Here is a 144,179-nt window from a genome sequence, read left to right on the forward strand (position 1 = left end):
CCAGCTGATTTCTTCTTCCTCCCCCTCCTCCATCACCCGCTCCTCTCATTCATCTTTGTGGCGTGTAAAAGTTTATAAACACACCCAGGGCTATTGAGAGAGTGAATGTGATGAACATAAATGGGTGCGGCACCATCATTCCATACATTCTAAATGGTACCAGTGGGAGCAGAACTCAAACCCAAGTTCCCCCTATTTTTCTTTTTTCTCTTTTCTTTATTTTTGGCAGTGCTGGGTCTCTGTTGCTGCATGGGGTTTTCTCTAGTTGCAGCAAGTGGGAACTACTCTCTAGTTGCGGCTCCCAGCTCTAGGGAATGTGGGCCAATAGTTGTGGTGCCCAGGCTTGTCTGCTCTGCAGCATGTGGGATCTTCCTGGGTCAGGGATCGAACCTGTGCATTTCCTGCATTGGCAGGTGGGTTCTTTACCACTGCACCACCAGAGGAGCCCTGAACTTCCCTTCTTTTCAAATGATGCTGGCGTCTTTAGGAATATTCTTTGGGAATGACCACGCCTGACTTTGTGAACATGAGCGTTCTGTGCAGTAACACGGTGCTTATGGAGATCTGCACATGCTTGCTGTGTTCTTTTAATCAGGCAGCTGGGCCCCGGGTAAAGCAACTGCTGCTAACACGTGCTTCTGCTGAGCCCAACACATCAAAAAGACCACCCGTGCTAAAAATGGACTGGACAGCCGATGCATTCAGACCACAAGATCCAGAACCAGCATTTTAGACAAGCTACCAAATATGCCGAAGATAATGAACATTTTGGAGCTAAAGGGGACCATAAAAAATCATGTGACCTAACTCCCCTCTTGGCGATGGAGACCCTGGGCAGAGAGAGGTCAGCTGATATGCCCCAAGTATGGGTGTGCTTGGTTTCTTGATGCCTGGTCTGAGGTATCCTCTACTCTATTACATTCTTCTGCTCTAATAATGATAATGATAATGATAGTAATAATTGTGATGACTTAATCTTTGTATCATTTTTTATAGCTTAAAAATCTTGGATGGTTTAACGAGGTCAGGAGAATAGACAAGGAAAACCATTGTGCCCTGTTCAATATTCATATTCATGCTACCTACTGGGGCAAAACAAAGATAAATATAGCTTTCTCTGGGAAAAGATTGGGGACAAAATGAGGAATTGAAAGGTTCTACTGCCTCTATGTAAACACAATGAGATAATAACTTTGAATTTGTTCAGTTTTTCTGTTTCTTTACCCACCCCTGTCCTCCCAGAATCTCATTCAGCAGCAGGTTTCTGTCATGGAGCAGAGCCCTGTGGGGCCTTCCCTCCCCCAAACAGATCTCCCTCCCCGCCCACCCCACATGTCCTCTGCCTGCCCTTGCCAAAGAATAAATTTAATCAGAGAAATGAAAAAAACACGCAAAGGCAAAGAAAAGCAGTCAAGCAGAACAAAAAATTGGGTTGGCCAAAATGTTCATTTGGGATCTTACTTGAAAACCCAAATGAACTTTTTGGCCAACCCAATAATAATAAAGTCATTAAAGAAGGTCAAAGACCTTCAGCTCCTCCTCATGGGCTGTGGATAATATTCCGGGCTGTGTCACTAAGTCTGTGGCCGTTTGTCACAGCCTGCTATAGCTATCCTTCTGGGACAGGTGGACCCCCACCCACAATTTGGTTCAGATGTTGAGACTGAGGATGCCACACAAACAACAAAAGGACGTGAAAAAATCTGTTACTTACATAATGAAGCTTTCAGGGTGGATCCCAAGCAGGTCCCAAAACAGTTTGAGAAAGTGGGAAAAGAAGGCTGGGTGGAGGTTTTGTGGTGGGTAGGAAGTGGGGACAGGGTGAATTGAATATCATATCCTGTTAATACCAATTCTTATCCGCTTTCCCAGATGTGGGGCAAAAAGAGAATGATATGGGGTGATGCTTACATGCTGTCAGCAGTCAAATATCAAAAACTGGAATCAGACTTTATTACTCAACAATAGAAGATCAATGCACCAATCTTCCTCTGCTCCATCTAAGCAACCATCCATCCATCCATCCTTCCATATATCTGGCCATCCATCCTTGCTTCCACCCACCCATCCATCCATCCATCCTTCCTTCCACCCACCCATCCATTCATCCATCCTTCCATCCTTCCATATATCTGTCCATCCATCCATCTACCCATCCATCCATCCATCCTTCCATCCATCCATCCATCCTTCCATCTACCCATCTATTCATTCAATATTTTACTGCATATCCATTGTGTATCAGCCACAACTAGAGATTATGGATACAGTAGTATTACTGAAATAATTTTTCCTTCATTGTGCTCACTACCTGGTAGGAGTGACCACTGAATTGATTTTTAAATATTTGATTATTTGTCAAGTATCACAGTTGTGCTATACGGAGAAGGCTAAGACAGCATAACAGAGAAAGATTTTTCTTTCTAGGAATTTTAGAGGAATTTTCCCTGAGAAGGCAACAGTCTGTGCTGCTCTTGATTAACACCAGGAGTTCAACCAGCAGAGACAGAAGTGTAAGCATTTTAGGTCTTAAAGGGAACACAATTGACAACTGTTACAGAGGTGTGACGTCTTATCTCTGTGACAGTGAATGGGATTAGCAGGTGAGGGTTTTCCCATTTTGATCCCATATGATTCGGGATTGGGGAATTGTAGGATTTCATGAGATAATTTGGAACAAAAAGCTAGAATAGTGGGATGAAGCAGCTTTAAAGATGGCCAGTAGCAGGTTATCTCCAGGTTGAGCTTATTTTTGGCTTTGCCAGGTCTTAGTTGCAGCATGTGGGATCTAGTTCCCTAAGGATTGAATAAGGGCCCCCAGCTTTGGGAGTATGGAGTCTTAGCCACTGAACCACCAGTGAAGTCCCAAGGTTGACCTAATTTAATGATGGGCTTACAAAAAATTTTTTTAGCCTGAAGCCATTGACTCACACCTGGATTAATATACATGAAGGAAAACATATGAGACCTGTAGCACGGACAAGACGGGGAAGGGATGGTTTCGTGTAAAGGGAGTTCATAATGAGACTTTCTGGCATACACAGCAGTTGTTTTTTTTTTTTTTTTCCCTTCAATCACGGTCCAAGTAAATGAAGCAGCGAGTATGTAGAATTACAGGACGGTTGATTGTGGGGAGCGTGGATCTGCAGGGCTGGCAGAGGAATAAAGCTGCTCATCTTGATTCAGAATAGGTCTCCTCCCCCTTGGGTCCTCCTCTTTGTGACATCCTAGAACATCCCAGGACACTGCTGGTCTTTGAACTCCACCCTTTCATCCCAGAGGTCTGGCAGCCTCAGTAGAAGCCTCTACCCTCATGTGGGTATCAGCTGGGGCAGCCTGGATTTTTATAAGTGATCCAACATTAATGACTAGGTTCTGCTGGAAGGAGACAAATCTTTTCTCTCATTCCTACCCTTCCCACTTCATGCTGCATCCCCACTTCTCTCTCCCTCTGTTTCATATTTTAGATTCAAGAGGATCTTTCATATATATAACAAGTCCTTGCTTTGAACTTAAAAATAAACAGTATGAAAGAAAAAAATAGATGGTCCAATCTTACTTGAAGTGCTCAAATATGATTAGTATTAGACTGTGAAATACCTCTGCCTTATCTCTAGTTGCCAGCTGCTGGGAACATTTTGAGAGATCGGGCTGGTTGTTGTGATGTGATTTTTTTTAAACAAAACATAAGCCCCAAGTGATCTGTGTATAGACTCTCCACAAAATCCCCTTTGTCAAAAACTCAATCTTTCTAATTTTTATTCCCCCATCATTTGGCCTGATCCCAGTTTATGGAAGTCAGTGTGGGAGTAAAATAGAATCCAATCCCGATCCAATTCCTTTTCTCTGTATTTCTGCTTTTCTCTTTTCTAAACTTGCCTGGCTACATCTAAGGATTTCCCAGTTGAAGAAACAAATTATTTGGGTCACACAGGCCACCGTTGCTGTTTATGAGCCAAGAATTGCTGCCTGGCATTTTGAAAAATGATTTCTGAACCCACAGAGGGTTGTCCTGCATGTCAACAACTTCAAATTATGGGTTACAGATTTGCATCTTCCATAATTTCATGGCGTCATTCAATGGGACTTAAAAAAAAAATAGGCTAAATGATAAAATGGTTTCTTTTCCTCCTCAAATCTCTTTTTGAAAAAGCTGCCTACCTCTTTCATCAAAAAGAAAAACAAAAAAATATGTTTGTCTTAATTCACTGAAGAGTTTAGCTTTAAAGCACAAGACAAGTTTAAGTCCATGAATTACTGTGTGTATGATATATGAGCCAATTATAGAAAGAATAGGAAATAGCTAACCATTTCATATCAATCTCCAGCTAAACTATGTTCAGGAAAATTAGGATTCAGTCAAAGAAGGAGCTAACATTAAGTTCCTTCTGAACACACTACTCTGGAAGAATATTTAAGGGGCACCAAAAGTAAAAGATAATGAATATTTATCTTCAGTGAATGTGTACTTTTGGAGGGAGACAAGACTTCAGAAGTTGTGTGTTGACATTGAAAAGGTTTCTAGCGGGGCTTCCCTGGCAGCCCAGTTCCCCCTGCCAATGCAGGGGACACAGGTTTGATTCCTGGTCCGAGAAGATCCCTCATGCCGCAGGGCAACTGAGCCTGTGTGCCACAACTACTGAACCAGCACTCTGGAGCCCAGGAGCCACACAACTGAAGCCCGGGCACCCTAGAGACTGTGCCCTGTGGCAAGAGAGGCCACTGAAATAAGAAGCCCCACAAACCTCCACTAGAGAGTAGTCCCTGCTCACCGCAACTAGAGAAAAAGCCTGCTCAGCGATGAAGACCCAATGCAAGCAAAAATAAATACATTAAAATTTTTTTTCTAGCAATTTGCTCAGAAGATTTCCCTGATGGTCCGGTGATAAGTGATTAAAACTCTGAACTTTCGATGAAGGAATGGGAGTTTGATTACTGGTTGGGAAACTAAGATCCCACATGCTTTGTGGTGCAGTGAAAAAAAATTTACTCCCAAGAAAAGGCCAAGTAACAGATGATCATTAATTAGTAAATCAATAAGTTAATAGGTGCCACCAATTGATAGCAATGGGGCATTCCCATAGGACTGGAGAGGTCTGGGAGGATTTCAAGTAAAACATGAATTTTTTTTTTCCTGGACTTCAGATACAACTGAAATCCTGCATGTGTGTGCTCCATTGTCTCTGACACTTTGAGACCCCAGGGACTGCACCCTGCCAGGCTCCTCTGTCCATGGGATTTCCCAGGCAAGAATACTGGAGTGGGTTGCTATTTCCTTCTCCAGGGGACCTTCCTGATCCAGGGATCCAGTCTGCATCTCCTACTGAAATCCTAGAAGGCAGGAAAAGCAAAGAGGATGTGGTGGTCCAGTGGCTAAGACTCTGCTCCCAATGCAGCAGGCCTGGGTTCAATCCCTATTCAGGGAGCTAGGTCCCACATGCCACAACTAAGACTCAGCACAGCCAAATAAATAAGTATTAAAAAAAAAAAGACCTGAAAAGGACATCTCAGAGATTCTCAGGCATCAATGAATAGAGCTGTTTCATTTGGTTTGGAGAACTCATGGGGAGCTGTGATTCAAAAGAGTATTTTTAAACCAATCAAATACCTAGGAAATGACCAAAGAAAGATATTCAGGACTTGTACACAAAAAACTACACATCATGACTCAGTAAATGGAAAGAAATACCATGTTCATGGATTGGACGATTCAGTCTTGTTACATTATCTTCTTTTCTTGACATCAATTTATATATTTACTGGCATCTTTTCTTGACATCAATTTATGTATTTACTGGCATCTTAATCAAAACCCCAGCAGATTTAATTTTTGTGGAAATTGACAAACTGGTTCTAAAATTCATATGGGAAAAGAAAAGGATAAGAAGAGCTGTGGTAGAAGAAGAATCAAGATGATTATACTTTATGATTTATGAAAAAGCTATAGTAATGAAGATTGTCATTTTTCTAATATACGGATAGGAACATTAATCGGTGAAGTGGAATAAACATCAGACATATGCGACTGATACATATTCAGTCACGTGACTTAAACAAGGTTACCACTTACGTCACTGGTGGCAGTGTAAACTGAAAACCGTTTGATCGTATCTAATAAGACTGTTGTTCAGTCCCTCAGTCATGTCCAACTCTTTGTGACCCCATGGACTGCAGCACACCAGGCTGCCCTGTTCTTCACTATCTCTGGGAGTTTACTCAAACTCATGTCCATCGAGTCAATGATCCAACCATCTCATCCTCTGTCATCCCCTTCTCCTCCCACCCTCTATCTTTTCCAGCATCAGGGTCTTTTCCAATGAGTTGGCTTTTCACATCAGGTGGCCAAAGTAGTGAAGCTTCAGCTTCAGTGTCAATCATTCCGATGAATATTCCAGGTTGATTTCCTTTAGGGTTGACTGGTTTGACCTCCTTCGACACATGAATACTCAATGACAGCTCCATATTTAGGTATATCAACAGAAATGTGTACCTAAGTGCAAGAATATACATGAGATCACTGTTTATTATTTATTATTGCTGCCAACTGGAAACAAATCAAATGCCTATCAGCAATTGAATGGATAACAAATTATAGCTCTTTTATACGTAGTTACAGAACAGAAATGGACTCACAGACTCAGAGAACGAACTTAGGGTTGCCGGAGGGGAGGGCTGGGGGATGGGGTAGTTAGAGAGTTTGGGATGGACATGCACACACTGCTGTATTTAAAGTGGATAACCAACAAGGACCTACTGTGTAGCACAGGGAACTCTGCTGAATGTTACATGGCAGCCTGGATGGGAGGGGAGTCTGGGGGAGAATGGATACATGTCCATTCTCCTGTGGATACAGGTCCACAGTCCCTCTGCTGTGGACCTGAAACTATCACAACATTGTCAACTGGCTATGTTTGTTGTTGTTCTGTTGTTGAGTTGTGTCTGACTTAACTGGCTATACTCCAATAAAAAAAAAAGTGAACAAAAAAACGATAGCTCATTTGTACCATGGAACACTGTATAGCAGGTTTGGGCTCCTACAGCAAAATACCGCAGACAGACAGCTTATAAACCACAGCATGTATTTCTTACAGCTCTGGAAGCCGGGACATCCAGAATCTAGGCACTGGCAGACTCTGTTTTCCGGGACGACTACCCTCCTAGGCAGCTATGCATTGAACTTTGTGTCTGTAAAGGTCAGAGAGTAAATATTTTAGGATTTGCTAGACTTGCTGCCTCTGACACAAGCACTCATCTCTGCTGTCCTAGTGTGAAAGTAGCCACAGACAACCCACAAATGCAGGAGCGTGGCTGTGCCTCTAGAATTCTATTTATGGACAGTGAAATTTGAATTTCATATAATCTTCACATTGCAAAATGTTACCCTTTAAAAGCATTTGTTTTCAACTATTAAAAATTACACAGATTCTTCTTAGCTCATAGGCTGTACAAAAACATTTTCTCTCCTTGGGAATGAAGTGATGAGAAATTAGGGGACTTCCCTGGTGGTCCAGTGGCTGAAACTCTACTCTCTGAATGCAGGGGGCCTGGGTTCGATTCCTGGTCAGGAAACTAGATCCCACACACTATAACTAGAAGTTCACATGCTGCAGTCAAAAAAGATCTCTCATGCCACAACTTAGATCTGAATCAGCCAAATAGATAAATAGTTTTAAAAAAAGAAGAGAAATTAACCACTGCTACACACTCAACAGTATAGATGAACTTCACAGATTATAGTGTCGAGTGAAGAAAGATTGAACAAAAAGAAGCATTGAGTTTATGACTCCACTTAAAGAAAGCTCAGAACCAGGCAAAACTAACTTAGGGTGATAAAGGTCAAACCAGTGGCTACCTGAAGTAGTGTAATAGGCAGGCTTCCGAGCTGCGGCTAATGTTCTATTTTGTGATTTGAATGGTGGCTATTTAGCCATGTTCACTTTATAACGCTCCTCAAGCTGTGCTGTAAATTTGCTGTATTTTCTACAGGACAATTTAAACAATTATTAACCTAGGTTCACTTAAAGCACTATGGGCTAGCTAAGCACATGCAGAAAGACTGCTGGTCTAAACCTCAGTTCTGTCACCAGCTGGGTGACCTTGGGTGAGTTGTTTCACCTCTCTGTTCCTTAGTTTTTCTCGGTTGTGTAAAAGGGGGTAACTGTGGTTCTCACATCATAGGATTTCTGTACGAATTCTGAGTTAATTCTTATAAAACTGCCTAGAACAATGCTTGGCATACCCAAAGCACTCAATAAATGTTAGTTAGTATTACTGTGGCCAATAACTTTTTTGTTTTGCTCTGGGTCTTAGGTTCCAGCCTGTTAAGATGTTTATAAACTTTTGATCCGGCCATATATTATGTTTACTTTCAGATTCAGTCTTAGGTCAGGAGCACAAAGAAGTCTTTCTACCTCACATGTGGTCCAGCCTGACTCACCAGGAATACGAGTCTGGAGAAGAGCCTGGGAGTGCAGGCTTGTGGTCATAAATAATATAAATATCCCTCGTCTTGTTTAGAACCTACACACTGCCTGTGAAAAGCGGCAATGTCAGTAGGTGCTAGTTGAAGACTCTGAGATCTGGGATTCCAAACAAATATACATTTCCATTCTGAACTAATCATTTTTATAAGAAACAGAAGGGGCTTGTTGGAGGGGCATATGAACAATATATTTTGTTTCTTGTCTGTTCTCCAGGCCTGGGTCTTTGTATTGAAGGAATGCCTGAGGCAAAGTCTTTTGCCCTCCAGGAACTTAATAAGGTGTAACACCCCCACTTACCCACTTTAAATCTTTTCCTGGAAAAAAAAAAGGCTGAAAATAAATAAAGACAGAAATAAACATATTCTAGCGGCTACGATCTCGTTAGGTGCTATAAATGACCATTCTCCCATACTGGAAGGTATAATGTTCTGTAGCTTTGAAACAGTGAAGCCAATAGTTTTTTTGGCTGCCTATAAACATTCACTTCCTGTTCAATCATTCAACGGATTTTCAATCATTCAACAGTTTTTATCGAGTACTTCATATCTGCGGCATAAAAGTCCAATGAAATATCGGTTGAAAGAAACCTTTTTAACTCTTCCTTTGTTTAAGGTGATGCTTCTTTAAAATCATTGACCACGGAATGTCACAACCACCTCCTCCTTTTTTTTTCTTTCTCCCAGTCATACCTATTTATATCACAGAACATTCTTTGGGAAATGCTGAGTTAATCAGTCCTTTATTGCTGAATCCTGAGCTTTCCCAAGTTTTACTGCCATAAATAACACCGCGGTGAACATTCTTATACCTACAGCTTTGCACACATGTTAGATTACCTCTTTAGGATAAATTCCTAGGAGTGGAATTGTTGAGCTAAAAGCTCTGTTTCTTTTTATGTGCATAAAAGACCCTGGTGTCAGTTTTACAAATCTTAGGTAATCGTAGACTCATAAAACATCAGAGTGGGACGGGATCTCGGAGAGCAGCTTATCAAGCCCTCCTGCTGGGCTGGGACAACCACGGCCAGAAGCCAGGTCCGTCCTCAGACTCTTCTCCAGGCGCTGTGTGGGCTCTGGGGACAGCTGTGCAACAGAGGAAGGACAGATTGGAGGCAGTCAGTGAGGCACTGCTGAACTCCACCAGGAGCCTGTCTCCTTGCCAGAGGGCTTTCTTCTTCAAGCCAGAGGACCTATGTGCCATGATGGGTCATTTACTGAGAAGAAAATGCCAGTGGAGCCAAGGTCCAGTTTAGCACCAACTCTGATTAAAAGATAGCCAAGATTCCCAAGAAGCCCACAAAGGGTGCAGTGTGTGCGTGTGTGCGTGTGTGCACTAGTTGTAATGAGATGCACACAGGACAGCATCTGACGCTGATTTCCCAGCAGCTCAGCCATGACCCTGCCGCTTAGGCTGCCTTCAGAAAGGACTAAGCTGGCAGTTGTGTGGATCATTTTCTAGACTTATCGGGAGAACTGGCTGCTGCGTGCTGAGCACGTGGGCTTTTGTGTGTTTGTGTTTTGGCTGCCCTGGGTCTTCACTGCAGCGCACGCGCTTTCTCTGGTTGCTGTGAGCAGGGACTACTGTCTAGCTGCTGTGTGCGGGCTGCTCATTGCAGTGGCTCCTCTAGTTTTGCAGCACTGGCTCTAGAGCACAGGCTCAGAAGTTGTGGCGCATGGCCTCAGTTGCTCCGTGGCGGGTGGAATCTTCCAGGGATCAAACTCATGTCCCCTGCATTGGGAGGTGGATTCTTTTTTTAAATTAAAAAAAAAATTAAATTTTCTTTTTTTTTTAAATTTCTGTGTCTGTGTCTCCATTGCTGCCCTCAGATAGGTCCCTCAGCACCATCTTTTTCGATTTCATATATATGCATTAATATATGATATTTGTTTTTCTGAACTTACTTCACTCTGTATAATAGGCCCTAGGTTCATCTACCTCATTAGAACTGACTGAAATTTGTTCCTTTTTATGGCTGAGTAATATCACATTGTATATACGTACTGAACCTTTTTATCCTTTTATTGGTTGATGGACATCTAGGTTGCTTCTATGTCCTAGCTATTGTAAATAATGCTGCAATGAAGACTGGGGTACATGTGTCTTTTTCAGTTAGGGTTTCCTCAGGATATATGCCCAGGAGTGGGATTATAGGGTCATAAGGTAGATTTAGTCCTAGCTTTTTTTTTGTTTTAAGGAATCTCCACAGTGTTCTCCATAGTGGCTGTATCAGTTTACACGCCTGGCAGGTGGATTTTTAACCATTAGACCACCAGGGAAGTCCCTAGGCAGTCCTTTTAACTTTACATATGAACTGACTACTAAGTCACTGATCGTTTCAAGTTCTGGGTTTAGCCCATAGATTTTTAGCCAAGGAGACCTCCTGCTGTCAGTTCCCATGATCATTCCCAGGCCTCAATTTTCCTGTCTCTAAAATAGGTGTGTCCATGGATAATACCCTTGAATAGGGAGATGGACCTGGGAGAACCTGTGTCTGGTACAAGGGGATCTTGGGCTCCCAAGAGCCTCACAGCCCAGGCCTTTCACCGCCCCTCCCGCAGCTCTGTTCTTTTCTCGTCTTATGAGCTGTAAATCATCAAGGACTCAGCACTTGCCATCACAGTTCACCCTTGTGCCCCCACCGAGATCCCGCTTTTCCTCCTTAATTCTTCCTTAATTCATAGACTTTTATGGAAAGAAGTTATAAACAAACAGATGTTTCTGGATGACATTCCATTATTTAAATTAAACTTCAGGCAGCAGCAGTATCACGTGAGTAAAGATAATTCTCCCCATGCGGTGAGAGGTGGATTCAGAGGAGATGAAGTTTTGTATGTGATGAGCCATCCTCTGGCTCCCCAAGTTATTTAAAAGCAACATGAAGGAAAAGCCAGGGCATATCCAGGGTATGTAGGAGTTTTTGCAAAACCAAAACCAAACAGGGACTTTCCTGGAGGTCCAGTGGTTAAGACTTTGCCTTCCAATGCAAGGAGTACAGGTTCAATCCCTGGTCAGGGAGCTAGGATCCCATATGCCTTATGGCCAAAAAACCAAAACATAAAATAGAAGTAATATTGTAACAAATTCAATAAAAAATTTAAAAATGGTCCACATTAAAAAAAAAAAAAACTTAAGAAAAAAAAAACATAATACCCAAGGTAATCAAACATCAAACAATTAATATTGATAAAAGAAATCAACCCCAAAAGAAATCAACCCTGATTATACACTTGGAAGGGCTGACACTGAAGCTAAAGCTCGAATACTTTGGCCATCTGATGTGAAAAGATGACTCATTGGAAAAGACCCTGATACTGGAAAAGATTGAGGGCAGGAGAAGTGGACAACAAGGTTGGTTGGCATCACCGACTCAGTGGACATGATTTTAAGCAAACTCTGGGAGATAGCAAAGGATGGGGGAGTCTGGGATGCTGTAGTCCATGGGGTCACAAAGAGTCAGACACTTAGTATCTGAGTAACAATTCAATCTCCTATCTTCTGACTAAAATCACCTTTTCTCAGCCTGTAGAAGACTCTATCCTAAATTGTCTTAAAAACACATTTGGTTTTCTTTTTTTCTCTTCTTTTAAAATTTTTATTTAAATTTATTTGGGTGTGTTGGGTCTTATTGTGACACAAGGGTTTAGTTGCCCTACCAAATATAGAATCTGAGTTCCCAGACCAGGGATTGAATCTGAGTCCTTTGCATTGGAAGGCAGACTCTTAACCACTGTATCACCAGATAAGTCCCTGTTTGTTTTTGTTTTCTGATCTGCTAAATGGCTGAGAGTCCCTTGGACAGAAAGGAGATCAAACCAGTCAATTCTATAGGAAATCAACCCTGAATATTCATTGGAAAGGCTGATGCTGAAGCTCCAACACGGTGGTCACCTGATGCGAAGAGCTGACTCACTGGAAAAGACCCTGATTCTGGGAAAGATTGAAGGCAAAAGGAGAAGACGGCAGCAGAGGAAGAGATGGTTGGATGGCATCACTGACTCAATGGATATGAATTTGAGCAAACTCAGGAGACAGAGTGAAGGACAGAGAAGCCTGGTGTGCTGCAGTCCATGGGGTCTCAAAGGGCTGGACATGACTTAGCAACTGAACAACAGGAACAATGAAAATGTGTGACACTTCTTTTATGCAAATCCACTCTAGGAAATCCTAGGTCTCGGCATTCCTCCCTGAATATTAGAGGGAAATAAACGGCCTGTACCCCAGCCTGCTATGATCATCATCAGAATTGCAGAGTTGAAGACCAAGAGGGAGCAAGACTCCACCCACTTCCTCCTGCTCCAGCCAGGGGACCCCTGGTCTTGAGGGAGCCTTGCTCTCTGGCCCATTCCCTCGAAGAAATGGTCGTTCCTGGAAATCCACTCCAAGCCTCCCCCAGCCTTCCAACAATGTGTGTTTATGGCTGCAGCGCCGCAGCTGGGAACCATAAGGCATGAATGAACGCGTGTCCATACTTTGGAGCCGATTTTCGTCAGAAATGTACTAAACACTTCATAAATTAAGTCCTTGGCTGTCAAGCTCCTCTGATATTAGGTTAGTCATTGCTCGCCATTCCCTGAACAAAACCCAGGGGATGGCCGCACCAGATGGTGCCAGAGGTTTTCCTCTTTTTCTTTTTGTTAATGGAAAATGTGTGGGGAGGAATAAGTTACCTTGTCCCCTGCCACACAATCACAGATGTGAGTGATGGACATTCCGGCTGGTTTTCCCAGTGCTGCAGCCTTTCTGTCCTTCCCCAGCATGGCCCAAGTGCAGACAGGCTTTTGGTGGAGGGTGAGGAGCTGGCTGAGACCTTAGATGCCTAGATTTCCCCCAGGTTTTGTGGGTGCCAGGCACTGATGTCAACACTATGCACTTAGAGGAATCAGTCCTCCAGGATGATCTCATGATGAGACAGTGTTTTTATCCCCCACTTGACTGCTTAAGAAGCTGAAGTACATGAGTGAATACTCGTCCAAGGACACATAGCTGTGCACAGCTGAGATGAGGTTCATGAACATGCCTTGCCCTCAACCGCCTGCTGTACGGCTGCTGCTCCATGGGTGTCAGACCCGAGTCAGAGCCACTCTGCTGGCAGAATGGGGCAGAAGCATGAACGTCAGCCCTCCCGTGTGTGTGTGCACTCAGTTGTGTCTGACTCTGGAACCCCATAGATTGTGTAGCCTTCCAGACTCCTCTGTCCAAGGGACTTCTCAGGCAAGAATACTGGAAAGTGAAAGTGAAAGCATTTGTCGCTCAGTTGTTCCAACTCTTTGAAACCCCATGGACTGTAGCCTGCCAGGTTGCTCTGTCCATGGGATTCTCTGGGCAAGAACACTGGAGTGGGTTGCCATTCCCTTCTCTTGGGATCTTCCCAACTCAGGGTTGAACCTGGATCTCCTGCATTGCAGGCAGATTCTTTACCATCTGAGCCACCCAGGAAGCCCAAGAACACTGGAGTGGGTGCCATTCTCTTCTCCAGGGCATCTTCCCAACTCAGGGGATTGAATGCGGGTCTCCTGCAGTTCCTCCACTGGCGGGCAGATTCTTTATCACTGAGCCACCTGGGAAACCCTCAGCCCTGTAAGCCTGTCTTTGTTTATTTATGCAGTAAAGATGTTCTTAGGATCTACTGCCCTAGAGGGTCTTAGGAAATTTTCCTTTTTAATATTTTATTTGGGCTTCCCTGATAACTCAGTTGGTAAAGAATCAGCCTGCAATGCAGGAGACCCTGGTTCAATTCCTGGGTCTGGAAGATCCCTTGGAGAAGGGATAGGTTACCCACTCCAGTATTTTGGGGCTTCCCTTGTGGCTCAGCTGGTAAAGAATCCATCTGCAATCCAGGAGACCTGGGTTCGATCCCTGGGTGGGCCTAGGGATCTACTTAGATCTACTTAGTAGTTCTACTAGGGATCTATTTAGTAAATCTTAGGAGCTACTGCCCTAGAGGTTCTTAAGGAATTTTCTTTTTTAATATTTTATTTATTTGGCTTTGTTAGGTTTTAGTTGCACATGCAGGATATTTCATTGCAGCTCACGGACTCTAGTTGTGGCGAACAGACTCAGTAGTTGCTCTGCAGTATGTGGGATCTTAGTTCCCTAACCAGGAATTGAACCTGTGTCCCCTGCATTGGAAGGTGGATTCTTAGCCACTAGATCATCAGGGAAGTCTTTAAATAGATTTACTTTAGAAATCAGTCCCCCTTTGACAGAATTTACAATTCTAGCATTCCCTGCTAGAGGAGTGAGGCAAATTTGGGGGTCTTAAAGAAATTTTAAAAATCAATTTTCCTAAAGACACTTTTACTACGTTTAATATTTTTAGCAAGTTTTTTTTTTTTTTTCAAGAAAAAGAGATGTTCATAATTTCCGCCCCCTAGGGGATAATATCAGTTGCCTGAGCTCTGCCTATGGGGTAGGAACGCTGATGCTAACAGACACTCCACACACAGGCCTTTACAAGGCCCTCTGGGGCATCACATTTTACCCCACCTTTCCCCACTTGGGAGTCTCCATCTGCTCAGAACACTTAGGGCTCCAGGCTGCCACTTTCAGCTACGTTGTTGGTCTGCTTCACCGTCAATACTCTCATATCCCTTCTATTACATACATCTTCTGGAAATCTGTGGGCACTGACAGTTTTCCCCTCCTGTTACTTTAATTGGCTCCCCTGGTAGCTCAGCTGGTAAGGAATCCACCTGCAAGGCAGGAGACCCTGGTTCAATTCCTGGGTTGGGAAGATCCACTGGAGAAGGAATAGGATACCCACTCCAGTATTCGTGGGCTTCCCTGGGGGCTCAGGTGGCAAAGAATCTGCCTGCAATATGGGAGACCTGTTATTTTAAATGCTCTGGTCCCAGTGCTTTCTGAACTTCTCTGTTTTTTATTTCAGAGGAATCATGGGAAGGCTGTGCAGATCTTGAGTTGGAAGTTTGTCTTCTTGAAGAGAGGAGAGGTGCTCTAAGGGAGACAGACTCACAGAATCTAACCCGGCGTGGAGTGGGTAGGGGTCTTTGAGGAGGACACCCGTGGCCTTCAGGTCGATAACAGTGGTTCGGATCATGTTTGAGAACTGTGATGCAGGCCAACCAAATGGGCAGCGGAGTCTCTTCTTCACGCTGACCATGCCCTGAGAAGGCAGTAGCCTTGGCACTGGAGTTTGGAGAGACTCCAAGGCAGGCAGAGGAGACGAGGAGTCACGGTGGGTGGAAGAGAAGGCTCAGGGCTGCCCTGATGGCAGCTGTTTGGCTTGGGGAGGGGAGAGGCTGAGGGCAGGCTGACTAGAAGCGGGACGTCCTGTGTGACTGGTCAGGGTTCAAAGAAAGCGTGAACATCTTGCCAAAGATCAGACATCTCGAGAGGGGCAGAGTGAACATGCAGACCCAGGTTCTGATTCTTTCCAGGCTCACCCATCCCTCCACACCGTGAGACATCCCTTCTGAGTTGCTGCAGGAAATAGGCTGCTCTGGTTACCAGATCAGGGACCACGGTCGCCTTCACTGTGGCTCTCCTGTCTGTGCTCCAGAGGGCTTTCCACAAACCCATAGCGAGGTCTAGTTCTTTATTCATCCACTTAAAAAAAAATCTTTTGCATTTCAAAAACTGTGTTGAAGGGGCTTCCCTGGTGGCTCAGTGGTAGAGTTTCTTTACCACTCTGTTGAGTGGCACTCTGTTCCCCCCCACTCCCTGTGGCCCCCACTTCATCCCCTGGCAGCCCCTAATCTGCTCTCTGCCTCTACGGATTTGCCTATCCAGGGTGCTTCATACATATGGAATTATATAATAAGAGGGCTTTTGTGCCTGGCTGCCTTCACTGAGCATACTGTTTTCAAGGTTCGTCCGTATTACAGCTTGTAAAGCACTCTGTTCCTTTTAAAGGTGGAGAAGTCTTCCGCTGCATGGACAGATTATATTTTGTTTATCCACTCATCCACTGTTGGGCGTTTGGGCTGTGTCCACCTTTGCTGCTGTGGAGACCACGGCTGTGGACATTCATGGGTGGGGCTTTGTCTGGACTCTGAGCACCCCTGCTCCACACAGCTGTCCAGGCAATGCTCCCCCGGTGCTTGTCCCGAGCCTAGAATTCCACCCCAGCTCAGTCCACCCTCTGGAGCTAGCCGGGAAGGCAGAGGGACAAGGAGAGCTGTGCAGAATGCCAAATGGGAGCTCCGTGGCCATACCCTCCCGGGACCAAAAGCCATACTCTGCAAGCCACTCAGGACAGAAACTTCTTTAGACCTGCCTGCACACAAAATGTTTCCTTAGGCTGAATGTCCTACTCCTTCTCCTGCCTGTCCAACTGCTAGTCCTCTTTCCTCTCTAATTTAACTGTCACCCCTGACTTACGTTCCTCTAAGTGGAGTTCTTTAGTATACAAGCTACTGAAAGAAGAGGCAAGGCATATCCTATATACATTCCCAGTTTCCCCAGGACAGGAGCTGCACAACTACTCAGCCTGTGCTCTAGAGCCTGAGAATCATAACTACTGAAGCCCACATACCCCAGAGCCCCTGCTCTGCAACAAGAGAAGCCACAGCAATGAGAAGCCTGCCCACCACCACAAGAGAGACGCTCCCCCCGACCCCCACCACAACTAAGAAAGCCCCACAGCAACGAAGACCCAGCACAGACAAAAATAAATAAATAAAATTATTTTTAAAAGATAGCTTGAATATGTCCAGCATAGGAATACAGCCAATATTTTGTAATAACTGTAAATGGAAAGTAACCTTTAAATTGTATAAAAGTAAAATATTAAAAAAATATGTAGTACACAGGAGGATGTGCGTAGGCTATATACAAGTACCACACCATTTTATGTGAGACTTGGGCACTTATGGATTTTGGGGTCTGTGGGGTCCTGGAACTAACTCCCTGCAGGTACCCAGGAACAACACAACTATCTGTCCGCTTTGTCCACTGGATTCTTCCAGCCACAGTCCTGTGTGGCTGGCTCTGTTTCAATGTGCTCAAGTCCTATCTTCCCAACAAGACTTAAACCTCTTTTGGGGGAAGGACTGGGTCCAGCCCCACCCTACCCATCCACAGCCCGCCGTGTGTGAGGCTGCTCAGCAACCAGAGAAAATTCCTCACCCTGTCTAAGCTTCAGTGTTTCATCTGCAAATGGGGGCTGATATGCTTTTTACTGCCTTGTCACTAGGGTCACGTGAGATGATGCTCTGGGGCCCTCATCAGAGTGCAGAACCAGGCTCGTGGGAGGCAGCTAATCCGTGCTGGTGGTACCATCGTGGCTTCCCTGCAGGACCATACAGAGGGACACAGCTCTGTTCTCCTCCATCATGGAATTTTAACCTTAAATAAAAGAGCTGGAGGAGAAAAAAACATCTAAGGGGCCGGTTTGAGAAAGAGTGATGATATGTTTCTCAGAGGGCAGAGCCTCCCCCGAGCTTGGGCAGGAAAGTCCCAGGGTCACATTTAGAACAACCTAGTGGCATACTAAAACTCAGGGGGCGTCTGAGTTACTCAGAGCACTGAGTGAGCTATTGTGGGCACTTTAGCAACAGTAACAAACCTCTCTGTAGTGGAACAAAATGTGTCCTTTCTCTGGGTTGCAATTCCCAAACTCAAGGTTTAAAGGAATATGACTTTATTGTTATTTTCTTTAGCAGAAGACCCTGAGGTGTGAATCGAAGCTGCGCTGCTCCCCGGAGTCCGATGCTGCCTGGCCCGGCTGCCACCAGCACCCTGAAATGAATGGGCATATTATGCTTTCCATTAAAAGTTGTGGCTCTTAATTAAAAACGTGATCGTGGGTCTTTATGGAGACATTGTTTAGGTTTTCTTTAGCTGTTAACACGTAATAAATCATTTTAAAAGGACCTTTCCCCAGATTGCTTAATGGTTAGTGTATTTTTAAAAAGCGATTTGAAAATAAAGCTGGGATTAAATTTAGTGTTTGACAAGGTGCTAAGGGGCTCACCACCTCGCTGGGCTAAGACAAGCGGGCTTTGCTTGATCTGCTACTGACGGTTCTCATCTCACCAGCTTCGACCCAGCTTCCCCATTTGAAACAGCAGGGTGACTTGGGTGTCAAAAGTTTAAATGGTGGGTACAGGGAAAAAGTGCAGCCAGCCCACTCTTTCATCCGAGCTTCCTTTTACTGTCTTATAATTGCAAAACATGCAACTCTGCTGAGAAGAAAAGCCTGTTTCTTTTATGAACTCTCCTGCGATGCCATAAAGCAGGGGAGGTGTGGGTTGCATGTGGGTGCCTGTGAATAATCCATAAATCCCAAAACCTGGGCTTCATTTCTTCTTCCTGGTGCAGCCAGGGTGGAGTAAACAGGAAGTGCCCTTGGGTTCCAGTCCATTCGAGGGTTCTGTGCATACAGATGTAGGAATGTCTGCAAATCTGAGGGCTGGTCACAAACATTTTCTGATTTACTGGGCTGTTCCTAGGGCCTCTGGGTTGGATGGTACAGCAGACACAAAACTAAAGGGCAGCCTGGAATTGATGTGGGACCTTAGTCACGCATCGTTGTCATACTTTAGGGATGCTGTGTTTTCTGTGAAGGAGGACAACAGTAATTGCTAGGGGTATGATGAGATGACAAATGTCAGAGTGTTTGCAAAGTACCTGTCACCGGGCAAATAAAAGATTATGATGATGATTCTAACCCAGTTTTACAATCATTTAAAAATAAATAATTTCTTTGCAAAATTTCTAGTTGGCTGTGAAGATGGTTTTGGTTTGTTTCCTCTTCCCTCATGGAATTTCCTGGTAGAGGAAGGCATTACCTTGTTTGCTACTGGCCGAGAAGCTTTCTGTCCAAGTTTGCCCATCTCCAAGCCAGGGCTCAGCCTCCAAGCGGCAGTCCCCCCAGGACGCCAGTAGAGGGGGTGCTGCCCCCTGCTCTCAGCACCGGGGGTGCAGTGGCCGCTGGGTTTCCCTTTCACTGTCCTGGCTGTGACCTTGACTCCTGTGTGCCACGGAGACCACACACATGGCCGACAGCGGTTTTCATCTTGTTTACTGAAGGGAAAGGGAATTTAACTGGGATTCTTCAGAAATTACAAAATGCCAGACGTCGCATTCCTGGTTACCGTCCATTCCGAAGTTTATCCCTGATTCAACTTAAGGTCCATCTGGCTGGGAGTGTCTCCACCTGCGTGGGGCAGCTTTCCCCTGAGTTGGTCTGTCTGCCTGCCTCCCCTGTTCTCATTTTCAATCCTGGCTCTGCACTCCGCCCCGCTACCCTCAGATTTTGATGAAGAAAGTAGCTTCCACCCAAATATGAAGGATCCCAGCAAAACTCATGACATCAGCATATTGTACTTTTCCTACTATATTTTTTAAAAAGGGCTGCATTCTGTGGTTGACATTAGTTTACTCCTTGATTAACAGATATGTATGTGTGTGTATCTGTTCTTTTGGGTGTTGTCTCTATACAGATTTATTGTTCAGTTGTGTCTGACTCTTTGCGACCTCATGAACTGCAGCACGCTAGGCTTCCCTGTCCTTCACCATCTCCTGGAGCTTGCTCGAACTCATGTCCATCAAGTCGGTGATTACCACTGAACCATGTCATCCTCTGTCACCCTCTTCGCCTGCCTTCAATCCTTGCCAGCATCAGGGTCTTTTCCAGTGAGTTGGCTCTTTGCATCAGGTGGCCAAAGTATTGGAGCTTCAGCTTTCAACTCCAGTCCTTCCAATGAATATTCAGGGTTCATTTCCTTTAGGATTGACTGGTTTGATCTCCTTGCTGTCCAAGGGACTCTCAAGAGTCTTCTCCTGCACCACAGTTAAAGCGTACATTTAGGTTACCAATTCCAGATGAATCTACTCTAATCAGTTTTTTAAAAAACGTATTTATTTGCCTATATCGGGTCTTAGTTGCAGCCTGTAGGATCTTGGTTGTGGTGCATAGGCTCTCTGGCTGCGGTCCGTGGCCTCTCTAGCTGTCTGTGACCTGGCTAGTTGTGGCCTGTGGACTCCTAGTTGTGGTCTGTGGCCTCTCTAGTTGTGGTCTGTGGACTCTCCAGTTGTGGCATGGAGGCTCAGTTGCTCTGCTACATGTGGGGTAGCACATCTACCCTTTACTACATCTTAGTTCCCCGACCAGAGACTGAACCTGTATCCCCTGCATTGCAAGGTGGATTCTTAACCATTGGACCAGGGAAGTCCCTTAATCCACTCTAATTGTTAACTGTTGCCTTTCAGTTTGATAGATAAGAATTTTTGTCACTTTTATCACCACCAATCCTATCCCCTATGTGTAGTGTATGACTAGCATCACCCAGATCCTTCTTTAGTCAGACCTACATATTCAAAGTTATCCTTTGATCTCCATTTCTTTTTCTAGAAACCCCAAGACATCTCCATTCCGTACTGGCAATTTTCTTCCCCCATACTTCACCAGTGCTCCCATCTACCTCCTCAACTTTATGCACAAAAACTTTATGCTCCCATCATTAAGGTTTATAAAGTTTACATTTTGTTATGTAAGCAAGGTTGCCACCCATGAAGGCTAGAGTTGGTTCTAAAAGTTGAGAACTCAGCCACAGCATTTATCCTTTTTTAGATAATGTAACACCTCTTATTTGCAGAACCAAGCAATAATCTATGATTACATTTCCATTAATGTAATGTGTAAATATCAGACTTCTTTCTTTACCTGGCAAACAATTTTCCAAGCTCAAGAAACATTTATAAATGGGGATTCATTCTTCTCTCCTCCTCCAGATCACATAATAATCCTAGACAGTCAACTGTTCAGGTCATTGCAGTGGCTGGGGGTGGGGAGTCTCTTCTTATTCCCACCCTGGTGATTGTTGGGACGTAGTCTGGCACCTCAATTGGGATTTTTCTTCCTGGAGGCTGGGAACCTTCTTGGGCCACCTCTGACTCATTCCACTGTGATTCTGCCACATCCTGTCCCTAAGGACTGAGGGTGCCCCTGCTCAAGGGAGCAAGCAAACAACCACAGTCTGGGGGAAATCTCTCCTTTACTCCTCTGGTGGCCTTCAAAGCCCCTCTCTCTCTCACACATACATACACCTCTTTTCTCTGAACCTCAAGCACGCAATCTTTTCAATGAACCCAGGCTCCTAAAATATAGGAGAAACTGTTGACCTGGGCAGCTTCTATTTTCAGCTCTGCAAATATCTCTAAGACAAGAAACGATCAAGGGACATAGATGGAAGCAAGACTGTATGGAAGGCTGAGTGGGCACCACCTTGGGGAGCTGTTTGGCCATAGGGAGTGATGTGAAGATGATCCACTGGGGGCAGAGGTGGCAGGTTCTCTGGTGCAGAAGGGCCCTCACTCCCTTTTGCATGGTCTGCATTCGTGCTCCAGGAGCTGAGCTGAGTAACTTTGACCGAGACCTAAAATACTAAAATATTTCCTATGTGTTGTGCTGACCTCTGCTCTAGATGAGCAATTCCATTTCTAGGTGTGGATGCTTAACTCCCCCAGACGGGGGCTGCAAGACGTGCCCCTGCTGATATTGTTTGTACTCAGAAAACCTGGAAACAGCAAATGTTTCTCAGTGGGGGGAGGGGGAGCCGTGATGGATACACCGTGGTGACTCACGTACCAGGTTCCACAAAGGAAGAGCAGTGAGTGAACCAGGTGGAGGAGGGAGTGAATGCAGTATTTATTTACATTTCAGTAAAACCAGACTGGAAAAGGTCAGTTTTCATTCCAATCCCAAAGAAAGGCAATGCCAAAGAATGCTCAAACTACCACACAATTGCACTCATCTCACACGCTAGTAAAGTAATGCTCAAAATGCTCCAAGCCAGGCTTCAGCAATATGTGAACCGTGAACTTCCTGATGTTCAAGCTGGTTTTAGAAAAGGCAGAGGAACCAGAGATCAAATTGCCAACATCCACTGGATGATGGGAAAAGCAAGAGAGTTCCAGAAAAACATCTATTTCTGCTTTATTGACTGTGCCAAACCCTTTGACTGTGTGGATCACAATAAACTGTGGAACATTCTTCAAGAGATGGGAATACCAGACCACCTGACCTGCCTCTTGAGAAACCTATATGCAGGTCAGGAAGCAACAGTTAGAACTGGACATGGAACAACAGACTGGTTCCAAATAGGAAAAGGAGTACGTCAAGGCTGTATATTGTCACCCTGCTTATTTAACTTATATGCAGAGTACTTCATGAGAGACGCTGGGCTGGAAGAAGCACAAGCTGGAATCAAGATTGCCGGGAGAAATATCAATAACCTCAGATGTGCAGATGACACCACCCTTATGGCAGAAAGTGAAGAGGAGCTAAAAGAGCCTCTTGATGAGAGTGAAAGAGGAGAGTGAAAAAGTTGGCTTAAAGCTCAACATTCAGAAAACGAAGATCATGGCATCTGGTCCCATCACTCATGGGAAGTAGATTGGGAAACAGTGGAAGCAGTGTCAGACTTTATTTTTTTGGGCTCCAAAATCACTGCAGATGGTGACTGCAGCCATGAAATTAAAAGACGCTTACTTCTTGGAAGGAAAGTTATGACCAACCTAGATAGCACATTCAAAAGCAGAGACATTACTTTGTCAACAAAGGTTCGTCTAGTGAAGGCTATGGTTTTTCCAGTGGTCATGTATGGATGTGAGAGTTGGACTGTGAAGAAGGCTGAGCGCCGAAGAATTGATGCTTTTGAACTGTGGTGTTGGAGAAGACTCTTGAGAGTCCCTTGCAAGGAGATGCAACCAGTCCATTCTAAAGGAGATCAGCCCTGGGATTTCTTTGGAAGGAATGATGCTAAAGCTGAAACTCCAGTACTTTGGCCACCTCATGGGAAGAGTTGACTCATTGGAAAAGACTCTGATGCTGGGAAGGATTAGGGGCAGGAGGAAAAAGGGACGACAGAGGATGAGATGGCTGGATGGCATCACAGACTCGATGGACATGAGTTTGAGTAAACTCTGGGTGTTGGTGATGGACAGGGAGGCCTGGCGTGCTGCGATTCATGGAGTTGCAAAGAGTTGGACACCACCGAGCAACTGAACTGAACTGAAAGCGAAAGTGAAAGTGAAGTCGCTCAGTGGTATCCGACTCTTTGTGACCCCATGAACTATAGCCTATCAGGCTCCTCCGTCCATGGGATTTTCCAGGCATGAGTACTGGAGTGGGTTGCCATTTCCTTCTCCAGAACTGAACTGAACTGGACTGAAAACCAGAAAGCATTATATATATTGTTTATCTATCTTTATCTACATGTCTATCTTTGTCTACCTATCTATCTTTGTCTGCCTGCCCATTCATCCCTCCATCTAGCCATCCCTCCGTTTATCTATGGTTTATCTTATATGTACATATAGACACATACATATATGTATATGTATGGAGAGAGAGAGAAAGTGAGGGAGAGAGAGGAATGTGAACTACAGCACCTTTATATAGCTTTTACAAACTCACAAAACATTATAATATTGTTCATACATACATATCTGTGCTTGTATAGAGGGCGGCAGAGGATGAGATGGTTGGATTCCAGCACCAACCCAATGGACATGAACCTGAGCAAACTCTGGGAGATGGGACAGGGGAGCCTGGTGTGCTGCAGTCCATTGTGGGGTAAGAGTTGGACACAACGTACTGACTGAATAACAACAACAATGGTCCCTTTAATCCACAAAGTATGAAATGCTCTCAAAATTAAATTATGATAATATAATTATGAATGATTTTTTTGATGAAGAAGAAAAGGGGGAGACATCTATAAAAAAATCAATGTGGCTAGACTTTCTCATTAATTCCCATTTTAAAATAACACGTACGAGATATAAGGAGAAACAGAAAGCAAAGGGCATGTGAAAAAGAGGCTAGTATGAATGTGTAAAAATGGAAAAATGCTGAGACTTGAAAACAACACCAAGAAGACTGGGGTTTCCTAAGATGCATCCAGAACAAGAATTACAAAGAATATATAAGGCCTCTCCCCAGGGCAAGAGTGGAGAAGGCAATGGCACCCCACTCCAGTGCTCTTGCCTGGAAAATCCCATGGATAGAGGAGCCTGGTGGGCTGCAGTCCATGGGGTTGCTAAGAGTCCGACACGACTGAGCGACTTCAGTTTCACTTCTCACTTTCATGCATTGGAGAAGGAAATGGCAACCCACTCCAGTGTTCTTGCCTAGAGAATCCCAGGGACGGGGGAGCCTGGTGGGCTGCCGTCTATGGGGTTGCACAGACTCGGACATGACTGAATCGACCTAGCAGCAGGGCAAGTGATGTAATAGGTTAAGAGAGAATATAGTAAAACAACAATGACTCAAATATTTTTTTAATTTATTTTTATTCTGTTTCTATATTTTGCAATCTCTAAATTTAAAAGAAACTGAAGAAAATTCTGTAAGTGGGAGCAAAGCTCTCTGAGATAGTAATTATATTGCATATGTAAGATGAACACTTCCATTTTTATACTTTACCAAATTTATGTCATCAGAATCATTCTCATTTCAGAAAGTGAGTTGATAAATTTTCTATATTTTTCCATGCCCTTAGTAGTTTAATTGATGAGAGTTCAATATTCTTTGAATATTTGAAAAAACTCATTCATAAAACTAAAGACTATTGTTCTTTTTGTGTAGGTCTTTAACAATTTTTAAAAAACCATTTCTTCCATTTTATTAGGCTTTTAAACTTTCCTATGTCAATTTTCATAATTTATGCTTTCCTGGAATATTTTCCACTTATTAAAATGGAAGGTTAATACACAACATTTGTTTAGGATTTTAAAAATTGTCTCTCTATCCATGGCTATAAATGGATATAAATGGTAATAGCCCTTTCTTTGACTCTAAATTGTGTACTTATGTTTTCTCTTTTGATTCACTTAGCTTTAGTCTGTTTTTCTTTTTTTCAGCTTATTGATACTTGCTCTTGTAATTTTTCCTTTCTTCTTTTATGCATGTACAGCTATCTGTGTATAGTTTTAAACTTTCTGAAAGAAAAATGTTTAATTATTTTATTTCCAGTCCTTCTTTTTAATAATAAAAGCCATTTAAGGAATTTCCCTGGTGGTTCAGTGGTTAAGAATCTATGCTTCCACTGCAGGTGGCACGGGTTAGATCCCTGGTGGAGGAACTAATATCCTGCATGCCTCATGGGTGGCAAAAACAAAAGGCACTGAAGAACAGGGATTTCTGTTTGAGTTTAGCATTGGTTGCAGAGTACAACTTTAAATATTATTGTTATTTTCTTAAAGGCCTGTCATTGCATTTTTTAAGTTTTTATTTTGAAACATTTTCGGATTTATAGAAAAGTTAACAAAGTTAGTACTGAGTTCCTCAGCTTTCTCTAATGGAATGTAGGTGCATGGTACAATTATCAAAGCTAAGACATTCAAACTGGGATCATACTGTTAGGTTAAACAACAGACTTTATTAATCTTTTACAGTGTTTTGACTAGTGTGTACCAATCCAGGGTCTCACATTGTGTTCAGTTCTCAAGTATCCTTGGCCTCCTCCAACCTGGACTCTTCCTTAGTTTTTGGGACCTCGATGCTTTTGGGTAATACTGGTCAGGCGTTTTATAGAACATCCTTCAGTTTGGGTTTATCTAGTGCTTTCTCGGGTTCTATTGAAGTTATGAACACTTGGCAAGAATATGACAGAAATTAGTGTCCTGTGCTTTTGTATTAGTGTTCCCTTAATAGCTAAAGAAGATATCCTAATTAAATTCCCACTCTCACAGGGTTTTAGAACCATGAGAATTCTCCTTTTTCAAAGCAGATTTTCATGATTCATCATCTCCAGCTCCTCACAGCTCCATCCAGCCTGCAACCACTTCCTGCCTTACCATCAATAAAAGCCTGGTCTCAGGGCGGGCCACAAGAGTCTGTTTCCACTTTCAGCACTCTGCCTATCACCTAAAGGGGAAAGGTCCCTAGGACTACAAATCGTTGAGCTATCCTAACAGCTTCTTCCAAGGGAGTGTTTCATAATATTTCCCAATCACCCAGGGTCTAGTCTAAGACAGGCAATATTGGGGATCTCTAGGTGTCTCCAGGCTTTTTCTCAGAGCCAATAACTCCATGAAATGGGAAAGGAGAGGTTGGTTTCTGCAAGTCTTTGCTTTCAAGTTTTACTGCAAGTCATTGCAGAGAAAGTAAAAACACCTGTATTAGAAGGGTTTGATCATTTTCTGAGAATTTCTGTCTTTTCATCAATCAAACATACTACATTTTTCTCTACTTGGCAGGCGTATAACTGAAAACTGGAATTGTAGGATCGTAGAGTTAGATGGTGGAGAAGGCAATGGCACCCCACTCCAGTACTTTTGCCTGGAGAGTCCCATGGACAGAGGAGCCTGGTGGGCTGCAGTCCATGGGGTTGCCAAGAGTCGGACACGATTGAGCGACTTCACTTTCACTTTTCACTTTCATGCATTGGAGAAGGAAATGGCAACCCACTCCAGTGTTCTTGCCTGGAGAATCCCAGGGACGGGGAGCCTGGTGGGCTGCCGTCTATGTGGTCGCACAGAGTTGGACACGACTGAAGTGACTTAGCAGCAGCAGCAGAGTTAGATGGAATCTTAGGAATCATCCAGTCCCGTCTTGCTCACTGTAGGAATTTCTTTAAGAGCATTTCAAGTGGCTCTAGATTTGGAGGGCTCAGTGCTTCATAAGACAGACCATCTAACCTAAGGCTTATTTCTATTGTTAGAAACCTTTTTCTTCTTTATTGTGGCAAAATGTGACCAGTGATCTAATTTGTCTACCTAACCATCTGTAGGGAGACTTTTGTCTCCTGTGACCTTTACCCCTCAGTGTTAATCTGATAAATATGCTACACTACATGGCCAAGGGACTTTGCAGGTGTGATTAAGGTTACTAATCAAATGTCTTGAAGACTGGGAGATTATCCTGGGTTGTTGAATGGGCTTAATCAAATCACTGCTGCTGCTGTTACTGCTAAGTCACTTCAGTCGTGTCCGACTCTGTGCGACCCCAGAGACGGCAGCCCACCAGGCTCCCCCATCCCTGGGATTCTCCAGGCAAGAACACTGGAGTGGGTTGCCATTTCCTTCTCCAATGCATGAAAGTGAAAAGTGAAAGTGAAGTCGCTCAGTCGTGTCCGACTCTTAGCGACCCCATGGACTGCAGCCCACCAGGCTCCTCTGTCCACGGGATTTTCCAGGCAAAAGTACTGGAGTGGGGTGCCATTGCCTTCTCCGTAATTAAATCACATGAGCCCTTAAAAGTAGAAATCCTACTCTAGCTGGTAACATAAGGGAAAATAAGGAATTTGAGGCAGGAAAAGGTAGAATACTGTTTTGGCTGGAAGATGAAGAAAATTATGTGCCAAGGAAACTGGGACTTCAGTCCCACAACCACAAGGAAGATAATTCTTCCAACAACTTGAAAAAGCATAGACCCTTTGATCTCAGCCTTGTGAGATCCCGAACAGAAGACTCAGCTGAGACACTCTGTGCCCAGACTTCTGACTCGTGGAACTATGAGATGATAAGTGGGCATTCTTGCTACTTGAGACAAGATTCCCCCCACCCCTTAGTCATGAATGACCCCTTCCTGATTCACAGCTAAATGTTAATCATGACCCATCCATTCTAGTCAGAGTAGCTCATGCAACAGTCCCTCTTCCCCCTCTCAAATCCCTCCTAAGTGCCACCTACTGTACCTAAAGCCCTTCCTGAGGCTTTAGGCATATCCTTACTACCTGTTCCTCTTTTCCAACACCGTGCAGGCACCCACCATGACAGATGGGTGATGTTATCCAGTTTTCCCAAGACAGAGGGGTTTCCCAGGATGTGGAGCTTCCAGTTTTAAAACCAGGATGAGATGGTCAACCTACTGGGCTTGCCTGCTTAGGATAGAGGTTTCCCCTTAACATAAAAGCTGACCATACCAGACGTTTGTTTCTCAGCTTTATTTGCAGCTTGGGTTTGAGTGTATGATCTTGTAGGTCAACGGGGTCAAAGGGAAATACACAGGGAAGCTTCTGGGAAGTCAGTTAAACAGAGATGAAGGAAAAGGATCGGCCTTTCTTATTGTCTTTGAATGCCTCTGGATAAAGATATGATGCCTGCAACAGTAGCAGCCATCTTGTGATCATGAGCCTAGTAAGCTTAAGGACCAGATCCATAGGCTGATGGAAGAGAAAGATGAATGGGGCCTGGTCCTTGAAGCCATGGTTGGCCCACTGCACTGACTCTGCAGCCACCTTCTTCTGGACATCTTATTATGGGAGATAATATTGTCAGAACCACTTTTAGTCAAGTGTTTTGTTTCTGGCAGTTCAGAACATTCTTGTGGATACAATACCATGTTTACTGTTCATTCTGCTTCCCAAACACCTGTTCGTAGAGCTGTGGACACTATAGAACAGCCCCGGAAGCACTTCTAGTACATTTCATTGTGACGATGAGTCCCAATTTCTGCTAATATGAAACTCTAGCACATAAAGATTAGGGTCCCTCAAACACAAGAGTAGGAGGTAAAGTAGATAGCAGAATGACATAGACATTTTGGCCGGAAGCTTAGGAGAGATAAAGACAGCTGAAGGAAAGCATGCGGGGAATTGAGAATCATTTCCTCACTTCTCTGAGGCACAGAGCCCTGGGAGATGTGGAGGTGTATGATGTCCAATGAGTTGACAGTGTGTGACACTATCCAGGGCAGTGCCTGGGTAACATAGCCCAGCACACTGTGGAAGGAGGGGTGGAGAAAGACTGTCTGACTTGGGCAACTTATGTCTATATATCTGATTCCTAACTTGTCCACTCTGGGTCCTAGAGACAAGTAGAGTCACAGGAGGCGGGATGCTGCAACTCTGAGTCGTAAACTCAGAGTTATTGAATGTTTAGATGCAGAACTAGCGCTGAAGGAGGAGAGGCAGCCCAGCCCGGCAGTACGAATGCAAAGTGAACCTACACCCGGACGTGTGCCAGGTGCACAGGGGGGTCTGAGTTCATCTGACTCACGTTCCCATCTCTTTTTTTTAAAGTAGGTGATTTGTCCCTATCTTTTTTTATAATTTATTTATTTTATTTTATTGGCTTTGCGGGTCTTTATTGCTGTGCATGGGCTTTCTCCAGTTGTAGCGAGTGGGGGCTACTCTTTGTTGTGGTGCATGGGTTTCTCATTATGGTGGCTTCTTTTGGTGTGGAGCACAGGCTTTAGGCACACGAGCTTCAGCAGCTGCGATTCCCAGGGCTCTAGAGAGCAGGCTCAGTAGTTGAGGCACAGGGGTTTAGTTGCTCCATGGCCTGTGAGATCTTCCCAGACCAGGGATTGAACCCTGTCTCTTGCATTGCAAAGTGGATTCTTAACCACTGGATCACCAGGGAAGCCCCTACATCCCATTTTTTAAGATAGGTTTTACCGAGTCCTCACCACCCTGGGTCTTGTAACACAAAAACACCTCTTTGAATAAAAAATTTTACTGTCAGTCCTCAAGTTGGGAAAGAGTTGTTTTTTCACGACGTGGCTGTCTTATTTTGTCCCTGGAAGGATGCTGAGTGAAGCTACAGAGCCCACTCTGAGTTGAGCACTACATATTCTAATGCAATATGGTGACTGAAGGATCCATGGGCATCAGGGGATTTGCTGAGCATTACTGAACAGATCTCAATAGCGTGAAGTTTTGTATTTTCTCCCATTCTAATCTCTTAGCGTCCACATTTGCCAGGCTGTGGTTAAGCTGGCCTCCGGCAGAGTATATGGGAATAAACACCCTTTTGTTCACAATTCTTGCAAAGGAAGTGCATCATTTTAGCCGGGTGATCTCGGTGGCCTCCTAAACTTTGAGAACTGCTCTGTTGGATCCACAGAAATGCCACTTTTCGATGAAACAAGCAGCAGGCATGCGCTCCTCTTTCTTCTCCTAAACTGTGTGTGTGCAGCGTCTGTGTTTTGTGTGTTGTGCTGCATGTTGTACCTCTGAGTGTAGCGTTGCGTGTGTTGGGTGTTTGCATTGCTCTAGTTGCTGTGTGTGCACTGGTGGCAGAGAGAGAAAGGTGCAGGAGGAAGGAATTTGCCTTCTCTCTAGGAATGGCAGGGATGTTGAAAAATCTTCTCTAAATCCCTAATCTCTTCACCCAAGATTAAGCAAATAAAATTGTTGGCTCGAAGAAGTCAGATTCTTGATGACTCCGAAGAGACAGCAGCAAAGTGAGTCAAGAAGCTTAGCTTCATATCAGCAAAGAGATAAAGGGGTTTGAGTTCTGAATGACAGCTTGAGCAATATACACTAATCCGATTATCAGGGAATTCAGTGTCACTCCATATTAACAGTGGATTTAAAAATGGCCCCTAAAGACTTAGCGTTCATCATCCGAAGGCTGCAGTTATTCCTGAGGATAAAATAACCCTGACCTGAAACACCAGGTTAACGGGCCAGAGACTGGGATGCTCCTGGGATGAGAGGAAGCTGAGACTCATCTCTCATAAGGGTCCTTTGTTTACCCAGGGCCCTGTGGGGGCTGTCCCTTCTCCTCTGCCCAGAAGAGAGAATGGGGATGGAACTAACTGGGTGGTTAAAATCCTTAGCTTTTATATTTCACAGCTGATGACTATAAGGCTCAGTGAAAGTAAGTGAATTGATTAGGCTCATCTATATACTTAGTAGGCTTCTCTGGTGACTCAGCGGTAAAGAATCCACCTGCTAATGCAGGAGAGGTGGGTTTGGTCCCTGGGTTGGGAAGATCTCCTGGAGAATGGCAATCCACTCCACTATTCTTGCCTGGGAAATTCCATGGACAGGGGAGCCTGGTGGGCTACCATCCATGGGGTCGCAAAAGAGTTGGACATGACTCAGTGACTAAACAACAACAATGACTTATACTTAGGAGCATGGTTGAGCGACAAACACATGTACACACACTTAGGAGCAGAAGTAAGTTTCAAACTCAGCTTTATCAGACCACAAAGTACATGGTCTTTCTACTACATCCTGCCTACAAGTAAGGAGGAAATGAGGTGTTCCATGGTTCCTCTTGTTTAAGTGGGCATCAAACCAAGTGTTGTCTTCTTACAACCTTCCCATGTTTGCTCTGGCTGTGATTTCAGATCGTCCCAGGATGGAAAAGTGTCTTTCCATTTGGTGAATACATCCTTAATCTTCACTGAGCATAAAATCAGAGGTCATGGACCACTGGAGTTCTTGGCTAAATCCTAGCCCACTGGAACATGCTGCTGTTCATATTTTTATTTGTGACTTGATAATTTTCTCATCATGAATGAAAGATTATTTGGGACTACCCTCAGTGAAGAAACAAGGTTGCTTGACTGAGAAAGAAAATCTCTTCCCTCCTTTTGCAGTTAAATGTTGACATGTGGTCAACCACTTTAAAAAGGGGTGGAGTGGGACTTCATTGGCGGTCCAGAAGTTAAGACTCCATGCTCCCAATGCAGGAGGCCTGGGTTTGATCCCTGGTTGGGGATCTGGGGGAACTAAGATCCCTCACGAATGAAGCAAACAGGGTGGACAAGAGGGTAATCATGGGTGCAGCTTTGATTGTTTCTTCTTCTTCTTCTTTTTTTTTTGCTGTGCAGCTTGTGGGATCTTAATTTTCTGACCAGGGCTTGAACCCATGTCCACTGTAGTGGAAACTCAGAGTCTTACGCACTGGACTGCCAGGGAATTCCTCGGGTACAGCTTTTTTTTTTAATTTTAAACTTTTTATTTGGTATTTGGGTATTGCCAATTAACAATGCTGTGATTTCAGGTGAACAGCGAAGGGACTCAGCCATACATATACATGTATCCATTCTCCCCCAAACTCCCCTCCCATTCAGGCTGCCACATAACATTGAGCAGAGCTCCCTGTGCTACCCAGTAGGTCCTTGTTGATTATCCATTTTAAATATAGCAGTGTGTATATGTCCAGCCCAAATTCTCTAACTATCCCTCCCCTTTAGCAGTCAGAGTTTCGTTTTCTAAGTTTGAGAGTCTCTTTCTATTTTGTGAGTTAATTTGTATCATTTTTTTTTTTAGATTCCACATATCAGATCTGATCAGATCAGTCACTCAGTCGTGTCCGACTCTTTGCAACCCCATGAATTGCAACACACCAGGCCTCCGGGTCCATCACCATCTCCCAGAGTTCACTCAAACTCACGTCCATTGAGTCGGTGATGCCATCCAGCCAGACAGAGACATCCTCTGTCAAGCCCTTCTCCTCCTGCCCCCAATCGCCCCCAGCATCAGAGTCTTTTCCAACGAATCAACTCTTCCCATGAGGTGGCCAAAGTACTGGAGTTTCAGCTTTAGCGTCATTCCTTCCAAAGAACACCCAGGGCTGATCTCCTTCAGAATGGACTGGTTGCATCTCCTTGCAGTCCAAGGGACTCTCAAGAGTCTTCTCCAACACCACAGTTCAAAAGCAGCAATTCTTCGGGGCTCAGCTTTTTTCACAGTCCAACTCTCGCATCCATACATGACCACTGGAAAAACCATAGCCTTGACTAGATGGACCTTTGTTGGCAAAGTAATGTCTCTGCTTTTCAATATGCTATCGAGGTTGGTCATAACTTTCCTTCCAAGGACTAAGCGTCTTTTAATTTCATGGCTGCAATCACCATCTGCAGTGATTTTGGAGCCCCCAAAAATAAAGTCTGACACTGTTTCCACTGTTTCCCCATCTATTCCCCATGAAGTGATGGGACCAGATGCCATGATCTTCATTTTCTGAATGTTGAGCTTTAAGCCAACTTTTTCACTCTCCTCTTTCACTTTCATCAAGAGGCTTTTTAGCTCCTCTTCACTTTCTGCCATAAGCGTGGTGTCATCTGCATATCTGAGGTTATTGATATTTCTCCCGGCAATCTTGATTCCAGCTTGTGCTTCTTCCAGCCCAGCGTTTCTCATGATGTACTCTGCATATAAGTTAAATAAGCAGGGTGACAATATACAGCCTTGACATACTCCTTTTCCTATTTGGAACCAGTCTGTTGTTCCATGTCCAGTTCTGACTGTTGCTTCCTGACCCGCATATAGGTTTCTCAAGAGGCAGGTCAGGTGGTCTGGTATTCCCATCTCTTTCAAAATTTTCCACAGTTTATTGTGATCCACATAGTCAAAGGCTTTGGCACAGTCAAGAAAGCAGAAATAGATGTTTTTCTGGAACTCTCTTGCTTTTTCCATGATCCAGTGGATGCTGGCAATTTGATCTCTGGTTCCTCTGCCTTTTATAAAACCAGATTGAACATCTAAGGGAGGCCAAATACCCTCTCCGTCTGACTTATTAATACTTCATGGACTATGACAATCTCTGCATCCATCCATGTTGCTGCAAATGGCAGGCTCATTCTTTTTGACGGCTGAGTAGTATTCCATTGTATATATGTACCCCATCTTCTTTATCCATTCCTCTGTTGATAGACATTTATGTTGCTTCCACCTCTTGGCTATTATAAACAGTGCTGCAATGAATATTGGGGTGCATGTGTTTTTTCAGATCATGTTTTTCTCTGGATATATGCCCAGGAGTGGGATTGCAGGGTCATATGGCAGCTCTATTTTTAGTTTTTTAAGGCACCTCCATACTATTCATAGTGGCTGTACCAACTTACATATGCACATATAGTATAGGAGGGTTCCCTTCTCTCCCTGGGTACAGCTTTTGATATGAGAATTTTTTTCTCCTTGCCTGTCTCTGGGGGACAGAAAGGCAAGAGCTCCATGTTTGAAGGAATAGTAGTTTTACTCTATCATCTTCAGAAAACTACATACATATAAAAAAACCTAAAAAAAAAAAAAATAGGAGCATTGCTTTTCTTTCTTTCTATAAAGAAAAGAGCTTAGCTAAGTCACAGCCCATAGATGTCAGTAGAATCAAAAGTATCTGGCCCACAGGAAGCCAAATTCCAAGCTGCTGCCACCAACAAGAAAGGGACTTTATTGACTCTGTGTCTGTCCTTTGTCTGCACACAGGCTGCAGAAGCCCACTCAACAGGAACCTCGCCCTCTGGATTTCCACATCAAAGACGGGCTGAGGTTCTCTGCCCGCCTTGGTGGCAGTTTGACAGCCAATATCCTACCTCAGATCAATGCTCCCTGCCAGTCATTACCACAACGGATATTTCCTAAACTGTTTGTTCTGAGAAATGTATTCTTTTTAAATTATTTGCTAGGGAAATCTCAGGGAAACTCGACAGCCTTTGGGCTCTGAGGTGAGATGAGACTCTGTTATCAGAATAGCTCACCTCTCTGTTTTCTCTTGGCTCCAGAATTAAGTGGGATCTAGAGTGAAACACTCTGAAATAAGATATGTAGGTATTTTCAGCTTCAACCTTTGTTTCCAACTCTCCTAGGGATTTTGTTGCTGTTTCAATTTAGTCGCTGAGTCACGTCCGACTCTTTTTGACCCCATGAACTGTAGCAACTGGGCTCATCTGTCCATGGAAGATTCCCCAGGCAAGAATACTGGAGTGGGTTGCCATTTCCTTCTCCAGGGGATCTTCCTGACCCAGGGTTTGAACCCGCATCTCCTGCATTGACAGGCAGACTCTACCACTGAGCCACCGACGGATTTTACAAAACTGATGGGAATAAATTATTCTGGGCAGTGTTTTTCCCTATGTCTTGTAACTTGGGACACAGAGAACAAGACCCCTTCCGGTTGGTGGAAGGTACAGCAGGTGAGACCTGGGACTTGAGGAATACCATACTTCAAAGCAGGCGGAGGGACCCAAGTTATAGTGACAGATACCGATGATCAAAGCAAACAAGAGTTGGTTCGAGACCAACAGTGTTCAGGACCTGACTCCAGGAGACTTGTGGTCAAGAGGCTCCTAACTGCCCTTGACTTTCCCCGACAGCTTATGGGACCGAAGGACTGAAGGTCACGTGGGCTACTAAATGTCCTTCCGAAAGTCTATTTTGCCCAATTTCTTTCAGAATGATTTCACTCATGTGCAACCAAAGCAATCCTGAATAATATACTGACAATTCATGAAATGTAAAATGGCTATTGATTTTCACATATTCTGTCACAAGTGACCAAAGCAAGATCTTTTATTAATGTCAATGGTTTTTCAATAGGTTTTTCAGATATTCAAAATGGATTCATGAGTTTAATTTGTGAGTGATGATAATGTTGTTCCATAATTCCAACATATTTATGTGTATATATACATAGACACATATTTATATGTAAATGTATGCATGTACACAAACATACACATATTCCTTTCTGACTGTGTTGGCAAGGATTTCCAAATTCACTTTGAATAACAGCAGTTACTGGCAATCTATGCCACGCCTGATTTTAATAAGAATGCTTCTGGACTTCTAGAGTTAAGAGTAATATTTGCTGTTTTGGTTTCAGATAGATATAATGTATCACATTAATCGAATATCCTATTTTCATTTGACAAAGAATCATACTTTCAAAGAGGTTAAGAGCAAATCTTCCATTTCAAAAATCTTTTTAGCAACTCTGAGGGTGATTATATGCTTTAGAAAAATCTCCTTTGATCCATTAATATAGTTAATTATGTTCATAGATTTTTCTAAGAACTATTCATTTTTGCAACTCTGGAGAAAGACTTGCGCTTTTTCTCTGCATGTGATTTAATAACTATGATTTAGATTTGCTTTGCTAATATTTTGCAGCTTTCTTCTATACCAACAAATAAAAATTTGACTAAGTTTTTCCTTTTAAAGCAATGTTTTGCAGATTATGGCATCAGGCTTCTGCTAGCTTTCTGTCCGTGTACTTGATCGTGAACCATTAAAATACCATATGAATTCTCTCTTTCTCTCTCTCTCGCTTTGGCTGTCCCATGCAGCTTGTGGGGTCTTAGTTCTCTGACCAGGGATTGAAACTGAGCCCTCACAGTGCAAGCATGGAGTCCTAAACACTGGACTGCCAGGAAATTCCCTTGTTTTCCTTTTATTAACTTCTTTTGTTGTATGTTAAATCATTTATTTTCAATATATCTGGCTTACAGTAAAACAAGTTAAAGCTTGAGTTTTCTGAGAATTCAAATTTTCTTTTATTCAATAAGTATTGATGCTTAATATTACTATGATCTCAGCTTGTATTTTCTCTTTAAAGTAGGAGTTATGTACCACAGAAGTTATATATGGAGGAGGGCATGGCAACCCACTTCAGTATTTTTGCCTGGAGAATTCCTTAGACAGAGGAGCCTGGAGGGCTACAGTCCATACAGTCCATGGGGTTGTAAACAGCTGGGCATGCCTGAAGCTACTTAGCACGCATGCACACATGTATCAGTAGTTTACTATTTCAAGGTGGTTGAGTTTTCCACTTGAAATTTCATTAAATTTGCTTGTTTTTAACACCCAGTTTCAATAAATTAGGGGCCAAAGACTATGGCATGAATCATTTGGTTTTGGAGGAATTTATTTACATTTTCTTTGACCTAAAATATGGTTAATAGTACTTATTAAAGCAACTAAAAGCTGACTTTATCCATCTCTTAATTTAGACTCATTTATTATTCATATCTTTTATGCTTTTGGGAAGGGACTAATTAAGGGAATTACTTAATTATACAAAGACTTAGAGACTTGGATCACATTTTTTTTACTTCAATTTTTTGGTCAATTTTTCCAAATATTACAAATGATTTTCCTTTTATATATTTCAGTATACCTCATCTATAAAGATTCAAATCAATTTAACTTTTCTACCAATTTAAAGCTTTATGAATACAAAATGAGTCTTCCTTTCCTGTGTCACAGTTTTTGCTTTGAATTTTACTATGCTTGATTCTAATTCTGTCACTGTTTTTTTTTTTTTGAGTGTAATCATCACTGGGCTTCCCAGGTGGTACTAATGGTAAAGAACCTGCCCACCAATGCAGGAAACGTAAGAGCTTAATGGTTTTTTTTGTTTGTTTGTTTTTTTTTTGAGGGCCTTTGTTAAGTACGATACAAATTAGCAACAAGTAGTCTTTGGCAATCACGAATCTGGGATTTTCAGTGGAAAAGTTTGAACACAACAGACTTTAGTGCAATGGGTGTTGGTGAGCTGTGTGCACAGCTCCTGCAGGCAACACTTTCCTCAAGTTTGTGCAAAGGATGTGATGTGAGAGCAAGATTTGATGAGGGACATGTGCTTATGGGAGTTTTTTAATGAAAAACAAATACAGAAGAGAATTCTGCACCTTTAAATTCTAATGGGGAAAAAGAGTATAGAATGCAGGGTTGAAACTCGAGGTGAGAAAGATGGTAATTGATAGAATTAAGTCCCCAAAGATACTGTTGGGAATGAGATACAGATCATAAGTAGGAGGACTAGTTTTAGGTTAAGAGGAGATCCCTTGCCCATCTTTCTATATGAAGGTGAATATGACCTATAGGGAGACTGATGAGTTTGCAGATGAGATGCAGGAAAGCAGAAAGTGTTTCCATCTTATCATTTCTATTTTACAGAGATGTGGGAAGCCGGAGGTCTGTTGAAAAAGAGATGGGGTGTGGCAATGCACAGATTTTCTATGATGTAGGTTTGAAACAGTGACCATGAAAAACAGGAGATAAATTCGATGAGAGAAACACAGAAACATTGTCATAGCGTTCTGAAGACTCAGGAGAAGTTTCTTGTGGATTTGAGATCCTACCATTTCATGAGGTTGTGTGATTTATTCAGTGTTACTTTTTTTAAAAGTTTATTATTTTTTTTCCTTTTGAACCTTTTATTGTATTGGAGTATAGCCTGTTAACAATGCTGTGATAGTTTCAGGTGAGCAGTGAAGGGATTCAGCCATACACATATGTGTATCCTCCCCCAAACTCCCCTCCTATCCAGGCTTCCATGTAGCATTTAGCAAAGTTCTATGTGCTGCACACAATTTATTTATTTTTAATTGGAGAGCAGTTGTGTTCCTTTTTCTTTTTTTAAAGCATTTATTTATTTGGCTGTGTCAAGGCTTATTTGCAGCACTTGGGATCTTTCCTTGCGGCTCATGGACACTGGTTAGTGCTTGGGCTTAGTTGCCCTGCGGCGAGTGGGCTCTTAGTTCCCTGATCAGGGATCAAGCCCACATCCTGTGTATTTCAAGTCAGATTCTTAACCACTGGGCCACCAGGGAAGTCCCCGTCCTTCACTATTTAAAGGTGAGAAGTAGAAATAGAGAAAGTGAAAGTTAAGCTGATCCATGGTGTGAATTTTGCTGGGCTGAAGCAGCAGAATAACAGAAGGGGCTTGAAAATGTTGCTGTGAGTGGCTGAAGTGGCTGAGTGAATGATTTCTACGCTTTTTTGTCAAGGGGTGCTTTATGGTCCAGAATGTGCTCTAGCTTAGTGATATTCCATATAAGCTTGAGAAGAATGTGTGTTCTGTTGTTGTTGGATGAAATGGTCGATAGATGGCCTTTTATCCAGTTGACTGATGATACTGCTGAGTTTGACTATGTCTTTATTGATTTTGTGGCTACTGGACATGTCTACTTCTGATAGAGTCATGTTGAAGTCTTCAACTATAGTGGTGGACTCATCTATTTCCTCTTACAACAATACCAGTTTTTGCCTCATGTGTTTTGATACTCGGTCAAATTAACAATTAAGGATTGTTATGTCTTCTTGGAGAATTGGCCCTTTAAGCATTATGAAATGCCTCTCTTTAACCCTAATAATTTTCCTTGCTCAGAAGTCTGCTCTGTTTGAAATTAATATAGCTACTTCAACTTTCTTCTGGTTAGTGTGAGCAAGGATATCTTTCTCCTTTCCTCTACTTTTAATTTTGATGTATCTTTATATTTTAAATGGGATTCTTGTAGACAACATATAGTTGAGTCTTGTTTTTTCATTCACTGACTGTAGTCTTTTAATTGGTATAGTGAAACAAATTACTTTTGACATGATTATTGATATTACTGGATTCATATCTACCATGTTGGGAGTTTCCTGGCTGTCCAGGGGTTAATACTTCACCTTCCAATGTCAGGAGGTGCCAGTTAGATCCCTGGTTGGAAGTTAAGGTCCCACAAGCCTTGTGGCCAAAATCCAAAACAGAAAATAGAAGCAATATTGTAACAAACTCAATAAAGACTTAAAAAATGATCCACATTAAAAAATCTTTAAAAATATACTTACCATGTTTATTTCTGTTTCCTATTTATTGTCCTTGTTCTTTTTTTTTTTTTTTTCTATTTTTGTCTTTCTCTTTTTCTGCCTTTTGTGGTTTAATTAAACATCATTCAGTTTTCTTTCTTTGCATATCAATTACACTTTTTTTTTTTACTTTTAAGTGTTGGTCCTTGAGTTTGCAATATACATTTACAACAAATCCAAGTCTATTTTCAAGTAACCCCATGCCATTTCATGAACAGCTCAGGTGCCATATAATAATGGAATATTCCTGATTCCGTCCTCTTATTTCTTGTCATTCCTGTCATTTCCACTTCTGTGTAAGTTATAATCATTAACTATGTTGTTGCTATTATTTTGAACAAACAGCAAATTGTTATCTGTTAGAATAAGAAAAATAAAAGTTTTGTCTTCACTTATTCCTTCTCTCATGCTCTTTCTTCTTTTATATAGATCCAAGTTTCTGACCTATATCATTTTCTTTTTATCTAAAGAACTCATTTTAACTTTTATTGCAAGGCAGGTCTAATGGCCACCTAATCACTTAATTTTTGTTTGTCCAAAAAAGTCTGTGTTTTCCTCTCTTTAGAAGGATAATTTCTCAGGATATAGAATTCCTGGTTAGTAGTTTTGTTTTGTTTTTCCTTTCAAATCTTTAAATATTTCTTTCTGCTTTATCCTTGCTTACATGGTTTCTGAGATGAAGTCAGAGGTAATTCTTATCTTTCCTACTTTTTTAAGTAAGGTTTTAATTTTTTCTCTTTGGACTTTTTTCAGGATTTTTTTTTTTATGTTTGATTTTTCACAGTTTGAATAGGATACACATAAGGTGTTGTTTTTTCTCCTGTGTTTTTCTTGCTTAATGTTCTCTGAGTTTCCTTATCTGTGGTTTGGTGTCTGACATTATTGCTTGGGAGAAATTCTCAGTCATGTGGCTTCAAATGTTTCTTCTGGTTTCTCCCCTCAGCCCCCTATCCGCCCAGTGCATTGTCAGACCTTATGCACTTGTCCCCACAGTTCTCTGATACTCTAGCTTTCTTTTCCAGGCTTTTTTCTCTTTGCAATTTCATTTTGGAAGTTTCTATTGACATATCCTCAAGCTCAGAGATGTTTCTTTAGCCAAGCCCTTTCTACTAATAAACCCATCAAAGGCCTCCTTGTTCATGTTACAGTGTTTTGATCTCTAGCATGTCTTTCTGAGTCCTCCTTAGAATTTTCATCTCCCCGCTTACACTGTCCCCTGCCCTCTGTTCTCCCACAGTGTCCGCTTTGTCCATTAGAGCTCTTAGCACAGCGATTGCTGTTCAGCTGCTACGTTGTGCCCCGCGCCGGATCCTCGTCGTGTCCTGCGGTGAGCGGGCTCGGGAGGGTGCAGGCTTGGTTGCTGTGGCACTCGTGCCTGCTTGCTCTGTGGCATGTGGGATCTCAGTTCCCCGGCCAGGAATCGAACCTGCGTCCCCTGCACTGAGAGGTGAATTCTCAACCACTGGACCACCAGGAAAGGCCTGACTTTCCTTCTTCTGACTATAAGGCTTTATGTGTTAAATGTTTATTCAGGATTAAATAATCATAATTCTTACAAAGTAACTGATCAAATAAGATATTTGCATATTAATAAGACATTCCATATCAAATGAGATATATTGCACATTTTGATAAATAATTATTAATCAAAGTAAAATTTTCTGACTTAAAGTTTGTTAACCCAATCATTTGTCATTAACCTTCTTAATTTCTAGGAGGTAAAACAAAATCTCTTTACTGAAGCTTATCAAAAGATATTAATTTTACTTGCTACTCTTGTACTGACAGTCACCTTTTATTAAAGCTGAAATTAGATACATCAGAGCTAAGTTGTCCCTATGAAATCTGAAATCTCACATTTTTGTATTTTCTTAAAATAAGTTGTGAACAATGAGCTGTTTATTCATCTCAAAGTTTAATTTTTCATGTTATCTCAAGATATCTTTATAAATGATAGTCAGACACTTGAGAGTTTATACACATAACACAAACATTCAAGTAGGATGAAGTTTTTTACTTCATCCTACTTGAAATGAAATCAAGGTCATTTCATGGTTGAAAACAATTTGGCAGAATTAGAGTAATATAAAATTTGAGGAGGTGGAAGTAATTCAAATTAAACAAAGGTGTTTTCTAAATTGTAGCTGAGATTGCATACCGGAATGCTTTGTCTATACATCCATACATTAATAACTGTTCTCATTTTGAAGGAGGAATCTAATGAACTTGTAGAAATAAATTGCAAGTGAACAAGAGACAATTCGAGGCTGCTAGTTAGCTAATAGTTGAGGAGCTTATAACAGGCACTTTAATGGTCCCGTTGTGAAGGATTATGTTAATATATATATATAGTATGGGCTTCCTTGGTAGCTCACATGGTAAAGAATCTGCCTGCAATGTGGGAGACCTGGGTTTGATCCTTGGGTCAGGAAGATCCCCTGGAGAACATTCCAATTATGCTAATAGAGACCTGAGAAGTATATAATCGAAGTGAAGAAAGGAGGAAGTGTTGGAAAACACAGCAGAAGATGTGTTGCCAGTAAAAGGTAAATATAGATTTCCAACAGCCAACTGGCAAAAGTTAATGAAATCATTTCTTCCATGGGCTAAGTAAATAATCAAGAAATCAAACAGTCAGTCCTAAAGGAAATCAACCCTGAATATCCATTGGGAAGGACTGATGCTGAAGCTGAAGCTCCAAGCCTTTGGCCACCTGATGCAAAGAGCCCACTCATTGGAAAAGATGGATTCTGGGAAAGATTAAAGGCAAATGGAGAAGGGGGCAACAGAGGATGAGAGGTTAGGCAGCATCACTGACTCAATGGACATAAAATAGTGGAGGACAGAGGAGCCTGGTGGGCTGCAGTCCATGGGGTGGCACAGAGTTGGACATGACTGGGCGACTGAACAACAACAACAGATGATCAAGAAGATATAAAATTCTTTCTTACTTCTGATCTATTCTCCTTTTCCTCCAAGTCACAACGTTGATCTGTGGGAAGAAACGGGGGAGGGGGAGAAGTTTTTTACTTCATCCTACTTGAAATGAAATAAAATATGCACCTGACACTTATTTGACGTCTTACTTTTCCTGAGATGGTGAAAATGCAGAGAAGACGTGCCTGCAGCAGACGGTTCTTCCCCGGATGTGTGTGTGTGTGTGTATCTCTGTGTGTAAATCCTGACTGTTCTAATAGCAGGACAGACAGATAAAGAGATAAGGCAGGGACCCTTGCCCTTGGTTTGTGGCTGTGTTAAAGTGGAGTTCCACTGCTTCCAGTATTTCACACTGACAGCTCCTTTGCTTTGCTCTCAGCAGACTCTCCCTAAGGGGTGATGACTACAGGACTGTAGTCGGGGCGCAGAAGAGGTAAAGCCATTAAGTTCCCATTCGCATCCCTCCTGCCACCTCAATCTACAGTGTGTCTGGATTTAGAGTGTCTCAACCTAGGGGGAATCACTATGCTTTGACCTTAATAGAAGTATCACCAATATGGGAAACGACTCAAACCTCAGATGGAGGTTATAGTGGCTTGATTAAAAGAAGTTTCTCAGACACCGGCACTTGAAATGGTCTGTCCCCTGGGGCACTTTCACAGCCTGGGGTACTGCAGTACAGTCAGGTTCAGGATGGAGGAGAGGGACATCTTTCTCTCTCAAAGTGGGTGAAGGGGACTCCACAAGGGGGAGAGAGAGAGAGGAGATCTACATGCAGCTCTACCACAGCGCGTTTTTAGGCAGAGCAGTTTCAGGAAGGAGTACTAGCATAAATCAGGGGCTTCCCTGGTGGCTCAGGTGGTAAAGAACCCGCCTGCCAGTGCAGGAGAGGTGGGTTCGATTCCTGGGTCAGGGGGATCCTCTGGAGAAGGAAATGGCAACCCACTCCAGTATTCTTGCCTGGGAAATCCTATGGACAGAAGAGACTGGTGAGCTACAGTCCATGGGGTTGCAAAGAGCCAGACACAGCTTAATGACTAAACAACAACAACAGACACCTAGTGTAAAACAACCCCTTTAAAATATATTTTTTATTTGACTGTGCCAGGGCTTAGCTGTGGCATGTGGGATCTAGTTCCCTGACCGGAGATCGAATCCAGGCCCACCACTGCATGGGAAGGCAGAGTCTTAGCCACTGGACCACGAGGGAATTCACGAAACAACTACTTTATTTTTAAATTTATATTCTATTTATTTATTTTGCTGTGATGGGCCTTAGTTGTAGCACATAGCATCTTTGATCTTCACTGGGGCACGTGGGGTTTTTAGTTGCTGCATGTGAGATCTAATTCCATGTGTGTGTGTGTGCTCAGTTGTGTCCAACTCTTGCAACCCTGTGGACTGCACCTCTCCGGGCTACCCTGTCCATGGGATTTCCCAGGCAAGAAAACAGAAGTGAGTTGCCATTTCCTTCTCCAGGGGAATCTTCCCAACCCCAGGATCGAACTGGAATCTTCTGCATCTCCTGCGTTGGCCAAGCAGATTCTTTACCACTGAGCCACCTGGGAAGCCCCCTAATTCCTCGACCAGGGCTCAAACCTAGGCCCCCTGCCTTGAGAGCTCAGAGACTAGCCACTGGACCACTAGGGAAGTCCCAAAGCAACTTTAATGTACCTATTCTGGTTCCTATGTTAGTTTCCTGTCACTGCTGTTAACAAATTTCCCCACCCTTAGTGGCTTAAAATAACAGGATTACAGTCTTTCACTGTTTGGGAGGCCTAAAGTCAGAAATTCATTTCACTAGGCCAAAGTCAGGGTGTCAGCTGGGCTGTATTCCCTCTGAAGGTTGTGGTGGAGATCCACGTCTTGCCTCTTCCAGTTCCTGGAGGCTACTGTGCTTTCCCGGCTGCTTTCCTGCAGCCACGCTGCCTTCTCCTCTCTTCTGTGTCAAATCTCCCTCTGCTTTTGTTGTATAAGGACACTTCTGGCTGTATCAAAGGCCCATCCAGATGATCCAGGATAATCTCGCCAACTCCTGACCCTTTACTTAATCACTCTTACAAAGACCCTTTTTCTCTATCAGGTAACATTTATAGGTTCTGGGAAATAGGACCCAGTATTTTTGTGGGGTGGGCTTCCCAGTTGGTGATAGTGGTAAAGAACCCACCTGCCAATGCAGGAGACAGAATAGACTTGGGTTCGATATCTGAATCAGGAAGATCCCCTGGAGGAGGGCATGGCAATTCATTCCAGTATTCTTGCCTGGAGAATCCCATGGACAGAGGAGCCTGGTGGGCTACAATCCATGGGGTCGCATAGAGACAGACATGACTGAAGCAACTTAGCACACATGCACGCATCTTTGCGGGGCATTATTCAACCTATTAGGTGTGTGTGTGTGTGTGTGTGTGTGTGTGTGCATGCTCAGTTGATCAGTGGTGTTAGACTCGTTGTGACCCCATAGACTATAGCCTGCCAGGTTCCTCTGTCCATGGGATTCTCCTGGCAAGAATACTCAAGTGGGTTGCCATTTCTTCCTCCAAGGGATCTTCCTCACCCGGGAATCAAACATGTATCTCTTGTGTCTCCTGCATTGCAGGAGGATTCTTTCTTGTTGAGCCACTGGGGAAGCCCCTCAGACTACTAAGGTACTTAGTAAATATTTTCCATCTACTTTCAGGAGTTTTCTGCTATACTTATAGCACAGAGATGGTATATAATAAAAGAGGATAATTCTAGTTCCTTAAATTCCAACAGTGGTGAATTCTTTTGGGTTGTATGAAAATATTGCTGGTTGGTCTTCATTTTTACAGTAGTTATGAATTTCAGAGTATGTATCTGTGCCTGCACATATGTTCTTATAAAATTTTTTAATGATTTCTGGCCGTGTCAGTCTTTGTTGCTGTGTGGGCTTTCTCTAGTTGAGGCCAGTGGGGGCTACTTTCTAGGTGCACAGGCTTCTCATTGCCGAGATTTCTCTTATTGCAGAGCATGGGCCAAAGAGTTGTGGCACATGGGCTTGGTTGCTCCATGGCATGTGGGATTTTCCTGGACCAGGGATTGAACCGGTGCCCCTTGCATTGGCAGGCAGATTCTTAACCACTGGACCACCAGGGAAGCCCACATCATGTTCTTATGGTATACTGGCCAATGCAACACTACGATTTCAGGTGCTCTGTAAAATTTTGGAGAGGGAAATCAAGTGGGCCATCCCAATAAGAGAGCCAACACCCACTCGTCAAGTTGATCTCCCAGTTTCTAACTTCCACAGAAACTTGACCACCGAATTATATCTCCTGATGCCCAGGATGCTTTCTGAGACAGGCTGATTCACTCCCTCCATAATCTCATAAACCCCAATAAGTATCAATGATCCCCAGAATCCTTGGGAGCCATGTCTAGTTTTTCCTTTGGTTATTGTAATCATAGATACTTGGCACCATCTGGCTCTAAATTTTGGGGGTAGGGGGTGGGTTCAGAGTCATTTACCACATAAAGATCACATATTCCAAAGAAAGCGAGCCATCCAATACACTGCAATGATAAAACAAAAATGAAAGCATTATTCGGGCAGGAAGTCCTCTGCATGGCAGATAAAGCACGGTAATGGTATCTCCAGCACATGGGCCCAGGACCGACTATAAATGATCCATTCAAGTCCCTCTGTGCGCACGTGTTAAAGGACTTCCAGATGTCCTCATGGGCAGGCCCTCTGTTCTGTGATCTGGGTCTCACCCACCATATGGAGCTGATTTGGTGTCATGATAGAATGATGCAAGATGAAACACCGGCTGCTCTGCTAGCTACAGAAGAGTTGGTAAATTGTTTAAGGCCTCATCATTTGTCTAGTTGGAGGTCCCCACGGCAAATGCCCCCTGATTTCTGTGGGATAAGGAGACCTGGGGGCACACCCTAAGGACAGGCTCTCTGTAAAACATATAAATGATTATGTCAGTTCCCTGGAAAGACCCCATGTATTCTGGGATCTTATCAGAATCCTCAGTCCACAGCCAGAAGTTTGGGGTGAAGTTGGAGATGTGAGATGCAAAGCAGGGGTAAGAATCCTCTGTGTGCTGTCCGCCTCGGGTTTTATTTCATAACCGGAGGTGCCCGCTCCTCTTGGTTACAGCCGATGGCCACTCCCATGGCAGCTTTCAGTGATACTTGGAGAGCCAGAGAGAATTAGGATCACATGAGGGTGTTTTGTTGTTTTTCAGTTGCTAAGTCACGTCCAACTCTTTGTGACTCCATGGACTGCAGCACGCCAGGCTTCCCTGTCCTTCATTATGTTCCGGAGTTTGCTCAAACTCACTTCCACCGAGTCGGTTATGCTATCTAACCATCTCATCTTCTGTTGCTCTCTTCTCCCTTTGCCCTCAGTCTTTTCTAGCATGAAGGTCTTTTCCAATGAGTCGGCTCTTTGCATCAGGTGGCCAAAATATAGGAGTGTGTTTAGAGAACATTTATTTCAACTCTATTTTTCCAAGTAAGAAAAAGGCAAGGGTACATAATTCATCCATTATTCATATCTTAGGGTCTCTGCCTCCCAATTCCTTTTTTGATGCATATAATATTTATGTTAATTTGCTACATACATATATATATATACATATGTAATATGGAGATACACAATAAGCCAACTCCTGATTATCTACCACTGTCCTCTCTTTTATCCAGGTTTTTCATCCAAGAATGGCTTCTTCCTCTTACCAAGTATAGTTTCTGCAATCACAGCTTGGTCTGTATTTATGAAAAGTATTTTGTAATTGCCATTCTCTTCAACTCAACCACCAAAGAATGCTTCCAAAAGAAAAGAACAAAAATTTCTAACCCAAGTGCCAAAATATTTATGCTGAAGTCAGATAAAAATGAAGTTTGTAGAGATGTGCCATTTCAACTTCTTTGCATCTTCTTGATTATTGGTACTTGCTATAGACTGGGAGAAGGCAATGGCACCCCACTCCAGTACTGTTGCCCGGAAAATCCCATGGATGGAGGAGCCTGGTGGGCTGCAGTCCATGGGGTCGCACAGAGTTGGACATGACTGAAGTGACTTAGCAGCAGCAGCAGCAGCAGCAGCTATAGACTGTGTCCCCCCAGATTTGTATGTTGAAATCCTAATCCCTCAATGTAATAGTACCAGGAAGTGGGGCCTTTGGGAGGTGATTAGGTCAGGAGCATAGAGCCCCTGGGAATGGAATTAGTGCCCTTACAAAAGAGACCTCGTGTAACTGCCTCCCAATTTCTGGTCCAATGCCCTTTCTGCACACGTGGATGGCCTGTCTGTAATGGGTGTCATCTTAAACAAAGTCGTTTGAAAATCAAAGGGAAGTCCACTGCATTGAAATGCTCGGATCAGAAGCTGCTGTCACGTTGAGTTGGACTTGAGTACTGGGAGGAAAACCCAGAACTACCTGTTACCAAAATCTCGTCTGCTTTGCTGACCTGTAATAGTAGTTGTCATCAAATTTCACTGTCAGTTTCACTGCCACTGTGTGGCAGGTAGACACAAAACATAATCAAGCTTCATATGCATAAACATACTCAGAGATAAGATACACAAAGATAAATTGGTACCCAGCGTCATGAAATATAGATGTTTTGGCAAATACAAATATAGATGTTTTGGCTAATGCAAGGATGCGTTCATGCTCAGTCACTTCAGTTGTGTCCGACTCTTTGCAACCCCATGGACTGTGGCCTGCCAGGCTTGTCAGTCTGTAGGGTTCTCGAAGCAAGAATACTGGAGTGGGTTGCTGTGCCCTCCTCCAGGGGATCTTCCCAACCCAGGGATCAAACCTGTGTCTCCTGCATCTCCTGCATTGCAGATTCCTTACTGCTGAGCCTCTGGGGAAGCCCCATGAGGACGTACTGTGGCTTAATCTTTACACCATTTTCTCTTTTCCTGGTTATTAGCCATCAAAGACAGTAATTAATGTTCTGACCCATCTGCATGCCTCCACTTACTCTTCCTGCCTTTTTTCACATTTCCAACAAAAATAATGTCCTCTGTATGTCAGCCTTCTGTCTCAAAAGCCATCAATAGCTTCCTGTTGCACGTTGAGTAATGACGATGCCTTGTCTTAGGGCATTCTAAGCCCAGCACCAAAACTGGTGAGTAGGTTTCAATTACTGCACCCACCCTGATGGATTTTGCCCTCCCTGCCTGGAGCCTCTTGTTGAAAAGGGATCTGATGCTACATCTGAACTCAATAAGAAGGTGCACCATGATTGATAGGGGATGTCTGCCATGATGTGGTATCTGAGAGTGAAGGCCCAAGGCTACATATTTCCCAGCCCTACCAGACAAGATCTGGTCTCATCTGTCACTCTATCTCTATCCCAGTTCTTTGCTTTAGCAACTCCAGGTTGTCTTATGTTCAGTTAAGGGACGATAAAAAAGTGCAGCAATGTCTTCCTCATTAGATTGTCAGATATTTAGAAATACCCAATCTATTCCACCTCTTAAAACCTTCTGTATCCAGCCCCTCCATGCCATGCTCTTTGCCTCTGCCTTAGTTCAGACTCTCTTCAGCTCTCACCTGGCCTATTATTCTCCTGTCTGATCATCATTTTATTGTGTATTACATTCTTCAGTGGCTCTCATTTCAATCGTTTTTACTTGGCTTCTAACCACTCACCCTCCCAATGTTTTAGCTAATGCTAACCCAACAGTATCTCTACCATACCTTTAAATGCAACCAATTTTTTTTAATGTAGACCATTTTTTAAGGTCTTTATTGAATTTGTTACAATATTGCTTGTTTTTTTTTTTACCAAAAAACAAACAAAACCAAAACAAAGCAACGTTTCCTGAATGATTTTGTCTTATAATTCTGTCTTATGTATTATAAGTCCTGTCCCATTTTCACTTGCTTTCTAATATTCTGTACATAGTAAAATATGACCACAGGGAGTTGGATGTGGCCCCAAGAAAAGATACATCCACCTCTTGAGCCCCAGATTCTGTGCATATGACCTTATTTTGAAAAAGCAACTTTGTAGATGTAATGAAGTCAATGGTCTTGAGATGGGAATCATCCTAGATTATCCACCGGGACCTGATACCAATGACAAGCGTCCTTATAAGAGACAGAGGTAAGAAGACAAACACAGAAGTGAATGCCATGAAGATGTAGGCAAAGATGGGGGTTAGGCAGCTGCAAGCCAAGGACTATCTGGAGCTTGCAGAATCTAGAAGATGCAAGGAAGGATTCTCCGTCTTGAACCTTCAGAGGGAGCAAGGCCCTGCCAACAGCTTGACTTTGGACTCTTGGTCTCCAGGACTATGAGAGAATAAATTTCTGTCCTTTGAAGTCACCAAGTTTGTGAGAATTTGGTATGGCAGTCCAAAGAAACTAAGTGACATTCCTGCTGTGGCCATCTACAAAATCGACCAATCTCTAGACTTATTTTGTTGGCCCTACCTTGCAGTATGCAGGATCTTAGTTCCTCAGCCAGGGATGGAACCTCTGCCCCCTACATTGGGAGTGCAGACTCTTAACCACTGGACCACCAGGGAAGTCCCTACTAATCTCTAGATTTTTGCACTCATGTGTGTGTGTTGGTCACTCAGTCGTGTCCAACTCTTTGAGAGCCCCATGGACTGTAGCGTTCCAGGCTCCTCTGTCCATTGAATTCTCCAAGCAAGAATACTGGAGAGGGTTGCAATTTTCTCACCCAGGGGATCTTCCCCATCCAGGGATCGAACCTAGGTCTCTTGCATTGCAGACAGATTTTTTTTATTGCCTGAGTCACCAGGGAAACCCCTTTGCACTCATAACTAAGTTCAATTTCTAGCAGCTAGAGATATTCTAAGCTAGACCAGGAGGGTCAATATGAGTCTGTTTTCACATTTTTACATCAAAATGAATCCTGCTCTTATTCTAAGCCCATGATATATTCCACTAATCTCCCAAACTGTGCATTCAGTTCAGCTCATTTCCTACTTATTGATCCAGGACAACAGCTTTATCAGGCTGAGTTCCAAATTCAGATTAATTTTCCTTTTCACTGGGCCTTTTTAAATGGAGTTTAATGATAGCAAAGTACACGTTCCAAGCTCCTTTTGAAAATTTAACTCCGTACCTAGTTGGGAAACCCAAGAAGATTTGAACAAAGCATCAATAAATATCCCATTTTCAGCCATGGTCCATCCCTACCCTGGAGACAGGGATCAAGACCATCCCCATGGAAAAGAAATGCAAAAAAGCAAAATGGCTGTCTGGGGAAGCCTTACAAATAGCTGTGAAAGAAGAGAAACGAAAAGCAAAGGAGAAAAGGAAAGATATAAGCATCTGAATGCAGAGTTCCAAAGAATAGCAAGGAGAGATGAGAAAGCCTTCTTCAGTGATCAAGGCAAAGAAATAGAGGAAAACAACAGAATGGGAAAGACTAGAGATCTCTTCAAGAAGATTAGAGATACCAAGGGAACATTTCATGCAAAGATGGGCTCGATAAAGGACAGAAATGGTATGGACCTAACAGAAGCAGAAGATAATAAGAAGAGGTGGCAAGAATACACAGAAGAACTGTACAAAAAAGATCTTCACGATGGCCCAAGATAATCACGATGGTGTGATCACTCACCTGGAGCCAGACATCCTGGAGTCAAGTGGGCCTTAGAAAGCATCACTACGAACAAAGCTAGTGGAGGTGATAGAATTCCAGTTGAGCTATTTCAAATTCTGGAAGATAATTCTGTGAAAGTGCTGCACTCAATAGGCCAGCATTTTGGAAAACTCAGCAGTGGCCACAGGACTGGAAAAGGTCAGTTTTCATTCCAATCCCAAAGAAAGGCAATGTCAAAGAATGCTCAAACTACCACACAATTGCACTCATCTCACACGCTAGTAAAGTAATGTTCAAAATGCTCCAAGCCAGGCTTCAGCAATATGTGAACCGTGAAATTCCAGATGTTCAAGCTGGTTTTAGAAAAGGCAGAGGAACCAGAGATCAAATTGCCAACATCCACTGGATCATGGAAAAAGCAAGAGAGTTCCAGAGAAACATCTATTTCTGCTTTATTGACTATGCCAAAGCCTTTGACTGTGTGGATCACAATAAACTGTGGAAAATTCTGAAAGAGATGGGAATACCAGACCACCTGACCTGCCTCTTGAGAAACCTATATGCAAGTCAGGAAGCAACAGTTAGAACTGGACATGGAACAACAGACTGGTTCCAAATAGGAAAAGGAGTATGTCAAGGCTGTATATTGTCACCCTGCTTATTTAACTTATATGCAGAGTGTATCATGAGAAATGCTGGGCTGGAAGAAGCACAAGCTGGAATCAAGATTGCCAGGAGAAATACCAATAATGTCAGATATGCAGATGACACCACCCTTATGGCAGAAAGTGAAGAGGAACTAAAAGAGCCTCTTGATGAAAGTGGAAGAGGAGAGTGAAAAAGTTGGCTTAAAGCTCAACATTCAGAAAACGAAGATCATGGCATCTGGTTCCATCACTTCGTGGGAAATAGATGGGGAAACAGTGTCAGGCTTTAGTTTTTGGGGCTCCAAAATCACTGCAGATGGTGACTGCAGCCATGAAATTAAAAGGCGCTTACTCCTTGGAAGGAAAGTTATGACCAACCTAGACAGCATATTGAAAAGCAGAGACATTACTTTGCCAACAAAGGTCCGTCTAGTCAAGGCTATGGTTTTTCCAGTGGTCATGTATGGATGTGAGAGTTGGACTGTGAAGAAAGCTGAGCGCCGAAGAATTGATGCTTTTGAACTGTGGTGTTGGAGAAGACTCTTGAGAGTCCCTTGGACTGCAAGGAGATCCAACCAGTCCATTCTGAAGGAGATCAGCCCTGGGTGTTCTTTGGAAGGAATGATGCTAAAGCTGAAACTCCAGTACTTTGGCCACCTCATGTGAAGAGTTGACTCATTGGAAAAGACTGATGCTGGGAGGGACTGGGGGCAGGAGGAGAAGGGGACGACAAGAGGATGAGATGGCTGGATGGCATCACTGACTCGATGGATGTGAGTTTGAGTGAACTCCAGGAGTTGGTGATGGACAGGGAGGCCTGGCGTGCTGCGATTCATGGGGTCGCAAAGAGTCAGACACGACTGAGCGAATGAACTGAACTGAACTGAACTGAGTAGATGAGAAGTGGTATCTCATTGGGGTCTTGATTTACATTTTCCTGCTGACTAATTACACTGAGCATTTTTTCATGTGCTTGTTGGCCATTTTTATATCCTCCCTAGAGAATTGTCTATCCACATTCTTTGTCCATGTTTTACACATCCAAGAAATTTAAACCAAAGAACTCTTAAAAAGCAGGAGAGACTACGGTGAAGGAAACTAGGAAGAGATCAATGAATCTAATGAAGGTGTATTCTAGACTATGGGGCAGTTACTGTGCAGGAGAAAACTGGAAACTAAGATCCTGGGAAGAGTCCCCTAAGAGCAGAACAAATATAAATTATTTGAAAATTAAAACAAACATAAACACAATGAATATTTTGATACATATTTATATGACCAATGTTTTAGCCATTTCTTGTTCTAATATCTTGCCAGTGGTATTTTCCTTGAGAATGTAGTTTTCAATGTGACTTAATCTTTAAAATTATCTTAAACACTGGTAAGTTTTGGCAAGTACAGCTTCTATTTCAATTAATATAATGTCATGGCTTTGAATTCAGTTTTGCAATGAACCAGTGAACCAGTGAAGTTGCTCAGTCATATCTGATTCTTTGCGACCCCATGGACTGTAGCCTACCAGGCTTCTCCATCCATGGAAGGAGTGGGTTGCCATTTCCTTCTCTAGGGGATCTTCCCGACCCAGGGATCAAACCCAGGTCCCCCGCATTACAGGCAGATGCTTTACTGTCTGAGCCACCAGAGAAGCCCAGTTTTGCAATGATGTGTACATCAAAGCTATTTTCAAGTGCATTTCTGTTTCTAAATTTCTTACTTTAGTAAAAACATTATTTTTACTATGGTCCTATGCACCACCATAATTTGTTTTCCATATAATCACTGTAAGCTAAATTGTTTTATGTTAAATACTTAACTTTTAAATTTAATTTAAATAGAATTTATAATCATGTCAGATATTTCATCTTTGACAGAGGAACTTCTAAAAGCTTTACTCTGATGTTATTTTTATGTAGATCATTACACTACTCATAAATAATCAGATTTGATTCCTTTCTTTTACTTTCTTGTGTTTTATTTTTTGCACTGTCAGGGACTTTCTGAGCAGTAATATTGGGCATCTTTGCCTTGTTTCTGACTTCAGTGGGGATACTTCGGGTATTTCACTATTAAAACTGTGCTTACTTTCAAGTTCAAGAAAATCTTTTTTAAAGTACAAGGAATACCCATTTATTCTGAGTTAAGATTTAAGTCAGGAATGAATATTGAATTTTATCAAATGTCAAACTTGTATTATAACATTGTGGACAATCTTTAAGTGAATTTCCTACAGTGATACTTAAATACTCAGTTTTCATAAATACATGGAGCAAAAAGCTAGAAAATCTTTGTTCAGTTCAGTTCAATTCAGTCACTCAGTTGTGTCTGCCTCTTTGTGACCCCATGAACCACATCACGCCAGGCCTCCCTGTCCATCACCATCTCCCAGAGTTCACTCAGACTCACATCCATCGAGTCAGTGATGCCATCCAGCCATCTCATCCTCTGTCGTCCCCTTCTCCTCCCGCCCTCAATCCCTCCCAGCATCAGTCTTTTCTAATGAGTCAACTCTTCACATGAGGTGGCAAAAGTACTGGAGTTTCAACTTCAGCATCATTCCTTCCAAAGAACACCCAGGGCTGATCTCCTTCAGAATGGACTGGTTGGATCTCCTTGCAGTCCAAGGGACTCTCAAGAGTCTTCTCCAACACCACAGTTCAAAAGCATCAATTCTTCGGCGCTCAGCTTTCTTCACAGTCCAACTCTCACATCCATACATGACCACTGGAAAAACCATAGCCTTGACTAGACGGACCTTTGTTGGCAAAGTAATGTCTCTGCTTTTCAATATGCTGTCTAGGTTGGTCATAACTTTCCTTCCAAGGAGTAAGCGTCTTTTAATTTCATGGCTGCAGTCACCATCTGCAGTGATTTTGGAGCCCAAAAAAATAAAGCCTGACACTGTTTCCCCATCTATTCCACATGAAGTGATGGGACCAGATGCCATGATCTTCGTTTTCTGAATGTTGATCTTTAAGCCAACTTTTTCACTCTCCTCTTTCACTTTCATCAAGAGGCTCTTTTAGTTCCTCTTCACTTTCTGCCATAAGGGTGGTGTCATCTGTATATCTGAGGTTATTGATATTTCTCCTGGCAGTCTTGATTCCAGCTTGTGCTTCTTCCAGTCCAGTGTTTCTCATGATACACTCTGCATATAAGTTAAATAAGCAGGGTGACAATATACAGCCTTGACATACTCCTTTTCCTATTTGGAACCAGTCTGTTGTTCCATGTCCAGTTCTAACTGTTGCTTCCTGACTTGCATATAGGTTTCTCAAGAGGCAGGTCAGGTGGTCTGGTATTCCCATCTCTTTCAGAATTTTCCACAGTTTATTGTGATCCACACAGTCAAAGGCTTTGGCATAGTCAATAAAGCAGAAATAGATGTTTCTCTGGAACTCTCTTGCTTTTTCCATGATCCAGTGGATGTTGGCAATTTGATCTCTGGTTCCTCTGCCTTTTCTAAAACCAGCTTGAACATCTGGAATTTCACGGTTCACATATTGCTGAAGCCTGGCTTGGAGAATTTTGAACTTTACTTTAGTAGCGTATGAGATGAGGGCAATCCTGCTGTAGTTTGAGCATTCAAAAACAATAACAAAATCTGTGTTACATTGTTGCTAAGGTGGGACCAGAATAAACCTCTATGATCTTGTGTCTATTCTCAAGTTTCTAAGGAAACAGAAAGTCTCATGCATTCTAGTGGGAGTGTCATCTGGAATAGTTGTAATGGATGGCAATCATTAGGTCAGATATCTGTCAAAATTATGAATACAAGAACTCATTGACTAAGAAAATTCTGTTCCATGAATTTATCCTGTCAACATATTCTCAAATGTCTAATGTGACACGTATATGAGATTATTCATTTCAGCACACAGAGTGGTAGCCAAAAGTCAGAAAGCAATCCAAATATCCATCAGTGTAAGGCTGCTTAAATAAATTATGGCAACACTCATATGATGGAATAAAGCATAAGCATAAGAAGATAAGAAAGCTCTTCATTTACTCAAGTGGAAAAATTAGCCAAGATACATTATGAAACCTAAAAGGCTGTTTTAGAACAATATACCTTGATGCTACATATATGGGTTAGAAAGGGACAGGGGAATAAATTTAGAGCTGCTCTACCTTCAAATGGGCTTCCCTCATAGCCAGTTGGTAAACAATCTGCCTGCAATGCAGGAGACCCGGGTTTGATTCCTGGGTCAGGAAGATCCCCTGGAGAAGGAAATGGCAATCCACTCCAGTATTCTTGCCTGGAGAATCCCATGGACAGAGGAGCCTGTCAGGCTACAGTCCATGGCGTCGCAAGTGTTGGACACAACTTAGCGATGAAACCACCACCACCCACCTTCAAAATATATTTGGGATATGACTTCTTGTTACCAACCTCATTGCCACCACCTGGGTCCGCATCTCCCTCATCTCCTGTGGGATGACCGAGATGGTTCTCCAGATAAGTCATTGCTTCTGTACTTGCTTCTGGGTTGTCTGTTGATAACATAGGGCTATTCTTCTTAAACAATGTCTCTTCTGCCCTTCAAGGATTTCCCAGCTTCTTCAGAGACCTAAAGGTGACCTGAAGAACCATGGTTCCTCGACTCTCACTCCCATCCACTTTGCTCCAGCCACAGGAATCTTCATGGCATCGCCCTTCCCCTCCCCCCCCCCCCACCCGCCATCTCTCCAGACAGAATGAAAAACCCTATGATGGCAAAGTTATTTTGAGGAAATCCCTATTACCAAATCCTTAGTATAGTAAGTGCTTGTGTTTTTTTTTTAAATAAAGAAGAGAATTAATGACTATAATTAAAATATTTCTGGAATATCACTTAGAAACTGCTGACACAGTTTTCAACAGCTTTCAACAATAAGTTGCTGAAAATACCACCTTTTCTCTCATGCTTAAGTGTAACAGGCAGCTTTGAAGCCTTATTCTATTGACGACGCTCACAGCTACAGCAGCAATGACACCACCAATAACAACACTGACTGAGCACTTGCTCGGCATCCTGATTCCTTTTGTCATACTTATTTTAGTGAAAAATAACTTGTGATATATTTTATATCTAATGTAATTATTCCATCTAACAGCAGAGTGTTGGGAAAGTGAAAGTGATAGTTGCACAGTCGTGTCCAATTCATTGTGGCCCTATTGACTATAGCCTGCCTATCTCCTGTTTCTGTGGAATTCTCCAGGCAAGAATACTGAGTAGGTTGCCATTCCCTCCTGCAGAAGATCTTCCTGACCCAGGAATTGAACCTGGATCTCTTGTATCGCATGCAGACTCTTTACCATCTGAACCACCAGGGAAGCTATATCCAAGATTTGTTGTCCTGGAAGCTGTGTTCAGGGCTATAGAAATGTAGCCTAATGGTATTAGGCACCATACATAACACATCATTAGCAGTGTTAGGCCTGTTCTATAGACTAGAGTCAGACAAGACTGAGCGACTGAACTGAACTGTACTAATAGATTAGAATATAAAATTAAGGGATATATACTAAATATTATATTTAGCAAATAACTCATTGCCAGAATAATAAAGAAAAATAAATCCTGCAAACCAAAAACAAAAAGCCCAATTAAAAATATGCAAAAACCCTCAATATAACTGTATGCAAAGAAGGTATACAAATTGTCAAAAGATATTCTCACAAAACCAGTTCAAAGCAGCTCTGTTTTAAAAGCCTAAACTCAACAACCCAAACATCCAGCAATAGGATAGTAAACTATTACACATTTGTACAAAATAATATTACTCAGTAATAAAAAGAATGAACTACTGTTACACTCAGCAACCCAGATGAATCTCAGTCACTACGTTGAGTGAGAGAAGCCCAGGCCCTAAAGAGTGTGTGTTGTGTGATGCCAGCAGAGGCACAAGTAATCCATGCTCATCAAAATTTGAATAGTGGTTAGTTTTGGGGGAGGATTGGTGAGAAAAGACTCAAGGAAATTTCTGGGGAGATGAAAACATTTTCTATCTTGCTCTGTGCTGTGGTAACGTTTGTTACTACTTGTTAATTATGCCAATTAAAAACAAAAAGACTAAAGGAGAGGGGGATAAAAAGCAATTTATCAAGTTATGTCCCAAGACTATAGGGCACCTGGTAGACCTGGCTTTCTCATCATAGCTGACAGGTTCCCTGAGATCACCACAGGCTCCAGGGCTTGCTCCCTGTCCTGCTGGTAGGTGTCATAGCTCTATAAATCCATCCAGCCTAGGTGCACATCACTGCTTCCTGGTCCTCAATAGGCTGAGCCTGGTGATGGATGCCATCAAACCCAGTCACTGCCTGAGGGCTGGGCTGCTTCAGAGGCAGGGGGACAGAAGGGTGCATCAAAAAGTCACCGCAATGCACTTCACCCAAAATTAAGTGCTAAGGGATGATAATGGGGCTTTTATGCCATATGCATGTTTTCCTTTCCATTAAATCTCAGATATGCTGTTTGCTTTGGTATCCTTAGTGCAGGCTGCTTTGAAATCCATAGGGGGAAAGAAACCCGTCATTAAGTCCAGCAGCCCAGCCCAGCAATGCAGTGGTGCTCTTATTTGGTTTTCCTTCTGTAAATATTTGTGCTCTCTCAGGCTAAGGAGTGGCCTGTGCCGAGACTAAAATATCCCCATTTATAAATCCTCCAGGTGCAGCAGGGAAAGCCTGACCCATCACCCTGCCCCTGCAATGACCCCAACCTCACTCTCGCAGACCACCCTCCAGGCTGCCCCCAGTGCAGACCTGTGATCACCTCTCCAGGTTGACTGCAGGAGAGGATGAACCTGAAATCGAGCGGTTATTGCAAACCCGATTTTTTCAGTCCAAAGGTGAAGGTTACTTTGCATCTCATCGCTGCTCTAAGCTTGTTAATGAAAAGATGGAAAAACAATATTGATAACAGTGAAGTCCCATTTGTCCAGAAATGAAGGCTGATTTGTCACAGAAATAAAACAGAAGACAAATGGAAAAGCTAAATATACAGTAAGACCAATAATGGAAAGAAAATTGTAAAAGACTTAAAGAAATATTTCTTTTTCTACTGGGTGTATTTATCTGGGTTTTCAAATTTCTGCTTTTCACAAGAGGCTCATGATGTGAATTCTAATCCCAAATAAGAGGTCAGACTGAGGCTTAATTATCTTCCACTGCTAAATCCAACTGACTTAACAGCTAAGGGAATTTTGTCCATTCATTGAATAACATTTATTGAACTGCACAGTATTCCAGATGTTGGACTTATTCATTTACTTTTTTAAACTTTCCATTTTTACATGTCTATAAATTCACTTCCTCTTTCCTTTTCCTAAATTCTTATCAAGCTAATTTGTGTCAAAACTATGATATTTCATGCATTTCTAAGTTTTATCTTATATAAATTCCCCTATTTGCCTTATGATAAGGAGCAAATGAAGTACTCTTGATAAAAGCATACGAAAATATTTTTCATCTTAAATACATTTCAAAGAATAATCAGAGTCTTAGACTTTTGTTGGAAAAGGAAAACAAAAAAGTTAATCTTTGTGATTTTAATAACCTTATAAAAATGGAAACAGAACAAAAACTAGGGAATGAAAGCTGACATGAGATCAGAAATTTTTCTAGTAAAAAACAGGATTGCTGAATTTAGAAATGCAGTAGAGAAAAAATATTTATGGCAAAACCCCAAACCTCTACCCTCTTTAAAAAAAGGATAACTACAGATAGTCTATGGGGTCAGTTCTTCATTTCTGTGAAACAGTTATTTATGTTACAAAGCAAGCCAAGTCTTTAGAAAGAAATGAAAAAAATTCATATCTCTGATCATAGAGCCTAACATATATAGGATAAAACATGGAATAGAGAGACTGATTCATATGAAAAATCAAGTATTCTAAATAAAATGTCAACAAATCAAATATACCAGTATATATACTTGTATACACACACACACACACACACACACACACACACACATGCATGCATGCACGCACACAAAGTGGTTAAGAATCTGTCTGCCAATGCAAGAAACACAGGTTTGATCCCTGAGTTGGGAAGATCCTCTGGAGAAGGGAATGTCTATCCACTCCAGTACCTTTGCCTGGAGAATCCCATGGACAGAGGAGCCTAGTAGGCTTCAGTCCATAGGGTCGCAAATAGTCAGACACAACTGAAGCGACTTGAATAAAATTCATATTTTATGGCAAGACAGAAATAATTTAAATATAAGAAATTTTCTTTGCCCTTTGGCCTCTCCTCTCCCCACTGTGCACTGTGTCTGCATTAGGTATTGACCAAACCCCCCTCATTGGCAGAAACATCTCTGCTCAACCATAAAGAGCAACATTCTCATCACATCAACAACACAACTTAAAAACTAACACTCCTTCTGTTCTTACAAGGGATCTCAATGACCAACCACTTTGTACTCGCAGATCTGAATCATGTAAACTGTCAATAATACATCAGTTAATGCTCAACCTTCCATCTCAAAAAAACTTCTATAACTGCCTGGATTTCTAATGGGCAGAACAGTTCTTCAGCATTCTGAGATGCTTTCCCCAGGTTATAATCCTCGAACGTGACTCGAATAAAATCTTTCATTTCTTTCTTGGATCGACTAATTAATATTTCATTGACATATATATTCTAGTATATATACCCATTTCTGTGGATAGCAGGATTTAGCATGTGACAAGTCTGTGGCTCCAGATGATAAACAATCTGCCTGCAGTGCAGGAGACCCAGGTTTGATCCCTGGGTTGGGAAGATCCCCTGGAGAATGGAATGGCTATCCACTCCAGTATTTTTGCCTGGAGAATCCCATGGACAGAGGAGCTGATAGGCTATGGTCCATGGGGTTGCAAAGATTTGGAAACAACTGAATGACTAACACACACACACACGTTTTTATGGTAGCCACTGGGTTCAAGTCTGAACTTGAACTGACTTTCTGGGGATAGTCATCCTGTTCCCTTAGAACTTACCAAAGCCTGGACCCAGAGTGGAGTCCATATAGTAATCAGCTGAGCAAACTAGTCACTTTCCAGCCTCCTTAGTGGGGTTGTAGTAGCTGCTACTGCCCGTAGGCAGACACCATTCCTTATCAATCGATGTGATTGTTTAGAGAAATAAGCAACCACCTGAGTAAGGGGGCTCAGTATTTGAGCTAACACCTAAGGGCGATTCCTCTTCTCTCTCTCTTTTTTTTTTTTCTGTGTATGTGTGTGTGTTTTAAGTAGATGATAATTACTTTACAATATCATGATGGCTTCTGCCACACATCAACATGAATCAGCCAAAGGTATACATATGTCTCCGGCTCCTTGAACCCTCCTCCCACCTCCTTCCCCATCCCACCCGTCTAGGTTGTCACAGAGCACCAGCTTTGGGTTCCCTGCATCATACAGCAAATTCCCAGGGGCTATCTATTTTACATATGATAATGTGCATGTTTCAATACTATTCTCTCAATTCATCCCACTCTTTTCTTCCCCCACTGAATCCGAATATGTGAAAAGATGCTCAACATCGCTCATTATTAGAGAAATGCAAATCAAAACTACAATGAGGTATCATCTCACACCAGTCAGAATGGTCATCATCAAAGAAATCTACAAATAATTAAGGCTGGAGAGGATGTAGAAAAAAGGAAACCATCTTGCACTGTTGGGAATGCAAATTGAGACAGTCACTATGGAGAACAATATGGAGATTTATTAAAAAAAAAAAACAAAAAACTCTGGAATAAAACTATCATATGACCCAGCAATCTCACTACAGGGTACACCCCAAGGAAACCATAATTGAAAAAGACACATGTACCACAATGTTCAATGCAGCATTATTTCTAATAGCTGGGTCATGGAGGCAACCTAGATGTCCATCAGCAGATAAATAGATAAGGAAGTTGTGATACATATCAGTTTAGTCACTCAGTCGTGTACAACTCTTCGCAACCTCATGGACTGCAGCACACCAGGCCTCCCTCCCTGTCCATCACCAACTCCCAGAGTTTACTCAAACTCATGTCCATTGAGTCAGTGATGCTACCCAACCATCTAACCCTCTGTCATCCTCTTCTCCTCCTGCTTTTCAATGTTTCCCAGCATCAGGGTCTTTTCTAATGCGTCAGTTCTTCTCATCAGGTGGCCAAAGTACTAGAGTTTCAGCTTCAGCATCTGTCCTTCCAATGAATATTCAGGACTGATTTCCTTTAGGATGGACTGGTTGGATCTCCTTGCAGTCCAAGGGACTCTCAAGAGTCTTCTCCAACACCACAGTTCAAAAGCGTCAATATTTCAGGACTCAGCTTTCTATACAGTCCAACTCTCACATCCATACACGACCACTGGAAAAACCATAGCTTTGACTAGATGGATCTTTGTTGACAAAGTAATGTCTCTGCTTTTTAATATGCTGTCTAGGTTGGTCATAGCTTTTCTTCCAAGAAGCAAGCATCTTTTAATTTCATGGCTGCAGTCACCATTGCAGTGATTTTGGAGTCCAAAAAACTAAAGTTTGCCACTGTTTCCATTGTTTCTCCATCTATTTGCCATGAAGTGATGGGACCAGATGCCATGATCTTAGTTTTTTGAATGTTGAGCTTTAAGCCAACTTTTTCACTCTCCTCTTTCACTTTCATCAAGAGGCTCTTTAGTTCTTCAATTTCTGCCATAAGTGTGGTGTCATCTGCATATCTGAGGTTATTGATATTTCTCCTGGCAATCTTGATTGCAGCTCGTGCTTCATCCAGTCCAGCATTTCTCATTATGTACTCTGCATATAAGTTAGATAAGCAGGGTGACAATACAGCCTTGACGTACTCCTTTTCCTATTTGGAACCAGTCTGTTGTTCCATATCCAGTTCTAACTGTTGGTTCTTGACCTGCATACAAATTTCTCAGGAGGCAGGTCAGGTGGTCTGGTATTCCCATCTCTTTCAGAATTTTCCACAGTTTGTTGTGATCCACACAGTCAAAGGCTTTGGCATAGTCAATAAAGCAGAGGTAGATGTTTTTCTGGAATTCTCTTGCTTTTTCTATGATCTAACGGATGTTGGCAATTTGATCTCTGGTTTCTCTGCCTTTTCTAAATCCAGCTTGAACATCTGGAAGTTCATGGTTCATGTACTATTGAAGCCTGGCTTGGAGAATTTTGAGCATTACTTTGCTAGTGTGTGAGATGAGTGCAATTGTGTGGTAGTTTGAGCATTCTTTGGCATTACCTTTCTTTGGGATTGGAATTAAAACTGATCTTTTCCAGGCCTGTGGCATGGAATATTACTCAGCCATAAGAAGGAATGCATTTGAGTCAGTTCTAGTGAGGTGGATGAACCTGGAACCTATCATACAGAGTGAAGTCAGTCGGAAAAAGACAAAGATCATATATTAACACATATGAAGACAGTAATGATAATTCCATTCTCTCTTGAATGTAAAGGTCAAAGGGTTTAGCTCCATCTGGGAGGGCCAGCAGGAGGCCTGATTTAATGGCTTTTTCAATTCTCCAAAGGCCCCTTTGCATTCTGAATTCTATTCAAAAAAATCATTATCCTTTCCTTTCAACTTGCCACCTAGAGGCCTAGCTGTTAGGCCATAATTACAGACCTAGATGCTCAGGACCTGGACACTCCCAGGATACCCCTAGGCTGTCTTCCATTTTTAGGAGGAGTGAAGCTGCAAATGGATTGGTTCCATTCTGGAGTGGCTTCTCCAACTTTCCGTGAGGATGAAGCTGAGGTGGGTCACCCAAGTTTGCTACCCACTGCCAGGTCTACCTTCCCATCTCCCAGCCTGTCTGGGGCCCAGGCTATACCACACAGAATGGTAAGATGTTTCTTCCTGATGGACCCTAATGGGTGACCCTTCAGCTCAGTGGACTCTTGGTTCCCCATCCCTTAGATGCTCTATGTTAGATTTGTTTCCAAAGGCCAAGGGGGCCAGTTGGAGTGACCTGTTGTCACACAAATGCCATAAGATTCAACCCAAAGAAGATTTGCTTGGGAAATTTGGACCCAGCAGCAAACAGTTAATGGATTCCTCAAAAGACCCAAATAGGAGGTATCCAAATGGTGTGAACTCTGATGTAACTGGGGTCCCCCTATTTGTAATGGTTGGAGCTTGAACTAGTTAGTCCTTCCTCAATCAGAACATCCTGGCCAGAGACGGTTGGCCTCTATAGTTCCTGACCAGCTTGGTCCCTTAGTGGGTGGCACTGCTCTCAGATGGGGGTGAGGGGGGTAGTTCTTCTCTTTCCTCCCTTAGGTTGAAAAGGAGAAGTTTTCAGATCCCTTACCAGGTGAGAGCTAAAGGTATGGGGTGGGGTGGGGGGTTCCCCATGGTACTCACCTGATCTCCGGGGCAGCTGCAATCCTCCTGTTCTGATCCTGGGAGGAGAGCCCAGGAACCTTGGCCGATGAGTGTTTCCTGTTCTTGCCAGAAGCTCTCTGGGCTTCCCTCCTGAGCATGGGGTTCCTGGCCTTTTGAGGGGTTCCCAGGAAAATCCCATGGACAGAGGAGCCTGGTGGGCTGCAGTCCATGGGGTCGCTAAGAGTCGGACACGACTGAGCGACTTCACTTTCACTTTTCACTTTCATGCATTGGAGAAGGAAATGGCAACCCACTCCAGTGTTCTTGCCTGGAGAATCCCAGGGACGGGGGAGCCTGGTGGGCTGCCGTCTATGGGGTCGCACAGAATCGGACATGACTGAAGCGACTTAGCAGCACCAGTACCAGCACCAGGGCCCCCAGGTCACTTCTGAGAAAGCAGCACTGCCTGGGTGGGGCTACCTCATGGATCTGTACCCACCTTGGGAGCCTTTGCCCTGGGCATCCCCATGTCTTTTCCTGAACTCAGATCGTGAGTCCTTATTCCGTTTTGTCCGGTGTCCCCGTTACCTGGGCCTTTTCCCAGTTTTGCCTCTCAGGTCTCGGGCTATCCCATCCTTCACCAAACCAGAAGTGACCATGGAGGATGCTACCATTGACCCCTGGAGGTGAGCAAAGAGGACACATCGCACTGGTGTAGCATAGAGAGGTAGAGACGACCACACTCCCAGCGATACTGCAGGCAAGGCTGCCCTGTCTCCCTCTTGCCCTTGGTTCCCTCCGTCCCTGGGGTTGACACCATGGGAAAGCCAGCCAGAGGCAGCCAAATGCAGTCATGTCATTTCAGTCTCCAACCCCAAATATGTCACAATGTGGTCCCCTCAAGGGGGACTACTAGGGTCTAAGGCCTGCTTGCGCCACACCCTAGCACCAAGTTCCTGGGCAGAGCTGCTCTGGATTTGGCCCCAGGCAGTCGCATTCCACTCAGTCACAGTGTCCTCTGGGATCAGAGGAAGCTCCCAAAGCCTCCGCTATGTTTCCGGCTGGAGTCAGGGTGGGCCTGGAACCTAGGGAGGAGTGCAGGTGAATAAGGCCAGCCTGTCCCACCTAGGGTGTCAGCATTTTGTTTTTTTTTCTTTTTTGTTTTTATTTTTTTTAATTTTTTTAAATTTTATTTTATTTTTAAACTTTACATAATTGTATTAGTTTTGCCAAATATCAAAATGAATCCGCCACAGGTATACATGTGTTCCCCAGCCTGAACCCTCCTCCCTCCTCCCTCCCCCCTCCTCCCTCCCCATTTGTTACTGACCTTCCTGAGTCGGTACTCCACAAGGGTCTTTCTGCTTTTAGGCTGGGAGAGTCGACTGGGTTCTCGCGAGGTGGGGCGAGATCTCAGGGACAGGCAGAGCGTCTCTGCACACGGCCCGTGGCCGCCATCTTGGATGGAGCCTTGTGGGCGGAGCTTCTGCACACGCCCCACCCCTGTAGCTAAGGTGCAGGTGTAGCCTGTTTTGCATCAGGAACTCTGGACTGAAGATCCGGATACAAGGCCTCTGCTGCCCGCTGCCCGCTGTGAGCCAGAGAGACTAGACTCCGCACAGAGGAAAAGAAAGGTAAGACTTTATTTATTACCCAGATTCTATGTTTATTTCCTGTGACTTGTTCATGGGCTTGGCCTGTGATGAGGTCGGAGGAGGAGCATTGCTGGTGGAACTCCAGGAGCTAGGAGCTGAGCGTTTCCTAGCAGCCAGGGGCCTACTGCTGGGAGGTCAGAAATGAGGTTTTTGATGTCCTTTCAGAAATCATGGTGGATGACCATTGTGAGAAGAATCTCGGGGTTTTTTTGTTACCTTTTTTAAAACTTTTTTTTTTCCTTTTTAAATTGAAGTATAATCGATTTACAACGTTGTGTTAATTTCTGGTGTTAACAAAGTGATTTCGTGGAGAAAAATCTCCTTTTAAGTATGTTAAACAGTAAATGAGATGTGAATAAGTGGTAGCCACTGCAGACTGCAGACAGCTCTCACCAAAGGTTTTTTTGTTTTTTGTTTTTCCAGTTTTTATTGGAGTATTTGTTGTTTAGTCGCTAAGTCACGTCCGACCCTTCACCACCCCAGGGACTGTAGCCCGCCAGGCTCCTCTGTCCATGGAATTTCCCAGGCAAGAATACTGGAGTGGGTTGCTGTTTCCTTCTCCATTATTGGAGTATAGTTGATTTACAATGTTGAGTTAGTTTCAGGTGTACAGCAAAGTGAAGCAGTTATGTGTATACATGAATCTACTCTTTTTTCAGTCTTTTCCCATATAGGCCATTACAGAGTACTGAGCAGAGTTCTCTGGGCTATATAGTAGGTCCTTGTTACCTATCTATTTTATATATAGTAGTGTGTATGTCAGTCCCAATCTCCCAATTTATCCCTCTCTCCATCCCAGGTAACCAAAGTTTGTTTTCTACATCTGAGACTCTACCCCCAAAGGCTTTAACGTGCAAGGAAAGAGAGATATGAGAGTGTGGAGTTTGGGATAATTCCCCCCCCCCCAATGAAGATAGAAAGTAAATTGTGTTTATTTGCTGATTAAAATAATCCAGGAAAGGGTCAATTATTTATGCTGGAGAGGGAGCTTATTGCTGGGGGAAAACATTTGAGGATGAAGAAGAGAAAACCTTCATAAATCGTTAGAAAACTTATTCTTAGATAACAGGATCTGTAAATATACTTTGTCATCTCCGAGTGAACCCCTGCAATTAAAAAGTAGTTTTTCATTAAAATGTTATCATTTAAAATGTTGAATTTGACCAAATTGAATGCCTCAGAAGAACTGAGATGGTTTTGAAAAATAACAGTTACGAGGAGGGAGTTGTTCAATCATATAAAGTTTCTGTAATTTTTTATGATGAGGAATACACAAAGTGGCCAGTGGAGCAGAATACAATATTAGGAGTAAGCCTCCCTGGTGGCTCAGGCAGTAAAGAATCTGCTTACTATGCGAGAGACCTGGGTTCAATCTCTGGGGTGGGTAGATCCCCTGGAGAAGGGAATCACGACCCACTCCAGTATTCTTGCCTGGAGAATTCCACCTGTAGAGGAGCCTGGCGGGCTATAGTCCATAGGGCCACAAAGAGTTGGACATGACTGAGTGACTAACTCACTTTCAGGAGTAAGCCTAGAAACATAAATCAGAAGTTAGTATGTGTCAAACTAGTGGAGAAAGCATCCTTCATTAAAAAGTCATCTCACAACTTGTTGACTCATAACTGCTGAGCCATTTGGGGGAGGGAAGATTAGATCATGCTGCCAAATCATATATTAAAATAAATTCCGGGTGCATTAACACTCTTAACAGACCAGACACCATAAAATACTAAAAGAAAGCGTAATGAGCTTCTAAGCATATTTTCAAAGGTAAATAGATATGTAATTAGACCGATGGAGGGATTCTGTAAAAATTAAAATCCTCATGGTAAGATCCAAAGATGAAAAACTCTATGTGGTTATGAAAACATGCTTTGGATGAGAATTTAATGAGAAAGGAAAATAATCACAAAATGTCACATTATTGAGCCGTAAACTAAAAGATTGTAGAAGATCTTACAGTCCTTACTTTGCAATAAAAATATTTATACATGCAAAGAGTGGAGGAGCAAAGAGTGGAGGAAAAATTAATTAACTGTGTATTTCAAGGCAAAGAAATCACCTATAGTGTCAGTTTTTTATTTTTTTAGAGCTTTTCTGTAGTTCTCAATACACATGTCATAAAAATAGGGGGAAAATAGTAGTACTTTTTTCAAGTTTGAGCCACTATTGGCTGTTTTAGGTAGTTTATATTAAATCAAAATCTTAAATATCAAATAGCTTTTTAAGATTATACTTACATTCTATTTGCAAAAAAAAAAAAGGGAAAAAATCCTTATAATGTACATCAAGCATTGAGTACTTGTACATATATTTCTTTTCATAGCTGGAATTGAATAGCCTTGTCCTTGAACAAAATACAATTCAATTCAGTTGCTCAGTCATGTCCAACTCTTTGTGACTCCATGAACCGCAGCACGCCAGGCCTCCCTGCCCATTACCAACTCCCGGAGTCCACCCAAACCCATGTCCATCAAGTCAATGATGCCATCCAACCATCTCATCCTCTGTTGTCCCCTTCTCCTCCTGCCCTCAGTCTTTCCCAGCATCAGGGTCTTTTCCAATGAGTCAGCTCTTCACATCAGGTGGCCAAAGTATTGGAGTTTCAGCCTCATCATCAGTCCTTCCAATGAACACCCAGGACTGATCTCCTTTAGGATAAACTGGTTGGATTTCCTTGCAGTCCAAGGGACTCTCAAGAGTCTTCTCCAACACCACAGTTCAAAAGCATCAATTCTTCGGTGCTCAGCTTTCTTTATAGTCCAACTCTCACATCCATACATGACCACTGGAAAAACCATAGCCTTGACTAGACGGACTTTGTTGGCAAAGTAATGTCTCTGCTTTTTAATATGCTGTCTAGGTTGGTCATAACTTTCCAGGTATTGGATAATGTTGTGTCTGTTCTGCTGGGTGCTTGGGTAGGGAAGGCATTTTTCTTGAAGTGGTACATCTTGTTTCTGTTTCAATCACTGTTTTACCTGTATTCACTATATTCAATACACTGCCTGCAGTAACATATTACCATAAACTTAGTATCTTAAAACATCAGACATTTCTATTCTCACTGATTTGGAGGCTGGAAGTCTGAAATCAATATCTCTGGGCTGAAATCAAGGTGTCAGAAGGGCCACCCTCCCTCAGGGACTTTAAAGAACAATCTGTTTATAATCTCTTCCGGCTGCTGGTGGTTGGTGGTGGTTGTTCCTTGGTTTGTGGAAACATCTCTCCCATCTCTGCTTGTGTCATCACATGCGTTCCCTTCTTCTGTGCTGTAATCTCTTTCTGCTCCACTTTTATAGTGCATTTAGGGCCCACCCCTAAATCCTCTTAATCCAGGATAATCTGGTCATATCAAGATATTTAATAGCATCTGCAAAATCTGTTTTCTTCCATGTTGTTGTTGTTCAGTGGCTAAGTCATGTCTGACTCTCTGCAACCCCATAGACGGTGGTGTGCCAGGCTCCACTGTCCTCCACAATCTCCCAGAGTTTGCTCAAATTAATGTCCATTGAGTTGGTGATGCTATCTAACCATCTCATCCTCGGTTGCCCTCCTCCTCCTTTTGCCTTCAGTCATTTCCTGCATCAGGGTCTCTTTCAGGGAGTCAGCTCTTCACATCAGGTGGCCAAAGTACTGGAACTTCAGCTTCAGCTTCAGTCCTTCCAATGAATATTCAGGGTCAATTTCTTTTAGGATTGACTGGTTTGATCTCCTTGCTGTCCAAGGGACTCTCAAGAGTCTTTTTTGCCATATGAGGTGACTTTCCCAGGTTCCAGGGATTAGGGTGCGGTTCTCTTTTCAGGATAGAGGGTAGTGTTCATCAACCCACAGTCACTCAGAGATGTACTCAGTCCTAGGGCAAGACCTTCAGTCTGGGACCAGGAGTAGCTTCCTACTCTAGGCACAAGGATGGTAACTGAGTGAGACCCCCATCTTTCACTGCTAGAAGCCAAGGGAGGGGTGTGACAGTCAACAACTCCCAGGAAGCAGTTTCTGGGCAGCTTTCTCCAGGACCATGAACTCTAACTTCCAGCTCCACTGGTGGGTGGTCTAGGCAACTGAAACTCAAGTTGAACTCAAGGAGACAGTGGGGCCTCTTCCATGGTCTCGGACAGAAGGTCATTGGCTCATCAGAGGGTCATTCTCCTGGGGTAGTCATCAGCCTAGAATAAGCAGTGAAGTTAGAAGAAAGCTAAAGTGAAGAAACCTAAATGCAGTGTTTTAAAATCCCTGACAGCAAAAGATCAGAAATAGCTAGGGTTCCATTTGAATGAGGTCAGTTTTACCTCATTGGCTGGCAGGAGCCCATGCCTTCTAATATAATCCCATTTGAGAAAGTTGAGGGTGTAGATTTATTGTTTATCTCTCTTTTCTGATGACTTTATGTTTTTTTTTTACTTTTCATATAAAAGTGTTTTATTACTTTTAATATAAAATTTTAGTGTCTTAGGCTTGAATCCTGGAACACAAACACTGGATTTTAAGTATTTTAGAAATGAGGGACTGAAACACTTTCTATGTCTACACATCAGCTTTATTAAGAATCAAAAATGATAGGAAACCAGCCTAGAGAAAGACTATGTCTTAGTGAGCAGGAATCTTCAGTTTCTTCCTTCTGTGCTTCATGGGCATGTGTGTACCCAGGGTAGTTGTGACAGTTGACTGCCCATTTGAAGCTAGTGGATCTGCAGAGAGTTGAACAAAGGGACTCCCAGATTTTTATTATCTACCCTGTTGGAATAGCCACACCAGGACCTAGAAATAGCTTGTTACCATGGTGATTTTGCCGCTCAGAACACGATGTCACCCAAGCCTCATGTCTGGGTCTCAAGTCATTAAATACTTGGTGATTCATATTTATGGGACTACAGTTTTCTGTGTCTGTACCACAAGTTATGATGTTTCTCTTTGTGCCTGTTTCAGGACTAGGAATTTCTCAAGTATATCGATTGGGGGCTTTCCACGTGCAGATGTGGCCAGGGGTTTACTAGTATCTGATCTCTAGCCTCAAGCTGCATCTAACTCCACTCTCATATTTCCCGACTGCTTGTTTGATATTTATGGCTGATGGTTCTGCCATGACTTCAGTCTTGATACATTTTTCCCTAACAAGATTATCTATGCATCTCAATATTTCTACATTCATCAAAACTTTCTACTGTTCATTTTGCAACAAGGCTCAATATCTTGGCCTCAAATCTGATTATTCTATTTGTTGTCCTTTGTTTCCAAGCAGTTGCCCTTTGCAGTTGTTTGTTTAAAATATCTCCTTCCTTTGACTCCCACTATTTCCTAAAGTTTAGTCTAGAATCTCACAAGGCCTCCAAAAGTAGCATTAACATACTTTGTGCCTCTGTTTTTCCTATTCCCCTAACTAGGGCTGTGTACTCAGGTAGACACATTTTTAAGGTTACAGAGGAAGATCCCAGACTCCCCAGCTCAGTTGGCTACAAAGGTTATCATCGAGGGTCTATTCCATTGATACTTGTCTGTAAAATCATTTCTGTAATCACCATTAACTTAAAAAGATACGCGGCAACTAGGTATTCTGGCAAGCTCAGCATGAAAAAGTACTCAAATACAAAAAAACTGGATGAATTGAGGGACTGAGAACTTCACCTTACATGGTCTGGGAATGTCATGGTCTGAAAATCACTGATTTCATACTTTGTTCCAACTTCAAAGGCCTTAACACATTTATCAGTCATTTACATTTTAGAGTAAATGGATGCCTTAGCTTCTTTGAAGAAGCCAGTCGTAATAAGGTGGAGGATAAAAGTAATTAAAAATTACTGTTGGAGAGGAGGAATCATACACCAAAAAAAGAATTCAAAGAAGGAAGGAGTGTAAAAAGACAGGCTTTTCCTTCTTAACTATTTTGAATGCCTATGATAAATTTAAAATACCGTATCCTGTTCATTCAATAAGGATCTGATGAGAACACAGATACTATGTGTCCATCTCTGTAGTAGAAACTGGACACAGAGAAGTAAGCAAAATGGACAACTTTTTACTTGCCTATATCTTAGTAAGAGAGAAAAGCAATAGACATGTAAACAAACAAAATTCACGAACAAGTCAATAAAGTGATGCTTGCTATGATGGAATTAAAACAGGGTGCTCTGATAGTGATTGAAAGTGGCTGCCACTCAGATTGGATGGCCAAGGAAGACCTCTTGGTGGAGTTTATCATTGACCTAAGACCCAGATGATAAGAAGATACCAGCCAACAGAAGATTCGAGAGAAAAGTGTTCCAAAGAGAAGATAGCCTGTAGAGACCCAGCTATAAGAAGCTCATTGTGTTCAAGGAATGGCCAGTGTGACCAGAAGACAGCAAAGAACCATGCAAGATGAAATCTAAGGTGGTCAACCTTTTCGAAGTTTTGGGGGTGATAGTGGCAGTTTGTATATTATTTTAAAGGAGTTGGGAGCTTCCACTGAAGGGCTTTAAGCACAGGTATAACATGGTATGATTTATACTCTATAGAGATCACTCAGGCTGCTGGGCAGAGGATAAATGGATTGTGAAGGGAAAGAAGGCACCTCCCGAGCATCTCTCTAAATGAGAGATGATGCTGACTTGGCTTGGATTGTGGCAGTAGGATTGGCTTATTATGGTTGAATTTAGGAAAAAATTTGAATTAGGGGTGTCACTGCTTCTGGATTAGATGGATGTTGGTTGAGAGGATGGCTTGGTATCTTTGCTTGAGCAGCTGGATCACTCATGGCACCATATGGAGATGAGAGATGCCTAGGACAAGTTCTCTTGAGATGTCCATTTGACATCCCAGTGGAAGTTTTAGATCAGCTCTAGGTGGAGTTCAAGTCTAGACATGTCAGTTAGAGCCCTGCCAACTTATTTAACAACAAGAGACTGAGAGACTACACCTGATTTCCTGGGAAGAGAGTGGAAAGAGAGAGATGGAAAAGTGGAGCTCATAATCACTTTAATCTTCTAAAAATACTCTTTTACTGACTGTTTTCCTGCTTTCTTGCTCAATGATTCTAATTTTTTCCCATTTTTTCCATGCTAAATTATTAGCATGTAATTCACTTTAATGTTTAAAGTACTGAACGAAATTTCTATATCCTTTCTAATTACTCCAGTCTACCCTGATCTTTCCATAGTCGAGTTTCTGTACCTTTCTGATTAAGGAAGAATTAACCTTATCCAAAGGGGTGTCTGGCCTTTGTCCTCAACTATTGGAAAGTGATTAATATCATGCCTCAGGGAAGTATCTTTGTTTGCCTGGGGGCTCTGGCCACTGGACAGTCTTAATAATGTGATTCATGTTGAGGCCTTATGTGGCATCAGTTCTGGCCCCTGGAGGGGCTGGAGACCAAAGGGAGTGACCCCACCTCAGGGAGAAGCTGGGTAGTAAAGGTCAGTCATGTAGGTGGCTTGAGATTGAGTCACAGTAGAAACTCTGGACACCAAAGGCTGAGGTGAGCATGCTAGGTTGGTTGTACACCTGGCATATTATCACACACAGCAACTGGGAGGATTTGACTCCATCCACAAGTGCACAGGGACAGGATAACCAGAAGCTTTGCATTTGGAAATTTCCTGGACTCTACCCTTGGTGTCCCTTCCCTTGGCTGATTTTAATCTGTGTTCTTTCCCTATAATTAACCATAACTGTGAGTATGACAGCTTTCTGTGAGTTATCAGACCTAAGCATGATTTTGAAGAACTGATGAAGAACTGATGCTTTCAAATTGTGGTGCTCAATAAGACTTTTGAGAGTCCCTTGGACCGTGAGGAGATCAACCCAGTCAATCCTAAAGGAAATCAACCTTGAATACTCATTGGAAGGACTGATGCTGAAGCTCCAATACTTTGGCCACCCGATGCAAAGAGCTGACTTGTTGAGAAAGATTGAGGGCAGGAGGAGAAGTGGGTGGCAGAAGTTGAGATGGTTAGATAGTGTCATCGACTCAATGGACATGAATCTGAGTAAACTCTGGGAGGTGGTGAATGGCAGAGGAGCCTGGCATGATGCAGTCCATGGGGTTGCAAAGACTCAGACACAACTTAGTGACTGAACAACAACAAAGCATGATTTTGGAACCCCCCCTTTTATAGACTGAATGTTTTTATCCCTTCCCAATCCATAAGTTGAGATCCTAATCCCCAAAGTGATGGCATTTGGAGGTTGGGCATTTGGAGATGAAGTCATAAGGGTGGAGTCCTCGTGAATGGGATGAGTGCCCTTAGAAAAGGGACCCCAGGGACCACCTCTTCTGCCATATGAGGACACAGTGAGAAGACAGCTGTCAATGAACCAGGAAGTAGGTTCTCACTAAACACTCAATCTGCTGGTGCCTTGACCTTTCAGCCTCCAGAACTGAGAAATAAATGTTTGTGGTTTAAATTTACCCAGTCTGTGGCATTTTTATTATAGCAGCCTGACCTATGATATGCTCTGAATTTGAAGTTGGTGTCCAACTGCATGGTCTGTTTGGTCTGTTTCTTCTAAGTTGGTCATTGGTTCTACTCTTCCCATCTTCATTTTGGTGGCTAATCACATGCTTATTTCCTTGTTATTCAACTTTTTTCTGTTTCTGTGTCCCCCTCAACCAAGAGTGGATCTCCTAGAGAGCTTTTGTATCCTTAACACTCTGCATAATTTGGGGGCTCTTAAGAAGTTCTCAGGGCTTCCCTGGTGGCTCAGCAATAAAGAATCTACCTGTTAATGCTGGAGACATGAGTTTGATCCCTGAATCAGGACGATTCCCTGGAGATGGGAATGGCAACTCACTCCAGTATTCTTGCCTGGAGAATCCCACGGACAGAGGAGCCTGGCGGGACACAGTCCACGGGGTCACAAAGGGTCATACACAACTTAGTGATTAAACAATGACAACAAGTTCTCAATATATGTGTTCAATTTTATCATTATGTCAAGTCACTAAAAGTTTGGGAATCACAGCAATACCTTAGAATAACCAGCTGAGAACTTACCTTTAACACATCAACTATTCCAATACTTAATAAAGATGGAAGCTTCAAAAGTGTTGAATTTTTTCCTGTGTAAATTTTTCTAAAAATGTTTCAGAGCCAAGCATAGATTGTGTGTGCCAAGATTTGGTGAAAAGAACTTTATTGCAAAGTTACCAGCTTTGAGAATTTGGTCCTCATAAAGAGTCTCTATAACCTTCCATGAAACATCAGGAAGGGGCCAGTTTAATAATGACGCTACCTGTGTTCTAGGGCACAACTAATGAGAATCTCTTTAACGGGGAGCGGGGGGGGGGGAAGGGATGAAAATCGAGAATTTAAGCTAGATCTCCAGGTATTAATGTATGAATTGTTTTAATGACTTCTTTAGAGTCTGGCTCCTCGTTTTGTCAGAAACTCTTTAAATGGTTGCCAGTTTCATAAAGGGAAGTAGCTATTTTATTTTTCTGAAGGTATTAGAAAGTGTAGAGACAGGGCCACGTTTTCTTCATAACCACGATGACTTTGTGCCAAAGTCTAAAATCCTTACCAGAAACCAGAAGATGGTACACTGGACCCGGGAGGCCTGGATGCTCTGCACAGATCTCTCATGCTGTGCAGGTCATTACTTATTTTTGGGTGGTTATCAAGGGTGAGAGGTCCTGACCCTATCAAACACAGCTAGTTTAATAATGTCCCCTTTGAAAAGCAGTTTAGTTCTCTCAAAATAGATTTTTAAAGACTTTCAATGAAAGGCATCAAAAGAAAGAAAGATATCTTTTAACCATAATTTAGTAATTCTCCAACCTTGATTTTTGGCTTTCCTTGCTGCCTAAGTGGTCATATATTTTATAAGCCTTGCTAATTTGCTGTTAAATTTGCTATTTATATGATCCTAGATGATTTGCTGGACTTCATTGAACAGAAAAGAATTTTATTAGCAGCCAGTGCTCTAAGAGAGGTTTTTTTTTCTTTTTTTTTTTCACACCATCAAGGCCACTTTCTCAACTTATTGACAGCTTTATGAGTGTAGCTGGATAAAGAACAGTTTCCTGTGTCCAAAGCGGTCTTGCATTCCATGGGGCAAAAGCTCGGACTTTTAATTAGGATGTAAGAGCCTTCTTTTCTCTCCCCGCATTCTCTGGGGGCATGGAGCAGTTACACTTGCATTTAGATAGTTAATCACTTTTCCAGACTTCAGTCCACTGAAATTAGGGAGGTCTTCAGGGCCCATGTTTACCTGGATCTGGGCCAGCCCAAGATGGTATTTATTTCTGCACATCTGCAGTTTGTATATGTGCACACATGGTTTTGCCTTTCTAATTAATTGAAGGTATTTTGCCTACTGCAAAAATTGTCAAATGAGTTCTGTTTAGAATCTTCTCTGAGCAAGCCCTCTATTGGGTATTTTTCACAAGAGAATGAAATATGCCATAGACTTTTCCTGGATGTGTTTCGTCTCTGCATCGAGTACCTGGCAAATTCTCCTCATTCCTTTCTCTCTTTTGTCCTGACCTCAGTATCCAGCAGATTTATAGGAGTTTTAAGGTTTTATGTTCCTGTTAAAATTTTCCTTATTGTTATAATCCTATCCAGCAAATTCTCTTTTCAACATGGTGTTAAGGCTTTGATTATGAAAATGGGACACCAAAAAGTGAACGAATATTTGGGGGCTCACAGTGGTAGCCGGGTTGATATATTTTGCTAGTATTTGATGTCTTTTGAAGAAAGCGTTTGCTTTCAGAATATTCCAGCTGGCTGTCTTTGGTCCCTTGCTCCATCTTCACAGATACACACTGTCAGCAGTCACTGTGAATGGACTTCTGCCAAGGGTGTGGAGGGTCTCCAGGGTCTTGCTTGATGGTGTGACTCCAATAACAGCAATACCAGGACCACCTGAAACCTATTCACTTATTAAAGTAACCGGCAGGCTGTGGATAGGAAGATGCTCTTCAGGGGATTTTTCTGAATTGCACCCCCCCTCCCCCAGCTTTTTTTTTTAATTTTGTAACCATGTCAAGAAGACCTATTTCTTCTTTTTTTAACCACAGGCTCTTTTTATTTAATTTTACTTGTTGTTAGTTGTGCAGGGTCTTCGTTGGTGTCCGTGGGATTTCCTCGCGTTGCGCTGAGCAGGGACTGCTCTCCAGTTGCGCTGTGCAGCCTGCTCATTGCAGTCTTTTCTTGTTGTGGAGTGCAGGCTTCAGTAGTTACGCATGTGGGCTCAGTGGTTGTGGGTCCCTGGCTCTAGGGCACAGTTGCCATAGTTGGCGGCACATGGGCTTAGCTGCTCCGCATCATATGGGATCTTCCCGGACCAGGGATTGAACCTGTGTCTCCTCTGTTGGCAGGAGGATTCTTTACCACTGAGCCCCCAGGGAGGCCCAAGAAGAAAGTTAAGAGTTTTGTTTTATTCAGCAGGAATTCTTAGAACTTCAAGCCCAGGAGGCAGCAACTCAGGTAGCCCTGAGAAATTGCTCTGAGGAGGTGGGGGAAGAGGTCAGGTTATATAGAAGTTTGCTGCAAGGGGCAGGTAGTCTGAATATCAAAAGATTACTGTTAATTAAGGAAAACCAGATATATCAAAGCATTTAGTCCTCTTCTGTATATGGGAAAATGCAAGCCTCTGGGTTTATTGAAATCACTTCTTTCATATGCATCTCAGCTATTTGGGGCCAGCATCCTGTGTTTTTATACCCCCTCCCCACCCCCACCTGTCTGTAAAGAGTGTCTGTAGGCACTGTAGCTTGCCAGCAGGTTCTTCTTGAATTCCCTTAGGACTCACCGGCTTACACGTGGAGGGCCAGAATCTCAGATAGCTGTGACATCCTTGTTTATCGATATGGCAGGAGTTATTCCATTTCACAGTTTCATAAAAAGACCTATTTTTGGACTCAAAAATGAACATAAGCAAACAAAAAAGTATAGATTTTGATCCATGGCTTAGAAATCTGGCAGCTTAGCAATGCTGTTGGTAAACTTCAACCAAATCTCATTGTTTGGGACTGCAACATCAAGGGCTATTGTAATAATCTCAAATTCTAGGTCTGCCTGCATCCATTGGTAAGTTTCCCCATTCTTTTTAATTTCCATCTTGTCCTTGAGGAACTCATACACATATCAGCATTTGCAAACATCTACACAATCTACGAACTGTGAAGAACTGACTCATTTGAAAAGCCCCTGATGCTGGGAAAGATTGAAGGTGAGAGAAGGGGATGACAGAGGATGACATGGTTGCATGGCATCATCAACTCAATGGACATGAGTTTAAGTAAACTCTGGGAGTTGGTGATGGACAGGGAGACCTGGTGTGCTGCAGTCCATGGGGTTGCAAGGAGTCGGACGTGACTGAGCGGCTGAATTGACTGACTTGACACAATTTACACCTAGCAACCTAACCCTGATAAATCCTGAATGTGCTGCCCTGTGAGCCATTTGCTTAGAACATGCTGACAACTTCCTTGAAGTCATAACCAAGTTACAAAATGCATTAAGCACCCAGGACCCATTCCAATCTGGGGCTTTGCCATGTCAATCATTTGCATTGTTTCCAGAATATCAGTACTTGCAGCTGATGGCAGCTAGTGCTAAAATGTCATCTCTTTTTTCCTTAACAGATTGCAGTGAAAATCAGTTCTCTTTGAACTTGTGCAAAATGAGCATTTATGTTATGGGCTACTTTCTACTAGTAATTCCGTAGCCTGAATTACGTAGACAGTAGTTCTAGCGTAGTAATTCTAGCATCTCTGGGCAAACCTATCCTGCTGCTATATTCTTGCTTAAATCAATACAATAGTAAAATTGAGTTTTAATAACTTCCCTTTCCATCTGGTGATTCTGGCAACTATGTTTCTTTTCCTAGTCTAGGCAGTCACTCTGCTTGCCCATTTTTAGCAAGTGGTCTCCTGATGTTCCTTTTGCTGCTCAAGATTTCTTTCTTTCTTTCTTTCTTTTTTTTTTTTTTTTTTTTACAAATCAGTGATCCTGATCTAGAGATTCTGTGCAAAGTAAGTCAGCCTGGGAGCTGGGGAGCCTCTATTTAGCTCTTACCCCTGGGCCTCCCTGGTGTTTCAGACAGTAAAAAATCTGCCTGCAGTACAGGAGACTTGGGTTTGATCCTTGGGTTGGGAAGATCTTTTGGACAAGGGGAGGGCAACCCACTCCAGTATTCTTGCCTGGAGAATTTTCTAGACGGGGGAGCCAGGTGAGCTACAGTCCCTGGGGTCACAGAGTCAGCGACTAACACTTGCTAGCTCTGAGAACTTGGCTATATCATTTCACCTCTCTGAATCTGCTCATCCAATGAACAGGACCAAATGCTCCCCTGAGGGGCTTCCCAGTTGTTTGATTTTGCTGTCTCCAAAAGGCAGCTTTATCTAAGGACATTCTCAGTGCAGAAATAGGCCTCAAGGAGCAAAATATGTAGTCTCATTTCAATGCTTCCCTTTCCACCTTTTAGCTGACAGTACCTAGGAGATTGCGGTACCAATTCAGTGCATGTGATGTATAGAATATTTCAGAAAATATGTCTTAAACTTTCATCTGTGCATTTTAGCTCAGATCTTGAGTGCTGTGATCTTCATTATCAAACAGGGTATGGTTTTCTTTCTTCCTTCTCTCCTCCCCTTTTGTTCTCCCTCCCTTATCCTGTGGCAGGACAAACAGGAGACAAAGCTCCTTCAGAAAGATGTCCCTTGATCCATTGTCCACTGCCCACACTCATACACTCAGCCGTGTTCTCCAACTGATCTGCATGCCCTATGGATAAACGGACAGGCAAGGCCAATGGATTTTCCTAAAGGCTCCAGAGTGAATGATAGAATCAAACAGGAAACTTGAATGTATTCAATAGATGAGAGTGTGCTTCTTACGGGCTTCCCAGTGGTTCTGGTGGTAAAGAACCCTCTTGCTGATGTAAGAGATGGGGGTTCGATCCCTGGGTCAGGAAGATCCCCTGGAGGAGGGGATGGTGACCCACTCCAGTATTCTTGCCTGGAGAATCCCATTGACAGAGAAGTCTGGTGGGCTACAGTCTATGGGGTCACAAAAGAGTTGGACATGACTGAAGTGACTGAGCATGCAGACATGCATTGCTACTTATGTGGGTCCATTTGTCCCATATTTTCTTCTCTTTGAGGTTTTATATTAACCACACCCACTTTTAGTTAAATAAGTAATTTTCTTGAGATGCTACCTAAGTTTTCTTATTTTTTATAATGATGTTTAATTCCTTCCATCCTCCCTTCTTTTCACTTTTTCTTTTTCACACTTCTCTTCCTTCCTCCCTCCCTCCCTGTTTCTTTTCTTTTTCTCTCTTCCTATGCATAAGCTCTTCTCTCCTTCAGTTTATCACTTGAAGCTTTGGCATTTCTTCTTGTTTAAATTAATTAATTTATTTTAATTCAGTTCAGTTCAGTTCAGTCACTCAGTCGTGTCCAACTCTTTGCAACCCCATGAATCGAAGCACGCCAGGCCTCCCTGTCCATCACCAACTCCCGGAGTTCACTCAAACTCATATCCATGGAGTCGGTGATGCCATCCAGCCATCTCATCCTCTGTCGTCCCCTTATTCTCCTGCCCCCAATCCCTCCCAGCATCAGGGTCTTTTCCAATGAGTTAACTCTTTGCATGAGGTGGCCAGAGTACTAGAGTTTCAGCCTCAGCATCAGTCCTTTCAATGAACACGCAGGACTGGTCTCCTTGAGGATGGACTGGTTGGATCTCCTTGCACTCCAAGGGACTCACAAAAGTCTTCTCCAACACCACAGTTCAAAAGCAGCAATTCTTTAGCGCTCAGCTTTCTTCACAGTCCAACTCTCACATCCATACATGACCACTGGAAAAACCATAGCCTTGACTAGACGGACCTTTGTTGGCAAAGTAATGTCTGCTTTTGAATATGCTATCTAGGTTGGTCATAACTTTCCTTCCAAAGAGTAAGAGTCTTTTAATTTCATGGCTGCGATTACCACCTGCTGTGATTTTGGAGCTGCCCAAAATAAAGTCTGACACTGTTTCCACTGTTTCCCCATCTATTTCCCATGAAGTGATGGGACCAGATGCCATGGTCTTCATTTTCTGAATGTTGAGCTTTAAGCCAACTTTTTCACTTTCCTGTTTCACTTTATTTTAATTGGAGGATAATTATTTTACAATATTGTGGTGGTTTTTGCCATACATTGACATGAATCAACCAAGGATATACATGTGTCCCCCTGTCTTGAACCCCCCTCCCACCTCCCTCCCCATCCCATCCCTCTGGGTTGTCCCAGTACACTGGCTTTGAGTGCCCTGTTTCATGAATTGAACTTGGACTGATCATCTATTTCACATATGGTAATATACATGTTTCAATGCTATCCTCTCAATTCATCCCACCCTCGCCTTCTCCCACAGAGTCCAAAAGTCTATTCTTTATATCTGTGTCTCTTTTGCTGTCTTGCATATAGGGTCATCGTTACTATCTTTCTAAATTTCATATATATATGTTAATATACTGTATTGCTGTTTTTCTTTCTGACTTACTTCACTCTGTATAATAGGCTCCAGTTTCATCCACCTCATTAGAACTGATTCAAATGTGTTCTTTTTAACAGCTGAGTAATATTCCTTTGTGTATATATACAAAAGCTTCCTTATCCATTCGTCTGCTGATGGACATCTAGGTTGCTTCTATTTCCTGGCTATTGTAAACAGTGCTGCGATGAACACTGGGGTACAAGTGTCTCTTTCATTTCTGGTTTCCTCGGTGTGTATGCCCAGCAGTGGGATTGCTGGGTCATATGGCAATTCTATTTCCAGTTTTTTAAGGAATCTCCACACTGTTCTCCATAGTGGTTGTACTAGTTTGCATTCCCACCAACAGTGTAAGATGGTTCCCTTTTCTCCACACCCTCTTCAGCATTTACTGTTGGTAGACTTTTTGATAGCAGCCATTCTGACTGGCGTGAGATGGTACCTCACTGTGGTTTTGATTTGCATTTCTCTGATAATGAGTGATATTGAGCATCTTTTCATGTGTTTGTTAGCCATCTGTATGTCTTCTTTGGAGAAATGTCTGTTTAGTTCTTTGGCTCATTTTTTGGTTGGGTAGTTTATTTTTCTGAAATTGAGCTGCAGGAGTTGCTTGTATATTTTTGGGATTAATTCTTTGTCAGTTGCTTTGTTTGCTATTATTTTCTCCCATTCCTATGGCTATCTTTTCACCTTGCTTATATTTTCCTTTGTTGTACAAAAGCTTTTAAGTTTAATTAGATCCCATTTGTTTATTTTTGCTTTTATTTCCATTACTCTGGGAGGTGGGTCATACAGGATCTTGCTGTGATTTATGTCAGAGAGTGTTTTGCCTATGTTTTCCTCTAGCAGTTTTATAGTTTCTGGTGTTACATTTAGATCTTTAATCCATTTTGAGTTTATTTTTGTGTATGGTGTTAGAAAGTGTTCTAATTTCATTCTTTTACAGGTGAGTGACCAGTTTTCCAGCACCACTTGTTAAAAAGATTGTCTTTTCCCCATTATATATTTTTGCCTCCTTTGTCAAAGATAAGGTGTCCATAGGTGTGTGGATTTATCTCTGGGCTTTCTATTTTGTTCCATTGATCTACATTTCTGTCTTTGTGCCCATACCATACTATCTTGGTGACTGTAGCTTTGTAGTATAGTCTGAAGTCAGGCAGATTGATTCCTCAAGTTCCATTCTTCTTTCTCAAGTTTGCTGTGGGTATTCAAGGTTTTTTGTATTTCCATACAAATGACGAAATTATCTGTTACTAGTTCTGTGAAAAATACCGTTGGTGGCTTGATAGGGATTGCATTGAATCTATAGATTGCTTTGGGTGGTATACTCATTTTCAATATATTGATTCCTCTGATTCATGAATGTGGTATATTTTTCCATCTATTTGTGTCATCTTTGATTTCTTTCATCAATGTTTATTGTTTTCTATATATAGGTCTTCTGTTTCTTTAGGTAAATTTATTCCTAAGTATTTTATTCTTTTCATCACAATGGTGAATGGGATCATTCCCTTAATTTCTCGTTCTGTTTTCTCAGTTAGTGTATAGGCATGCAAGGGATATCCCTTGTGTATTAATTAATGTGTATTAATTTTATATCCTGAAACTGCTATATTCATTGACTAGCTTCTAGTAGTGTTCTGGTGGTGTCTTTAGGGTTTTCTATGTAGAGGATCATGTCATCTGCAAACAGTGAGAGTTTTACTTCTTCTTTTTGAATCTGGATTCCTTTTATTTCTTTTTCTTTTCTTATTGCTGTGGCTAAAACTTCCAAAACTATGTTGAATGGTGAGGGTGAGAGTGGGCACCCTTGTCTTGTTCCTGACTTTAGGGGAAATGCTTTCAATTTTTCACCATTGAGGATAATGTTTGCTATGAATATCACATATGGCTTTTATTATGTTGAGGTATGTTCCTTCTATGCCTGCTTTCTGGAGAGTTTTTTTAACCATAAATGGGTGTTGTATTTTGTCAAAAGCCTTCTCTGCATCGATTAAGATAATCATATGGCTTTTATCTTTCAGTTCGTTAATGTGGTGTATCACATTAATTGATTTGTGAATATTGAAGAATCCTTGCATCCCTGAGGTAAAGCCCACTTGGTCATGATGTATGATCTTTTTAATATGCTGTTGGATTCTGTTTGCTAGAATTTTGTTGAGAATTTTTGCCTCTATGTTCATCAGTGGTATTTGGCATTTCTATTCATTAGTGTGTTATTTACCCAGGCATTTCTTTAAGAATTTCTTTACAATGTGGGAGACCTGGGTTTGATCCCTGGGTCGAGAATATCCCCTGGAGAAGGAAACGGCAACCCACTCCAGTATTCTTGCCTGGAGAATCCCATGGACAGAGGAGCCTGGTGGGCTACAGTCCATGGGGTTGCAAAGAGTTGGACATGACTGAGTGACTTCACTTTTTCTTTAAGAATAGAACATTGGTGGTGGGGAGAGGGGCGAGGTGGTGGTAGAGAGTATAGTAAAATCACAACTACTTGGCTCACTAGTTATTCAGGCTATTTATCTTCAAGTCCTGTTCAGAAACTCCTCCTGAAATGAACCTTGTTTAGTTCTACTTCATCTTACACTATCTTTTCACACCCACAGTCCTGTACTTCATTCATCCCATAAGTATTTACGGAGCACCTACTGTATGCTAGATACCAACACTGAGATAGTTCTGAGCTCTGCTCCTAGGGAGTTTGGAATCTACTGAGGAAAACATGAAAATCAAAGTGAAAACAAATATAATGTTGATGAATGTGATAAATGATTGACACCTGAGAGACATGTGTTATGGGGAAGAACCCAGAGGAAGGTACTGCATATAGACAGGTTAATTGGGGAAGGTCCTCATAGCTCAGTTGGTAAAGAATCTACCTGCGATGCAGGAGACCCCAGTTTGATTCCTGGGTCGGAAAAACCCTCTGGAGAAGAAATAAGCTACCCACTCTAGCATTCTTGAGCTTCCCTTGTGGCTCAGCTGGTAAAGAATCTGCCTACAATGTGGGAGTCCTGGGTTTGATCCCTGGGTTGGGAAGATTCCCTGGAGAAGGGAAAGGCTACCCACTCCAGTATTCTGGCCTGGAGAATTCCATGGACTAAGTCCCTGGGGTCACAAAGAGTTGGACACAACTGACCAACTTTCACTTCACTTCACTGCACTTCCATGAAGACACAAGGATGAGGGAGGGAAAGCCAAGCTGAGCAGGTCGCATTCACAACCAGGTGCCAGGCTCCAAAGATGTGCTTTGATGATGATGTTCAGCTGCTAAGTAGTGTCCAAATCTTTTTATTTTATTTTTTAATATATCAAAATGAATCCGCCACAGGTATACCTGTGTTCCCCATCCTGAACCCTCCTCCCTCTTTGAGATCCCATGGATTGCAACATGCCAGCCTCCCCTATCCTTCACTATCTCCTGAAGTTTGCTCAAATTCATGTCCAATGAGTTGATGATGCCATTCAACCATCTCATCCTCTGTTGCTCCCTTCTCCTCCTGCCCTCAATCTTTCGCAGTATCAGAGTCTTTTCCAGTGAGTGGGCTCTTAGCATCAGTGGCCAAAGTATTGGAGCTTCAGCTTCAGCAACAGTCCTTCTATTGAATATTCAGGACTGATTTCCTTTAGGATGGACTGGTGGGATCTTCTTGCAGTCCAAGGGACTCTTTAGAGTTTTCTTCAGCATCACAGTTCAAAAGCATCAATTCTTTGGTGCTCAGCCTTCTTTATGAACCAACTCTCACATCTGTACATGATTACTAGAAAAATCATAGCTCGTTATATAGAGTCTATTTAAGATGAAGACATTTCACTTAATAAAAACAAAAATACTGAACAGATAACCTTTTTTAAAAACTTCTTAATTTTATATTGGAGTAGAGTTGACTAACAATGCTGTGATAGTTTCAGGTGTACAGAAACTGATTCAGTTATACGTCTGTCCATTCTTTTACAAATTATCTTCCCATTTTGGTTGTTATTACATAATACTGAGCAGTTTCCTGCACTATACTTCCCTGGTGGCTCAGCTGGTAAAGAATCCGCCTGCAATGAGGGAGACCTGGGTTCAGTCCCTGGGTTGGGAAGCTCCCCTGGAGAAGGGAAAGGTTACCCACTCCAGTATTCTGGTCTAGAGAATTCCATGGACTGTATAGTCCATGGGGTCGCAAAGAGTCAGACACAACTGAGCAACTTTCACTTCACTCCCTGTGCTATACAGTAGGTCGTTGTCAGTTATCTATTTTAAATATAGCAGCGTGTACATGTCAGTCGCAAACTCTCAACTTTCCACCCCCAGTCTTTCCCCTATCCCTGATAATCAAAAGTTTGTTCTATAATGGGGGAGGTTCTCTTTTTAAGAAAAAAAAAGAATTAAAAAATACAAAATTAGATATAAAAGTGAATATGTGTTTAGAATGAGAGAAAGCACAACAAATTATACATTTTAAAATGCTGAGAAAAATAATGAAAACTGGGAAAATAACATATTTTATTAATTTACTGCCAACATACTTCTATAAAAGATTTCCCCTGATGTTAGCAGAATTCAACCTTTGGTTCACCTCTTCACATGACAGTAATTTTGTTATATCACTTCCTATTGACAGAATAGAAAGATAATTTAGTTTATCCTCCAGCGTGGTTAATGGAAACTTTATTTATTATTAAGAGTTTAAAAGTTTCTTTCATCTTTACAATTTACTGGTGGTCTTATATAGGTTTCTAGGTTTGTTTATCAAATCTAAGAAGACCTTTCAAGGTTATGTCATGTATTATGAGCCATATGATTTTGACATGGCATATCAGATTTTCTTGTGTGGTTACTAATATAAATACTCTTTTAATGGATGACTAATTATTCAGCGTTTCTTTGATGGCTTTATGTCATGATGCTAGAACAGTGGGCATAGAGATGGTAGTAGTATTGATATTTCTGGAAGTCATTCTTATTTGGGAGCCATAAATAACAACTTACCTCTATGTGGAAGTGACTACAAACCATGTACATGTATCTAACTAAACTGCAAGTGTAATCCCAGCTTAACTTCTCCTTGGCTCAATGCCCAGATCCACCTGAAACAAAAGGAAGTGTGATGGAGGAGAAGCGGGGCAGAGTGTCAACAGTCTTAACCAATTGTGGTTACAGCACCTTACTTTTGCAAAATTTTACAAAGCACATGGCCAATGGGCATGCTACCAGGGCTCTTTGCAAGTCTTGGCAGAGGCTGGTGCAAATGAGGGACCACAAAACACATCTTATCAGCCTCAGAGGACATCTGCTGCAAGATGGTCAAGGTGAAGACGGGCTGAAGGGATCCTGCCTGGAGACACAGACACCTCAGTGGGGCTCTGACCTAAGGTGGGTCCCTGAGAATGAAAACAAAGGCATATCTGATTTTTATATCTCTTTTTTAATTAAAATATTTTTATTGAAGTATAGTAGATGTACAATGTTCTGTTTCAGGTGTATAGCATAGCAATTCAGATATATATTAATAATATATAGTTAATCATTAATATATTTGTTGATAATATAATTAATTATTAATACAGTATGTTAATTGATAATTATTAATTGTTGCTGTTTAGTCACTAAGTCCTGTCACCTTCTTTGCGACCCCATGGACTGTAGCCCTCCAGGTTCCTCTGTCCATGGAATTCTCAAGGGAGGAATACTGGAGAGGATGGCCATTCCCTTCTCCAGGGAATCTTCCTGACCCAGTGATCAAATGCAAATCGCTTGCATTGACAGGTGGGTTCTTTACTACTGAGCTACCAGGGAAGCCCAATAATTGTTAATTAGTATATTAATTATTAATTAATATATCAATTATTATATTAGACACATATATATAATTCTTTTTCAGATTCTTTTCCCTTATAGGTTATTACAAGATGTTGAGTATAGTTCTCTGTGCTATTTATAGTAGGTCCTTGTTGGTTATCTATTTTTTGTATTGTACTAAGGAGTTTGGAATTAACATATATACAGTACTTTATAGCTCTCCTTTAAGGGGGAACATAATTGATAGGTTTTGGTGATTTCCATTTAGGGGAGGGGGGAAAGTAGGAAAGATGGATCGTTCAACTTTCTGACTTGAGTAACTGGAGGAGATTGTCATTGAAATGGAAATCTATCTCTTGATTAGGAGATAGACTTGTGAATGTGATTGAGTTGAGAAGGGCCCAGTGATAACTGAGTTGGCAACAGTGGTTGGAAGAGAAACCTGGGAGATGGTGGGGTAGTGATGGGATTGGGAGGTTGGTGGTGCTGACCATCAGTGGAATGTTGGAGCTGGAGCCAGGCAGTGGCCACTGCTGCAGCCAGAACAGCTCTCGAGTAGGGTCAAAAACCAGGTTAACGACCTTGGCAGGTCACTGCAAGCTTGGCGTGAACCAAACCCTTCTCTTCCATGTGTACCGGCTTAGGTGCTTCACTCACAGTTTTCACCAAGCCTTCCATTCAGCTTAATTTGGCATGTTTTGTGGTAAAAGTTCCTGGGCCAAACTTTATAGGTCTTTAGTAGAATAGCTCTCTCAGTTCACAACCAAGTAACAAATCAGGACTTCTCCCCTGACCCCAACACACTTATATAAGTTGTTGTTTTAGTCGCTGAGTTGTGTCCAACACTTGTAGGACTCCATAGACTGTAGCCTACCAGACTCCTCTGTCCATGGGATTTCCTGGACAAGAAATGTAGTGGGTTGCCATTTCCTTCTCCAGGGGATGGTCTTGATCCAGGGATTGAACCTGCATCTTCTGCACTGGAAGGCAGATTCTTTACTGCTGAGCCACCAGGGAAGTCCGTATATAAGTCCTAGCTGTTTCTTTTCATTATCTTTCTTCCGGTCATTTTGGTTAACCTTTTCTTCCTTACTCATACTTTTTTTTATTCCAATTTTATTTCTATAATCATTTAAAATATTCTTATTTATATCTAATAAAAACAACCTCTGAAATAATTTTTAAAAATAATTTGCATTAAATAGAATTTATTTTAACCACATCTTGAATTTGAAAATGTTTTATAATGCAATCATAATTTTTTATTTATGTTATTTTCTTCCAGTTTTACTGAGGTATATTTGACATACAATGCTGTATATGTTTAAGGTGTACAGCCTAATAACTTGACATACATACATTTTGTAAAGTGATCACAATAGGTTTAGCTACTATTGTCATCTCACATAGTTACCATTTTTTTTCTTATGATGAGAGCTTTTAGGATTTACTCTCCTAGCAATTTTCAAATGTACCATGTGGCATGGTCAGCCATAGTCATCATATTGTCCACTACATCCCCTGCTGCTGCTGCTGCTGCTAAGTCGCTTCAATCGTGTCTGACTCTGTGAGACCCCATAGACAGCAGCCCACCAGGCTCCCCCGTCCCTGGGATTCTCAAGGCAAGAACACTGGAGTGGGTTGCCATTTCCTTCTCCAATGCATGAAAGTGAAAAGTGAAAGTGAAGTTGCTCAGTCGTGTCCGGCTCCTAGCGACCCCATGGACTATAGCCTACCAGGCTCCTCCGCCCATGGGATTTTCCAGGCAAGAGTACTGGAGTGGGTTGCCATTGCCTTCTACGATTACATCCCCAGTAGTTATTTATCTTACAATTGGAAATTTGTCCTTTGTGGCCGCCTTCATCCAACTCTCCTATCTGAAGTCCTTTCAGATATAATTCTATTCTTTATTATGTTGACTTATTCTCACTCATGGTATCTTTTTCTTTGTATGGTTTGTCATTATATATTATTTTGTTTTTTATTCTGGACAATATTGTAAAGTAATTAACCTCCAATTAAAATAAATAAATTTATATTTAAAAAAAAGAAAATTTATCAGTAGGACAGTGAGAATTCTTTGACGTCTAAGTTAAAGACACTATCTTTGAAAAAAATTGCGCTTAATCCTGCCCGCAGGCATTATAAATTTGTGGAATCATTTTAAACTAACTTCTTAGCTTATTATTTACTTTGCCTGTTTTTATAATAACCCTACCACATAAATGTGGACCTCAAATCCATATAAAAGCCAGGTCATAGTTGCAAATTATGAAGAAAGATTTTTGTTTTCATTTCACCCTAGCATAGATAAAGACATGCTAGGTAATTTTCTTTGGTACCTGCTTTAGCGGGTGTATTTCAGTATTCCTGCTCACCCCCCACACCAGTTCTCTCTCTCACTGAAGGTGTCCTCTAGTCACAGGAATTTTTGTATGTAATTCTTTACTTTGTCTGGCAAGGGACATTTTCTGGGAGGGAACATTCCTAGACGCTGTCTCCTTTCCCTGGGCAGTTGTTAAAAGCGAGTATTTTGGTAACAAAGTAATATGGGTGCCCTTTGGGTAGTCAACAGCTTCAAAGCTCAGGCTGCCGGTTTCTTGCATTTGCTCTGTAATTGGCCTCTGAGGATTTTCCTTATTTTCTTGCCAGCTCAGGCACACATGTTAAATAATCATTTTTTGATATTTTGTTGCTAGATGGTTGTTCAGGTTATTGCTGGAACTGGAAGCCAACCATGACTTTCTTAAACAGTTCCCAGCCCTGCAACACAGTTTCTAATTTGCCTTTCTTTTCTCTTGTTGACAAGAGAATGGTGTGTCTTTACTATATTCTCAAATTATGCAGCCTACCTATATGGAACCTACTTCCTTCATAGTAATTCCCTAGAGATTCCCCAAACCTCCTGCTTCTCTACAGATCATGGATTCATCAGCTGTCATCCTGAGATCACCCATCTCTGCTTGCTAGAGTAAACCTACTACTTCTCAGATCCAATGGCTTCCAATTTTTTATTTCTGTACTTTGTCCTCTCATGAAAGAACTCCTCAGTTATTGGACATTTCTCAGTTGATTCACATCTAAAAAGGTCTTTATTTAATTCTCAAACTTGACTGATTGTTTGCTTCAGTTCAGTTCAGTTCCTCAGTTGTGTTTGGCCCTGAGATCTCATGGAGTACAGCACGCCAGGCTTCCCTGTCCATCACCAACTCCCAGCGCTTGCTCAAACTCATGTCCACTGAGTCGGTGATTCCATCCAACCATCTCATTCTCTGTAGTCCCCTTTTCCTCCTGCCTTCTCCAGCACCAGTGTCTTTTCTAATGAGTCAGTTCTTCATATCAAGTGGCCAAAGAATTGGAGCTTCAGCTTCAGCATAAGACCTTCCAATAAATATTCAGGACTGATTTCTTTTAAGATTGACTGGTTTGATCTCCTTGCAGTCTAAGGGACTCTCAAGAGTCTTCTCCAACACCACAGTTCAAAAGCATTAATTCTTCAGTGTTCAGCTTTCTTTATGGTCCAACTCTCACATCCATACGTGACTACTGGAAAAACCATAGCTTTGACTATATGGACCTTTGTTGGCAAAGTAATGTCTTTGCTTTTTATTATGCTGCCTAGGTTTGTCATAGCTTTTCTTCCAAGGAGCAAGCGTCTTTTAATTTCATGGCTGCAGTCACCATTTGGTTTGCTTAGGTATTGAATATAGTTTCAAAATAAATGATCCAGACTTCTGGTTTCAGTTCCAAAATTTAAAGAGCTTGGAGGTCATCATTCTTGTCCTTATAACAGGAAAAGAGCTGAAACACTGAAAATCATGCTTTTCTCAGACCCATTAGAGAACTGAGATCTCAGGGCAGATTGCTACTTGCTACTCGTGCATCTGGAAGGAATGGTGAATCTAGAGCTAACATCTGTTTCCATAGAGCAGGAGTCGCTGGAGCCTTAAACTGGTAGAGACAATGACGTGGTAATTTGTATGATTTGCTGGAGACAATGTAGAACAGCATGAAGTGGAAACCTCCTAGAGCCTGCAGTCCAGCATGTCCTCTTCCACAATCATGGATTTTACTTCTAGGGACCTCACCAGGTGCTCATCATGAAGAGCTAAGAAAGATCCCTTGGTGACGAGAAGAGGAAGGGAAAAGCAAACATTGGAAGATGCCCAAAGCAAACTTTGGAAGATGCCCAAAGCTGTCTCTATAACAAAGACCTACTATCCAAGGGGAAAGATGTCATCAGAACCTTATAAAACCTAGGTTAAAGGCATTTACACACTGCCACCCCCACTAGGAAAGATATAACCATCTGAATGCAGAGTTCCAAAGAATAGCAAGGAGAGATAAGAAAGCCTTCCTCAGCAACCAATGCAAAGAAATAGAGGAAAACAACAGAATGGGAAAGACTAGAGATCTCTTCAAGAAAGTTAGAGATACCAAGGGAACATTTCATGCAAAGATGGGCTTGATAAAGGACAGAAATGGTATGGACCTAACAGAAGCAGAAGATATTAAGAAGAGGTGGCAAGAATACACAGAAGAACTGTACAAAAAAGATCTTCACGACCAAGATAATCACTATGGTGTGATCACTGACCTAGAGCCAGACATCCTGGAATGTGAAGTCAAGTGGGCCTTAGAAAGCATCACTACAAACAAAGCTAGTGGAGGTGATAGAATTCCAGTTGAGCTCTTTCAAATCCTGAAAGATGATGCTGTGAAAATGCTGCATTCAATATGCCAGCAAATTTGGAAAACTCAGCAGTGGCCACAGGACTGGAAAAGGTCAGTTTTCCAATCCCAAAGAAAGGCAATGCCAAAGAATGCTCAAACTACCGCACAATTGCACTCATCTCACATGCTAGTAAAGTAATGCTCAAAATTCTCCAAGCCAGGCTTCAGCAATATGTGAACTGTGAACTTCCAGATGTTCAAGCTGGTTTTAGAAATGGCAGAGGAACCAGAGATCAAATTGCTAACATCCACTGGATCATGGAAAAAGCAAGAGAGTTCCAGAAAAACATCTATTTCTGCTTTATTGACTATGCCAAAGCCTTTGACTGTGTGGATCACTATAAACTGTGGACTGAAAGAGATGGGAATACCAGACCACCTGACCTGCCTCTTGAGAAACCTGTATGCAGGTCAGGAAACAACAGTTAGAACTGGACATGGAACAACAGACTGGTTCCAAATAGGAAAAGGAGTACATCAAGGCTGTATATTGTCACCCTGCTTATTTAACTTATATGCAGAGTACATCATGAGAAACGCTGGGCTGGAAGAAACACAAGCTGGAATCAAGATTGCTGGGAGAAATATCAATAACCTCAGGTATGCAGATGACACCACCCTTATGGCAGAAAGTGAAGAGGAACTCAAAAGCCTCTTGATGAAAGTGAAAGAGGAGAGTGAAAAAGTTGGCTTAAAGCTCAACATTCAGAAAACGGTCCTATCACTTCATGGGAAATAGATGGGGAAACAGTGGAAACAGTGTCAGACTATTTTTTTGGGCTCCAAAATCACTGCAGATGGTGACTGCAGCCATGAAATTGAAAGACGCTTACTCCTTGGAAGGAAAGTTATGACCAACCTAGACAGCATATTAAAAAGCAGAGTCATTATTTTGCCAACAAAGGTCTGTCTAGTCAAGGCTATGGTTTTTCCAGTGGTCATGTATGGATGTGAGAGTTGGACTGTGAAGAAAGCTGAGCACCGAAGAATTGATGCTTTTGAACTGTGGTGTTGGAGAAGACTCTTGAGAGTCCCTTGGACTGCAAGGAGATCCAACCAGTCTATTCTGAAGGAGATCAGCCCTGGGATTTCTTTGGAAGGAATGATGCTAAAGCTGAAACTCCAGTACTTTGGCCACCTCATGGGAAGAGTTGACTCATTGGAAAAGACTCTGATGCTGGGAGGGATTGGGGGCAGGAGGAGAAGGGGACGACAGAGGATGAGATGGCTGGATGGCATCACTGACTCGATGGACGTGAGTCTGAGTGGACTCTGGGAGTTGGTGATGGACAGGGAGGCCTGGCGTGCTGCTATTCATGGGGTCGCAAAGAGTTGGACACTACTGAGCGACTGAACTGAACTGAACTGACCCCCACTAGTCTTTCTGTTTCACTGAAGAGGGAAAGGAGAATACTAAGAAACATTTGTGAAAGTCACAACCCAGGGACAGGCCACTGAAAGACAGATTTAATTGTAAAAGTAAAGAATGCTTTTGTTCCCCCACATCTGACCACCACATCAGTAGTGGCTCTAGTATAATAACAATGTATTAAAACTGAAAGAGCTGCAAGATACAAACTTTATTTAAGGAGGAGTGCTTAGGGAAACCTTAGGACAACAGGGGGGTATTCATCTATTAGAATGACTAAAGTCCAAGGCACTGACAATACCGAATTCTGGAAAGGACACCGAGAAACTGGAAATGTAGAATGATGCAGGCTACTTTGGAAGACAGTTTGGCAGTTTCTTACAAAGTTACAGTTTTACCATATAATCCAGCATTGCATGAAAATGTTTATGGTAGGTTTTTTTAAAATAATATATAAAAACTAGAAGCAATTAAGATGTCCTTCAGTATGGATAAAGAAACTGTGGGTCATCCATACAGCAAAGTGTTATTTAGTGTATTTACTGAATAATTAAACAAATGATCTATCATTTTCTATTTTTCCCATTACATAGAAATGCCTTATTTAGCTGTAAGAACACATTGAGGAATCTTAATGATACATTGCTGTGTGGAAACAAGTCAGTCTGGAAAGATTACGTATTGTATGATTTTTAGCTACATGTCACACTAGAAAATGAAAAGCTACAGAGTGTTTGCCAGATGTTTAGGGGGAAGTGAGGAAGGTTGAATAGGTGAATCACAAGAAATATTTTTTTTAAGGTGTGAACTATTTTGAATGATCCTGTAATGGGGAACACAAGACATTATGGATTTGTCAAAACCATAGACTGTTATAGTACAGAATGAATATTCATGTATGCAAACGAAAGAACAATTCAGCCAGAGGAAAAGGTGTTGATTTAAGTAACTCTGGAAGTGAGTGGAGTCTGCAAACATCAAGGCAAAAGGAACTGCATGTAAGTACTATGTCCTAACTGTTAAAGTTCTTTCCCCTGAAGGTATGATGGGACAATCCTGATACTGTATACTTATGCATATACTGGAATTGAACAATTAAATGGATGAATGGAAGGTAGGAGGAGTCAAGTTTCTTACTGTGAGAGTCATATTTTACAGATAAACAAGGGAAGGGGGCTAGAATAATCCATATGGTAATGGGTTATGTTTGGAGACATCGGTATGAACTCATGTTTAGTCTAACCTAGACCCAGATATTTGCATATAGAAATATTTATAAATATATGTATACATATGTGTTAGTAAAGACACTCATATTTACTTGAGTGAAAGTCGCTCAGTCATGTCTGACTCTTTGTGACCTCATGGACTATACTGTCTATGGAATTCTCTAGGCCAGAATACTGGCATGGGTAGCCTTTCCCTTCTCCAGGGGATCTTCCCAATCCAGGGATTGAACTGGGGTCTCCTGCATTGCAGGCACTTTTTTTTTTTTTTTTTACTAACTGAGCTATCAGGGAAGCCCTGTTTATAAATATGTGTATACATATGTGTTAGTAAACACACTCATATTTCCTTGACTTGTCAGCTCAAAGAGCCAAGAAGCAGTGACATCTCAGTATCTATGAATACACTTCTCACTCAGATTTTGGTTTCTAATACCATTTCCAAAAAAGGGGATGTTGGAGAAATAGTGGATTCTAGGGCTTGGGCAGAAGATATACAAAGATGGGCCTGGAGCATCTTATAGTGACACAAAATTAGGAAGAACTCAAGAAATACAAAAATAAAACCACAGCCCATCCACATTATGTTGAAGGTCACAGTAGTGAAGTCAAAGAGCTTCTGTGCCCCAAACTGGAACAATGCAAGCCACAAAATAAAGTGAATTATAACCCAAAGTACAAAACAAGTATCCATCTTGACAGGTACACACTGTTATATTTAAACTGGATAAGCAACCAGGACCTACTATACAGCACAGGGAACTCTGTTCAGTGTCCTGTGGCAGCCTGAATGGGAGAGGAGTTTGGGGTAGAGTAGATACATGTGTATGTATGACAGTCTCTTTGCTGTGTGCCTGAAACTATCACAGTGTTGTTAATTGGCTATATTCCAGTATAAAGCAAAAGGTTAAAAAAAAGCAGCCACGAATCCATAGTGACGTAAAGAAATGATTGATTGATGGAGAGGAAGAGACAAACCCCCAACGCAGAGATATTCCAAAAAATAGTACGGATATTCTGCTTTCATAAGCCCCCAGGCCTGAAATATGGGTTGTGCACAGGCAGTATGGAAAGCAGGGAGACCAACTTTACGCTAGAAAAGTATGGCAAGCATGACCTCAGCACACGATCAAAGCCAGCATCAGTGGTGATAAGTCATGCTGATGGCATTTACCCTTGCTGTGATGAGACTGGCACTTCATTCTGTGATCTTCCTCCCTGGAACACCTAACTGCAGTCTAATAGAGTAACAGCTCTGATAAAGGGACATTCCACAAAATATCAATCAGAGCTCCTCAAAACTGTTCCCATCATCAGAAACAAGAGAAGCCTGAGAAACCATCACAGTCAAAAGTTACCTAAAGAGGAACTTCCCTGGTGGTCCAGTGGTTAAGACTTGGCCTTCCAATGCAAGGGGTGCAGGTTCGATCCCTGGTTGGGCAGCTGAGATACCACATGCCTCCCGTCCAAAAAGCCAAAAACATAAAACAGAGACAATATTGTAACAAATTCAATAAAGACTTTAAAAAGGGTCTGCATAAAAAAAAAAAAAAAAGGGAACAAAAAGTTGTCTAAAGAGACAGGACAGCTACAGGTGATGTCATACCCTGAGTAGAATCCCAGAAAAGGACATTAGCTAGAGACTGCTGCTGCTGCTTAGTTGCTTCAGTTGTGTCCGACTCTGTGTGACCCCATAGATGGCAGCCCACCACGCTCCCCTGTCCCTGGGATCCTCCAGGCAAGAACACTGGAGTGGGTTGCCATTTCCTTCTCCAGTGCATGAAAGTGAAAAGTGAAAGTGAAGTTGCTCGGTCATGTCCGACTCTTAGCAACCCCAGGGACTGCAGCCTACCAGGCTCCTCCATCCATGGGATTTTCCAGGCATGAGTACTGGAGTGGGGTGCCATTGCCTTCTCCGTAGCTAGAGACTAAGCCAATCTAAATAAGAATGCATCAAGCCTGGTTGATTAATTCTAACAATGTACCATATTGATGTAAGATGATTTATGGGAACTGCCTATACTATTTTCTCCGTTCTGTATATCTACAAGAACTCTGAAATATACAGTGTATTTTTTTTTAATTACTCCCAGAAGCTGGAAGGCAGTCTCTTATAACCAGTCATCTTCATGAAAAAATCAGATTGTCGCTCCTTTGAGGAGATAAGATTTTTTTCCCCTCCTCTGGAAGCTTTCAGGCTTTATTTATTTTGTTAAACCCAGACTGTTCTTAAGTTTCGTGACAATCTTTTAGATGTGGTCTTCTGTCATTTATCTTGATTATCACACTATAGCCTTTTTGTTCTGAAGAATGTTGTGTTTTTTCGTGTCTGAGTTGTTTTCACTTTGTATTTGTTACTTTTCTCTGCATTCTCTGATTTCCTTTTTAGTGACTTCCATCAGTAAGATGCTGGACCACACGGAACCTACTTGTGACTGTTTTCTTCATTCTGTCTACCTTTATCAGGTGGCTCAGATGGTAAAGGGTCTGCCTATAATGTGGCAGCCCGGGGTTCAATCCCTGGGTCGGGAGGATCTCCTGGAGAAGGAAATGGCAACCCACTCCAGTATGCTTGCTGGAAAATCCCGTGGACAGAGGAGCCTGGTAGACTACAGTTCATGGGGTCTGAAAGAGTCAGACACGACTGAGTGACTTCACTTTCAGTTTGACTTTATCCTACTCTATCTTCCAGTCCTGCTATTGACGCTTTTTATTTTGGCAATATTATTCTTAATTTCTAAGAACTCATTACTTCTCAACATCCTATTTCCTAATAGATAATTTTCCTCTCAAATTTGAGGTTAAAATAATGTCTATCTTATTTGTTATCTTTTTACTCATCTGATTCACCGGTTGCTATTTTTTCTTGCTGATTTTTTTTTTAATCATATCTCTTGTACTTCTTGGTTGTCTCTTTATATTTAAGGATGAAGAACATGTTGATGATTGTTAGAGTTGATGTGAGATTCTTGTGTACTTTTGCAGGCTCTGAGAAGAAGCAGGCTGGCTTCCCTTCAAGGTGCCTTAGAAGGGAGATGACTACTTGTGAAATTAAGGTCATTCAAACACAGCATCAGAAGGGTTATACTCTGTACCAGGAACACCCAGTAATGCAAACTCTTTCTTGGTAATTTGCTTTATTTATTTGCAGGAGAGGCTTGTATATTTTTTACTGCAGAAGGAAAGGTTTCTTAGGTTCAGGGTGAGGGTGGAGCAAGTGGCACTGCCAATCCTACTTAAACCTCCCGGTCATCCCCGTCTTTCCTTGTGTCCCACTCCAGCATCCGTACCTGCCCCCTCCACACTGGGAGCCTGCCATGCATCTCTCTATCGATTGGGCTCTCCCTAACCTCAAAGCTATCTCCTTAGCACAGTCCCATCTGTTTCCGACATGTGAAACCATCCTGGACATCCCTTGATAACTGCCATTTCCCTTCTCTCTCTGGTTGAGAATTTATTTTCTTGGAGTATGATTCTACCCACATTGCCCCGAGCTTTGAGAGAGAACAGGAAGAAGAGGCATGTAACAGATCTGCTCCTCTGAAATGAAAGCATCACGTCACTTTTTAAATAGGAAGACTTTTTAAATAACATCACATCACATTTATAAATAACGCTCACATCACAAGATAGTACATCTGCTAATTTACGTCATCTTCATTATCTGATTCATAAATAGATGGGAAATCATTTGAGGACTGCATTTGTAATTCTTAGTCACCTCATTGTAGAAATCACTTCATGTAATTGTTCTTCTCTATAAATACACAAGAAGACCAGGGCTCTGAGCGGAGAGCCCTTAACTGACTCAGGTCTTTGGATTTTGGAATGAGCTGGGTCCAGTTTGGGTTCTGGAATTCTCACAGGCTGGGAGGTTCTGAGCAGGTGCTGAATTTCTCTAAGACCCCGTTCTCTCATCTATGAAATGAGAAAACATAACGTGCGTCGTGGAGTTGATGTGAGGATAGAATCAGATTATACAGCACTCAGCACAGGGCTATAAGTGATCTAGCCTAATAAATATTGCTGTTTTCATTGATTATGATGATCATCTAGGTTGACTCGACTTGCATACCCAGTAAACATTCGTTTTTGTGGTTAATAATGATCGTGTAATTTAACATCCTTTCTTTTTTGCCAAAATTGATTATTTTATTAACAATATCTTTTTTTTAAATTGGACTATTGTTGCCTTACAATGTTGTGTTAGTTTCTGCTATATAGCAAAGTGAACCAGCCATACATATACATATTAATTTGATATCCTTTCACTTTGTCACATGATAAGTGATGTAAGTTATAAAAGGGAAGTGAGAAAGGAGTTTAACTTTGTGAGGAAGAAAGCTCAAGAGGGAAAATAAGTCTGCAATGAGAAAAAAAAAAAAAATATATATATATATATAAAACCCCAAATATGAGAAGTAGAGGGCCCATCAGCAGCACTTGTGATCCACATATGTTTTACCTCAGAAGTTGGTTTGTAAATGACCTTTGTCAATGACGGTTATAAAGAATAACATTGAAATGTTTGACTCCAGCAGAATCTGGAATTAGACCTAGAAGGGACCAGACTGAAGCAGATACACTGGTTTTTGAAGTCGTTGGATAGGAGGAAGAGAAATATCAGGAGGCATTTTACTTTTCATTATGGGTTTCAACAATAGCGCGATTATACAAATAGTCTTCTGAGCACAGAAAACAAAACACACATAACTTCCGTGTGGGAAACAAAAGAAGCTTTTGAAAGCATCCAAGGGGATGGGAGATGAAGCCATCAGAGCTGGGGTAGAGAATGGGGTGTTGGGAAAGGTTGTATTTAACTCCAGTATCCAAACCCAAAGATTAATTCCATGGTTCCGATTCAGGGGAGTGGGAGTGGTGTGGGAAAGAGACAGCAGTTTCCCTTTCCTCAGCGCGGTATTAATTTTAGAGGCTCTCTCCGTTGAGTGTGCACTTTTCTCATTTGTTTGACCAGCACTGTCAGGGAGCAAGGAGACTCCTCCCGGCATATATTTTCCCATTTACCAGGGTCCCTGTTTACCCTGATCACACACTGTCCTGCATGAGCTGCTCTGTCTGTTAACCCCACATGGCTGCTAATTAGCAGGTCACTTGCAGGTTAGAGGTGTGCTTGTGTTGTGCTTCTCGGCTTGCTGTTGTGTTATTATAACAACTGCAAATGCCATATGCAGCTGCCATACGGGGTGTGCTCAGCAGGCTGCTTGTATAATTACAGGCATTAGCCAGAGATGGAGCCTGCCAGCTGACATTCAAGAGGCAATAATAACTTAATTTCCCTCATAGCAAATTGGCTCTTTAATAGGGAATTCAGTTACACTCCGAACTCAGGGATGGCTTGAGAATTCCAGCAAGCACATTTCTGTCCAGTTATTAGCATCAGGGGTGGGGTAGGTGCAGATATACCAAACTCCGTCTCCTTGGCTGCCTAAAGATAAACCAAAGGTTGTTATTATTCCACACTTTTAATATTTCCAAAGAAAGGATGTATTATCAGAGAAGCCAACTGGCCTCAATGAAGGATTTGTCACAGTACGTACAGTCTTAAGTGCGTCGTGAAAGGCTTTTGCACTTTTTGCCCACCTGGTGTCTCTTACTGAGCACTGTTCAGGAACCACTTTGCTTTGTTGTGGTGTTTGGAACTAAATTGACTAAAGATTTCATCTGGGGATAAATTCCCTGCGACTCAACTTAACTGGGTCTTTGCTCATGTTTTCCTTTAGCCCAAATATTTCTCCTCTCATTCTCTACCCATCGAACATCTGTGCAAAGCCATTCCCTCTGTGATAAGTTTCTTGATCCTTCTCTCTACCTCCAGAGGGTATGGTTGCTTTCTTCTTGTTGCTTTTCTAGCATTTGGTATAATAATTAAAACTCTTTATCTCTCAGAAGTCTTTGTGCCCACACCTGTCTCAGAGTTGACTGAGAGCCCCTGGCAGCATCTGTTTTAGATCCATCTTGGTAACACCTAAAATGCCTTTTCCCCAGCAGGTGCCAGAAGCAGTTGTTAGATGGATTTAAAATATATTGAAAAAGCTATAGTCATTTCTGTATTTTAAAATATGTGTAGAACTTTAATCACAAGGACAAACAGATATTATAAAAGATTAATGGCTTGATTATTTAAAATAAAGCCTAGCTTTACACAGTATATGTAAACAGATTTGTCTCTATATATATATGTTAAACAATATTTATATTTTGTATACATTTTGTACCTATATTTATACATGTATGTCTTCATATACACATACATGATGATCTTTGCACCTATATCTGCATCTATTATTTTTCTGTTCTGTGCTATTTAACTGAGATTGCAACGAGCATTTACAGATAGTAGTTCTGGCAACAAGTGTATAAGGTTAAATAGTAATGGATATGATTATAATTGTAGAAATAACAATTATAACTCTAAGATTATGGAAGAAGGTTTACCTACTTGTAAGTTTGGATTAAACATTCTATGAAACTTATATATTTAAATAAATTAAAAATCTTGCCTTTTGAGTCTTTTACTAAAAAAAAAAAAAAGATTGCAAACTTATCATGACCTGGAAAGACTTGATATCCTCTGAAATGATAAAAGAAAACTAAAAATTGTTATATACATTTGGAATGTAGATTTGTATGAGATAATCTGGTGATAAATATTTATGTACCTAAAGTCCAGGAAGATATGCATACACAATAATATTAAATACATAGCAGGATTTGGATTACTTTTGACTTATTTATTTTGCTAATCTGTATTTCCTAAAATGTTTATGAGTTCAGGAAAAAATGGTTACTAATGTGTAATTTTATTAATATATTTTCAAAGGTTTATAAGAGGAAGGATTTTGGCACCTCTGAATTCTCTTTAAATAATGTCCACAAATGAGGTCTGGAAGTGCTGGGGTTTTTTATGCTTAAGAAGTAGGCGTAATTTATTTTGTATGAATTAAGTGTTTAAGATAGATAATGTGCTTCTGGGTTCACAGGTGCAATGCAGATGCGGCAGGAAATTAAGACATTTTGAGGTGAAAAACACCAGTCAGTGCTAGGGCTGAAACAATATTAAATTCAACATGCACTTAATTTAGTTATTTGTTTATTTTGTGTTTATTTTGTAAGAAGTTCAAAGTAGTTGGATTGGGCAGTGACAAAGGAACAATTCGTTAAAACTTGCTGTTGTTCAGTCGCTAAGTCACATCTGACTCTTGGCGACCCCATGGACTGTAGCTCATCAGGCTCCTCTGTCCATGGGATTTCTCTGGCAAGAATACTGGAGTGGGTTGTTACTTCCTTCTCCAGGGGATCTTCCTGACCCAGGGATCTAACCTATGCTTCTCCTACATTGTCAGGCAGGTTCTTTACCATTGAGCCACCAGGGAAGCCCCAAAGCTGGCTGATCTTGTACCAAATTCAACTAATATGCTATTTATATTGATAACACAATCTCTCTCTCTCTCTCTCTCTCTCTTTTTATATTGGAATAGAGTTGATTAACAATGTTGTTTTCTATATCTATGACTATTTCTGTTTTGTAAATAAGTTCACCATTTTTCTAGATTCTACATATAAGCAATATCATACGACATTTTGTCTTTGAGAGATTGCATTTTCTGAAGTTTATTTCTATGTGTTTTATTTAGTTTCTGTAAAAGAGTATTTTATTCTAGAGGGGCGACGGTCACATCAACCTCCAGGTGCAAGGAAGGTGAAAGACAGAAGGAATACAGCCAGACTGCTGGCTCAAGCTATCTATGTCCTACCCTGTGCATTAAGCCAAACTGTACTTTTCAGGGAAATTGTATTTGATAATTTAAATGACTTGAAAACTGATATATGAGAGATGCAGTCTGATTCCTTTATGTGTTCATTCATTTGACAACCACTTATTGAGTGCCAGCTCTATCCCCCAAAGTCAAAAGGGTTATGTATCACAGAGAGGGCCCAAGTTCGTGGAGACTGTTCTCAGACCCTTATGTATCTTGAGTTTTTGTTCTGGAGGTGAATCATGGGTCCACACAGCATTCTCTGTGGCGGGCTGTTAGGCTGGGAACAACAACCATCTCAGTGCAGACAGTAAGGTGTGCTGGGCTGGGCCTTAGGGGCCGGATGAATTCTTGAGAAAGGAGCCCGGAGAAGCTGGGTAGGGGTCAGGCTGTAAATACGGTCTGATTTAGACAGTGTCCACCTTGTGTCTGGCATATTGCTTTACAAATGTTATTTTATTTAATCAGCATAACAGATAGGTATTATTCTAACCCGACATTAGCACATCAAGCGTCTACTTTTAATTCCAGCCAGGGCCAAGAAGCTTGGAAAACAGAAGCGATCGCAGCAGGCAGCCACACCGGGCATGAGAAGACCTCACAAAGGAAAATGTAGGTCCGAAGTCTGAAGTGTCAGTTATGTTTCTAACAATTGCATATGGACTTCATTAACCAGCTAGCTAAATGGTCCTTATTTTAGCATCCCACCAGCTGGAGGGGTTTCTAGGAGGAAACGTGAGAAGGGAAAAAGTCTAGGAATCTCAGGTTCCCCAGGGCCTTCTGGAATTCTAACAGATTAAGCAAGATAAGGTCCACTCTGAACTCCCCTCTCTTCTTCCTGCACCCCTCTGTGCAGTCACCTCATGGATGAATAAGACCAGAGCACCTGTATCTGTCCAGGAGGGGCCGGAGCTGTTTTATTTGCATCCCTTTGGGCTTCTGAGGCTGCACTCCCCTAGGGAATGCAAGGCAGAAGCAGAAAGTCTTCATTCAGCACCAGCTCTCTGTGGGAAACGTGTGTCTCTCTGCCACGAGGGCTCTTCATTATATGTTTTCTATTACATCTTTAGCACAGCTTTGTGTTGCTTTTTCCCATAGGTTAAATATAATGACAGGTAACCTAATCCTGAAGGTAACAGAATCATCTTCGAAGACACAAGGCTCTATTTAATTCTTGCCAAATGACAGAACATACCCAGACTTTGAACAGACCTCCGCAGAACCCCAGTAAGTTTTTGTATCTTGCCGAGCTTGGAGCCAGATCGTCCCTTTCTTTTCTTTCTCCCGCTCCCAGGCTGGATCCGATTTCACACCCATCGATCCGTAAGAGGATAATGGTATCACCGTTCAAGACAGGCAGCCATGGAGAATTGTTTTATGTGCTTCTGATACTCAAGAAGTTTCGGTGGCCTGGGCTACGTCTCACTTTTCAAGGAGAGTCAATTCCAGGGCAGAAGACAGTGTGGCAAAGAAAAAACAAATGGGCTTTGGAATCAGGTGGACATGGGTGGGAAGCACAGCTCTGCCTCTTATTAGCAATGATCTTAGTCAGTGCTGGGGCCTCAGTTTTCTAACTAGTAAAATGATGATAAACCCATACCTGGCTTGTAGAAATTTGCAGGACAGAATTAAGGAAATACGTGAATCTATATTTCAAGGACAAGTCATTGTGTGTGTGGGGGGGAGTGTTATCTCACTTGGCCTCATTTGTGTGTGTGTGTGTTTAAATGTTTATGTTTATTTATTTATTTGTTTTTGGCTGTGCTGGGTTGTCGTTGCTGAGTGGGCTTTTCTGTAATTGTGCAGAGCAGGGGCTGCTCTCTAGTTGCGGGCTTCTCATTGTGGTGGCCTCCTTGTAACTCCCGGGCTCTAGAGCACAGGCCCAGTGGTTGTGGCTCGTGGGCTTAGTTGTTCCACAGCCTGTGAAATCTTTCTGGACCAAGGATTGAACCTGTTTCCTGCATTGGCAAGTGGATTCTTTAACACTGAGCCACCAGGTAAGCCATATTTTGTGTGTGTGTGTTTTAATATTTGTTTATTTGGCCGTGTCGAGTCTTAGTTACGGCACTTGGGATCTTTGTTCCATCACACTGGATCTTTCATTACAGAGCACAGACTCTCTAATGGTGACGTGAGGGCTCAGTAATGGCAGTTTGCAGGCTTAGTTTCTCCACAGCAAGTGGGATCTTAATTCCCAGACCAGAGATCAAACCCACATCCCCTGCATTGCAAGGCAGATTCTTAACCACTGGACCACCAGGGGAGTCCCTCACTTGGTCCCACTTTGAAGGTCATTTGAAAATCCTGCAGAGTGTTATCCCCTTATCCGAGAGTGTGTGCCATGCTGTCCTCTGCACGGCCTGTAGTTACAGAGTTTCATGTTGGGACAGTAACTGGCGTTAATGTTGGGGGACGCCCAGATTCTGTGCCTGGACTCTGTGTGTATTTGTGGAAAGCACTACCAAGACCTGTGATAGAGTGGGATGGGTATTGTCTTAGGTGCTGAGAATAAAACACATGCTCCCTGCTCCTCCGACCAGCAGGAGAGCCTGGGGCCACTGCAGGGCCTGAAGGATGCTCGAGTTTCAGGGAGTTCACAAAGACGGTTAGCATCAATTCTGTCAGGGATAAGGAAGAATGAGGACAGGCATCCGAGAGTGATCCTTGAGCTGAGATCTGAGGCTGAGTAGGTGTTTTTTGAGGCCTTCCCAGGTGGCTCAGTGGTAAAGAATCTGCCTGCCAATACAGGAGACATAAGAGACATGGGTTCGATCCCTGGGTTGGGAAGATCCCCTGGAGTATATACTTCTAATTGAAGTATAGTTGCTGTACAATATTATTTAAGTGACAAGTGTACAATATAGTGATTCATCCTTTTCAAAGGTTATACTCCATTTACAGTTATTATAAAATATTAAGTGTATTCTCCATGTTGTCCAGTATATCCTTGTAGCTTATTTTATACCTAATAGTTTGTACCTCTTAATCCCTGACCCTTATACTGCCCTCCCTCCCCACTCTCCACACTGGTAACCACTGGTTTGTTGTCTATGTCTATGAGTCTGCTTCTTTTTCATTATATTCACTCATCTGTTATATTTTTTAGATTCCACGTATAAATGACATCACACAGTATTTGTCTTTCTCTGTCTCCCCTCCAAGTCCATTCCTCCTTTAGAAAACATTGTGTGTGTGTACTCAGTCGTGTCCGACTCTCTGCAACCTCATGGATTGTATCCCACCAGGCTCCTCTGTCCATGGGATTCTCCAGGCAAGAATGCTGGAGTGCGTTTCCATGTCTTCCTCCAAAGGATCTTCCCGACCCAGGTATCAAACCCACGTCTCCTGCACTCTTGCATTGGCAGGCAGATTCTTTACCACTGAGTCAGCAGGGAAAAGGTAGATTAAGAAATGGTTAAAAGTTCAGTGGCTGGAGCATAAGTAGACAGAGAGGGATAAAGAGATGACTGGGCCCAGGTTCTGCACAATAAAGCCAGAATGAGATACCACTGCATACATATCAGAATGGCTAACACAGAACACTGACAGCATCGCAGCCTGGTTAGTGTGTAGAGGAACTCTCTCTCATGCATCATGGGTGAGAATGTAAAACGGTATTGCCACTCTGGCAAACAGTGGAGCTGTTTCTTATAAAACTAAACAGAATGATCATCCAACCCAGCGATTACACTCTTGAGCATTTATCCCAGAAAAATGACAACTGATGTTTATGTACAAAATGATGTGCATTGAAAGATTGTAGCAGTTTTATTTGTAGTATTCCCAAAATGGAAATGACCCAGATGTCCTTCAGCAGGTGAATGATTAAATTGTGGTCCATCCATACCATGAAATATAACACTACTTGGCAGGAAAAAGGAGAGACTAGTGACGTGCAAATCAGGAGTGTCTGGGGCTTGATGCTTAGCGAGAAGAGCCAGTACCAAAAAGATTACCTGCTGCGTGGTTTTAGTATCCTGGTCATGATGTCATACTGTAGTTTTGCAAACGCTGTCTTTAGGGGAAACTGGGTGAAGAGTAGAAGAGATCCCTCTTTATTATTTCTTATAGCTTTATGTGAATCTTTAATAATATGAAATTAAAATTTAGTGAAAACCAACAAAACAACAACAAAATCATACCGCTCAGAATTCTACAAGTTTTTAAAACATTTTATTATTCTTTTTAATTTCGCTGTGCTGAGTCTGATTTGCAACATACAGGATCGTCACTGTGGCATGCTGGATTTGTAGCTGTGGCATGCGAGCTCTTAGGTGTGGCCTGTGGGATCTATTCCCTGACCAGGGATTGAAGCCAGTCCCCCCTGCATTGGGACTGTGGGGTCTTAACCACTGGACCCAAGGGAAGCGCCCTCTCAATACCATTTTTTGTGTATTTTGTTACACATACATTTTTTGAAAATCAAAAAGCACATTTTTAAGCAACTATTGTACATTCTGCTATGCAAGAATAATAATATATACAATTTGAGGCTTTTATTTGTAGATGAAATAATCCTCAATGCTTTCTTTAAGCAGAAGCACTTATTAAAGGATTTTAAGTAGTTTTGAGACTCTCCAGGAGAGCCAGAGTCCGTCTTATGAAAGGTATGAAAATGCATAATTCCAGGCTGAATACCAGGAGTCCTAGGACTGCTGTCTGGAGGAGCTGGACATTCTGCATCATGCCTGCTAGGACGCGACTGCATGGGCATCACTTGTGACTTTTCTTGAAATTGCTTCTGGCTTCCGAGGTCTTCTTAATGATTTCACTAAGAACACCTTAAAACCTAGACACCTCCCCCTCAGCTGCCATCTGTATCCTTGCTACAAATTTAGGTGAAGATGCAAGTATTCTGGATTCTACCTTAGGCATATTGCTTTTAAGCCAAAACTAGGATGCATGTTCAAAGATGCTAGATGGACATAAATTACAAATTACACTTATGCCCACCCTTTGGTTTACATTTCCAAGAAAGAACAACGCTTCTCTAGACCTATAATGCAGACAAATCCGATTTTCCTTCCTGAACAGTAGTTTTTAAAATATTTTCACTATGTACTGTCCTCCTCCCAGGCCACCATTATCCCCTTTGTCCTAATTGTAGTTGTCTGCTGCTGCTGCTGAGTCACTTCAGTTGTGTCCGACTCTGTGTGACCCCATAAACAGCAGCCCACCAGGCTCCCCTGTCCCTGGGATCCTCCAGGCAAGAACACTGGAGTGGGTTGCCATTTCCTTCTCCAATGCATGAAGGTGAAAACTGAAAGTGAAGTCGCTCAGTCGTGTCCGACTCTGAGCGACCCCATGGACTTCAGCCTACCAGGCTCCTCCATCCATGGGATTTTCCAGGCAAGAGTACTGGAGTGGGGTGCCATCGCCTTCTCCGTAGTTGTTTAGTTACTAAGTTTCTCCCAACTCTTTGCAACCCCATGGACTGTAGCCTGTCAGGCTCCTCCGTCCATGGGATTCTTCAGGCAAGAATACTGGAGTGGGTTGCCACTTCCTCCTCCAGGGCATCTTCCTGGACCAGGGATCGAACCCACGTCTGCTGTGTCTCCTGCATTGGCAAATGGGTTCTTTACCACTGAAGCCACCTGTGAAGCTCTTTCTCCTGACTAAATTCTTTAAATCCGTAAGACAGATCTTAGAGGAAAAAAAATTGCTCTTTAGTAACTGTGTTAATGTTAATCCCTATGAAAATATCTAGTGTAGAATTTTGCACATACTCAGTAAAATTTAGTTGCTTTGGCTGTTCCATCCCTTAGTTATTTCATGAAGATTTCTTGATTCTTCCTTTTGAAATCAATTGCTCTTTCTTCTCTTCTACCTTCATAACAACTACCACTTATCTGAAGGTGTCTGGTTCATCTTACTGAATATGTACACCTTAGTGATATGTAATTTTTTACTGTTTTGAAAATGAAACCTAAATCCTCTCACCTAGTCATTTATTTCCAGTTTTACTCAAATATATGTGTTTGAAATCTCATTTGATTTTTAGTTTTCTATGCTACGTCTGCTAAGTATATATATATTTTTTCTGCCTTTAAGGACATTTCTTCCCTTTTCTTCCCTTCCTTCCTTCTTCCCTCCCTCCCCAAAATATTTGGGTGTTCCTGCCTAAGAATTCTTAAGTGTATTGTGTGGTGTGTCTGTCTGTGTGCAGGGGAGGTTGGGATGGGAAGAGATGAGGGATTTCATCACCACCTAATGAGCCAGGCATAACTGTCACATTCTTTGTAACCAACACACACGTCCAGAGAGCCATCACTAACTAGTGTCAAGGGCTACCTGAACGTCTAGCTTGAGCGTGATAAAAATTTCCAAATAACGATTTAAGAAAATAATTGTTCACTTGGCAACTATGAACTTATGTTAAGTTTTCCTGTGTTTAAGAAAAAGATATAGCTCTTGAGAAACACAAAACTCAGAAGTAAAATAAAGATAGAACTGGAGGTCCAGAACTGATTTCCACTGGGAATTATTAAACTGTAAAATATTAAGAGTACCTATGCATGCATACTCAGTCATGTCCAACTCTTTACAACCCCGTTGACTGTAGCCCCCAGGCTCTGTCCATGGGATTTTCCAGGCAGGAATACTGGAGTGTGTTGCCATTTCCCCTCTTCCTCACTCACGGATCGAACCCATGTCTGCTGTGTCACCTGGATTGGCAAGCAGGTTCTTTACCACTGAGCCACCGGCAAAGCCCATGTTTACCTCAGCCCCACCCAAAAGAGAATTCCCCTGTTCCCTTCAGAGACCTCATAAAATTGTGTGCTTTCTTCCTCTATGACAGAAGTTATTCTCTTTGTCTTCATGGCTCCTGAAGGCAATCATGGGTTTTCTTTAAACTGAAAAGAAATCAAAGTAGAAATCTTTCTACTTTGCCTAAGCTTGCTTTCTTTCTTTTTTTTTTTTTCCAATGCTGTCTCCAACTTTGGGTCAGAATCAGCTACTGTAACCCCCAACATGGGCCTGGTAGGTAGTTGCATGAACTCCATTTTTCATGACAGCAGTATCCAAATGCCGAATTTAAAGTATTTGGGAGCTTCCCTGGTGGTGCGATAGATAATAATCTGCCTGCCAATGCAGGGGACACGGGTTCAGTCCCTGGTCTTGGAATATTCCACATATTCCAAGGAGCCACTAAGCCCAATGATGTCACAACTGCTGAAGCTGGCGTGCCTAGAGCCTGTGCTCTGCAACAACAGAAGCCTGTGCGTTACAACTCGAGAGTAGCCCCCACTCTCTGCACCTAGAGAAAGCCCGTGTGCAGCAGCGAAAACCTAGCACAACCAAGCATGAAGGAAAGAAGGAAAGGATTAAAAAGGTATTCATATTTAGTAACAGCATGAAATTCTTGATGTATCTTCCGTTTCCACCAAGGTGCATTTGTGAATGGCACCTTGGAGATCGCCATAGGGAACTACTGACTGATCTCCAAGGTAAATGTAAAAATGCAGCTCTCTAAACAATGATTTGTGGCATGTGTTTGGAAAACGAAGTGTTTAGGCACTGGCCCAAATATTAAGTGGAAATTGGTGCTGCAAGGCAGATGTTTACCATCCCTAAACAAATGGACCGCAGAACTCCATGAGTCTCCCAGCTGTTGATATGCTCTAGTTTCAGCAAGAAGAGAGTCATTTAAAATGAAATCCCTTTGCCTTTGTAGAAACACAGTTGTGGGTGAAAATGTCATTTGATTTCAGAAACACAATCTGCTGATGACTTGTTTAGAAATACATCGAGTCCTTGCAGGATGAATGCAGGCAGTGGCCCAGTATAAACATGGCGACCGATGGTGGAAAAGTCTCAAAAAGGAAAACCCACTTCATAAGGGGATGGCCGTCTGGTCTTCTGATCAGTATGGCCCTGAATTTCCAATCTGTTTGCAGGAGGACTGTGCTTCATGTGGAAAAGCCAGCACTTGTCTTTCTCAATTCAGTTCTTCATAGTTAAGGAATAATCCTTCAAGTTTCAGGCATTGTGTTGCTTATAGATTTCAGACATCCTGTTTCTTGTCATTTTTAGTATGATTGCAATTTTTTTTTTTATTTCTGAGTTTTCAGCTATTTTGGTGGGTTCTCTTGAAATATTATTTCAAATTGAAAATCTCAAGAAATGCTTATTGAACTGATTCTAAAAGTAACACATCATTAACCTCTTTTATCTAAAATGTAAATCAGAAAAGAGGGAGAAGAAAGAGAGGCACAAAGTTAGTTTTATATTAGAGTATTATTTTGGATAATATGGTAACTTTTCCACTTGTCATGGAGCTATTACCAAAGATGGGGGTGGGGGAGGGTAGAATTAATTTCCTCTAAAATATCTCTTACTTTGATTTTTTTAAGTACCAGTGAACTGGGCTACAAATTCATTCCACCAACATTCAGAGCTCTTTGCTCTCACAACTGTCCTGCTGGAATCAATAAGCTGTTGATTAAAAACCTTGTTACTTAATACATTTAGTAAGCTTAATCTGTTTTTTAGAAACCTAAGCACTTTCATGTCACTAGCTGCAGGGGTAGAGACAAAAGCTGTGGCTAATTATTAACAACTTCACAAAGCTGATATTGAATTTCTAATGTATCCCAAATGCCCCTTCCTCCCACCCCCACCCCCATTAGTTCCTGTGTCCCACCAGCTCACACATTGTAAGCTTGGTGAATGACTTTCAGTTTAAGATCCTAAAGTTTCAGAAAAACTTGAAACAATAACAAATTCTCTGGTCATTTTGAAACAGTCCTGTACCGCAGCAACATCTGGATACAAAGGGGAGTCATTGCTGGCTGGAAGAGGGCCAATGGCATCCTTCCGCTCCACCTGCTTCAAGATGGGTGACTCCCAGCTGCTGAGTAAAGAGGAGGAATGGGGTCAGGATGGCCTTGTAAAACAGGCCAAGCTGGGTTAGACGTGTTTCAGTTCTCAGATCCCTATTCCTTCCCCTGCAACCTCTCCTGAGCTTCAGAATTGCATTTCCAACTGCCAAATATACAAACATTTCCTGACTTGCAGAAGACAATAGCTAAGGACTATACTGAGAGTTGGGGACCAGAGACAGATTTCAAACCGAAAACTAGTCCTCGGTTTGTCCCTGGGGGTGTGTCCTGGTAGGGAAGGTGACATAATTAAGGCACCCAATGAAGCTGGGGCTTAGTCTGTGGGGTCACTGTGAGTTGGACATGACTGAAATGCCTTAGCAATGAAGCTGGCATTTATTGGTCAGGGCTCTGACTTCTGCATAGCTAGCCCTGTACGCCATATAACGTTATGCTTAGAACATGCTGGAATCATTATGTATCAGACACGAGTCTCACTGGTAGAACAAGGTCTAAGACCAGGACAATAAGATCATTTTCCCCTGAAATCTGCCTATCTCATTAGGCTTTTCATGGGTGATATAACTTCTCCTTTCCTCCAAACATGCAGGGGTCCCCTGACTATCCCTGCTAAGCATGCCATTTCCATTATGGTTATAAATTATGTGCCTGGCCCTCAGAGCTTCTTATCCCACATTACAGATACTTATTGAAGATGAACTATTATATGACAGCACAAGGAAAAATGAACTTTGGGAAGTAAAACTAACGGATTTTTTTTATAAACCATTAATCCATCTAGCAAGTTGTGATATAGATAATTTCCATAGAGTGTATAGTTCACATGGATTATTCCTGAAATTATAACACACACACATGCGCAGTCTTTACAAATAACACCATCAGTTTAATATTTTATTAATGATGTAGCTTGATTCTACTTTTTCCAATTGAATTTCTGAGTTATATTTACTTTTATAATTATTATTAATTGTTGGTTTTCTTTTGTTTAGGTTCTGAAATGCAAGAAAGAGCTAAGCGTGGACACTGTAGGTTATATAACAAAAATGTTGTGAAATTATATTCTCATACATTTCTCTAAACATACAGTGTCTCTGAGGGACCTGGTTGAAAATCTATGCCTGAAGCCAAACCTATCTTTGGGCATTTTATTCCCATGAGTAAATATATACCCTTTGCCATTTAAGTGCATTTTCTATTATTTGCTGTCGTAAGTACTCTGTCTGATAAAATGAAGTGAAGTGAAGTGGTCGCTCAGTCGTGTCTGACTCTTTGCGACCCGGTGGACTGTAGCCTACCAGGTTCCTCCGTCCATGGGATTCTCCAGGCAAGAATACTGGAGTGGGTTGCCATTTCCTTCTCCAGGGGATCTTCCCGACCCAGGGATTGAACCCAGGTCTCCCACATCACGAGCAGATGCTTTAACCTCTGAGCCACCAGGGAAGACCATCTGATAAAATGACTATACCTTACTATCTAAGCTCTGGGTCATAAAATCTTAGATCAGAAAGGGTGAGAAGGGGAACTTGTTTTTCCAGACAGTATTACTGGGTTTGTCTCTCTTAAGTGTGACTGCAAAATTGTGGGCTGAGTGAATTTACTCAAAGCTAAAACCAGGTATTTTGGACATATTTTTAGGTGGTAGACTTGGGAAATGGTAAGGATTACATACCTATTTATTACCTTATGGGTGATGAATAGTTTTTAGACCTGGTGTATTTGGCATCTGACTGGCTGGTGCCTGGTTCTCTGGAATATTAATAAATATTTGTTTAATCAGTGAACGAACGGATGAAAGGAGATAGCACAAGAGAAAGGGGGAATGGGAGAGAGTATTTCAGTATCACTGCTGTATCAACGTGGTTTAATCCAGTCTTCCACCTTGGGTTCAACAGCAACCCTTAGCGTGATTTATTCAAGAGCTGGAGATCTGTTTATTGAGTCTGATCCTTTCCTCTTATAAACAAAGGGCCATTTGCCTCAGAAATTTCCCATTTGGTTCTCTAGCTGTATGCCCTACGTGAGCTCACACACTCAAAACAAAACTTTTAGATCGTATTTAAAAAAGAAGACCACACAGGTGCCACTGGATATGAAGATAAAGTTACAGTTGTAAAGCACATGGTGATGGCTTCCCAAAACACCAAGCCCTAAATTTAAATTCTCAGGAGAAGGAGAAGGATATATTGAATTATACACACTAACTGAAAACTTTGGTATCACTAAAACAAAACTGAAAAACATTTTAGAGCATTTGATCCTTTTTCTTCACAGAAGCAATGTCCCGGTATCTTACCTATCATTTTCATTTTGTCATCCAGAAAGAGAAACACAGTGCTCCACTATCCATTCTTGCCAAGGGTTCAAATTAAGTGTTTTTGAAATGTTTTTTTTTTTTTTAAAGTGAGTTCAATATAAACTTGGTATGAATACAAATACTTTCTTTCCTTAGAATGACCCCTTTAACTTACATGATCTCATCTCACTTTACAGCATTGCATGATAGGATATCATGTAATGAGGTTATAAAACTCAGAAGAATCACATTTCAGCTAAAAGTGGAAGTTGGTAATAAACAAAGATGGCCACTTTCACTGGGAATGGAGCGATATACTAAAATGTAAACACTCTATAAACTGACCTGGGGAGAAGACTTGGAAATGTTCTTAACACAAAGACAGTGACTCTTCCACCCTTCCACTGGAAAGAGGGTGAAGCCCCCGATTTGCTGATGATATGTGATACCCCCAGAATGAGCATCTCTGACACCACAATTGCCCCCCACCTTGGAATGACCAGACTTGGCCAACTGGCTTCTATAGAATGAGCCAAACACCATTTTGGAGTTTTATTTTGCAGCTGCTAGAAACTCAAGGGAAGATGCCAATCCCAACTGAAATCCAAGAAGAAGGAAGAGAAGAAATGAGATCTCGGCTATAAACGGTTCATCATCCATTCCAGAGGGGAGATGCTGGCAGGGGTCACGCAGGTTGACAGAGAGTGAATCCTTCATCCTTAAAGAAATCTGTTGGCTGCCTCATGTTAGGGTGCTGCAAACACAAAACCCTAAACCTTCCATCAGTAGCACCTGGTCTGCTCCTGATGGGCGAGCAGGAATAATTAAAGGTGTCAAAACTTTCTGGAAGAAATCCAGGTGACAAAATTCTCTGGGGTGAATACAAAGGGGAAAAAGCCTAGGAACTTGGTTTCACTTTATGTCTGTGTCCTCGTCTCATGGGGAATATGCAACCCTTTGAGAATTGCTCATCATGGCAAGGATGAGGGTGGGCTGGAAGCTTAGGGAGAAGAAGTGCCTGGATAGGGCCTCTTACCCACAGCCCACCATCTTTCCACATCTCCAAGGCTTGCAACCCCTCAGACAAGACATGGTGTATACAGGCTGTGAGAGGGGAAGGGTGAGGCTAGGCAGGTCATCTTTAAACCAAAACAAATCACTTTATTGCCTGAGAAATATCAATAACCTTAGATAGGCAGATGATACCACCCCAATGGCAGAAAGCCAGGAGGCACTAAAGAGCCTCTTGATGAGGGTGAAAGAAGAGAGTGAAAAAGCTGGCTTGAAACTCAACTTTCAAAAAATGAAGATCATTGCATCTGGTCTCATCAGTTGAGTTCAGTCGCTCAGTTGTGTCTGACTATTTGCACCCCCATGGACTGCAGCACGCCAGGCCTCCCTGTCCATCACCAACTCCCAGAGTTTATCCAAACTCATGTCTATTGAGTCGGTGATGCCATCCTGCCATCTCACCCTCTGTCATCCCCTTCTCTTCCTGCCTTCAATCTTCCCCAGGACCAGGGTCTTTTCAAATTAGTCAGTTCTTTGCATCAGGTGGCCAAAGTATTGGAGTTTCAGCTTCAACATCAGTCCTTCCAATGAACACTCAGGACCAATCTCCTTTAGGATGGACTGGTTGGATCTCCTTCCAGTCCAAGGGACTCTCAAGAGTCTACTCCAACACCACAGTTCAAAAGCATCAATTCTTCGACACTCAGCTTTCTTCACCATCCACCTCTCACATCCATACATGACCCCTGGAAAAACCATAGCCTTGACTAGACGGACTTTTGTTGGCAAAATAATGTCTCTGCTTTTTAATATGCTGTCTAGGTTGGTCATAACTTTCCTTCCAAGGAGTAAGCTTCTTTTAATTTCATGGCTGCAGTCACCATCTGCAGTGATTTTGGAGCTCAAAAAAATAAAGTCAGCCACTGTTTCCACTGTTTCCCCATCTACTTCCCATGAAGTGATGGGACTGGATGCCTTGATCTTAGTTTTCTGAATGTTGAGCTTTAAGCCAACTTTTTCACCCTCCTCTTTCACTTTCATCAAGAGGCTCTTTAGTTCTTCTTCACTTTCTGCCATAAGGATGGTCATCTGTGTATCTGAGATTATTGATATTTCTCCTGGCAATCTTGATTCCAGCTTGTGCTTCTTCCAGTCCAGTGTTTCTCATGATATATATACTCTGCATATAAGTTAAATAAGCAGGGTGACAGTATACAGCCTTGACATACTCCTTTTTCTATTTGGAACCAGTCTGTTGTTCCATGTCCAGTTCTAACTGTTGCTTCCTGACATGCATACAGATTTCTCAAGAGGCAGGTCAGGTGGTCTGGTACTCCCATCTCTTGAAGAATTTTCCAGTTTGTTGTGATCCACACAGTCAAAGGGTTTGGCATAGTCAATAAAGAAGAAATAGATGTTTTTCTGGAACTCTCTTGTTTTTTTGATGATCCAGCAGATGTTGGCAATTTGATCTTTGGTTCCTCTGCCTTTTCTAAATCCAACTTGAACATCTGGAAGTTCACGGTTCATGTGTTGTTGAAGCCTGGCTTGGAGAATTTTGAGCATTACTTTACTAGCGTGTGAGATGAGTGCAATTGTGCGGTAGTTTGAACATTCTTTGGCATTGCCTTTCTCTGGGATTGGAATGAAAACTGACCTTTTCCAGTCCTGTGACCACTGCTGAGTTTTGCAAATTTGCATGGCTAACAGATGGGGAAAAGTGAAAACTGTGACAGATTTTATTTTCTTGGGCTCCAAAATTACTGCGGATGGTTACTGCAGCCATGAAATAAAAAACTGCTTGTTTCTTGGAAGGAAAACTATGACAGACCTTGATAGAAGGTTTTAAGAAGCAGAGACATCACTTTGCTGACAAAGGTGTGTATAGTCAAAGCTATGGTTTATCCAGTAACCATGTATGGATGTGAGAGTTGGATGATAAAGAAGTCTGAGTGCTGAAGAACTGATGGTTTTGAACTGCGGTATTGGAGCAGACTCTTGAGAATCCCTTTAACAGCCAGGAGATCAAACCAGTCAATCCTAAAGGAAATCAACTGTGAATATTCATTGGAAGGGCTGATGCTGAAGCTGAAACTCCAATACTTTGGCCACCTGATACAAAGAGCTGACTCACTGAAAAAGACCCTGATGCTGGGAAAGATTGAAGGCAGGAGATAGGAACAACAGAGGACGAGATGGTTGGATAGCATCACTGACTCAATGGACATGACTTGAGTAAACTCCAGGAGATAGTGAAGGACAGGGAAGCCCAGTGTGCTGCAGTCCATGGGGTTGCAAAGAGTCGGACGTGACTTAGTGACTGAACAACAACTTTATGTCTGAAGTTGAAAGCAGCTGGCATCACCAAGCACAGCATGGTTTAGACCTGCCAATTCTTAAACTCTGCAACTATCAGGAGATGAGGAGAGACTCTACTCTCTTGACCTTTAAAGAGACTACTTTCTGTGGATGAGGGAACACTTGATAAGTGGTGAGGGTGACATGCCTGAAGGCATGTTCAAGCTGCCTTTCAAGAGGGCGTGCTCCGTGAACTGCAGAATTTTGTCTTCCTGCAGAAAGATTGTATCTACTAAGCAGAAGACACTTCTCAGCAGGTAGGTCCTTCTAGTCCTTCCCCCTCACACTGCTCAGGCTCTTCTCTAAACAGACATTGAATGAAGATTAAATGATATTGGTTGAAACGGTGCCACATTGGTGGTCCTGAATACCCACCTCTTTCTCTGTCACTCTCCCTCCACCCAGAAGGAAAGGTGTGCGCCCCTTATCACAGAAGGACACAGCATGAAAACAAAGAAGCAAGCAAATAAACACATTTAACAACCAGAAATGGTGGGGGGCTATGCAGGATAAGGCCGTGAGGACATTCTGGCCCCAGAGAGTCTCTCTCCACATGAAGGCACCAGAAGGCAGAGGAAGTCCTACTTCACAACACTTGGAAGCCTAGCCTCATCTGATGGTAAATGAGGAAGAGGCTGGAAAGTCTTCAGTCTGGTGTTTTGGAAACATTTCTTAATAGAGCCTCTCCTACTCCGTGCTTTCACTGCCAACGGCTGGGTTCAGTCAGTAGTCAGGGAACTTACATCCTGAAAGTTGCAAGGTTTAGCCAAAAAAATAAGGAGTAAAACCAATAACTGAAGGCGAAGAGTCCAGCCAACTCCTTAAGTATTTTCACCATTATCAGTCAAGCAACTGATGCAACATTGAACAGGAGAGTATATGGAGCACACAGAATAACATCAGTACACAAATCCCAAACCAACACTTGGAACATGCCTCACGTGTACACAGAGTGATAAAGATGCAGTATTTTTTCTTTTTTAAATTTGAGGTGTAGTTGATGTACAACTGAGAGTTGGACTGTAAAGAAAGCTGAGCACCAAAGAATTAATGCTTTTGAACTCTGGTGTTGGAGAAGACTCTTGAGAGTCCCTTGGACTGCAAGGAGATCCAACCAATCCATTCTAAAGGAGATCAGCCCTGGGATTTCTTTGGAAGGAATGATGCTAAAGCTGAAACTCCAGTACTTCGGCCACCTCATGTGAAGAGTTGACTCATTGGAAAAGACTCTGATGCTGGGAGGGATTGGGGGCAGGAGGAGAAGGGGACAACAGAGGATGAGATGGCTGGATGGCATCGCCGACTTGATGGACATGAGTTTGAGTGAACTCTGGGAGTTGGTGATGGACAGGGAGGCCTGGTATGCTGCAGTTCATGGGATTGCAAAGAGACAGACATGACTGAGTGAACTGACTGACTGATGTACAATATGAAAAGTTTCACGTGTACAACATAATGACTCACAATTTGTTAAAGTTATATTCCATTTGTAATTTTTATAAAATTTTAGCTGTAAAAAATAGAGCCCCTTTTGTTTCATTTTTGAGACCTATCATGAACCATAGGAGTTGGAAGTTAAGGAGATTGGGGTCTTGCCAGGTGAGCCCTCCTGGATGACACTTTGTAGTGGAACTCGTTTGTAGCACATTATTAATAACTTTAAACTGTAAGCTATTTTCAACTGTTTTTCTTAAAGTCCTCAAAGTTATCTAGAAAGTTTTTCTCAAGAAGAAACTGTGTTTAGTAAAAATTTTTAAAAGAAAATATTTTCAAATTTTATTAAAATGTTTCATATATTGCAGATATCAAAGTAGAAAAACGTATTTTTTAAAAAGAAAAAAAAATAGGTGGAATTACAGAAGACCCATAGCTCAGTTGGTAAAGAATCTGCCTGCAGTTCAGGAGACCCCAGTTCGATTCCTGGGTTGGAAAGGTCTGCTAGAGAAGGGATAGGCTACCCACTCCAGTATTCTTGGGCTTCCCTGGTGGCTCAGCTGGTAAAGAATCTGCCTGCAATGTGGGAGGCCTGAGTTCTGGTCCCTAGATTGGGAAGACCCCCTGGCGAAGGGAAAGGCTACCCACTCCAGTATTCTGGCCTGGAGAATTCCATGGACTGTATAGTCCATGGGGTCGCAAAGAGTCAGACCCAACTAAGCAACTTTCACTTCCAGAAAACTTGAGCTTTGGAAGAGCACAATTTGAGCACATTTCTAGATGAGGAAAAAGTGTCTTAGGGACCTTATTTATAAAAGGTCATCGATTTATTAAATAAAAGTGAAACAAGCAGGAAAAATCAAATCCTATCTAGTGTGTTGGGATTTTTTTCCAAGAGACATTGTATGTGGATCCTGGCCTCAGGAAGCTCTTTAGGGAGGCAAAGATGTGTATGGAGACATAATACAAGCTACATGGTGATATCAACCATGAGAGAAGCAAAGAAGATGCTCTGAAGACTTGTACTGGAGAGGATTTTCATTCCCCCCTGGAGATTCTCAAGGTGACCCTTACACAGGGTCTGAGATCTTGAGACTGTTGAGGGTATAGGGAAGTTTGGAAGCCAGGTGGAGGAGGATCCAGCAGAAGAATCAAGGAACAGAAACTCAGACTGTGTACAGCCTTCAGGAGGCAGTTGGAACTTACATAGCATACACAGGAATTCTCAGGAGGTGAGAAAATTGGGTCTAAGTAATAGTCAAATCTGCTGTGTGTGCTCAGTTGTGTCCAACTCTTTGTGATCCCATAACCTGCCAGGCTCCTCTGTCCATGGGATTTTCCAGGCAAGAATACTGGAGTGGGCTGCCATTCTCTTCTCCAGGGGACCTTCCCGACCCAGGGATTTAACCTGCATCTTTTGAGTCTCCCTCATTGGCGGGCAGGTTCTTCATCACTAGTGCCATCGAGGAATATATTAGACTTACTAAGAATGTCAGTGCAGCCACCAGAGAGCTTGAAATAGCAGGCGAGCCCTTCTGAGCACCAGAGGCTAGGGCTGCCTAGTGGCTGTTGGCCTGAAGTCCTTTCAGGGAGAGCAAAGGAGGTGGCTCCTTCTTGGGTCATTGGCCAGTCTGGCTTGGAACTGAACAGGGTTACAAGGATGAAGATGACAGCGAGAGAACCATGTCAGCTGCAGCAGAGAAAAGATTTCTTTCTCAGAGGGTTGACCAGATGCTCCAGGAAAAGGGATGGGGTCCCTGAGATATGACGATGCGAGCAGCTCAGCCTCTTCCAAGGCTGGGAAGAGGCGAACTGGCAAACCAGCCAATGTGGCATCACCCGACCCTGGACCTCAGTGTCACCTCCAGGTTCGGTGCCATGGACATCTGCTCACACCTGTGAGATCCACTTCATTCCTCATAGCACGTGAGCACACCAAACACTTCCCTCTACGGCCAGGTCAAGTCTTTTGTGCTCCTGCCCTTTCTTTCCCAGTAGCATCTCTGTGGTATCTCAAGTATTTGCCCTGTGATTATTGAAGAATTACTTTACATTCAGTCTCCTGGGAACATGGAGGAAAAAATCACGCTTGAAATTCTGTTGTCTGAACTTAAGTTAGAATCATTGAAAACCTAAATGTCTTAAAACGCAACCAGCATCACCTCTATTTGGTCCTTGTGATGTGGAGCAAATAGCTTTATCTAAACCCCATATCTGACATCCTTACACACCGTTATTTGTTTCTATTTATTATTAAAATATTTCCCTGCTGTGTCATATGGAACAGCTTTCGAAGATTCCTGTGAGCCACAGCTGGGAAATTCCTTCTTTGAAGTGCCCCATTTATTCATCTTTTGTCAGTGGCAGGCTCTTTATGCTCAGACATTTTATACTTTTCACAGTTATTTCAGAATCTATTTCATTTGACAGAGAGTCCATTTATCATTCTGCACACACTCCCATTTCTCATTTTCCTCATTTCTCTCACTTTGGCATTCTGTTAAGTTCATCAGAGCTTTTTTTTTTCTTTTTTCCTTTCCTTTTAAGCTGAACTGTGAAGTCTAGAAAGACACTGAAAGCCCACTGCCTTGGAAGAATCATACCTCCAGTTTTCACTTGGACTCCCATCTTCACCTAGAGATTATAAAAGTTGGAGACTGTAACTCATGAATCTGCCTAATAAGATCAACAGCTCTCAGACATAAATCTGAAAGTGGGTGGTTCATTGGAGAATATCAGCTTGACTCCACTTAGAATCAAAAAGAGCTTTTATCCATCTGGTTGCTAAATCTCGTTCTCCCAAGGTTTCTCAGTGGACCAGTTCTGCACATGGGCAGAATTTATATCAATTTGCCTAGGTGCAAAAGGAAACAAGGAGATGATCCTGTGGTTCTGAGATCGTTTCAATTTCAGTAGCGTGTTCCCTTGAAGCTGATATACAAAAGAGCTTTTCCCCTACCTAGACTAATTTTGGCTGAGTGTTATTACTTTCATTTGACTTAATCAAGAAAAAAGGCAGTTTGTCATGATGGAAATCCAGATAGTTGATATCTTGGATCCTTCTCTTGGTATGATAATGTAATGTAACTCAGCAAAAATTGCTTGCCTGCTCACTGACTTAGGCTACTAGCAATGCAAACGACACCAAAGTTGTATAAATCTTAGGAAGTAATGTATGGATGTGAGAGTTGGACTGTGAAGAAGGCTGAGCGCCGAAGAATTGATGCTTTTGAACTGTGGTGTTGGAGAAGACTCTTGAGAGTTCCTTGGACTGCAAGGAGATCCAACCAGTCCATTCTGAAGGAGATCAGCCCTGGGATTTCTTTGGAGGGAATGATGCTAAAGCTGAAACTCCAGTACTTTGGCCACCTCATGCGAAGAGTTGACTCATTGGAAAAGACTCTGATGCTGGGAGGGATTGGGGGCAGGAGGAGAAGGGGACAACAGAGGATGAGATGGCTGGATGGCATCACTGACTCGATGGACGTGAGTCTGAGTGAACTCCGGGAGTGGGTGATGGACAGGGAGGCCTTGCGTGCTGCGATTCATGGGGTCACAAAGAGTCAGACGCGACTGAGTGAACTGAACTGAATGTCCTCATTGTGGTGTGTGCATATCAGAACTCTTTTGGGCCTTTTCATTTTGGAAATCTTGTAAGAGACTCATTGGCAAGAAAGGAAGGAGGGGAGGAAGGAAGAGGGAGAGGAAGCAAGGAAGGAAGGAAAGAAGGAAAAAAGGAAGGAAGAGAGGGAAAAGCACACCCAGAAAAGGAGACTTTATACAATGACTTGAAATATAGAACCTGAAAACTGAGTGATTTCTGTGGATTGCTGCCTTCACATATTTGTATATTTTAAACATAAAAATTCATTCTCCAAAGTGTTTTTCTGATTGTTGACATTATACTCTTATTTATAAGTTAAGTCAGAAAAGAACATAAAGGAAAAATAGCAATCGATCTTAATCCCTTTACAGTATTTTTGTAAAAATGGAATTACACTGCATATACAGGTCTTTTGACTAATCCTGACTATTTTTACCTTGTACAAATAAAGTACATGGTTACTATCCAATGAAAGTATTGTAGCCACACAGACTACAGGAATCGAAATTTCCCCATATTCTGGCATCCCTAACGTAAGCACTGCTCGAAAATTTTGGGATCACTTCCTGAAGTCTTATGATATATCGATTTGTCAATTCCTTTGATGTTCATTTCCCTACACGGGAAGCTCTGTGAAGGTCGGGTTTTATTTGGTTGTCCTCTTCAAACCTCAGTGTGTATCTGTTAGTCCCAAGCTCCTAATTCCTCCCCCAACTCTTTTTCCTCTTTAGTAACCATAAGTTTTTTTTCTGTGAGTTTATTTCTGTTTTGTAAATATGTTCATTTGTACTTTTTTTTTTTTTTTAGATTCCACATACAAGTGATATGCGTCCTGCAGTCCATGAGGCCCCAGAGAGTTGGACATAATTTAGTGGCTGAACAACAATATAAATGATATCATACGATATTTCTCTTTCTCTGTATGATAATCGTCAGGTCCCTCCATGTTGCTGCAAATGGCGTTGTTTTATTCTCTCTTATGGCTAAGTCATATTCCATTGTACATATATTCCAATATATGTAGCACGTCTTTATCCATTCATCTGCCAGTGGATGTTTAGTTTGCTTCCAGGTCTTTCTATTGTAAATACTGCTGCTGTGAACACTGGGGTGCATGTATCTTTTTGAATAAGAGTTTGATCTGGATATATGCCCAGGAGTGGCACTGGTGGGTCAGATGGTAACTCTACTTTTAGTTTTTTAAGGAACCTCCCTATGTTCTCCACAGTGGCTGCACCAACTTACATCCCCGCCAACGGTGTAGGAGGGTTCTCTTTTTTCCACACCCTCTCCAGCATGTGTTATTTGTAGACTTTCTAATGATGGCCATTCTGACCGGTATGAGATGGTACCTTATTGTAGTTTTAATTTGCATTGCTTCATCGGTCTTAAATATGCTCCATTGCATATTAGAAAGCAAACATATCACTTTTCCAACAAAAGTCCATCTAGTTAAAGCTATGGTTTTTTCCAGTAGTCATGCACCAGTGTGAGAGTTGGACCATAAAGAAGACTGAGTGCTGAAGAATTGATGCTTTTGAGTTGTGGTGCTGGAGAAGACTCTTGAGAGTCCCTTGAATTGCAAGGAGATGAAACCAGTCAATCCTAAAAAACAATCAACCCTGAATATTCATTAGAAGGACTGATGCTGAAGCTGAAGCTCTAATACTTTAGCCACCTGATGCGAAGAGCCAACTCATTGGAAAAGACCCTAATTCTGGGGAAATTGAAGGCAAAAAGAGAAAGGGGTGGCAGAGGATGAGATGGTTGTATAGAATCACTGACTCAATGGATATGAGTTTGAGCAAATTCTGGGAGATAGTGAAAGTCAGGGACATGCTGCAGTCCATGGGGTGACAAAGAGTCGGACACAACTTAGTGACTGAATATCTATTGATCTTAAATTTAGTAGAAGCTTCCCTAGAAATGCTTTCCCTAGAGATACTTTCCAAATTTTCTTGATTTGTTAGAAAATAGATATATATTTGAATAGGATAGAGCATGCCTATAGGATTCAAGAATGAGAGTATTTATATCAGGTGGCAGGATGGAAGCAGCAACTAGACCTAAATGCAGGAATTAAAATCCTTTTAGAACTCAGTGGGAAATTACCTTTTTATCTTTAGAGTAGGGAAAGTAATCCATTTAGTCTGTACATGGAACGAGTTAGAATTTGAAAGCTTGGTATGCTGGCTAAGCTTCCCTCAGTAGTACTCTGTAATTATGAAAGTCTGAATTTCTGATTGGTGTGAAGATGAAACCCTGACTCCCAACCGTCACCAAAAAGAGTTTTGCTCTTATGATCTGGGTCGGTATTTGGAAAGAAAATTAAATGGTCAGGCTGTGTTCCCTGGAGTTAGCATCAGAGTTGTAGATAACCCTTGAGTTATGTGAGTTACTGAGCATTTTAATCACCTGCTAAAGGACTTAAAAAATTCTGACCTCCACCAAATACTTTTCCTTAGACCAAAAGCCTTAACAATTCCCTTACTCCTATCAATACTGTAAGCCTATTGCCATTCCTCCCTAGAAATACTCTAATTTCTCTTTTCTAACCCAGAACTTCCCAAAATGACAGGTCGATCAAAAGAATATCTGAATAGAAAGCCAGTCATCTATCAAAGGAGACTCAACCGAAACCAAGAAGAAATGATCCGTCTCATTTCAGAGGCGGTCAGATCTGGAGACAGTCTTAACACTGGTATTTGAGCTATTTGGGCAATTCCCATTCTTATCTTCAGCCTCTGCAGTCAGGTTGGAGGTCTGCTTGGTGCACGCAGCATCTACCGTCCACACCAAAGGAAGCCCCGTTCTTTGTGGTGCTTTGAGAAGAAAGCCATCATCTTGACACGCTATTTGTTACAATGAAAAGCCTTCGTACAACCATCTGTTTCTTATAAATGTGTTTATTTGTTCATCCCGGAGGAGCAGGGTCTTGGTTAAATGGTCCCCAGTCACACAAGGAGAGTTGTGATTAACATCAGGATCCTCAAGGGCTGATAATGAAAGTCATGCTGTTCCGTTTCTTCACTGTATAAATCAAGACACGTTCATCTCACTAAATGTTTGTTCAATGACTCACGTCCCTGTATTCAACGTCTTCGATTTTTTTTCCAGTCTCCTAAAGGTCCAAAGATGAAAATGCGAATATTTTTTAACATAGTCTGTTAAAAAATAACCAATTTAAAAGTGAAGCTTAAAAACATATACTGAAGGCCAGGACACAAGGGCATGGTGTTCTCAAACATTGTCTTGGGGACAGTGAGTGGGTTTGGCATTTGAGGAAATTAATCTAGTGATATCAACAAAAAATTACACATTCTTTGACATAGGTTTCTACTTATGCACATTCAGTCTACAGAAATAAGAGACTTAGGACTGAAAATTTAACAGGGTGGTATGGAGGAGGGGCAAGTAATTTTTTCCAAAGATTAAAACTAAGTTGAGATAAAAAGACTAAGTAGTCCCATTTTCTCAGTTTAATGTTGGCATTTCCCTAGAGACATCAGTGCTTTCAGTATTGGGGTCTGGGGTTGGGTGGTGGGGAGGAAGCAGAGCTTTGACTCAAATGTAAAATTCAAGTTTTAAATGAGACTGAATTTTCTGGATGCAAATAAGCCTATTTTATCAAAGAAAAGCTACCAAATTCTGATGGGTTTATGGAAAGTGGGATTTGATAGAGCATAGTTGGAATCAGTTATAGGAAAAATAAAATTCTTTCATGTTTATATCTTGACAATTGGTATATCACATTTATGATTATTATATTGAAATGTACATACATATTTTGGGGAATAAAATATTTTTTATTTATATATTTTAGTCATTTCCATGGCTGCAGGGCATTGGTAATTTTTTTTTTTAACTTTTAAAAATTAAGCAAAAAAAGATATACTAAATTTGGACAAACACAAAATTAATCAGGAATATGGAGAACATGAATATAAAAATCAGAATGAGCTGGAAAAGAGGCACAAAATACTGCTTCGTTAGTTTGGGGTGTTTACTTATAAATGATTTAAGTAAATGTTTATGGAGTATTTGCTATGTGCCACAAACTCGTCAGACGTTTTCACATTTATCTCATTTAATACATCTGGTGCCGTCAGTGGCGTTACTTGATTCCACAGCTCTTTGTAGACAGTTTTCAGTGATTGCAAAGAAGAGAATTTGGAACATGTGATATCCTGAAATTTTAAAACTGATTTCTGTGAATTTCTAGAACAGAGTTCAAAAAAAATATATATGGACAGGAAGGAGAAAGAATAAGTCAAAGAAAATTGGGAGCTGAGAAATGAAGGTTGGTAAAGCCTGAAGACTCATTTTTAAAATATTAACATATTTTTAATAAAATCTCTGAACAGGGCTGCTTGCAACATATTGCCAATAGTCAGTTATATCACTTGAAGATTATCCAAATTCTTTTCCAACTTTTCTTCTTCCTGTCCTTGAATGCTCACCTCAAAGTGAGGTTCTTTCCCTTAAAATAACAAGCAAAAAATGACTAAGCAGTCATGATCATACAGTTTGAATTGACATGGGCTCATTAATAAATATTCTATTTTAGGACATAAACATTCTTGTTTGTCCCCAGTATCAAGGCTCTATAAGGCCAAGTCTGCTTGAATCACCAACTGGCTTTGTTTATCCAGGGGTCCAGTTTTAACATTCTGGGCAACAATGGAACATAATCTCAGGTCATGGAGTTACCGAATCTGATGAGACAGACCAGACTGGAGGCTGAGAATGCTTTGCCTCTCGTCTCACCTTGGCCAAGGACTCCCTGCAATGAGAATCCTTTTTCTCTACCCTGGTCATCAGGTCTACCCTTTCCCCAACGGCTTGGGGAACCCAAGTATGTGTTACCTGGATATTTTCAAGCTCCAGCTTTCTCTTGTCACCCTTTATTTAAATCAGTCGTCCCCAACCTTTTTGGTACCAGGGACCAGTTTCCTGAAAGAAAGTTTTTCCGTGGACCAGATGGGGCCGGGGAAGGTTTCTGGATGATTCAGACACATTACATTTCTTGTGCACTTTATTTCTACTATTATTATCAGTTCCACCTCAGATCATTAGGCATTAGATCCCAGAGATTGGGAACTCCTGCTTTAAATGCTAAAACATTTGAATATTTATTTCTTGGTCTATGGGGGCTTCCCAAGTGGTGCTAGTGGTAAAGAATTCACTTGCCAACACAGGAGAAGTAAGAGATGTGGGTTCCATCCCTGGATTGAAAAGATGCCCTGGAGGACGAAATGGCAACCCACTCCAGTATTCTTGCCTGGAGAATCCCATGGACAGAGGAGCCTGGCAGGCTTCAGTCCATAGTACTGCAAAGACTCATGCATGACTGAAATGACTTTGCATGCAAGCACACATGACCTGGTATATGTCAGTGTTTCCCCAGAATCTCTAGAATTAGGATGGGGGTGGAGGTTGTCATATTTTCAAATCCACTTCCTGAATCCCTGATCCTCTGAATTCCCAGTTGCCATTCTTCAATCCCAGCCCCTACTCTGGGCCCCATGTCTGCATAGATCTAACCCCCACTATTCTGCAGAGCCCCGCACTCATGGGGCTACTGTGTGAGTGAATGTGGGAGAGCTTTGACGACGTTTCGAGGGTGCATTGTGAAATTCAATTACGTTACAGAAAAGGAAACAATTTCCAGTTGAATGCCAGACACAATAGTTCTGTAAATGCAGTGGCTTTAACTTGTAATGACTTTATATAAATTAACTTATAGTGGCTTTATAATGTAGTGGCTTTAACATATTTAACTTACATGCAGAGTACATCGTGTGAAATACCGGCTGGATGAAGCACAAGCTGGAATCAATATTGCCGGGAGAAATATCAATAGCTTCAGATACGCAGATGACACCACTCTTATGGCAGAAATTGAGAAGAACTAAAGAACCTCTTGATGAAAATGAAAGAGGAGAATGAAAAAGCTGGCTTAAAACTCAACATTCAAAAAACAAAGATCATGGCATCCAGTCCAATCACTTCATGGCAAATAGATGGGGAAACAATGGAAACAGTGAGACTTTATTTTCTTGGGCTCCAAAATCACTGCATATGGTGACTGCAGCCATGAAATTAAAAGACACTTGCTCCTTGGAAGAAAAGCTATGACCAACCTAGACAGCATATTAAAAAGCAGAGACATTATTTTGCAGACAAAGGTCTGTCTAGTCAAAGCTATGGTTTTTCCAGTAGTCATATATGAATGTGAGAGTTGGACCATAAAGAAAGCTGAGCACTGAAGAATTGATGCTTTTGACCTGTAATGTTGGAGAAGACTCTTGAGAGTCCCTTGGACTGCAAGGAGATCCAACCAGTCCATCCTAAAGGAAATCAGTCCTGAATATTCATTGGAGGGACTGATGCTGAAGCTGAAGCTCCTATACTTTGGCCACCTGATGCAAAGAACTGACACACTGAAAAAGACCCCGATGCTGGTAAAGATTGAAGGCAGAAGGAGAAGGGGGTGACAAAGGATGAGATGTTTGGATGTCATCATGGCCTCAATGGACAAGAGTTTGAGTAAGCTCCGGGAGTTGGTGATGGACATGGAGGCCTGGCGTGCTGCAGTCCATGGGGTCACAAAGAGTCGGACATGACTGATTGACTGAACTGAACTGAAATGTAGTGACTACTTACAAGAACAGGGACACTCTTACTGGCTGTTTCCCTCTATGGAGCCTTCTGCTGTGGTCTTTCTATGCCTGTGGTTCTCAGTCTTGACTCTGTTAGAATCACCTGCAGATCTCTGCTAAGTCCCCATGCCCAGGCTTTACTCCGGAACAAGTGAAATAAGATTCTCGAGATGAGATGGCATTGAAGGCTCCTGAATTGGTTCTGGCACTCAGCAAAGTGTGAAGACCACTGCTCTAGATAGTCAAAATTATAATTAATTATCATAATTAATAATTCCCTCTCACCTGTTCTCAGACCCTGGGGTCTTCTCTCTCAGGGTTCCCCAAGGAAACCATAAATGTCTCTCATTTCATTAGGAGCTGCTGCTGCTGCTAAGTCATTTCAGTTGTGTCCAACTCTGTGCGACCCCATAGATGGCAGCCCACCGGGCTCCCCCGTCCCTGGGATTCTCCAGGTAAGAACACTGGAGTGGGTTGTTATTTCCTTCTCCAATGTGTGAAAGTGAAAATTGAAAGTGAAGTCGCTCAGTCGTGACTGACTCCTAGTGACCCCATGGACTGCAGCCCACCAGGCTCCTCTGTCCATGGGATTTTCTAGGCAAGAGTACTGGAGTGGGGTGCCATTGCCTTCTCTGTCATTAGAAGCAATTCAGGTATTTTATCTGTAGATCTATGTATGCTTGTACATGGGCATATATATATATGTGTGTAAGTGTGTATATGTAAGTATGTATGTAAATACATGTATGTGTGTAAGTATGTGTGTCTGTATTATGTATGTGTATGTAAGCATGTATGTGTCTAAGCACATAACCACACATGTATGTATGTATGCATGCATGTATGCATGTGTTCGTGTGTGCAGGTGTGTGTGTAAGTACATGTGTGTGAGTGTGTATGCATGTGTGCATGTTTGTGTGTGTACATGTGTATGGACATCCATACTCTTGTATATTGACTCATCCACGCTGTGCCCAAGTCCTTTTTTCTCCATAGGATGTCTCCACAAGCGGTTGAAATGAAAGAGCCCTTTTCCCCAAAGACAAGTTACGTCACTGGCTGAGAAAGCAGGCCCATATGCAGTTGGTTTTTGTTTAAATGGTATTTTTTTCCTTAGCAGTGTACATAGAAACAGTTTTCTGAGTCCCTAGAAAACAAAGGACTTTGCACACCTAGAGACTCCTCCTGCGTTTATGGTGCCAACTCCCCTTCCCTGGTGACTAGAACTTCCTTCTGCCCAAGTGCCGTACTCTCAGAGAAAGCTGCTCTCACCCCAGACTCACAAAACCAGACCCTCCAACGGGAGACCCAGGCGCGCCTGCCTTGGTGTCTGGGGCTGGATCCAATGAACTGTTAAGTCTTTTTGATCTTTAACTCCTAAGAGCCTGATTTCTCACACGTGGGAGGAGAACCCGGTGCAAGCTGACCCACGGGTGTGAACCTGACTCACCGCTGCTCCCCACATCTGTTCTCTTTGCAGTGGTGCTATTTGGCATTTTAATGGACACTTTTATTGAGAATCTGAAGAGAACAGATGCCAGTGAGCAAGTATGCTTTTTTATAGCCTCATCTCTCCAGGCTTGCCCCATCACCCAAGATCTGGCCTTTCCAGAACAAGCAATATCTTCAGCCTTGATACCCAGGTGCTCTGGAGGTCTCGTAAAGATGCCGGAGAGCGGCCGCATTTGTAATTTTGGAAGGCTCATCACTAAAGTGGTTAGGAGCCTTAGTCACTGGGACCCCCTGTGCCTTCCACGTTGGCAATATAAGTGGTCCTCTAAAATCTCAGAAGGAATGCCTATGTCTCTTTTTTTATAAACCACCAATTCTCTGCTCTGGAGGACCAAAATAGCATTGCCTTCGTCAACCCTTTCATGTGTCACTAATAATTATGTTTGCATGTCAATATGTGTGATCATTTACTTTCTAAAAATATATTTGAGCAGATTGGAGGTTCTTCCCATATTAAGAAATCTGTCTGTCACTTGGATTCCAATATGCTTCCCTGGGCCTGACAGAAAGGCATGGACTCACAGAGTACACAGGAGTCCTGCACGACTCGCAGTGTGCCCATGGTAATGGGTCACACATGACATCCATCAAGTGTGGGGGAGGAAGGTTGGAGCTGTTGGGATAATTAATGGGGTAATAGGCAGTTAAGTTCAAGAAGACTTCAGTGGAAATTACATGAGTGATCACCTTCTCTCCACTGCAAGCTGTTTCCTTTGCTTGGGTTAGAATTTCTGTGCCTAGGAAATCGTGTGTTTTGTCTTCTCAGTTTAATAGTCATTTATCCACCATCCTTTCAGATGTTTATTGACTTTTTTGTGGGGCTTGGGCATGGCTCTAAAATAAAACCACTGATGAGATTCTCCCAGGGTTTAATGGATAATCAGGTCAGTTTTCTCTGATCAGAATGGTACAGCCAATAGGAAAGGGCTTTGCCCATTTTGGATATAAATATTTGTTGATGGAATAACTAAATGAAATCACCTATGACATATATAATATATAAAAAGTAGCAGGAGGAGTTGACTGTTTTCTGAAGGCAGTATATTCTTTTTTCCTTTTCATCTTGCCTGCCTCCTCCCCTAACTCCTTGGGTCAGTTTTCTTACATTTCTTCTGTTCTCAGAGAAGAAAGAGAGGTGTTTTGATGAACTGCTAGGCAACATGGCAAAGGCAAGTCTCTGCAATCAACCTGGGAGAAGCTGCTTTGGCATTGCAGGTGGGAGTGACCCCAGCCCAGCCTTGTGTGGGTGTAGGTCATTCAGGTCGCCTGTGGGTTCCTGCATGCCAGAGCATCCCAGCCGACGAAGTGGCCGTTCTTGCAAAGCCCAGTGTTGGTCTCCTGTGTATCGCAGATTCTCCTCCTCGACTTCTCTGAGGCTGGAAGGCTTTCGAACCTTCCCTCTTTAATCTCATCGCCGCTGCTTTCAGGAGCCTCACTCCCTTCTCTGACTTGTCCCAGGCCCCACGCTGGTTTCTCTCTCCTTGCCCTGAAAAGTCCCCACGGTTGTGTCCTCCGCCTTCTGTGGTGCCTCTGCTTTTTCTCTCAGAAGCCCCACGGCTCTTTCCTCACCTCATTCTTTATCTTGGTGCCTAAGATGCCTAAACTAGTACCAACAGCTCTTCTGTCCTGGAGTCTGTCTGCCATGTCCAGATGGACACTTTTGGAAGATTCACTGTGATTTTACTTTTATTTTTTCTCTCTCTTTTTTTAAATTATAACAACAACAACAACAAAAAAACACTTAATTTTGTATCAGGGTACAGCCAATTAACAATGTTTTGGTAGTTCAGGTGAACAGCAAAGAGGTGCAGCCATGGATATACATGTATCCATTCTCCTCCAAACTCCCCTCCTATCCAGGCTGCCATGTAACATTGAGCAATGTTCCCTGTGTGCAGTTGGTTATCTAGTTTAAACATAGCAGTGTGCACATGTCCATCCCAATCTCCCTAACTATCCCTTCCTCCCGTCCTTCCCCCCAGCAACTGTAAATTCATTCTCTAAGTCTCTCACTGTGATTTTAAAACCAATGCACCATGATCGGAGGTGACCACCTGCCACAGCAACGGTTTGGCTGAGCACCTCACCCAGGTTCTATTGGGGAAGCTGAGGCACTAGGGTGGGAGAAGGGGTTCATTACGGGGATTTGACTTCAACACATGGTGAAAGCTGGGTGAGCAGTTTGCAGAGTTGCTTCTGTCTCTCATGTTGGAGCCTGAACTCAGTAGCCAGCAGCTGGGAAGGAAGGATGGATGGGAAGTATGAGAAAGAGAAGGCAGCCATGTGGCTGACATGTGGGAGCCCTGTGCTTTGGAGCTAGGCACACAGCTGCCTAGCACTTGGAGAAGTGACCATGTGCATTCAGCTGACAGAAGCTCCTGAAGCAGCTGGTCATATACGTGGAAGCTGTATCAGATCTCACTTAGGACTCTCTTGTGGCATCTTCTGGGAGGAGAATTCTGAGACACGGAGTTCTAGCTTAGTCTTGTTGACAAAGTGCAAACACCCCCACCAAGGGCTCTTACCGTTTCTTCCATATCGTTTCACACACTTCTACCAAGTTGACTTTTTGGAATGTTGAGTTTTTATTTAACCACCATGCTATCTAAAAGGGCTTCCCTGTGGCTCAGATGGTAAAGAAACTGCCTGCAATGCAGGAGACCTGGGTTTGATTCCTGGCTTGAGAAGATCTCCTGGAGAAAGGAATGACTACCAACTCCATTATTCTTGTCTGGAGAATTCTATGGACAGAGGAGTCTGTGGGCTACAGTCCATGGTGTTGCAAAGAGTCAGACATGCTGAACTGACTTAACAGGCACACTATTTAAAAACTTCCAAAGGTGTGGCACTGCCCAGAGTGGTGTTTCCCTTTTAAGGGTTTTTAAGTGTTCTGGGGTAGGATCACTGAGGGCGGAGGGTTTACTCAGCAGAGTCAGCTCTGGGTCCTCACCCCAGCTTCAACCAGAAAGTTTGCCTTTACCGGCTGTAAGTATTGCACTCCCCAGCAAAATTGCATTCATAGAGAACCTACCTGTTGACTTTAAAGAAAAAGAAAAAAGAGAGAGAGGGGAGAGAGAAGAAAAGAAGGAAGGAAAGAAGAAAGGGAGAAAGAAACTGCTGAAAAGCCTAGAGGTTCAAATCCTAATCCTCCAACTATAATACAATTCTCCTTATTTATCCATCTTTATCTCCTGCTACTAACCTCAATGGGAACCACCTTCTTTAATGTGATACTGGGTCCCTTAGCCATCTCTCATATGGCTAAGGGACCCAGTATTACATATCCAGTATCCATATCCATATGGATACCCAGTATCCATATCAAACATATGGATACCAAGGGAGGAAGGGGTGTGTGGGATGGATTGGGAGATTGGGGTTGAGAAACAGACTATTATGTATAAAATAGATAACCAATGAGAACCTACTGTATAGCACAGGGAACTCTACTCAATAATCTGTGATGACATAAATGGGAAGGAAATGTATCGTTGATTGATTTTGTTGTACAGCAAAACCTACCACAACATTGTAAAGCAACTATACACCAATGAAAAAGAAAAGAAAAAAACATTTGTTTTTCAAAAAAGAAAAAGACTGTATTCATTGCCAATTTTATGCCCTGAAAGTGTGAAAGTGTTAGTTGCTCAGTTATGTCCAACTCTTTGCAACCCCTTGTACTATAACCTGCCAGGCTCCTCTGTCCATGGGATTTCCCAGGTAAGAATACTGGAGTGGGTTGCCATTTCCTTCTCCAGGGAATCTTCCTGACCCAGGGGTTGAACCCATGTCTCCTGCATTGTGGGCAGATTCTTTACCATCTGAGCCACAGGGAAGCCTTGACTCCATCCCCTTTTTTATTGGAATCACTCAAATCTCTTGGTTTTTCTTTCAGCAACTATAGACAAATGACATCTCTGAATCAAGACAGAGATGTGCAGACTTGTCTTCTAGAAAAAAGGAGTGAATGATGGTGGGGGTGCCATTTTACTTAAACACTCTCATAGGCACTGTGCATCAGTATATAATTTTGTTTTAAGTATTTTGTGTAAATGACTATAAATATGTCATCAAACTAGGTAAAGATAAATGTATATTTAAAAAAAAACATTTAGAAGAAAATAGTAATGTTTGCAACATCTATGAAGTGCCTCCTACATACTAGGTCTCATCATTTTCCTCTCATTTAATTTTCTAAGCAACCGTAAGATGTAGGAGTCATGGGCCTCAGACAACCAGTTTATTGAGGACTCTAAGCTCTTTGTGGGACAAGCATGAAACAGTTTTATTTTTCCCTAATAACCTCCCCAACCACAATCTCTATTCTAGGCAGTAAGGATGCTTAATGACATCTCAGCTAGACTCCATGTCTTTTCAGCCCCTTTTGGTTTTTTGCAGTGTCTCATTTAAGTTCTGTAGAATCAGTCCTGTTTATTTAAAGCCTTCAATCTAATGCCTGCTAAGCCCTGTCTTTGCCTCCTGCCTGGGTGGGCTAAACCTGTGGGTTGCAGGGGCTTCAGAAGGAAAAGGGATGGGCTGGGTGGTCTGTGCTCATATGGCTTCCCTTCCTTCTCTTTCCCCTGCCTGCCTCCTTCCTCTCCAGTTGTGGTTGGAAGAAAAGAAAGAAAAAAGAAATCTTTTTTTACTGAACACTCTTAATGAGGTCATAGTCCCTCTTTTGGAGAATTATATATGCTGCTTTAACTAATTTCTTTGGACTCTACATTTATGAATGATGGCTCCAACGTGCCTATTTGACAAGGAACTCATCCCAGGAAATTCTTTTATGTATTTATGGTTCCTTCTAAGATCTTGCTTTTAATTGAGAAAAAGGGGGATGTGGTGAGCTGTTGGCATTTACTAACCTTTATAACAGCATACCACTGGGTCAGTGATGGAGTTTACAGAGTCATTGAACAAATATTCATTACACATCTAAATATATATAGGTATGGTATTATATATAAATTGTATTATATATATATATATATATATATATATATAGTATATCAGCGATCCCTAATCTTTCTGGCACTAGGGACAATTTTTCCATGGACTGGGAGGGGATGGTTTCAGGATGACTCAAGAATATTATATTTATTGTGCCCTTTATTTCTATTTTTATTACATCAGCTCCACCTCAGATAATCAGGTATGAGATCTCAGAAGCTGGGGACCCCTGATATATACTGTTCTGCTCTCAGGTGTTAATGATGCCAAAATAAAAACCTTACATGTATGCAGAAAGGTAGAAAATTTAAAAAGCCCACTGCTCGGATTTCAAATTGGAGAAGTCAATGGGCACCCCACTCCAATACTCTTGCCTGGAAAATCCCATGGACGGAGGAGCCTGGTAGACTGCAGTCCATGGGGTCTCGAAGAGTCGGACACGACTGAGCGACTTCACTTCCACTTTTCACTTTCATGCATTGGAGAAGGAAATGGCAACCCACTCCAGTGTTCTTGCCTGGAGAATCCCAGGGACAGGGGAGCCTGGTGGGCTGCCGTCTATGGGGTCGCACAGAGTCGGACACAACTGAAGCGACTTAGCAGCAGCAGCAGCAGCTTTCAAACATTCAAAAAAAGGGTAGCTTTTTGTTTTCCCTAACTGATAGGCTTTCCTACCTGCTGTCTGTTGGCTGGAAGCAGAGTGCTATCTAAACTTATCAGTTGATATTGCAGGATTTGGGGACTTGACGTCTTTTTATACTTATTAGATCTTTGGGGGATAAATTCTTAGTCTATGGGTTTTATCTCTCCCCTCCCCTACTTCTGTCCATGCGCATGGGGACACTTCTGTGTCCTCCTGGCAATGACAGGAAGAAACCGAAAGCCGCTGCTGACCCCGCCCCAGCCCAGGCCAGTCTCTTGATGAGGACTGGCCACTTGTGGTGCCTCATGGGTACCCTTAGCTGCATCCCGTGATCTTGGTTCTGCACCTCTGGTAACTAATTCCCAATGTTTTGTGTCTTCATTTCGTAGCCAGTGGACATCGGTTCCCTGGTGCTTCTAGCATGTTGGCTCCATCACTGGGGAGGCAGAAACAACTGGTTCCCTGCCCACTGTATCTGGTACCTGGGCCACTTTCAACAGTCGTGGTGAAGGTGGTGGTTGCTCAGTCGTGTCCGACTCTTTGCGATCCCACAGACAGTAGCCCACCAGGCTCCTCTGTCCATGGGATTCTCCAGGCAAGAACACTGGAGTGGGTTGCCATTTTCTTCTCCATCAACAGTGGTAGCTCAAGTCCATTCTTTTAGTTGTCTCCATCCATCCATGCCGCTCCTTTGATGATTGCTCCCCTAGCAGCTTATGCTTTTCTGCAGGGCGCTAATCTTGACCTTCAGTGATTCCGCACAGTTGTATGGCCATTTCTACAACCTCCCTTCCTTATGAATCAGCCCCAAGGGCCTGAAAGACAGGCCTTATGCCTCATCTCATTGCTCTTTTTCTTCCCTTACTCCTGGGCTTCCCAAGTGGTGCAGTGCTGAAGAATCTGCATGCCAGTGCAGGAGACACAAGAGACAGGGATTTGATCCTTGGGTTTGGAAGATACCCTGGAGTAGGAACTAGCAACCCACTCCAGTAGTCTGGCCTGGAATGGTTAGAAGAGCCTGGCGGGCTATCGTCCACAGGGCTCACAAAGAGTCAAATGCGACTGAGCACACATGCTCACTCCTATTCCCCATCCCTCCTCTTCCTGGGGATGGTGGGCTTCAGGGCTCAGCAAGATGGCACAGTATAGGAAGAGAGCTCCGCTTACTAAGGAAGAGGGACAGGTTAGCTGAGACTTTTTAAAATGTTGCTCTTATTTCTTATAAAGAGCTTTTTATGTATGATATCATCTGCAGGTCTTTAAGACAATATCAATGAGTTTAATAAAATGAATTTTGGAAAGGAAGACAGATTTAAAACTCTGTAAATTCTGTTGTTCTAAAACTTCAGCCACCTCGAGGGAAGACCTAATCTCAAACCAGCAAAGCATTAAGTTTGATATGTTGCTTCTTCCTGAGCCCCAGACACAGGCACTTACACACTCTTAGAGCAGAAGTCTATGCTGAGAGGCATTTTGGCAACCCACTTCAGCATACTTGCCCAGAGAATCCCATGGACAGAGGAGCCCAGTGAGGTACAGTTCATGGGGTTGCAAAGAGTTGAATATGACTGAGTGACTAACACTTTCATTTTCTTTTCAAAATTAAAATTTACAAGTAGTACAATTAGCATTCCAATGAAGAACAAATTCTGGAGGTTGTATAGCAGGAATTCAAAGTACATCTTTAGGTAGTAAATGCTTAAATAAAGACATGGTTTTATTTTCATATGTGAGTTAGAGATAGAAATCCATTATTATGCTATTCCTGTTATACAACAGTTAAGATTATGGATTAAAACTGAGGGATGGAAAATTCATTTTTAAAGATTTACATTATTCACAGGACTAGGATTAAGATATGGATGAGATGTTCAATCTGGTTTTAGAAAAGGCAGAGGAACCAGAGACCAAATTGCCAACATGCACTGGATCATGGAAAAAGGAAGAGAGTTCCAGAAAAACATCTATTTCTGCTTTATTGACTGTGCCAAAGCCTTTGACTGTGTGGATCACAATAAACTGGAAAATTCTGAAAGAGATGGGAATACCAGACCACCTGACCTGCCTCTTGAGAAACCTATATGCAGGTCAAGAAGCAACAGTTAGAACTGGACATGGAACAACAGACTGGTTCCAAATAGGAAAAGGAGTACGTCAAAGCTGTATATTGTCACCCTGCTTGTTTAACTTCTATGCAGAGTACATCATGAGAAACACTGGGCTGGAAGAAGCACAAGCTGGAGTCAAGATTGCCGGGAGAAATATCAATAACCTCAGATATGCAGATGACACCACCCTTATAGCAGAAAGTGAAGAGGAACTAAAGAGCCTCTTGATGAAAGTGAAAAAGGAGAGTGAAAAAGTTTGCTTAAAGCTCAACATTCAGAAAACGAAGATCATGGCATCTGGTCCCACCACTTCATGGGAAATAGATGGGGAAACAGTGGAAACAGTGGCTGACTTTATTTTTTGGGGCTCCAAAATCACTGCAGATGGTGCCTGTAGCCATGAAATTAAAAGATGCTTACTCCTTGGAAGGAGAGTTATGACCAACCTAGATAGCATATTGAAAAGCAGAGACATTACTTTGCCAACAAAGGTCTGTCTAGTCAAGGCTATGGTTTTTCCAGTGGTCATGTATGGATGTGAGAGTTGGACTGTGAGGAAAGCTGAGCGCTGAAGAATTGATGCTTTTGAACTGTGGTGTTGGAGAAGACTCTTGAGAGTCCCTTGGACTGCAAGGAGATCCAACCAGTCCATTCTAAAGGAGATCAGTCCTGGGTATTCTTTGGAAGGACTGGTGCTAAAGCTGAAACTCCAATACTTTGGCCACCTCATGCAAAGAGTTGACTCCTTGGAAAAGACTGTGATGCTGGGAGGGATTGAGAGCAGGAGGAGAAGGGGACGACAGAGGATGAGATGGCTGGATGGCATCACTGACTCTATGGACATGAGTTTGGGTGAACTCTGGGAGTTGGTGATGGACAGGGAGGCCTGGTGTGCTGCAATTCATGGGGTCACAAAGAGTCAGACATGACTGAGCAACTAAACTGAACTGAACTGAATGAGCCAAGATGAACAAACTCCAGCAAATTGATGTCTTCAATGAATTTACATGCTCAAAGGAGTAAGAACCACTTACTCTTTTAAAGTATATCCATTACTTATAAAGATATGCTGTGCTTATGGGTGGTAGGAGTTTAGTTAAAGGATGAGATCAGCTTCCTTACCAACACTGGAGTAAATCTTATAAATGCAAATGCCTCTGTGTAGCTTTATTCTGTCTGTAATAGTATTTGCCTTGTGTCCCACAGTTCCTGTCCTCAAAGAATTTCTGAACATAAAGAAGAGACAAGTCATTCAACCAAGAAATCGTTAAATCATAAGCTTTGACTGTTGTATATCTCATGCTGGTTTCTGAGGGTTTTATGGCAGCGGTCCCCAACCTTTTTGGCACCAGGGACCAGTTTCAAGGAAGACAGTTTTCCATGAAACGGGGAGGAAGAGGTGGTTTCAGGATGCTTCAGGCACATTGCATTTATCGTGCACTTTATTTATATTATTGTTACATCAAATCCACATCAAATCATTAGGCATTAGATCCCAGAGGTTGGGGACCCTTGTTCTGTGAGGTTGGGTCATCAAGGGCTTCCACATCTTAGATTAATTAAGAGCAAGTCTTGTTTAGAGCTTCCCAGGTGATGCAGTGGAAAAGAATCCGCCTGCCAATGCAGGAGATGCAGGTTCCAGCACTGGGTTAGGAAGATTCCCTGAAGTAGGGTGTGGCAACCCACTGCAGTATTCTTGTCTGGAGAATCCCATAGATAGAGGATCCTGGTGGGCTACAGTCCTTGGGGCCGCAAAGAGTCGGACACCACTGAGCACACAATTACTTATCACTTAAGGCTAGTTTGTGAGAAATTATTCTAGATTGCTCTTTAATTAAGGGAGATAAAACTACCTGCTAAAAAGGGGAGATGGTAGAGCTGAGTTCCAATATTTTGTGTCAGTGAATGAAAGAGGAGGAAGACATGAAGACCCTCCCCTGTGATGATGACACTGGATAGGAGCAGGGAGAAAGCTTCAAAGAATTCACACACTGCAATGGCAATGTGACGGGCCAGTGGAGAGAAGCTCTGCAGTGGAGGTCAGTATCTATCATAGTGTCTACTTGACACATCAAAGGCATTCTAAAGGGAAAATAAAACAGCAGAGCCATCGATTAAATGGCTGGAAACATGCTACTATTTTTCATGTAGAGTTTGTCACAGATTCTACCAATTTTCACGCAAAAATTTTTTGACCTCAAATTTATTCTCTTCTGGGTACTACCAATTTTGATAAAAAGCACACTAGTCAAAAGTATGAAAATCTAAGTAGAAATGTCATGTGGTTCTTAGCAGGAATGTTGACTGGTCTGGGGGGAGTTTGGTCACAGCTGAGATGAGCAAAGGAATAAACTGGGGGCCTTTCAAAGGCAAGTGGTGGATCTTAGGGAGAAAATAGGGGATAAAGCAAGCATATTGAGTTATGGGGGAGAAGGCAATGGCACCCTGCTCCAGTACTGTTGCCGGGAAAATCCCATGGATGGAGGAGCCTGGTGGGCTGCAGTCCATGGGGTCACTAAGAGTCAGACACAACTGAGTGACTTCACTTTCACTTTCCACTTTTATGCACTGGAGAAGGAAATGGCAACCCACTCCAGTGTTCTTGCCTGGAGAATCCCATGGATGGAGAAGCCTGGTAGGCTGCAGTCCACGGGGTCACACAGAGTCGGACACGACTGAAGCGACTTGGCAGCAGCAGCAGCATTGAGTTATGGAATAGCACTATAATTTCAAGGTTGTGTGAAAGAAGAGAAGGAAAATTGGGGTTGTGGAACAGGTTTTAGGGGGAAGAGAAAGTGAGCTGCCTGGGACTTTTAAAAAATACTTATTATTTATATTTTTGGCTCCTCTGGGTCTTAGTTGCATGTGGGATCTAGTTTCCGGATCAGGGATCAAACCTGAGCCACCTGCATTGGGAGCTCAGAGTCTCAGCCACTGGACCACCAGGGAAGTCACTGGCCTGGGACTTTTTATACGAAATGATGTTACAGTGAAGTTGGGGTGTATGGTTGATGGCATGAACCTGGAAGTGAAGGGTCAGAACCAGAGACAGATTTGAGATCTCAGCACTTCGGTAGGCTGAATAATGACCCTGAAGATGTTAACATCTTCATCCCTACAACCTGAGAATGTTACCTTCTGCGGCAAAAGGGACTTGACAGATGGGATTAATTTAAAGGTCTTGAGATGCTTTGTCCTGTGGGCCCAATATAATTCTAGGTGTCCTTTGATGTGGTTGTTATTTAGTCGCTAAGTCATATCGGACTCTTTGAGTCCCCATGGACTGCAGCACGCCAGGCTTCTCTGTCCTTCACTCTGTCCTGGAATTTGCTCAAATTTAAGTCTAATGAGTCAGTGATGCTGTCCAACCATCTCATCCTCTGTCACCCGCTTGTCCTCCTGCCCTCAGTCTTCCCCAGCATCAGGGTCTTTTCCAATGAGTTGGCTCTTTGCGTCAGGTGGCCAAAGTGTTGGAGCTTCAGCTTCAGATCAGTCCTTCCAGTGAATGTTCAGGATTGATTTCCTTTAGGATTTACTGGCTTGATCTCCTTGCAGTCCTTACAAGGGGAATAAAGGAGATCAGAGGGAAGTAAGAGAGAAATGATGGAAGCAAAAGTGGACACACATGAGGGAGGGGTCAGGAGACAATGAATGCAGGCAGCCTGGAGAATGTGACAATGGCAAGGACACAGATTCCCTCTTAAAGCCTCCAGAAGAAACCAACCTTGTTAATGTCTTGACTTTAGCTCCATGAAACAGATTTCAGTCTTCTGACCTGAGGAACTGTAAAGTAATACATTTATGTTGTTTTAAGCCACCAAGTTTGTGGTCATTTGTTAGAGCAGCCACAAGAAACTAAAACAAGCTCCTAGTTAACACTAGAAGGAGAAGACCTTACAGCTGAAAAATGTCCTTGCAGAATCTTTTGGTTCTGTTTCAAAATGTAGTGGGGAACCATGTAATCCCACTAATTGGCCCAAAGACAGAACCACACACAGGCTTCCTAAGAGCACAGATGATCTGCTATGTCCCTCTTCTTTTTTTTCCCTATGATCCTTTCTCCTTTTGGAGATCAGGGCAGTCCTTAAAAAGTCTCTGTTATGGTATGTGCTACATACGAAACAAAAAGAAGGCTGTGCTCAATTATGTCTGACTCTTTGTGGCCCCACGGATTGTTTAGCCCACCAGGCCCCTCTGTCTGCAGGATTCTCCAGGCAAGAATACTGGAGTGGGTTGCCATTTTCTCCTCCAAGGGGTCTTCCCGACCCAGGGATTGAACCCATGTCTCTTGTGTCTCCTGCATTGGCAGACGGATCCTTTACTGCCTTTCCAGCACTGCCTGGGAAGCCATTTCTCAAACTAAAGAGAATGTTTCACATTTTGTGTTCTCCATTTCATAAAAATATCAGAAAATATTTTACCCACTTAAAAAATGAAAGTTATTTCTATTTTGATGATTCTAATATATTTTCATAGGGTAAGATTTTAAGTTCTCAAGCCCGTGTTTTCTGAATTTGTCCGTATATCCCTGGATATGTCTGTGGGCATATTCTTGGGAATTTGAAAAATGTTTATACATTACTCAGTTTTGAAGGACATTGAAATACGTATGGGTTGAATGAAGAAAGGGCCGAAGAATACGTGTTTCCGAAACAATCAATCAGGTAGAGAATTCAGTGGGGATAAATGTAAAGCGAGTTGTCTGGTGGTGGGGAAATCAAAGACATAATGGGCATATTTAGTTTTTTCCATTTCAACTGTGGTAATTATGTGGCCATGGCCTTGTAACACTTTTTCCCCCCTATTTAGGGGCTCTGCCTATACAAAGTTCAGGGCAGCTGTGAGAATGACTATCCCAGCACAGAAGACATCTTGCTCCTATTATCCGCCCGGCTGACAGTACCGAGTGAGCGGCGGCATTCCCCTCCAGGCCTCTGATAGATGGCACAGCGCCGTGTGAGAACACCTGAAAGAATGTGGGTGCCTCTCCCCCCACCTGACAAGGCAGGGGTGGAGGCCCAGGAATAATTGCTGTGTCACTGGAATGTGATTTATTGCAATGGTTAATTATGTCTACAGGGCACCATCTGGAGACCCAATTTGGGTTCTTTACGAACAAAAATTAAAGTCAAAATGCACCTTCTTCTGAACTCAACTGAGTCCCACTTTGGACTTCCCACACCTGGAGGATATTATTAATACCCTACGCTTAGTCCCCAAACCACATCCTGACTGTTCCAGTTCAGAGGGTCTCGGCTACACAGAGCAGTTCTCACTGTGTAGACCATGGGTTTCCCTTCCTTAGACCATGCTATCCAAGGGATAAACATGCAGACTGTTCTGTATTATACCCCAAACTCAACAGTTTTCTGAGTGGTAACTGACCATCAGCCAAAAGCAGTGCTGTTGCATTTACTGACATATGCTTTTCTTTTTCTAGTGACCTGGGTTTGATCCCTGGGTTGGGAAGATCCCCTGGAGAAGGGAAAGGCTACACACTCCAGTATTCTGGCCTGGAGAATTCCATAGACTGTATAGTCTGTGGGGTTGCAAAGAGTCAGGCATGACTGAGCAACTTTCACTTCACTTCCAGTGATCCACTGGCTGGTGATTATCCCCAAACTATTTCTTGAAAAAGGATGCCAACAAGTCCATACTCAGTGAAGATTGTTTTTTTTTAAATATTACCCAGTTTTCAAATAAATGTTTAATCTACGAGTCTTTTTTTTTAAACATATTACTGTGAAGAGTTGATTTAAGAAATGCTTATTCCTTTCAATTAAAACCCAGAGCATTAATCAAATGTTTGACACTATAAATGTTTCCAATTAACAACTAGCTTAAAACCACATGTGTTTCAAGTGAAATTCAAAAGATCTATCTGTACAGGTGACCTCAGAGAAACCATTAACACATGGCTGGAGACAGCAAGAAATATTCTCCATTTGTAAGATTGAGATAAAGCATCAGGTTATGACTGACTGTGACTTCAAACACCCTTTTCAGGCATGGGCTCCCTCAACTAGAAGTTGGGTATTTCTCACGGCATCAAAAAGAAGTAAAAATATGTGTGTGAGTGTATGTATACAGAGAGGGGAGAGAGAGAGAGACAGGGAGAAATAAGATTAGAAACAACCCCAAAGTCCAATCTGGATGAATAACTAGTAGTTCCAACCTTAGCAAAGACCGTGGTTGGTCACAACACAAACATCATCTGTAATCTTAGGGCCAAGAGAAATTTTCCAAGCAGTTCTTTTTCATTTTCTGCTGCAGAGATGCTATGCTATGCTATGCTAAGTCACTTCAGTCGTGTCCGACTCTATACGACCCCATAGTTGGCAGCCTACCAGGCTCCCCCGTCCCTGGGATTCTCCAGGCAAGAACACTGGAGTGGGTTGCCATTTCCTTCTTCAATGCATGAAAGTGAAAAGTGAAAGTGAAGTCGCTCAGTCGTGTCTGACTCTTAGCGACCCCATGGACTGCAGCCCAACAGGCTCCTCCATCCATGGGATTTTTCAAGCAAGAGTACTGGAGTGGGGTGCCATTGCCTTCTCTGGCTGCAGAGATAGCAAGCTCAAATATTTCCAGGGCTGAAGCAGAAAGTGCAAATAGAAGAAATAGTGGGTACAGTTGTAGTGGCGACCCCAGTAATCTAGAGGGCATGTGTCCGTCCATGTGTGTGTGTGTGTGTGTGTGTGTGTGTGTGTGTGTGTGTGCGTGCGTGCACACACACACGTGCACAGGCTCAGGCTTGTACATGTGTGCTCAGTCCCTCAATCATGTCTCTTTCCCACCCCATGGACTGTAG

General features: G+C 42.2%; 1 long non-coding RNA gene across 4 annotated transcripts; it reads left to right on the forward strand.

The window, feature by feature from the left end:
* The first annotated feature begins 65,270 nt into the window (after nt 1–65,270).
* On the forward strand, nt 65,271–104,934 carry LOC112442572 (uncharacterized). Of its 4 annotated transcripts, none has more exons than XR_009491707.1 (5): nt 65,271–65,570; nt 86,691–86,810; nt 93,748–93,944; nt 102,482–102,562; nt 103,245–104,934. It is a non-coding gene; the product is annotated as an uncharacterized lncRNA (long non-coding RNA). The 4 variants fall into 4 exon arrangements; XR_009491706.1 differs by lacking the exon at nt 86,691–86,810 and adding an exon at nt 97,158–97,299; XR_009491708.1 differs by lacking the exon at nt 65,271–65,570 and adding an exon at nt 85,685–86,417.
* The last annotated feature ends 39,245 nt before the right edge of the window (nt 104,935–144,179 follow it).

The sequence above is a fragment of the Bos taurus genome, chromosome 19 (assembly GCF_002263795.3).
Source record: "Bos taurus isolate L1 Dominette 01449 registration number 42190680 breed Hereford chromosome 19, ARS-UCD2.0, whole genome shotgun sequence".
NCBI lineage: Eukaryota > Metazoa > Chordata > Mammalia > Artiodactyla > Bovidae > Bos > Bos taurus.